The sequence below is a fragment of the Ochotona princeps genome, chromosome 10, assembly GCF_030435755.1.
Source record: "Ochotona princeps isolate mOchPri1 chromosome 10, mOchPri1.hap1, whole genome shotgun sequence".
Classification (NCBI taxonomy): domain Eukaryota; kingdom Metazoa; phylum Chordata; class Mammalia; order Lagomorpha; family Ochotonidae; genus Ochotona; species Ochotona princeps.
In genome coordinates, this window is record NC_080841.1 from 8,803,249 (window position 1) to 8,947,427 (window position 144,179).

Consider the following 144,179-nt stretch of genomic DNA (forward strand, 5'->3'; position numbering starts at 1 on the left):
TGTTTCAGAAGTGAAAAAATGTACAATACTGCTAAGATACCACACAGCTGCACTAAGATTTTAATAGATGCCGTGGACTGAAATGTGTCCCTTTAATGTATCAGCTACCATTGTGATGAACATCCCGAGTAACAGCCTTGTTACCCACTTGCTCGTTTCTCTGAACTCTCGCCCTTTGAGCAATTTCACAGTCTTCCTGTTTGACACACATGGCAACCACCAGTGTCTGTCAGGCATCTCCAGTCTGCTTTCCTGAAGGCAACAGGATTGCCTCTCTCGGTCCCTGGTAGTTGAGTGTGACTACAGGGACAATATGAACCAATAGATGGAACTGAGCCATGTCTCTGCTTCGTGCCCCATTTGGTTTTTTTCAAGTGCCAGAGGGGTCAAGAAAGCAGTTGTCTCCTAGGACTGTGACTAGGAAGGCCTAGGTTTGACAGGCAGTCCTCAGTCGTTTTTGTGAGTGCTAGATGTGATGATGCCATGACAAGGCAGTAGAAGTGGGACGATTTCACCCCTGGGAAACTGGAGCTCCCCAAGATTGACTGTGTTGTACCTAACCAGGGTGCTTCAACAGAAGCTGGCTGAGCGGTGGAGTTGGGTGTGCAGGCCTTCTTGGAAGCTGTAGCTATGCATGGACTTAGTCGTGCCCTGAGCGCTTTAAACGTGGGCCACGTGTTAACTAAAGAAGAAATGGGCTCCATGATGTCTATTTGAAAACTTTTATATCAGAAGAAATGACACTCCAATTAGAGAATGGTGGAATTTGTGTCTCTTAGTGCTCTAGAAATAGAAATATTACAGAATTGCTCCAGGTTCATTCTGTAAACTTAAAATTCTCAGTTCTGCTTTCTATGCAGGGTATTTTTCTTAAGAAAAATATAAATATGCGGATGCCATTGAAGGTGACCCAAGGATGAGGTCATGGCCTCAGAGAATGGATTTCCTTTTTACTCAGGTGTGAATGAGAGGAGACAGAGGTTGGGAATTCCAGCCCTCAGGTGTGAATGAGAGGAGACAGAGGTTGGGAATTCCAGCCCTCAGGTGTGAATGAGAGGAGACAGAGGGTGGGAATTCCGGCCCTCAGGTGTGAATGAGAGGAGACAGAGGGTGGGAATTCCGGCCTTTTGCATCTTGCTTGCCGTGTTGCATGGATACCCTGTTTTGTACAGCTTTCATTGCCATGAATGGACGCTTGTAAACTGATTAAAGTGGAGAAGAATTATGATTTAATTCCTCATCCTGAAATTATGATTTCAAATTTTAGACATAAATAATGATTCAACAATGCAATGGAAATGTTAGATCTAAAATTTGAATTATGTGCTGCATTATTCATATTTTTTACATTTTAAAGATTCATTTATGTATTTTGAAACAGACTCAGAGTGTGAGAGAGAGAGATGTCTTCAATCCACTGATTCATTCTCTAGATGGCTGCAACAGACAGTGGGCCAGGAGCCAGGAGCTTACTATGGATCCCTTACACGGGTAGCAGGGCTAAACAACTAACCTATCCACTACGGGAAGCATGATTGGACCAACTGGAACAAGAACCCATGCCCACAGTGGAAACGCCAGGTTTGCAGTAGCTACTTTAAGGCTGCATCATGATGCTGGCTCCTCATACTGTTTATTTTTATTGAATTATCTGAGATTTTATCTTTTTAAGACTGGATCAATTAACTGTGGCATTGCAATTATAAATCAGAGTCATTAAATTACTGTACACATTTTGACTTTTCTAGTCCAAAACAAGGTTTAAAGATCCAAAGCCTAAATAAAAATAGATGAACTAAGTGTAAACTTATAAAGCTATTACAAGGATTTGAAATTTCAGATTATCTTGTGAGCAAAATACAGTGACTTTTTATGTTAAAACAAGTGTGAATGATGTCTGGCTAAGATCACATACATGCATTGTACTTTTATATATGACATAAGTGTATATATGCCATAAATTTTTACTTTAAAATGCATTTATTTATTGCTAATTGCTTAAAAGACAGAGAGATGTAAGAGAGAGAGACATCTTCCATTGACTGGTTTATTCCTCAAATGCCCTCAACAGTAAGAGCTGGGTCAGATTAAATCTAGAAACCTGGAATTCAGCTGGAGTCTCTCATTCAGGGGACCGGGCCCTGAGGTTTTTGGAGCTGTCTCTTAATGCCTCTGAAGGTGCACATTCGTGGTAAGCTCTGCTGAGGAGAGGATCCAGGACTCAAATACAGCACTCTGTCATGGACTGCAAAGCCCTGAGCAGAATCCAAAACAGTTGTGCTACAGGTCCACTTCCTAAATTCCTAACCCAGAAATACACCTGCAGTTTATCAGAAGTGAAAATGCCGAGGGGAACTGTCAATGTTTGGGCAAACACTTTTTTTTTAATTTTCTGATCTTGTTACACCTTGTAATGTGCAGATTATATCATCAAAATATTTTGCACAAAGCATGATAGATAATTATAAAAGTGACTATTATGTTCTCTATGTTCTACTTGCAATGATATTTAACATGTACCTTAAAAATAATGGCTTCAAAATATAAGATGTTTACATCATTTTAACTTAACGTTAAGGAAATTAAAGTGTTCATGGTTCTTTTGAAATGTGTCCATTGGAATGGTTGATCAAGTAAAACTTTAAACAATACTTGGAAGATAATTTAAATTATCATTTAAAAGAATGAATGGTATAGTCAAAGATATTGATTTACCATTTTCACGTGAGTATATCAGAACATTAATTTTGGCCACTAGATTATTTAGAGCAATTTCTGATGACCATATTGACTTCCTCAGTTTTGTCCTTGAGAGCAGCTGGAACTTATCGGACTGTAAAAGCAAAATTACCTGGAGCAGAAGGTATTTTCAAACACATGTTTTCCCAAAGAAGGCAGCTGCTAACCGCATGAATTCTTTGAGCACTGCTGTGCTCAGCAGTTAACTTTCTTTAGTTTAAGGTACCAAGGCAAGGAAAGTAACCTCAATACATTGTCTTTCCATGATATTTACCATGCTCTCAGTGCTATCAAAGACCTGACCTTTGACAAGAAAGAATTATTATAAAAATACACGTGCAAGGAAGAGGCTTCCATTTGTAGATGAAAAAGAAAGTTACCACGAATGTTCACTTTAGCTGGTGTTTTTTCGGACTACTAAAGCCAGTTTAAATACTGTCCACAGAGAAAATAGATTTCTTCCAGAAACATTTATTTTCTGTTTATTATTTTATCACTAGCTTCATAAACATCAACTTGTACCATGATTTTATCTAACAATACAGTGACTTTATAATAATCAATGCTATTTGAATCAAAATTCTGATGGTATTTTTATTCTTTTATCCTGTAGATGTGTAATACATCAATTAGCTGATTGCTCACAGAAGTGCAAAAAAAATGGAAACAGTGTTGCTTCATGGGTAAGCCTATTACCTATGATATGATAATTATATGGACTTAAACCTTTGATTAACAACCTATATTTCTGTTTCACTCGGGTGGTGTGTCATGATCTGTAACCCCTGAGGCTGAGTAGATCCATGCTTCTCATTGGCATGAGAGTCTTCGCAAGTTCCTGTCGAGATGTCCCTGTGATGTACTGGATGACAGAATTTTTGCATAAACATACAGGAAATCTAGTGAATTCCTAATTTGAGTGCCCAAGAATCTAGTAGTTGACTAAATTAATATTTTTCTCCACAAATCCCTTACTAGATTGCTTTCTTCTCCCTTTAACATGAAATTATTAAAAACAAAGTTTTCTTGGCAGACTGTCACAAGAGACATGTGAAAGTATGCTCAAAGAAATAGCTTCCTTGGAAAAGAGAATTTGCCTCTTCCTATCTCCCTACATGGTCATCAAGCACATGTGAGTGGCAAGCAGCTCCAGTCTATTCAAGAATACCACACACACACTTCAAGTGTGTCCAAGAGTGCCACACACACACTTCAAGTGTGTTCAAGAGTACCACACACACTTTAAGTATGTCCAGCAATATGACACAGACACTTCAGGGGGACCCAGCAATACCACACACACACTTCAAGTGTATCCAAAGATGCTACAAGCACACTTGAAGTGTGTCCAAGAGTACCACATGCACAATTTTATTTCTGAAGCTGTGTCTTTTAACAAAGCATGATTGCTTCTATATTAAAATGCTTTGCTTTCCAGTTTTAAAGATTGCCACATGATTTCTGGGGATTGTAGCACATTGGTAAGTTATAAATCACTCCCAAAGTAAAAGCTTGATCTAAAGTAACTGTTGATTAAAATATGACTAGGGCAGAGCTTTGATGTAGCAGGTAAGGTGGATGGATGCCTGTAATGCTAATATACCACATGGGTACAACAGTTTGTGTCCCAGATGCTACAAATCCAATCCAGCTCCCTATTAATGTACTAGGAAAATCAGTAGGATCATGTCCCAGGGCTTGGGCCATTTCATGTGGGAGACCCAGAAGCTTCTGGCCACTGCAGTCAACAGGAGCTAACCAAAACTGACCAAAAGATGGAAGATTCTCTCTCTCTCTCTCTCTCTCTCTAACTCTGACTTTTAATAAACATAAATCTAAAAAAAAATACTGGTTTTGGGCCCAGTGTTGTAGTCTAGTGGCTAAAGTCCTCACTTTGCATGCACCGGGATCCCATCTGGGCGCCGGTTCATGTCCTGACTGCCCAACTTCCCATCCTGCTCCCTGCTTGTGACCCAGGAAAAGATGGCCCAAAATCTTAGGACCCTGTATCCCATGTGAGATTCAGAACAATCTCCTGGCTTCAAATTGGCACAACTCAGGCCACTGTGGCATTTTGGGAAGTGAACCAGTAGATGGAAGTTCTCTCTATATCTGCTTCTCTCTGTAAATCGTGTTCAATAAAAAAATAAACATTTAAAAACCTATACTGTTTCATCTTTTAAAAGTAAAGAGTTTAAACTTTCTCTTAGTTTTAGAGGAGGTAGAGGGATTTTTTTAGGATATGAGTTGAGGAAACCAGTAAGTAGAAATAAATGATGTAGAAGAAAACTGTAAGCAGAAGATTGTATTTTTGATGGCAGAAAGTCAAGAGGATTTTTTAATAGGAAAAAAACTTTAGACATAAAGAACTCAGGCAATAAGTATATTACAAAAGCATCCCAGACATTTAATGCTACCTGAGGTTAGGATGGATAAGAGCAGAAGAAAATTAAAGTATCCTGCTATTTTAGAAATCCAGATAACAGGATTACCGATTTTCTACCTCTTTGTTCCATGAAGCTTTTAATTGCCCTGAGAAATGAGATTAGATGATATCATATGCTAATCCTTTTTAATCAAGGTTTTTCTGTGTTGTTTAACTAACCTGGGTAATGAGAATTTATGTCTGGGAAAAGTTTCTCATGTTTTCTGTTTTTACTGAATCTTGATTGCTTGGAAAGAGTGAGTCTTCAAGGGATTGGCATCTGCCTATTTAAAATGTTTGAGTGATTGCCTCAACTCTGATTGGAGCTGGCCCACAGCAAAAATGCACAGGTTGAATAGATGGTTATTTTTATGTTGACCAACGAGTTTGAACCATTGGCAATTTTTTCATTATTTTTTTTCATACTATTTAGTTGTCAGTAGGCTCTCCCCTTCCCCTCTTCAAATTCCCTCCCCTCCACTCTATTCTCCCCTGTAGGTTCATAATGTGTGTCCACCATGAATTTTTCCAAGTCCATCATGCTTCCTCTGGAATGTCTCCCAGCTTTGTAGGAGAATAACTTTTTGTTGTAGATTCGTTCTTGTATCCTGAGTCCCTAATGTAGGTTTAGTGGGGCTTAAGTCTTCTTTGTTTGTGATCAGTACCAATAGCAGTGATACAGGGGACACTGCCTCTCTCAGGTGGGAATGCAGGCTATTGCAGCCACCATGGAAGTCAGTATGGAGAACACTTAGGCAATTAAAAATTCACCTACCATAAGGCAATCCTTCAGACTGAAAGTTCTAAACTGGAGGTTATGACTTTGGGGCTTGCCGGTGAAACAGTGGAACTCTCAAAGATTGGCATTTTCAACTTGGAGAGATAAGACTTGTTTGGATGAATTGAAACGGTATAAAATACCTTAGTGGGCTATCAGCTGATGCTAAGCCTATACTGTGTTTAATGGTCTGATGTTTTATGTGTTAGGGTCAAACTGCTAATGAGACATGGTTCCAAAGCAGAAGCCCTTTCCCCCAGGCTTTGTATCTGAGAGATGTTTTAGCATGCTGTGTTGGTGGCAGGAGAGTGGGGATAGTAGGGCTGTATGCTTTCCCACAGTGTCTGACCATAACTATGCTGGTCTGAAGCAGGTAGACACCCTCCCCCTCTGTACTGCCTTGCTCATACCACATTTGCACACTCTCCTCTTTCCCTTTAACATACGTGTCTTAAAAAACATTCCCAGCAGGTGGGGAAATGTTGCTGGTAATGCACACATGTGGAATCTGCCTCTGAGCAAATCACACACGTCATGGACAGGTAGATGCCCAGCATGCATGCAAAAGACACACCATGTAGTTTCAACCACATCCAACCAAATAGGAAGCACAAATTGGGAAAACCGGTGCTTCACCCTGTCCAAGTTGACAGTCTTGATAAGCAGTACAAGTATAATAGAAATTAACAAAGACTCAGACAAGCTAATCATAAAATGGCCAGATGATTCTAGGTCAAGATATGAACCCAAAAGGAAGTTGCAGCTAGGGAAAAAAAGGAAGTTCCAACAAGAGAGTTATAGACATTCAGAAATAGGTAAAGCAAAGATAGGTAAAGCAATGAATGAGTTAGCTGGGTTATGCAAACATATTTGCAGACTACATGGTGAAATTCTGAAAGCCCAAGGAAATTTATAACCTACTGATAATGCCCATAATCAAAGGGCTACATAGTAATACTAGCCAAACTGGGAAACCCAAGGTCTGTAACCCACGGACTATGAGTGAAGGTATGGATGCCCAAGGAAGAACTCCAGTGATAATTGTGTGCAGGAAGTAGAAGCCCTTGGGATGACAGACACCTTGCCACAATTTCTCCTCTGTTTTCTTTCAGTTGGGAAACCAATGGAATACACTCTCAAGAACTGGTCATAGCTGAATTCCCTCAAGCGAAAGAAATGGCTAATTCCCCTTGGTAATGCCACCTGGCATCCATATAACTTCGATGATCAGATCTGTTTAGAAAAATTATACTTGAAATTATAATACCATTTTGCAGCTGGGTCCATCCTGACATGGGCAAAGCAAATGGACACAAGTCCTTTATGGAGCTGAGATAAAACCACCAACTCTGTACAAACACAAACTGGAGTCATTTATGCTAGGCTTGCTTAATGGACTGCCAAGAGTCAACAGTGAGGAAAATCCAAAAGAAAGGCCGTCACAGCATGACACCCACAGACCACCCATTTCTTCACAGTTAAGCTGCTTTGCCTTGCTTGGAATGTTTATCTCATTGGAAACTAATCCCTATGATAGACAGTGGGATCCAATCCTGTTCAGAATAGGATTTAAATGAAATTTTAAAGGTGATGGGACACTTAGACTCTGATAAATGGTTAGAAGGAGGGGATAAGACAACCGAGTCAAAAGTCCCGAACTGTTGTTTGATTTCTTCCTATTCTCTCCCAGGTGACTTTCTACTGCAATGTATGAGTTGATCCCTAGAGCTTAAAAACCGGGAAACTAGTATATTTTCTGTAATATTGCTTAGTCAAACGTCCCTGTACAAAAAAAAAAGTTTAAATTTTAATTATATTACAGCTAGACTTATGGTACTACAGGTATCATAACTTGGCAGAACACAATGAAGGGAGAGATAGGAAATTTAACAAATTATCTCAAAACATAGTCAGATTTTATAAGGTGATTATGCTGTTGGATCTTACCTAGAAAGATGTCATTCTCTTCATGAGCACCATAGTAACTCAGAGGGAAATGAAAATGGCTCAAAACATATCAATGAACATAAATTTCTAGATCAAACTACTACTTATATTAAAAAGAAAGCTTCAAAAATTAGGGATGTGAGCCAGCATTGTGAAATCTCTGTCAGATACAAGGACAACACGATAACTGGCAGGCCTGGTGCAGTAGCCTTGCATGCGGTTCAAGTCCTCGCCTTGCATGCGCCAGGATCCAACATAGGTGCTGGTTCTAATCCGAGCAGACCTGTTTCCCATCCAGCTAATCACTTATGCCCTGCAAAAATAGTGTAAGACTGCCAGAGTCTTGGACCCTGCACCCATGTGGGAGACCCGGAAGAAGATTCTGGCTCCTGGCTTCGGATCAGCTCATTTCCAGCCATTGGGGCCACTTGTGGAGTGAGTCAGCGGACAGAAGATCTTCCTCTCTGTCTCTTCTCTTCTCTGTATATCTGATATGCCAATAAAATAAAATAAAATAAAATAAAATAAAATAAATCATTTAAAAATGCTAAATGGCAATTTGTTATTGACAGCGTACATTGCCTCAATATTCAGAAATTGATTTTTGAGCCATTAGAATACCAAGTGGTTGAGTTTTTATCCAAAGAATGTCATAGTCACATTTTATGGCTTGTTTTATTTAATAGGCAGATTAACAAAGAGAAACAGAAAGAGAGACATAGAGATCTGCCGTTTTCTGATTGACTCCCTAAATGACTTCAACAGCCAGGTCTGTACCAAGCTGAGCCCAGGAAGCTGGGATTCCATCTGGATCTCTTCCGTAGGTAGCAGATGCAAGCGCTTGAGTCATATTCCGTTACGTTTCCCTGACTGTTAGCAGAGAGCTGGAAACTGAGCAGCCAGTCTGGAAACAGCACGTTGACACGGGTTTAACATCCTGCGTTACATCACCAGCTCCTGCCAGTGTCACCTTTACACTCAAGACTTTTAAAATAAAGCATTCTTTGTTTTATTTTCATGCTTTAATTGGAACTTTATAAAGGCAAATGTATTCCTAAATACCAGATACTAACTTCCTTTAAGTAACATTTTTGTGTTTTGGTTTTTGTTTCAGGTTTTAACTTGGTGCTATTCTCTTTTAATTTCCAAGTGTTACCATTTTTGCTCATTTTACAATAATTTGGATTTATTTTTCACAAGAAATTGGATTTATTTTTTAGAAATTCAGATATACAGAGAAGAGGGCCCAAGAAACTAGATTTTAACTTATGAATACTTTTGGGTACATTTTGGCATTTTTTTTGTTTCTAATATATGACTCATTTTAGTTTTATTTATACTTATATTTTCATCTTTGTAAATATTTTGTAGTTTATATTTCAATTTAAAACCACAATGGAAATAGTCGGGCATATATATGGACAAGGAAAATATACAAACCAAGATTATGTCATATGTAAATATTCTTGTTTGAAAGTGTATGCATTAAAATATATTTAACATAATAAATACTCACACATCTGCACTCAGAGTTATATATTGCTTCATTACAATATTATTTATATATAAATAAATACAATATTATTTATATATAAATAAATATATACTATGTATTTCAGAGCTTTCATAGCAAGTGTAAATTTAAATTTCTCAGGTAATCCAATGTTTTAGCTATGGAACTATCTTTTTTGATAATTTTTGGCTTCTGTTTTTCTAATTAATTTCTATGATGAACATATAACCATTGTGTAAATATTGTATTTTTAAAGGAGAAGCATGATTTAAATAGTAACTTTGTGATGAATATAATGCAGTTCTATGAAGGATCACAGTCTGTTACAGAATAAAAGTTATTCATTATATTTCACAATAAATGATCCATTGACACATCCTTTAAAGGACAGGTGTTAAACAGAATAAAAATGAAAGATGAGGTAATTTTGAAGAAAGTAAAGATCATTCTTCTAAGAAGTGTGATGGTAAATCATGGCTTGGAATGGAGAAAGGAAGCATTCAATACCGTTGATAAACAGCGAACACTGATGTCCAACTGTCTCAGAATGCCATCATCTATTGATGCTGTAACCTTATCCTTCTCAAATCAAAATGAGGTTATTTGATTCTTTTGTGGTACTGATGTCTTCCTATTAGTTTGTCCAATATTCACCCTTATTTTTCTCGTGTAAATAGCTACCCAATTAAACATTTTAAACTGAATTTTTAGCAAGTTCTTCCTAGGTTAATATGCTTTTATTTCCCCTATGATTTCCTCTCTAACGCATTGCTCATTTAGTAGCATAATATTCAGTCTCCATGTATTTGCATGTACTCCGGAATATTTTTATTGGTCTGTAGTTTCGCTCCATGGTGGTCTGAGAAGACACATGGTATAATTTCTATTTTTAAAATTTGCTGAGGTTTGTTTTGTGGCTTATAACATGGCTAGTCCTGCAGAAAATCTCACACATACTGGTGAAAAAAATTGTGTGCTCTGCATGTAGGATGAAAGGTTCTGTAGGCGGCAATTAAGTCCATTTTCTCTAGTGTCTGGGTGAGCTCTTTTGTTTCCTGACTGAGTTTCTATTCCATTGATGTGTCCATGATGGCAATGGGGTATTAAGGTCCGCAATATTATTTTATTGGATTCTGTTTCTCCCTTTTTATGTAGCATTTTATGTATACATTTACTGAGCTGAAATGTGTATTAGCCAAGAAGGTTAACACATGGTCCCATAGTTGTAACACTGCAATAAAATTGCAAATACTGAAAAATCAAGGTCAGACTTATTTTCACAAATAATTTAAATTTTTTGTTGCATTAATTTTTTTTAGTAGTGTGTGTATGTGTGTGTGTATTTTAAGATTTGTTTATTTTCTTTGAAAAGGCAGAGTTACAGAGAGGAGAGAGAGTTTTTCCATCTGATGCTTCAATACCCAAATGGTTGCAATGGCCAGAGCTAAGCAGATCTGAAACCAGGAGCCAGGAACCTCTTCCACGTCTCCCACATGAGTACAGAGTTCCAAAGGCTTGGGCAATCCTCCACTCCTTTTCCAGGCTATAACCAGGGAGCTGGATGGGAAGTGGAGAAACCAGGACATGAAATGGCATCCGTATGGGATTCCATGCTTGGAGGTGGAGGAACAACTGGTTGAGCCATTGTGCCATCCTCCCCTTTTTTTTGTAGTACTAGTAGTATTTTAGTAGGAGTCTGTAAATGTCAGATATTAACATGCAAAATTTACAGCATTTCTAGGGAACAATACATCAAATTTATGCCAGTTTGGAAAGTTCAACTTTACTTTCCTCTCCTCTGTTTCTTAAGAATACTTACTCTCTGCATAACACTCCCTTCTGTGAGACATTTCTGAGTCTCACCTTTGAGGGAGCTATTCGTTACAGTATTCATATGCACAGTAATTTATTCAGCATCATGGTCAAAAAAAATATATTAAATAAAGAGCTGATAAACCTGAAAAGGAAACATAATGAATCAACTTGAAAGTTTAAAAAATACATTTTTGCAAATGAGCACTAGAAATTACTTAAATACATATGACACTTTCCTTTTATGTATTTCCTGTATGGTGCATTAGAAAGTAACTACTGTATTGGAAAATATATTTATATTGGTCATTTTACTAAATACACTTCAAAAATGTTCGAAATACTGAACAAATCATATGCATATTTAATAGAAGAATCTTAAATATACACTCTCCAAATCTTTTTTTTTTCTAATCTAATAAGAAGGAGCTAACACCTTGACAAAGCTTTATTCACACTGTCGTGTTCCACAAGCTATTACCTTAGTGACCAAGGCCAACTAGCGATCTCTGTACATCGATTTACTCATCTTTAAGAGGAAAGTAAAAATTATTTTTTCATACAATTATTAGATAGACGGGTCAATTTGTGTGTCTATTGCACACAAATATTAGATTTTGTGTGAATAACCTATGATTATTAATAATGGCTTATTTAACAATGTACTCAAGTGCAGTCCTGTGAGCTTCCCCAGCGCAGTCATTAAGCTAGGGAAGAGCCCACGAATGTGATCTTTCATTTTAATGCCATGTGCCGTGAAGTTGAAGCACGCATCCCGTGACAGACAAATGTGCAGGCTAATTGTAATCAACATTATTCACTAAAGCTTCAATATTTTCGCTAAATCATTTTGAAAGGAAAGAAGTTCATAAGTTTGATGCCATAACACATGTTGACTCCCATGGTGTCAGATGATGATTTCAGCTCCAGCTGGGGCATAGCTATTAAATGACTTGGCATAAAATGATTGATGATGAAGATTTTAATAGGAAAACAGTAGAAAACTGCATGCTGCTCAGCCCAAACTAACCAAACCTCCCTTTCCCCGCCTGTACTTATATATAATAAATCATTTGATGATCAACGAGAAATCAATAATTAAATAAATGAAATATTTTATTGAAACAGTATTCACCATTTTTAACATCATTGTGCCAAAATAACAGTATCAAAGCAATAAGGTCTCAAGATGTATTTTAATGCTTATGCAAATATGTGTCAGTTTTCATGTAATACCAAAATATGTGGGATTGAAATGGACATGTGTAACTAGAGTGTAGTTTTTAATTATTGTTTGCACTCCTGTAAGGCTATGGTGTGGCTATTTTTATTTGTTAAATATTAAGCATAGCGGTACATTAATCATCTACTTGAGAGTACAAACTGGATTCAAATAAAATTTTTGTAAACATTAAAAACAAAAAGGAGGAAAGGGAACAGAGAGGGAAATAGGAAAATATGGTTATCTTAGAATTGTACCATGGGCCGGGTGTGGTAGCCTAGTGGCTAAAGTCCTTTCCTTGCACGTGCCTGAGATCTGTATGTGTGCTTCTTCCTATCCCAACAGCTGCACTTCCCATCCAGCTCCCTGCCTGTGGCCCTGGAAAGCAGTGGAGGACAGCCCAAATCTTTGGGACCCTGCACCCACAGAAGCTCCTGGCTCCTGGCTTCGGATTGGCACAGCACCCGCTGTTGCAACCTCCTGGGGAGTGAACCAGTGGACAAAAGATCTTTCTTTCTGTCTCTCCTTCTCTCTGTAAATCTGAGTTTCCAATAAAAATAAATAAATATGGGCCCAGCGGCGTGGCCTAGCGGCTAAAGTCCTTGCGTTGAACGCGCCAGGATCCCATATGGGCGCCGGTTCTAATCCCGGCAGCTCCACTTCCCATCCAGCTCCCTGCTTGTGGCCTGGGAAAGCAGTTGAGGACAGCCCAAACCTTTGGGACCCTGTGCCCGCATGGGTGACCCGGAAGAGGTTCCAGGTTCCTGGCTTCGGATCGGCGCGCACCGGCCCGTTGTGGCTCACTTGGGGAGTGAAACATCGGATGGAAGATCTTCCTCTCTGTCTCTCCTCCTCTCTGTATATCCGGCTTTCCGATAATAATAAAATCTTAAAAAAAAAAATCTTAAAAAAAAAAGAGTTGTACCCATGTAGGAGATAAGATTTGTTCTTATTTATTTAGAAAGCTTAAAATCTTACCTAAATGGCCACCTGAAGCATGGCATGAGCTGTTCGCTTTGTTTCTACTGAGTTACCCAGAACCCCCCACATATCCCACAGCCTGAGACACACACAGACTCAGCAATGAAGTAAATTTTAATGCATCCAGAGCAGATCAATTTTTTTTTTAAAGATTTATTCATTTTATTACAGCCAGATATACAGAGAGGAGGAGAGACAGAGAGGAAGATCTTCCATCCGATGATTCACTCCCCAAGTGAGCCGCAACGGGCCGATGCGCGCCGATCCGAAGCCAGGAACCTGGAACCTCTTCCGGGTCTCCCACGCGGGTGCAGTGTCCCAATACACTGGGCCGTCCTCAACTGCTTTCCCAGGCCACAAGCAGGGAGCTGGATGGGAAGTGGAGCTGCCGGGATTAGAACCGGCGCCCATATGGGATCCTGGGGCTTTCAAGGCGAGGATTTTACCCGCTAGACCACACCGCCAGGCCCAGAGCAGATCATTTTTAAAAAGAAATCCTCAAAGCAATGATTCGAAATCATGCATGCTATGAAAGTTTTTTATTGAGCGCCTTTTAATTTTAAATGGACTCCCTTAAGTCTTTCATGTGTAAGAAAAATTAGCTTTGTAGAAAGACTTATTTTATTTTTTAACATAGAGAAGCTTCAAACTCATGGAAGGTGAAATTAACAATTTTTTTCAAATCTTGTTATTTCAGCATGTTATGCATTTTAATTATTAATCTTTTAAAGATTTATTTATTTGTATTGGAATGTCATATTTACAGAAAGAAACAGGTACAGAGAGAAAGATCTTCCATCAGCTGGTTCACTCTCCAAATGGCTGCAACGGCCAAATCTGAGCTGATCTGAAGTCAGGAGACAGGAGCTTCTTCTGGGTCTCCAATGTGGGTGCAAAGTTCCAAGGCTTTGGACCTGTTCTCCACTGCTTTCCCAGGCTACAAGCAGGAGCTGAAAGTGAGGTGGAGCAGCCAGGGTAGGAACCAGTGCCCATATGAGATCCTGGCGCATGCAAGGGGAGGATTTTAGCCACTAGGCTACTGTGCTGGGTCCTTAATTATTACTGTTTTAAGCATACTTCTATAATGAGTCTAGTACAGCATAACTGAAAGATATTATGCTATGTGCTCACTGATTGAATCTGGCAAAGTGACAAAAATTAATACCAACTGAAAAAGTACTGCTGCAACTATGCAGTTATTTTGAATGAATTTAATTGAAAATGATAACGTTTCTCTTCCAGCATTTTAGTGTGATTATGTGGAAAAGAAAATCCATGCATTTTGTGGGGGCTTCCAAAAGGGACAAGGCATGGATAAAAGTGAAAGAAAGGAAATATTTGTGTCAAAACAATATTCCTGTAAGGTTGTCCTGGAATAGAATCAATCGACTCCAAAAATAGCTGGGTGTGTTTTGTCACTTGGAACAGATATAGCATCAATAAATAAATAAATTAATTAATTAATTAACCTGTTGTTAACAGGGGAAGACATGTATGGGTACAGGAGGGCTCTACTCTGTTTCAAAATTTTATGTTTTACAAATGTATTTGTATTCTGAAATGAACATTAAAATGAGTAACCACTTTTAAAAAGTAGATTATTTCTCCCCACCCCTCCTCAAACCCTCCCACCATGGTGGACTCCTCCACCCTGTTGCACAACCACAGTTCAAGTTCAGTTGAGATTCCCCCATTGCAAGCATACACCAAATCCCAGTACCTATGAAACTGTGTCACATAATACAATGTAATTAATGAATCTAAAATAAAATTTAAAAAAAAAATCTGCAAAAAAAAAAAAAGGAGATTATTTCAGTTACTGCTAACATCCAAAGGTGAGGAACGATTGTTCATATCATCACTACGATCTACATAGTGATTATGTCTGCTCACTCTCTTTAAGTAGTGCCATGTGAGTGGATGCTGGCTGCAGAAGACAAACTCGCTTCCATAGTGCACCCCTGATCTTCACACTCGTTAGCACATCTTGAGCTGTCTAATATCTGGTAATTTTTTTCCACAACCACTGGTTTCTTGGTGTGTTCGCCTCTATCTGCAGTATTACATATCTAAGTACACTGAAAGACCCATATTTCCTTTTTTTAATTCCCTGGTTATTTAATGGCCATCATCATATCACTCTGAATGTGAGGAAAAATGGTAAGTGTTAGAAGGTGGAGGACCTGCTGAGCAAGCCACAGAGAGCTAATCTGTGTATTCAGGTGTGAAAGGTAGTAATAAATCATCTATGTGTCATGTTTAAACCTTGACACTAGTCTTTGTGCACAAAATGAGATTCAATTACTGGAAAGAAACAAGAGTAGAATTTTCAGTGAGTAGAGATGCATTTAAGAATAAGTCTATAAAATACATTTTCTTTTAAAAGTCAGAATGGGGAGCACAGACGGTGGATGGAGAGAAAAGTGTGTTAATTGAATTTCTGGAAGGATTTATGACTCTAGTAAGGTCTGTTGTGGATTTGGGAGTTGGTTAAACGAATGTGTTCAGTTTTACCAAATGACTTTTACACGTAGTGTAGGTTTTATTTTTCCTTTCTTAATCTGTAACACACATCACTAGTTAGAATTGTTCTGTACTGGTGTTTCACTCTCTAATACTTTAACAGGATTTTTTTCATGCTCTTGACATTGTTTCCAATAAGAGGATATATTCTATTCTAATATATTTATTGCTTTACTTACAGTAAACAAAACAATGTTCAGTGCTAGTGTACTAAAACTGTGGCATTTTGTTTCAGGTTGCACAGTTTTAGGTAATCTGTCATAACTCAAGAAGTTTGTTGGAAAAGCAGTGTGACACTGGCTTGTCACATCAGACGCAGAGCTCAAGTTCCACATCCTATGAACTCATGAAGAAGATGATCTAAGTCCTGGGGCCTTTGCCATCCATGTGGGAGATGTCAGGAGAGTTCCTGGCTCCTGGCTTTGGCCTTTCTCAGTCCTGGATATTACAATTACATAAGCAGTAAAACAGTGGATGGAGATGTCTCCATTTTTGTGTTCTCCCTCTGTCACACTGCCTTTCGAATAAATTAATTAATCTTTTAAAAATATTGAGAAGTGTGTTAATAGAAACTTCCATTCTATCACAGATAAAGCTAGCTGTTAAATCAAGTGTTGAGTGGAGTGGACACATAAAGGTTCTTCCAAAAGCCTCTGGGAAATGTCTATTATGAAAAACACAGCTTGTGCTTTAAGGATTTTTCACCAAAATGGCTTTATCGCTTTATTCCCTTTCCGTGAACTTTTTGAAGCATAGAATTTATAATTTAGTAATATATGTCTTTTCATAAGTTGCATTTCATGTGGAGGTAAGAATTTGTGGATAAGAAAATAATCATTACATCTCTTCCTCTTTTATTATGTCCCAATAAAACAGAAATATTGTATTAAAATATGATATCACATCATCCCTGTCTAACAGTTTATTAGTTCAGACAAAAGAAGTGGTTATTCTATTATTTTATTCAATGAACCAGTTTATTACATTTACAAAGCTAATCTATTTACGTCAACATTCCTCTGATGTATGGAAACATCAAATATAAACTGTTTGAACTAATTTCATAATGCTGTCATCAAGTCACAGACTTGCAAGCATCAGTAAACATTAAGAAAAAATAGTTTCTGATTTTCAACCACAGTAAAACGTGTAATCATAAATGAACATATGTAAAATACCACCAAGTTTTCTTTTTTCAACATTAACGCTTAAAACCCATAGACTATACTCACACAAAACTATATCCCTGTTATTTTTCTTATAACAAATATTATGTTGAAAGACTTTGGACAATCAAATTTTTAAAATCTTTTCCATAAATACAGTATTACCAAACACTGAAATTAACAGACATTTTTCAAGAGAACAGATTCAAATGGCTAACAGACATATGAAAAGATGCTCAGGCTCCCTAGCCATCAGAAAGAAACAAATGAAAACCACGTTGAGGTACCATCCAGTGAGACATTCAGAACTCAATTAACAACACCTGCTGGCGTGGATGTGGGGAGAAAGGCATCCTCCTTCACTGCTGGTGGCAGTGTAGAAATAAGGAATATGAACGAACTTTCACTCAAGATTTAATTAAAGAAACATGATTGTAAATTTTTTTAAGATTTATTTATTTTTATTGCTAAGACAGATATACAGAGAGGAAGATCTTCCGTCCAATGATTCACTCCCCAAGTGACCACAATGGCCTGAGCGGAGCCGATCTGAAGCCAGGAGCCCAGAGCTTTTTCCGGGTCTCCCATTTGGGTGCAGGATCCCAACCCTCTGGGCCATCCTTGACTGCTTTGCCAGGCCACAAGCGGGGAGCTGAATTGGAAGTGGGACTGTCAGTATTAGAATCGGTGCCCATATGGGATCCCAGTGAATGCGAGGAGAGAACTTAAGCCACTATGCTATTCCACCTGGCCCTCACCATCAGTTTTAATTTGAAAATATTCAACCTAGAAGAAATAACTTTCTAATGTGGTGTTTGACAGATATAAAAATTAAGTGATGTAAGTCATAGTCACAATAATACTAATAATAAAAAAATAAAAGCCTAAAAAACTTATTTTAGAGTTAGATGTAAAAATTACATGTTTGCTTGCCATTGTTGGAGACTTTTACAGCTTCGTCTCTCCATGTCTATTAAACTAATTTTTATTCTAATGGTTCATTATGATTTCACATTAATTTTCTGTATTTTCCTCTGTTTTCTTAAATTAAATCTCTTTCCATTTTTGGATTGCTTATTTAATCGTGTTTGTTTTTATGTCTCACTTATTTTATTTTTCAAGAAGCATCATGAAGCCAACACCAGGATCTAAGACTGACACCTATCCTTTTGTGTAAACCTAACAACATATGTAATTACTTCACAAGAGTACATGATATTCGCTCACTTTATTTGTCATTCTGTTGTCTAGCAATGGGAAGTCATATTCCCTTTAAATCTAAATTCAAAGGACACAGCTGGCATGGGATCCAGACACCCCATTTCACAACCTCTTCCATTCCAACTGATTGATGATGTATCCTGTGAGGCAGCAGTTGGTGTCTCCAGTGCTTGGTCACTGCCAATTTCATGTGATATCTGAGCAACCTGCCTCTGTCTGGCCTAACCCTAGCTGTCGCAGGTATTCAGGGATTGAATGAACAGGTGGAAGTTCTCTTTCTCTCCCTGTGGCTCTGCCTTTCAAATAGATGAAAATTAATAAACCTTAAAAAAACACTACATGTAAAATAGTCGTCAGCGAATATGTTCTTATGTATCACTCTGTAGCATTGTAGGGATTTGTTTGAAATATATGTGTAACAGTGTTAGTATGTTAGTGGTTATACCTGTAGTCATCATTCCTTGTACTCTCCATTATCTTCCCCTCCATTTCCCTATAGCTAGCAATGTTGGTAGGTCCCATGTTTCCATTACCCACAAAAGAGTTTATTTTTGAATTTCTAATTTTGCCATTCCAATAAACCTTAACTTGTTTCATTCCTCTTTAATGTCTAAATAGTAATTATTTTGGGATAAAAATATGTCATTGTCATCTAAGTGTTCCACTTCATAAATATCCTATTTACCCACTACCCTCTTAGATTTTTGTTTTTTTTTCTTATGAATCTGCCGGTCGTCATGTACTCTGCATATTAACCACATGTTAGCTCTAGACAATGGAAAATTGTCTTACATTTGTTAACTTCCTATTCACTTTCTTTCATTTAATACTAGTCTGAATTGTACTATTTCTTTCATTGGCATATTTTGTACTGTTTTTGCTTTTGAAATTTTCTTTGAGAAAATCAGAATCTTTAATTTGTACATACATAGCTATTTCCTTCACCTAAAGTCAATCCTGGTTGATAACCTTGCAGTGGGGGAAGTCTTAGGTTACATTTTAACGTTTCTGAAATAACATTTTATTTAACCATTTAATGCTTGAGAACCTAATGAAAGGTGTAGGGCATAATGATTAAATGAAAGAGAAAAGATAAATATTTTAATCATTATTAAAGTATATAAAAAACAGTTTAATTAAATGTAAATCTTTCCAGAAAAACTCCTAAAACTTTTACTGAGAAATTGTAATGGTTGGAAGTTTGAAACATTGCAAAATCTTGCAATCTTCTAACCTGCCAAAATTTATACAGCAACCCAAATTCTAGGGGGTCAGATGTAATTTTTGTGGACACCATCTATAAAGCCTTTGGGATGTTTGAGGTAAAAGCATCCATCATCTGCTCCATGTACAGGACATTATCCTCCTCTATAACTCTTCTAAACAGGAGATTCCAGAATCACTTGCTTTACTCCTGATTGTGAATGAACCAAAAGTTCATTGACAGTTCATGTTTATTTAATCTCATTACATATGAATACCTAAATCTAAACATTAAAGCTATGCATCATAGCATGATAAATCTAGAAGGTTATTTTTTATTCAAGAAGAAATACTGTTCATGCATGTCACAGAATGTCTTATTTTCTCTGTATCAGAAGGAGTGGACCATTTTTGCCAGGATTTCTGACTTTTCTCATAGATCCCAGAGCAATTTATGGATGAGACCATCACTCTTCTGAGTTGCACTTTTAATGTTTCAATTTTCCTAAAATTTGTTCCTTTAAACTAAACGGCCATCTAGAAGAACATTAATAACAAAGAATCCCACATGCCACTCTCTTCATTGACTTGCAAATGCAATCATGCGTGTTCTCCTTTGAACATAAAGGATAGAGTGGATTGCATTTTAGACTGCAATTCTCATCAGACGGTTGCGTGAAGAGCTAATTCAGTTTCTAATTCATATGTTGGAGACCCCTACTGAAAAAAGCCTTATTTTTTCTTATGAAAGATTAACTCTGTCCTTCAACTAGAAAGGAATCTTTCTAACTCTAATCTTCAACCGGAGAAGAATTTAATTTTTTAATAGAATTAAATGTTGATAACAGGAAAAAGAACAATTCTACCAAAGTATGAATAATTAAGTAAGTCAAACAGACATTTGCAAATTCAATAATCAAGGCAGAAGTAAAGTAAAGTGAAGTTTTTAAGAATGATTTAAGTCGTGTTATCGTGCAACTTTTTATTTCCTTAAAGAATTACATCTGGGTCAGAGAGGGAAAAGATGGCCGACCACAGAGAGCTGGTGTAGGGTGGAGTAGGGAAAGAGGGGAACCGATCCAGCAGAGAAACAAGCCAGGAAACACAAAATTGTAGGGAGAAGAGCGGGAAGGTCACTGGAGTTCACTAAAGCAAAAAGATCTACACAGTGTGAAGGAACAACCGCAAAAAGTGGGAAAGAAAATACAGCACGCTGTGAGAAACCTGGTGAGTCACGATCCCAGGCAGGGGGAAGGCGGCAGAGTCTCAACCGTCCCAGGGAAAACAGAGGTGGCTGGAAGGATAGGCGCCCACACCAACAGGGGCACCAGTCCACTGGAGGGCAGGAGCCCCGAGAGGAGGCTACTGGACTGATCATAGGGGGCATCATCCCCTGCAGAAGTGGAGGACAAGCAGGGGATATTTCCCAGAAGTGTGCCTCCCAACTGCTCAGCAGCTTTGAGAGAGTGCAGAGGGAACTGGAGTGGCGCTGTGGGACAGGGCTCAGAAATCCCCATATCAGCTCCGAACAGTGGACTGGCTGCTAGAGAATCCAGTGGATCCTATTGCTGGGCTCAGCCTGAGCTCCAGAGGCTGGGCAACACTTGGCAGAACCTCATGACCTGGGCAGAAGAGCAGGCTAGTAGGGGCACGGCTGCGTGCCCCTCACAGCTCTGTGCCTCTTAGGGCTCTGCTTCCACCATGGAGAAAGTGCAACTGAGAAAGTAGCTTCTCTCAGGCAGAATCCCTTGCTGGGCTCAGCTGGAGAGGCCAAACCAGAGCTGGCTCAGCAGAATCGACCAGACTGGTTCTCCCAGCAGGAGCCCGCTCAGAAAAACCTGCCTGCCCTGTGGCGGGAAGCAGTGTTGCACCTTTCAGCGGAGCAGCACTTCTGAGTGGGAATTCAGGAGAGCAGAGTTCGGCACTGAGGCCCGCAGAAATTTCCAACCCAGCCCGGGGTTGGGGATTTCAAGCTTCGAGCAGCAGAGGCATCTGCTGTGCTAACTTCAAGCTCTGAAGGAGAATCTCGGCTCGGCACTGAGGCAGAAACCCCCGCTGTGCTAGGCTTGTGACCCAGAGCCGAGATGCAGCTCGGCAGAGTGAATCTCAGTGGGGCAACGCCTTGGAATGGGAGCTGCAGGGGGAGGGGCCCAGCACTAGGGCTGGCCCACAAAGCCTCCTGACCCAGCTCAGGGCTGTGATCTACAGACCCTGAACAGCAAATAGCTGGTGACTCAGGCAGTACACCCTGCCGGGCTCAGCCGGAGACCCCAAACCAGAGCCAGCTCAGCAGAATCGACCAGACTGGTTCTCCCAGTGGGAGCCTGCTCAGAAAAGCCTGCCTGCCCTGTGGCGGGAGGCGGTGTTGCGTCTCTCAGTGGAGCAGCACTTCTGAGTGGGAATTCAGGAGAGCAGAGTTTGGCGCTGAGGCCCGCAGAAATTTCCAACCCAGCCTGGGGTTGGGGATTTCAAGCTTCGAGCAGCAGAGGCCCTTGCGGTGCTAACCTCAAGCCCTGAAGGAGTGTATCGGCTTGGCACTGAGGCGGAAGTCCTCAGTGGGGCAACGCCTTGGAATGGGAGCCGCAGGGGAAGGGGCCTGGCAGTAGGGCTGGCCCACAAAGCCTCCTGACCCAGCTCAGGGCTATAGATTACAAACTCTGAGCAGCAAGCAGCTGGTGACTCAGGCAGCACCCCCTGCTCTACTCAGCTGGAGCCTCAGAGGTGGTGGCGCACGTAGGACAACTCCTAACCAACTAACTGCAACAGAGCCAGGTGACAGAAATATAAACCCAGGTGCAAACGAAGCAACCCAACAACAACCTCACCATCACCTGCTGTCCCCAATAGTGTAAGAAGTATAATGCTTATGCCAGCACCCCATACAGCAGCAGCTAGATCACACCTCCTACAGAGTACAGCACTGAGGGCAACGGCTGTGGACAAATAAGTCAGACGCTAAAATCACAAAACAACAAGAAGCAAAAACACAATGAGGAGAAGTATTAGAAAAAGCAATGACCCAGAAGAAAGATCAAGCACTCCCTCCCAATACAACCAAAAACTAATCTCAATATCTGAGATGCAAGATGAAGACATAGAGGAAATACCAGATAAGGACTTCAAGAAACTAGTGATGAAATTCATCAGAGACAGTGAGAAGTGCCTTCCCAAAGGAGTGGAAAAGGAGACAGGCTTGCAACGGGTGCTCAATGAGATAATACAGGAGAACTTCCAGAACACTGGAAGTATAAATCCAGCACAAATCCAGGAAGGACAAAGAACCCCAAGCAGATTCGAGCCAAACAAATCCTCACCCAGACATGTGGTCCTCAAGCTACCTTCAAGTGAATACAAGGAAACTATTCTAAGACAAGTAAGAAAAAAGGATAAGATTACTTTCAGAGGAAGGCAAATCAGAATCACAGCCAACCTATCAGAAGAAATGCTCCAAGCAAGGAGAGAATGGGGTAAAACCTATCAAATCCTGAAACAAAACAACTGCCAACCAAGAATAATGTACCCAGCAAAGCTCTCATTTGTATTTGAGAATGAAATCAAATACTTCAACAGTAAACAGAAACTTGAAGAATACATCAACACGAAACCAGCTCTGGAAAATCTCCTCAGGAAGGTGCTAAACCCAGAAAGAAAAACTACAAACCAAAATCAAAGATGGCAAATGGGAAGACCTCCCCACTAAAATCCATACAAGGAAAGTCAACCAATCAGAAACTCTAATAGTCGCAAGTACACACTTGCACACTTACACACACTCATGGAAGCCCAAAATCACACCCTCTAAATATTATCTCTAAACACAAATGGCCTAAACTCATCAATCAAAAGGCATATAGATTAATGGAATGGATCATCAAACAGCACCCAACTACATGTTGCCTACAAGAGACACATCTAACCAGAAAATCCTGTAAGAAATTTAAAGTGAAGGGATAGAAAAAGACATTTCATGCCAATGGACGAGAAAAAAAGGCTGGCGTAGCTGTTCTAATCTCAAATGACCTAGACTTCAAGCTGACAGACATCAAAAAAGACAGAGAAGGATATTATATATTGGTGAAGGGATTGATCCACCAGGAAGAAATTACAATCGTGAACATATATGCACCTAATTCCAATGCACCTAGCTACGTGAAGCAATTACTTACAGACTTAAGGGGAGACATAGATATACACACAATAATAGTGGGAGATCTTAACACTCCGCTAACAACTATAGACAGATCAACAAAACAAAAACTCAACAAAGAAACAACAGAGCTCGTACAAACATTAGAACAACTGGACTTGGTAGACATTTTTTTGTTTGTTGTCTTCTTGCAAATTCTGAAACATACGTTTTTAACATTATGGCTCTTTAAAGCCCAGCGCTTAAGTAGATAGAATATTGAATTTTGTGTTTTAAATAATTTTAATAAAAAGTTCTACCAAAGCTAAAATTTCTTAAGTATGCATCTGCTGTTACTGTTGTGATATTTATTTTCCTAATAGGTTAGAAATCTTTAGAAATGCCCGTAATTGTCCAAGGCACAAAAAAACTATGAATCTCCTCTTGTGATTAATAATATGTGAAAGCATACACTCACAGCCTCTATGAACTGCAGATGAAGTTTACAGACAAGTGAGAGTTGAATCAGGAAATTTCTTCTCCACTTTGCTAAAACTAGAGAAAATATTAACAAGCAATGCTTGCAGGGAATTGCCCTAGATTACAGCAAGACTAGAGTTAGCTGCAGAAGACCCTGGAGGAGGTGGGTAGCCAGTCCAAGCAGGCCTTCCAGGGTGGAAGATTAAGACACAGTAACCACATTCAATGATCTTTTCATATTATCTGCATGTGCCTAGATGTATGGGCCTTGGGGGACATGGCGCACATGTGTCAAATTTTTGGGAGACTGACATACAGACCAAATGAGAAATCGCTAATGTGAAAAGCAAAATGTAAGTCTGCAGGAAAGCGTAATCTTCAGTTTCAGTATTCCGAATAAATACATGCAGGAACAAAGGTCTCATGAAATACACAAATAAGCTACAATTCTGGGGTGGAAATATTTGACTCTTTAAAACTAACGTTTGCCATGACTCTGAGAAGTGGTCAAGGTAACTATGATGATGGTTTTGGGGAGAGAGGCCTGTAGTCAGTTTGAAAAATTTCCCAGCAGAATGTTAACAGTGTCAATCTCTCCTCCCCCCACGTCTCTCTCTCTCTCTTTAAAATAATTTAATTATTTTCTATAATACTTTTTCGTAAGTATAGGAATTCTTTGCTCTCCTTCTCTTCTCTTCCTCCCCATTTCTCCTCCCATCATTTCCCCTCATGTTAATATACTAGTATAATCCTTAAATTCCATGTTTATCATTCTGTGATTTAAATGCATCATGAGATTGTAGATACAGGTAAAAGTAGAAAATCTAGTATCATACTGTCAAGGAATGCTAATTGTTTCAGTAGACTGGATACAAACCAGACCAACAGTAAAAGGGGGACATGCCATTTCTTGGATATTTACTGCTTTTTTTTTTTTTAAAGATTTATTTATTTTTTTAATGGAAAGGCAGATCTACAGAGAAAAGAAACAAGGAGAAAGGTCTTCCATCTGCTAGTTCACTCCCCAAGTGGCCTCAACATCCAAACCTGAGCCAATCCAAAGTCAGGAGTCAGGAGCCTCCACCGGGTCTCCCCGGAAGGTATATAGTCCTAAGGTTTTGCATGATCCTCATTTGCTTTCCCCCGTCACTAGCAGGGAGATAAAAGGGAAGTGGAGCAACCAGGGTATGAACCGACTAACACATGAGATCTGGTGGATGTACATGGTAGAGATTAGCCATTGAGCCATTGAGCCATTGAGCCAGGCCTGAAAAATTTCTCAGCGGTGATTGATGCCAGTGTATCCCACAAAGGACAGGCAAGGTGAAACATGAACTTTAAAAGCATGGGGTTGCAGATGGCATGTTTTGCTCTGCAGTCACTGATCATCATTAGTACACAGAATTAACTAGTAAAACCTGTATACCAGTCAAAGTCCATATGTACCTAAATTGTAAAATTGGAAACAGATTTACCATGAAACAGAGAATGATGATAAAATTACAGTAGAACAGTAGGGGATTTAGACAAAGCAATATTTATTTCTCCAGACACATCTGTGTTGTTTTCTTCAGAGCATGCTTTTCTTCAGGATCGGCATTTTCAAATTAAAACTGAAGGACGCATTCCACACGTCTCCTATGTGAGCCATCTTAAGTCAAAGGAGGATGGAGTGAGGAAATGTGTTCTCAAGTGCGAGGACGCGTGCTCAACTTTAAACAGGGAAAATACCCTAGCCTTTATTTCCATCATTTTATTTCATCTTTTAGATTTTCACTGAAGTAAACTGTATGGCTAAAAATGGCAAGAATACAACAAAACAAATTTAAAGAGACAGATGAAGGCCATTGACAGGCAGTGGGAAGAATACACAGAAGCCCACTGCATGAGCAAAATGTGGTCTTGAAGGCTTGAATGCCCCAGAGCTGGAAGGTCAGTGAGGCAGGAAAACAGAGAGGCTGCTTCCTCTTTCTTTGTATTAGGACAGTCACTGCCTCGCCCTACACAATGATAAGCTCTTTTCAAGTTCATATTTATAAAACCAAGACTACACAGAAATGTTGTTTGCTAAACTGCTAATTAATTCTTAAGAGAGATTTTTAAAACAAAACAAATTTCCTAGCTAAGACAAGTCTTCAACCTTAAAATAGCAGGTTAGCATAAACTGCTAATTAACTTTGCAAAGTATAGGTCATTTTAATGTAGAAAGAAGGGACTTGAAAATAGCTTTAAGCCAGTTCATGCTTTTTCAATTGTTTCTGAGAGAAGATTCAAAAACCATTTTGTTTTAGGTGATTTTTATGCTGCTTTTCTGTATTTTGCCAACACTGTCAACATTTTGGTAATTTATATTACTAGAGTTATTTTTGACACAATTCTTATTTTATAGTGTATGAACATTATTAAATCTTCCCTTTGATTAATAGCTTGGAATTAATCCTATTTCTTTAAGCTTTAAAGTCTGAAATTTATATTTGCTCTAAAAATTTCAAGCTAAGTTCTATTTCAAAGTCTTAAGAAGGGCAAGATTTAACAGTGACGCCTACCTCTCACTATGCAAGATTTATGAAAGTGTTTAAAGTCTACTTCAGCATAATCTGCAAAGATTCAAATAGTTTGAAGTCATGAAAACAACATGCTGAATTCAGATATCTCTACTTCTGCAGTTTCTGTTTAATATCCAGAAAGCGTCATTGTTCACTGCCCAGCAACAAGGGACTTGATGCATGGAACTGATAATCAACACTGGCTATTGGTTAATAGTCAAGAGAAAAATTTTATTAACAGCAAAAGTCTTTTGAAGACCGAGGGCCACAAGGCATAAAGAAGGAGGTCTGAAACAGATATGGTTTATGTGTTAGCATGCAAGGAGGGGAGGGGTCAATCAATGAACAATATGTTTTTCTAGCAGGCTACCAATGATTAAATAGTGTACGTTAGGAAAAGCATCTCTCCCTGATCTGTTATCAACCCTTGAGGATCAGGGGTTCCTGTGCCCATGCTTTTCCATTCCATCTGCCTCTGGATCTTCTCCTAGAGATTTCTCACAAGATTACAGCTGATTACGCTTTTACACCAGTGAGGTTTCCTGTCTTCCTGCATGTCGCTCGAATGGTATCACCAAGGAAAAACAAACAAACAAACAAACAAAACAAAACCAAAAAACCTACTGTTAAAGAGAGGAAATCATTTGACACCATAATTTGAGTGTCCATGGAGAAAACTGCTAGTAACAACCGTGAACATATCAATGCAAAGTGAGGAGTTCACTTTTCTAGTGGTGTTTACAACAAATAATTAGACCATGTTCAAACAAGACACATGCCACACCATGTCATGCGCAAAGATGACAAATGCCTCATCATGTTGGACTAAACTAAGGCAGATACTTAGCTATCTCAATTCAAAGATTCCTCAGATTTTCTGATGTTGGACCAGCAAAAGCTGTTAACATCCACTGGAATTCTCAAAGCTTTTCTCATCTGTTCAATTCCCCATTTAGGCATTACACATTATTAAAATCAAACCAATTAAACCTCTTATGTCTGAAGTATTTTATTTACACTATTGACATCATCACTTTTCTGAACCCCTTAAAGACCAAAACTCAGAGGCAAAATAAGTAATTCAAAATGTGTGAAAAGAAAGGTTGACAAAGACAGAGACAGACACTTGTCAGGGTCTAGTACAGGAGAGAGAGAGAGAATAAGAGAGAGAGAGAGAGAGAGAGAGAGAGAGAGAGAGAGAGAGAGAAGAAGAGGTGAGGAGAGGCGAGGCAAGGTGAAGAGCTCTTGGGGTTGAAAATGACGACGGCATCTGTCACAGAATAAAGAAGGCATAATGATTTCACTTTCAAAGAGGAGCAATGTGGCCAATTGGTGTAGGAAGGAGTAGCCCAGAGTGCAAAGAAATCCACAAGAAAAAGTCTGGTGGAAGGCAGAATTGGAAAAGCAAAATTACTGGACTGGGTGACTGAAGCTCCCTGGAGACCATTGGGAAGAAGCAAAGATACACAAACAGCTATTGAAAATGCAAGAGATTGCACCCAGCAGTCTAGGAGGAAGGGGAACCCAGGTGAGCTATGGAAGGGCACCCCAACCCACAAACAAAGATGTCCCCCCAAAGAAACAATGATAGGCAAAAAACTATGGGGAAAACTCTGGTTAAGGGGAAGCAAGGCTGACTAAGAGCTCACAAACTCATCTAATGGATCACAACCGAGATCAGGGAACACGACAGTACTGGGTAGCCAGCCACTAAGGAGTGGACTGTTGGAGGGTGATCTGGCTGAGGGCAGAATTCAGGGAAGGAAGACAGTACCCACGCTACACCCAGAGGGTTTGTACCCTTAGCCCCCTGGAGAGATATCAGAGGCAACAAGAGGGAGATGCTGGATCCCTGGGGCACAGAGACTGGGTCTGGATCAACTGCATAAATTCCATAGTGAAACACAAAGAAAGCTCAGAGCATTGACACCCAACAGTCAAGACCCAATACAGAAAGTGTGAAGATCATCAGCGGCACACACACCTGCAGCAGGAACACCTGGTAGTGTGCCTAAGCAGTCCCTGGTAACTCTGGCTGGGAAACTACTGGAAGAGCTAACCTTTTGAACAGAACAGCAATTTTAGCGGAGACATCAGCAATAAATCCGCAGACTCACTCTCTCCACCATCTGCAGGAGGGACAAGACAGAGAACACCATCCCCGTGGCTGAGGAAAACAGCGAGTATAAGCACTGACCGCGAGACTGAGGCCAAAGCCTCCCTATCCACAAATTTGGAGGCCACAAACACAACGTAGACAACAATGGGCTTGAAACAAAAGCTTGTTTCTCGAATATTTTTTCTCAAAAGACCACCTCACTCTTAGAGCTACAGGATGAAGATATTGAGAATCTCCTAGACAAGGAATTAAAAAAAATCATTATAAGATTCTTAAGAAACAGTGAGAAGCAATGGCAAGAATTCAAGGGATTTAAGGAATATATCAGAAGAGATACAAACTAAAAAAACAGAGCCAAACTGAAATACTTAAATTGAAGAATACAATAGAACAAAATAAAAAGGTGACAGCAAGCCTTACCATTAGAATGAATAGTCAGTGCAGTCCCTTTCAAAATAACAGAGAATACACTTAAACACCTTGGAATAAACTTAACTACAATATGGCCAGCCCCAGAGAAGGTTCCATGTACAGCTAAAAAATACGTATATTCAGTGTCTGTTGGATGAAAGATTCGGCAAATATCAATGAAGTCCATTCGTTCTAGTGCCTATGTGAGATCTGCTGCTTTCTGGATGAGTTTCTGTGCCATCAATATGCTCATTGATGTTAATGGGGTGTTAAAGCCTCCCACGATTATTGTGTGGATTCAAATAATTTGCAGAAAAATAAATCATGACTTAATTCTATTTTCCATGACATTTTTGGATTGTCCTTGTAATTCTGTAGGCAGTTTTTTGTTCAGTTTAAATAAAATGTTATTTTGATTCCTATATTTTCCTTCTGTTAATATAAAATATTCCATATACATGTTCTGTTGAAAATAACACATTAAGCGGTAAGTTTGTGTTCCATCTGAGTTTGCTTTTGAATGTCACTGTTGGATCTTATAGATAAAGAGATTTCTTCTATTTATAAATAGAATTGAAACATGGTGTAAAGTCTTCATATTTTGTTGTCTCCCTTGCAGCCTTAACCCTTGGGTCAGATCATTTCTGCTCAGATGTGCATAAACAGGCTTGCAATCTGAAAAAAATCTGCTTTCAGTTTCAGGATTCTGCAAGTAGGCCCTAACTAAAATACATGTTGAATAACTGAACTGTGGACAAAATATGATGAAATGGCAAAATTATAATGTAAAAGAAAGTCCAGGGAAAAAAAAGAAAAGGACATCATCCTATCCTAGCTAGAATCTCTGTTTTCTTAAAAGAGAAATAGTGTTATATGTGTCTCAGAGAAAATATTAGAAACTAAACTTGAAAATCTGAGTGTGATAGAATATAATCCTTTGAGAAACTTGTAATTAGAATCATGAAGATGTTTTATTCAAAATATTTTGGTACTGTATTGTTTCAAGGATCTGCAGTTATTAAATTTGTATTTTCTCTACTGATCTTGTGTCTCTTTTTTTTCTTTTTTTACTTATTTATTGTTTTTAATTCATTAATTACATTGTATTATGTGACACAGTTTCATAGGTACTTGGGTTCTCCCCACTCCTCCCCAAACCCTCCCACCATGGTGGATTCCTCCACCTTGTTGCATAACCACAGCTCAAGTTCAGTTGAGATTCCCCCATTGCAAGCATATACCAAACATAGAGTCCAGCATCTTATTGTCCAGTCAAGTCCAACGGCTTCTTAGGTATACCCTCTCTGGTCTGAAGACAGAGCCAACAGAGTATCTTCCCAATCAATTAAAAGCTCCAACATACCATCAGTAAAAATGTACTTCATTATGGAATTAATTGACATAGTAATGAGTAACCAATATGTTAAAAGTAAATGCGAGTTCTTAACCACCTTCTGTGACCACCTCATTGACATTTCAATTTTAGTTTATACACAACATATAACATACATAACATAACATGTTATACATAACATCATATCATCTTAAATTAAGGCAAACATGTGGTATTTAACCTTTTGGGATTGGCTCATTTCCCTTAGCATTATGGTTTCCAGTTGGGCCCATTCGGCCACAAAGAACTGCATTTTGTTTTTTTAATAGCTGAGTAGTATTCCATGGAGTAGATGAACCATAGCTTTCTTATCCAATCCTCTGCTGATGGGCATTTTGGCTGCTTCCATGTTTTTGCGATTACTGATTGTGCTGCTATGAACATAGGAGTGCATGTTGGTTTCTCATAAAACAAGTGTTCTGGATATATTCCTAGGAGTGCTATTGCTGGATCATACGGTACATTTATTTTGAGTTGTTTGAATGTTCTCCATACTGATTTCCATAGAGGCTGTACCAGCCTGCAGCCCCACCAGCAGTGGAGTAGGGATCCCTTTTCCCCGCAACCTTGCCAACAAGTGTTGTTGGTGCTTTTATTCATGTGGTCCAGTCTTACTGGCGTTAGGTGGTACCTCATTGATGTTTTAATTTGGATTTCCCTTATTGCCAGGGAACTTGAACATTTTTCATATGTTTATTTGCCATTTGGGTTTGTTCCTTTGTGAAGTGTCTGCCCATTTCCTGTGCCCATTTCTTGAGTGGCTTGTTTGTTTTGGTGTTTTGGCTGTTTTGTAGTTTTTTGTATATTCTGGAGATTAGCCCTCTATCACCTACGTAGTGCGCAAAGATCTTCTCCCATTCTGTGGGTTGCTTTTTTACTTTATTGATTGTTTCCTTTGCTGTACAGAAGCTTCTTAGTTTGATGAGGTCCCATTTGTTTATTCTGGTCTTGATTTCTATTGCTTTTGGAGTCTTTTTAGGAAGTAGGGACCTACCTCTAGATCGATTTTGTGTCTGTTGTCCACAAAGAGTGAGAATCACAGAAAATAGTGTATGTATGGCAGATGTGATTACTGAAGGAAAGCAATAAGTCAAAATCAGAGGGAAAACTCCCATCAGAAGTGGTTTCTAGGAAGGGAGTCAGGAGCAGGTGATTATCCAAGTTATGGGTTATAAAGGGTAAAAATCCCATGATTGACAGAGGAGAGGAACACTTCTGATTTTTTTTAAAGATTATTCATTTTTATTGGAAAGCCGGATATACAGAGAGGAGGAGAGACAGAGAGGAAGATCTTCCATCCCATGAGTCACTCCCCAAGTGAGTGGCAATGGCCGATGCGTGCCGATCCGATGCCATGAACCAGGAACCTCTTCCGGGTCTCCCACGCAGGTGCAGGTTCCCAAAGCTTTGGGCCGTCCTCAGCTGCTTTCCCAGGCCACAAGCAGGGAGCTGGATGGGAAGTGGAGCTGCCGGGATTAGAACCGGCGCCCATATGGGATCCCGGGGCTTTCAAGGCGAGGACTTTAGCCGCTAGGCCATGCCGCTGGGTCCACTTTTGATGGTTAATCAGAGGTGGATGCCAACCCAGGCACCCTGGCATAAGATTTGGACATTCCAAGCTATTCCTTAACCTGCTGAATCAAATCACCTGCTGCAAGTTAATTTTTTAAACCTTAAATTGTGAAGAATACACTGAAACATATTATGAACAGAAACATAATGTATATGATAATTGGAAATTCTGTGACTTCTTGAGTTAGATGAAATTCCCATGGCTTGAGAGAAATAGTAAATGTCTTCAAATTTTTTATGTTGCCCTCTGGTAATTTTACTAACAGATATGACAGCAGAGTTATGTCTTTAGACCTGAAGGTCAGGATGTACATTTCCAAAATGCACAAGTCCCCACTGAGGGTGATAACATATACAGTATGCTTAAACCAGTATGTGCTACATAGTTAGAAGCCAAAGCCACCGGTGCTCTTTTTTTCTCTATACTATATTGTAAAACCATTGATTGTTTCCATCCTACTGTCACAAGAGCTTGGAGACTGATAAATCAGAATTTGTCTTGGAGGGGTAGATATCTCCGGCAGTACTAGAATTTCCTTTATGTATGCATGTATGTGTGCATGTATGTATATTTGTTTCTTTGAGTTAACACTTTCTATAAATTTGGGGTCGCATGCATTTATTTTAGTTGTTGAGTATTGTGCAGTTATATTTTAATTCGTTACTCAATTAAGCAAACATAGTTCTAAGAATGCAAAAATGTTGTATATGTATTTCACGAGCACAAGTGTCTAGAGTTATGTCGTGCAATATTTTAACATGAGCGTGAACATAGATAAAAATGTGTAAAGGTCATGTTAGGTGACTTTCCTTTCCAGATGGACTGAATGTTCAACAAGATAATCGGAAGAGGTCCAGAGAATCTATAACTAGGAACAAAGTCTCTAAGCAATGAGTATACCATCCCTCTATTTACAGCTGACCTCTCACAGGAAACTCTACAGGCCAGAAGAGAATAGAACGATATACTCCAGATTCTAAAAGAAAAAACTCTTCAGCTCAAATACTTTATCCAGTAAAGCTTTCTTTTGTCTTTGAAAAAGAAATAAAATTCTTGCATGGTATATAAGAACTCAAAGAACACACCTCTTCCAGACCTGCCCTAAGAGTTCTATTTAAATATGTTCTGTTGACAGAGAAAAGGAATAGTACCACCAAAACCAAAGGCAAATGTGGGGAATATCCCAATAAAACAACAAAAGAAGACTAAACCAAGCAATGAACACCACATTGCTAAAATGTCAGGAACGAACTGCCACCTATCTATATTAACCCTGAGCATAAATGACTTAAACTCATCAATCAAGCATCATAGATTAGCGAACTAGATCCAAAAATAAAGCCATCTATCTTTTGCATACAGGAGATAAGTGTCGCCACGAAAGATACTTGAAAATTGAAAGTAAAAGGATGGAAAAAGATATTCCTGGTTAACAGAAAAAAAATGAGCTGTTGTAGCCTTACATAGAGTAATACAGACCTTGATGTGAAAAATATTAAAAGAGATGAAAAAAGGCACCATTTAATTATCAAAGGATCCATTCAACAAGAAAAGATCATCTAACTAAATTCTTAGGATGTTTTCTTTTTTATCTCTACTTTTACTTGGTTTTTCTCTCTTGCTTTTCTTTGCTAGTCTTGCTAAAGGTTTGTTTTGTTCATCTTCTTCAAAAAATGACTCTTTCTTGCAATTTGTAGCTTTTGATTTTCAATTCTATTTTTGGTGTGATTTTGATCATTTTTGCTTCCTGATCATTTTTTCGTTGTTGTTTTTAGTTAGTCCTTGAGGTGCATTACTAGATCATTTTTTGAGATAATTAAATGTTTTGTAACTATGTGGGTATACAAAGGTTAAAACACACACAAATTTTCTTGCAGTTCATCACATGAGGAAGATGACATGAAACAAAAACCTGTCATGAAATGTAACAAATGTAAAACGAAGATATTGAGCAATGACAGGGAAAAACGCTGTCCTCTATGACAAGCTCAATTTTTATTCTTTTCTGCTAAACATTAAAAATCACCTGTAGAATAGTTTCCCAGTTGGTAATATATTCTTTCCCTTCTATTTCTATTTATTTTCAGTTTCTTTTTGCAATTTTATCATAAAAAACGTTATAAATTAAGCTTAAAGTGATCAATTACCATACAGACACAATTTCCCAGCACTGGTGCCTGCCCCTTTACTTCAATATTCCATATTGAAAACCTTCTTTACACCCTTGTTTAGTGAGTAACAAGATATTTCACATCATTATTTCTGATAGTACTTGTGTTCTTTATAACTTATACTCAGATGTTATCTGATGTGACTATTCATAACTAATTTAAGGTAACATTTAGTTCATCCACAATGTAGCGAGACTATTATCATTTGACTATCAAAAATGTCATTTTCCTAAATAAAACTATGTGCTCAGTGAGTAATTGTTTCCTATTTTACCTTTAGACCTAATCCCTGAAAGTCAATAATCTAGATTTTTAGCACCTGAGGTTATCTACTCTAGATGCTTCCTAATAAATGAACTTACACGGACATGGTAGGTGATGTTTTCTTGCTGACTTCTTTTACTTTGCCTAATGCTGTTCTTTCCATTCTTCTATGTTGCAACACAAATTACCACCTCATTCTGTTGATGACTACATAACATCCTGCTGTATGTATATTCCCCTTGCATCCACTGGTTCATCAATGAATGCTCCACTTCTATTTTGGGCTATTGTGAACAGTGCTTCTAAGAATATCTACATATAAATATTTGTTTGCACATCTGTGTTCAATTCTTTGAGAAATACATCCCGGAGTGAATCGTTGGGTTTTTATGGAAATTCTAGGATTATCTTTTGAGGAAATGCCAGATTGTTTTGACAGCAGTAGAATCCATTTACATTCTCACTAGCAGTATACGGAGATTTGCTTTGCTGTTCATAACTCCACTAACACCTGTCATTTTCCATCTTTTGATTGTAGCAATCATAGCAGAGTCTCTATCTCCAATTTTTACTCTATAATCTTGTTTTATCTAAATTTATAAAATACATCTTTCCTTCAGACTACAAAATAGATAATTTGTAAAATCATATTTCCAATCATAACTTTATTGAAAATGTTTAAATGCTTTCTTCTTCTTCTTAGTGTTGTTTATAATTTTTAAAGTCATTCTGTTTCCACACAGAATTTTTCAATAATTTCTATGTACATAAAGTATAGTATGTGTTGTAAAAAAAAAATCCTACTCTGTGGACAACTTTTGATAGGCTCTTTACTAGATAATACAAATAGGCTCTAAGGTATCTGGTCCATGTAAGTAGAAATTAAGATGCAGACAGGGACAGACACCCAGCACGTTGACAAACACACACACACACACACACACACACACACACACACACGGAGACTGCAGGGAAAAGCAACATCTGTAAGCCAATGCATGAGGCCTCAGAGCTCACACTTACAAAGTAAATTAAAATTAAATTACCTCAAAAAGTAAAAACTAGAAAGGAGGAAAGAGGAACAGTGGGGGTGAGGAAGGCAGACTGGGAAGTATTGCTGTGTTCTTGAAAATGCATATGTGGAATACATGCAATCTGTTCTCTACATAAATAAATTCAAATGAAGCAAGCTTGCTGACCACCGCATGAGTTATACATTGTTATGAAGCCTTTCAAATTAACACTTTAGTTTTCTCATCTTTCAGAAAAGAGTATTAAATCTTTCTCAAACCATCTCTGTGAGAATTGAGTGAATACTATGTGCAGCATTTATCCCTGTGAAAGGATTCACCTAGCTATATATAATATAACATATATATTATAATCTGTTATATCTATATATGATTATAATATTATATTTATATAACTATAATATATTATGTATTATATATTATATATTTATAATATGATACATTATATTATATTTATACTTGCTTTGACACACTGCTTATTGTAACATTTCAACTGGACAGTCAATATCTGCAAAATCACATACATATATGAGAGGGGCAGGACAGAAGGCTTTAAATATCAATGTTTCCCTGTTGAATCACAACTTCCTATTTTCCCAAAGCCATACCCAGATAACTGAGAGCTCAAAACATTTCTAAACAGATGAGCGACCAAGAGACTGTGAGAGTTTGCAGATTTACTGCTTAACAAAAAGTGCTCTACTGATGTGTTGAGCATGTGCAGCAAGAGCGATGAGAGGGGTTGAGATCCATCAGCAACATTTTGCATCTTGGGGACAGGAAGAGTACTATATTCTCACGAACTGGAGTGAATTCATGATCTGCTGACCTAGGATTGCAGGCTTCAAAAATTACAAACATCCTGACCTACACATTTCTCATCCCTCACTTAGGAATGAAGATATTCTGCAAAAACGATGGTCATTGGACTAGCCTTTCTTATTTTGATTTGTTACAGGAAAGTTCTGTAATAGTTTACATAGAATACTTATGAAAATGTAATGGGTTTATTTATTCATTAGCTTAAGAATTGAGTGAAAGTTGCCAAATACACTATTGATGAAAGAGTAAAATTGAATTCTTGAGATTTTGAAAGAAGTTCAAACCAGATGAGGCATGATCACTTGCAGTGAAATAGACACACCTTGGCTGCTATGTGTTCGAGAGGCGAACAGACGCTCTCAGTAGAGCAGAGAGACAGAACATAAAACTCCCTGTGTGGGATACTCCAATTTTGCATATGCTAGTTTGCAAATAAGAAGCGCAAAATATATTTATTCATCTGGAAAAAATAAGAAGCACTTACACATTTGAAATAAAGTAAAATGTCAAGAAAGACAAGGCAATGATCACAAGAAATAATAATGTAATTGGTATAATTTATATGTTTAATCTCAAATAGTATCAAATATATAAGTCCATAAGTTTCTCAAACATCTCTCAGAATCACAATTTTTAAAAATATAAACCAAGCCTTAGGAAGATATTAAAAAAAACAACATAACAAATTAACTGCCAATCCAGCTTTTAGATGCCATTTCTAGTTTTATAGATTATTTTAGACCAGACAGTATCTGATATAGTCACTCAATATAGTTTAATGCTATTTGAATGTTCTTATGTCTCTGAAAAATAAAAAAAATTGCATTAATAACAGCTTCTTACAATAAAAACCACCTTTACTGAGAAACAAATAGAGAGTTACAATGCCTCTTGTGTCTCCTTAATTTTTAAAGTATAAATATTTATTATTTTCATGTCATTTCTTAAATTTCTGGACACAGAAATGGAGCAGAGCACACAATCTTAATAATATAATTGAATGTGAGAATAGATATTTATTAGCTCACATTTTTGTTTCATGCCTAAACTTTAATCACTATTCATTATTGAGATAATTAGAGTGCAGGATTCTTACCCATCCCTAAAATCAATTAACCCACCTAATTGTAAATCCTTTTAGATAAGCTCTGAATGATGTAAATTTGGCAAAAGTAGAGGAAATTGATAAATCCTTACACATGGTGATTTATGATCTCCTGGGGAAGACAGTTACATAGATTAAAAACACCTAAATACAGATACAAAGTACTTTTGTGACAACATAAAGCATTCTAAGCATTAATGTTGACTATATGGTGGCTTTGATTTTACAAACACTGAAACCAAACAGCACTTAAGATTTTAGTTTCTTGCTAAAAACTTTTTTAGCGATTGCATTACTTTAACTGTTCAATTTTCTGGTAAATTAGAATTTTCAAACTTTTTGAAGTATTGAAACAATGCACAGAGTGCTTGTTATCCTCAGATTCTCCTAGAGATTCAGAAAGAAAAATTGCTGATGAGCCTCTCTGTCTCATTTCAAATGTGTAATAATCGTGTTTTGCGGGAGATCTCCCCGGATCGCTGCCTGCGTAGACCATGAGGAAGTCCTAAAGACACAGCACACCACATCCCCAGGGGAGCGCCTGGCAATGATGTTGGTACATGGAGACCTCAACCTGACCTGATCACCAGCCATGAGTGTGAGAGCAGTGAGCTGCACCCAGTTCCTCTCCTCTGTCCTTGGACAAGCTGGGCTGGACTTTGTTCATCCACACGCAGTGTTCATGACCTTCAGTAAACTTCCCAGCAGTTTGTGATGAATGTGACCTGTAGCACGATTGGAGGTTCCAAAGAGATAGACATACCTTCTAGCCAATTACAGTGCCATTGGTAGGTGGGAGGATTCTTGGGAAACACCATTCTGCCTCCCCCTTTTCTTTGTCTATATAAGTTTGTGCTTGCTTTACCATAAATGGACACGCTCAACCAGACTGTCTTCAGCAGTTCTTGATGCTGTAGAACACCACCAACCTCATCTGCTCAGTGGTCACAGGGTCCTGCTGGTCTCCTGAGTGTGTTTAGGTCACTCTCTGAACCTTTACACTGACAACAAGCTCAGAGTATTAGTCGTGAATATTAACTTCCTCAGGCAGAAATAAAATAAGTCAAAATCTTTAGATTTTCGTGAAGTACAATCAAAAGCAATTTATTCTCCATACTGGTCATTAAGTTAAGTCCTCTAGACCTGGTAAATATACATTTAGCTGAAGGATATAAAGTGGGTATATTTTAAAAAAAATAACAAGTTCTGCATATTTTAGAAAATATAAAAAATATCAAGTAAATGTTCAACTCAATCATGCTGTGGAATTTGAGTTTGCAAATAAATGTCAGGAAAGAACATTAACTTTCTGCTTCTCTGTGTGTTTTCATATGAGTTAAGAACCGATGCCTTTATCATCTTGGACAAATAATACAGTACAAATAACTTGCAAAACTATTATGCAATGCCCAAAAGAGAATTTAGATAGTCCATTCAGTATGTCTAAACCAAGTATAACACAAAAATGAATTACATTAAAAGGAAAAAAATATAGAATGAACATTACAAAAAATGCTAATAAAGATGAAAGGTACTTACAGAGGCCAACTTTGTGGTGAACTAAGCACCTTGTGATGCCAGAAGGTCATATAGCAGCTTGTGTTCCAGTTTCAATTGTTCTAATTTGACTTCATGTTAATGAAGTTAGAGAGGTAGCAAAAGTTGGCCCAGTTACTTGAGTCAACCCCACCCATGTGACTGACCAGGATGTAGTGTCTAGGCTTGCTGCTTTACTGCTTGCTTTTAGAACTTTTTGAAACAAACTAATTTCAAAGACAGATTTACAGATATTAGAGACAGAGAGAAGATGGATCTCCCATTCACCGGTTCACTCCCTGCACAACCATAAGAGCTGGAGCTGAACTCATCCCAGCTAAGCCAGGACCCAGTAGCTTCTGTGGGTCTCTCACTTGGGGATAAAGGCCCAAGGACTTGAAGCATCCTTTCTATTCCTCAGGCACACTAGCAAGGAGCTGGATTGGAATGTAACAGCAAGGACACAAACTGCATATATTCTGCTTTGGCCTGGAACTGTCCTCTTTGTAATGTTCTTCCTTAAAACATCCCTCCCCCGACACTTCTTTTTGCTTATGAATCCCGGAAAGAAATCGATTTCCCAACTCAGGTAGCTGTTCATCAGCCTGAGGCTGTGACTCATACGGTTCCTTACACAGTTTTGTTTCTGTTTGAGCAATAAATATAAAATTTCACAGTATGCTTTCAGATGTAAGTTGCTTTAGGTTAAACTAAATATAATTAAGGAAAGATGAAACATGAGCCATGATCACAGAAACCACAATTTTACTAGCCCTGAGATTTTATCACCAGATTTATAGATTTCAAAGTATGTGTTAACTATGTATAGATTGTCTGCTGTGTATATTAGCTATTGGAAAGGTTCTTGCTAACTCATAATACTTCCTGGACATGTTTTCTTATCATCTAAGCAGTGTATACACGGGGAATGCAAACTAATTTTAATGTGCATTGAGGCAAAATATTACCAGGAAGGTGAAGCTACTAGAATATATTGCAAATAAATTGTTTGCAAGCACTCATGACTTGATGATTATCAGGCTTTCTGAATGTTCCACACCACTGCTTCTCCCCATTAGTATAGATAACTGTGGGATGAGTATTATGTTGGTAAGAGAAAAAACAACTTATTTCTACACTCATCTCATTCATGAAATCAATAGTTGAGCTTACTTCAGGTTTCCTGTGAGTGAAGTAGGCATCTCGGCATGTAGGAAGAATAAGAGCAAAGCGTGCATGGAAGTCTAGGAAGCACATCTCACCATGTCTTCTCTGTGACTCCCACTATCAACCAGTATACATGCTTCTTCACCTGCAGCTCAGGTATCATACTTGATTTGGTCCGGAGATGAGAACAAATATGTTACAGGAAGAAGCTCAGCACCAATTTATGTATTGGGATTCTCTCTATATTTCATCATAGAATATGCCATAGAACATTCCAGTCCTTGATAAATAGATGATTGCAATGGAACTAAACCACACTGCCTCACTTGAAACCATTCTAGATCAGTAAGAGAAGTGAGAAATTATTGTTCCAAAACATTCACTGTGTTGAAATCAGAATAGAAACTAATTCTCTTCTAAATCATCATATTCCACTGTACTTAGTGGAAAGACAAATTTGTCACTTACCTCGTATGCTTCAACAGAGTCACTCTAATTATGGCTTGTGCTCTTTCTGATCATTTGAGAAATATAATTCAGACCCATTGATTCGCATGTTGAATAAATAATTAAAATTCACCTCCACATAACATACATGAGGAATTTTCCAAAAGTCAATGGAAATATGCTATGAAAAAAGTATGCATGGATTTCAAAACTCCTGCACCACAATGAACATACTAAAAAAATAATTCCTTGAAAGGCAGAATTAAAGAGAGGAATAGAAATATCTTTGATTCACTTGTTAACTCCTCAAATTGCCAAAGTAGCTTGGGCTAGGCCAGTCTAAAGCCGAGATCACAGAGTTACGTTGAGGTTTCCCATGTTGGTACAGGGGCCCAGGCACTTGGGTCATTGTTAGGATGTCAATGAGTAGAAAACATAAACCCATGAACGTTGATGACCATTTTATATAAAACAGGGTAGAAAAGAAAGTCAATGAGCTTAAGTTTCAGGTAACTGAAGTTACTTGTGTATACTGTTCAAAAAGAGTAGTATGACTGAAAATACAGCTACTCTTGATGCAATAACCCAGGGTATGATGATGGGTGTAACTGACTAAGGAGGTTTCACAACAGGATGGAGAAAAGTTGAGGAAAAAATTGACAGAATTTTAAAGTTATGTTTATCATAATTCTCAAAATAACAGATAGCTATAACCATAAAGGTTTAGTTACAAACATTCAGACGGAAGATAAAGCGTAAAAATGGAGCCAAAATCTTCAAAGAAATAAATGATTATTGAACGCCTAACGTCAGTTGGCAGTTACACCCTAGGTCAGTATTTGTGGGTCTTTTGTCAATGTTTCCATGAGTGATGATCTTTTCTATTTAAATATATCCTTCAAAGTCTTCATTATGAGTGGTTAAAACATTTTTCCATATTTGAACCCTTAATTAAGGGTAAATGGGCATATGTATATGATTTAAGAAAATGTTTAATTGGTATATGATGGATTGTCTGAGTCATTTATATTTAGTTTTCCTTTAAGCTTAATTCTCCTCAAGAAAATATGAAGTCTTGCATTTTTACTGAAGATTATTTACATGACTATTTTCCTTTTAATCTCTAATGTAGGTATACATTCATATCTTTCTTTTTCTTTAAGAATTCATTTTTACCTTCAATCATCTGAATCAGCAACACAAAAGATTTTTTAAAGAATTTTTTTAAAAATGTATTTAAAAGTGTAATAGAGATGGAGAAATCCATTGGCTGGTTCACTCCCCTGATGGCTACAATGACTAAGCCTGGGTCCACTCAAAGCCAGTAACATGGGATTCCATCCGTGTTTCCCACTTGGATACCAGGAGCACAGGGGCTCAAGTCATACCCTGCAGCTTCCTCAGGTGCCATCTTCGCTATGAGAAGCAAAACTTCCTGGTGGATTATTAAATGCAAATTTCAATCCACAGAATAGAGAGGAAATAGATTTAAACAGAGGTAACCTTTCAAGTGAAAGAGTAGGAGGAGTCTGGCGCAATGGCCAAAAGACAGAAGATCTTTCTCTCTGCCTCTCCTCTCTGTAAATCTGCCTTTGCAATAAAAATAAATCAATCTTTTAAAAAATCCATTAACTTAAAAAAGAAAGCAGCAATAGGACAGATAGGCAGAAGGCAAGACAGTAAAATCATTCCATTGTCTTCTGTGTCTTCAGTCCTAATAAAAGTCATAATGCTAAAGAGGAGGTATTAGTACTGGTGTAGCATGTCCTTGCTGTTACCAGGAAACCTTTTTATGCTTCTACAGTACCCAGAGTGATGCTCCGGTAAATCTCAAAATAATTCTTATGGTACCACTGTTTTCCTAAGGTAAATAGAAACTGTGTAGGCAGAGTTTAAGATGACTGCTGAAGAGTATTCTGTTCAAGAGAGGACACAAGATGAAGCCACAGATAGACACCCTCCTGATTGTGAACAGGGTGGCTGTTCAGAACCAAGAATCAGGACAGCACTTCCCAGTGAGGGAGATTATTCAGGTTAATGACCAATCATGTCAACAGCACACTTTTGTGATCAGGCTCACTGAGGCAATGGCAGTTGACTTCAGTGGATTAATGAGAGGTCTGCAGACCTTCTGTGAAAAGGGTAATCACTTTGTCCCCTCCATCAACCATGCAAAATGCTTGCTTAGAAGGTGAAAAGATGTTACACACACTAGAAACTCAGTACCACTTTTATGATAGCAAGAGAGACATACTCGCCTTGATTACACTGGCAGGGATAGTGGTGGATCAGTTATGGGAGTAGCTGTGGAGGCCTCTCTAACTCATATGCCTCATGTATTGTCTACCATAGAGAAAGCAAAAATACGCAGGAGGAAATGACTGGTCATGCAGTTACTGTGTCTGATGATAAGAAAAATCCGGAGGAAAACAGGATGGCAAAATGGAGTGACTACCAATTGAAGTTAGCATAATCTGCTCAGTTGACTGTTAAGCTCATATTTGAATAACAGGGTTTGGAGCAAGTAATGAAATTGCTGGGATTCTCAAAATGAAGCAGAAGATTTCTGTTTAAGGAGAGATCATAGCAACACCAATATCAACTCTTAGCTTTGCTGAGTCAAATCTTTTCTATTTGTCCTCATCCAGAGTAATCTGAACAAGTTACAAAGATTACGAATGAAAAAAAAACAAAAACCTATACTTGGCTTCTTCAGTTAAATTAACAGAATCAAGGAGAACAAAAATGGAGAAACAATTACAAATCAAGGGTGAGACATACTTTCCCAATTCCTAGTTCTGGGACATCTGTCTTAGGCTATATACAAAAGTAAAGTGAATGGGAATTGACTATATAACAATCTTTACATGAGATAAGCATGGTGAACTAAAGTAATACTGAGTGCATGTGACTCAGACAGTAGCAGAAAATGACATAGGAGTGACTTCAGGAGTTGGAAAGCATCGGTGGAAGTGGCCGCACTGCCTTTATTTGAATGAATTGAGATATGGATATTGGATGTAAATGGAGCACATTAAACTTATTCTTTGAACCACTCCCTCATACATTGCTTCAATTTGCCAGGTTGAATTCTAAAGTTTGAATGACCAGATCTCTCTATTTCAGTAAACATTAAAGCAATTCAGAATTCCAGGAAGGCTACAACAGTTCTTTACTCAGACTAAAGAAATGATTGAGATCAGAAATTTAATTCCCACTACCTAACTTTCAAATTTTCTCTCTGCCTTATCTGCAAAGCAGCTGGTTCTTGGTGGTCTAAATACAATATCCAGGATTAAATATGCTGGTTTCTGATATGTGGCAAGCTAAGTAAACCCAGGTGGCCTTACGGTTTAGCTGACACCTATGCAGAAAAGCATCAAAGGCTATTTTACTAACTCTTACATTCTAACTTTTCATTGATGCTACAAATACCAACCTACAAACATTCTGAAGTCTTGCAGTGAATAGAATAGAAACCAGTAAAAGTGTCCTTGAACGATTGGATTGCAAACCTGCTCAAGATTGTTCATTATGGGTTATTTGAAAGGAATTTCCTTGCTTATTGTTTCTGTGCTTTGGTGCAAAAGACAGTTGTTAGTGTATCAGAGATTCTGAGGTAAGAATTCTGAATCTTCCTTGCTTCAGTTCAGAGTAAGATGAGAATCTTATAAGAAGTTCAAACACAGGGTGGAAGTGGCATAATTACGGCACACTCCAGAAATAAGGTCTCTTAATTTTGTTATTTTTGAGACGTATATGCTTTTGAAATTCAAAATTACAGAGAGAAAGAACTTCCTTCTGCTTCTTTACTCCCCAGATGACCACCAAGGCCAGGGATGGACCAAAGCCAGGAGGCAAGAGTACCTTTGGATACCCCTTGTGGATGGTGGGGGCCTAAGAACTTAGGTCAGATCCCTATGCTTTCTTCAGGCTGTTAACAAAGAACTGGATCATAAGTGCAACAAGCCAAAACAGGAATTGCTATTCATGAGTAATGTTGGCATTGCACGTAGCATCTGTACCTGTTATACCACAACATTAGCATCAAAACAAAAACAAAACAAAACCAAGATTAAAGGAGCAGTTACTCTTTCACCGGTGGTATCACAAAGAGAAGTTTCACGAAACCACCTTTATTTGAGAGTTACGTAGTCCAACGCTTGTGAATCTGTCCCAACCAAGTCAAAGCAGGCTGCCTGGGCTCCTGATGAGAAGTGCTGGATTACCATTTGGAATTCACTTTGTGTCAACTGCCTATCTAGCGAACACTGACTAGAAAGAGCCAAGGCAAGAGATGAGCACTGTCTAGGTGTCAGTGAAATTGGAGTTCCCACCTTTGGCAGGTGTTTGGATACTCAGTATCCTGAACTTCAGCCAGAATCCTCACTGTGTAATCAGTAAACTTCGTTCCAAAATGACAATAAAGTCAGTATCAATCTGTTTTAGTAAAAATGGCCCTGTCTGGAACACTCATTAGTGGTGAAAAACATCCCTCATGTATTTCAGTAATGGAAACAATATTTGGAAATCAAAGGAATGGTGAAAAAAATCATGACATTTTTTACAAAGAAAATTAAGAGGAAGGAGGAAGAAGAAATACAGTAGAACGGGAAGAAGCAGAACAGAAGCAAGGGAACCGCAGGAGCCAGGGTCCAGCGTAGATGTCAGCTAAGACTGCAAACTGTAGCGGTGTGTCCACAGCCAGCTTGCTGACCTCACACAGTTAGCAACAATATTAAGTCTTCAGACCATGCATGACAATGCTTCAAGGTAGCACATGCTTCTTATTCTGACATAGTAACTAATATAATCCATATGTGTACCAATGACATTGGTGAATTAATACTGCGAAAGTGCTCATAGGAAAACTCCCCTAAGGACATGTGCTGGAGAACGTTTCTGTATGATTTTCGTTGCACCTACAACCCTAGCTTCTGAAGAATACACACAGCATTTGATTCCAGTTCAGCGCTAGACTTGCTGAGTCTGTAACTCAAGTAACCTATGGTTCAGGTTTGGGAAAGTGAATGCTCTATTAATCAGCATTACCTTGATATACTTCTTCTGACTAAAATGTGTACTTCACTGCCACTAATGAGCAGACATTTACAGGAAAAGATAGTATTACTTGTGGCATATTCCTTATCACCGACAGAACACTGGTTTCATTTAGAATTCAAATTGCCAGGTAGAAAATGTATTCCAGGAAAAAAATGGTTAAGCAATGTCTTAAGACCAAACAGATACCTCCAAAAATTGAACATGTGAGCAACTGCAGCGGATACTTGTTTCAGGAAGTTTTTTAGAATTAGAAAGTGGAAATGAGCTGAGGGCAGAGAACTAAATTACCAAACATGAATCTTTCACACATCAAAAACATGCATTTGATTTTTGTGACCCAGGTTCTCAGATCAGGTTTTAAAATTACTTTTATCCACAGATGATGACTTAGGTGATTCAGTATTAAAGAATGAGAATGTATTAACCATTTAGTGCTTTTGAAGGAAATAGTATTTAGCTCTGATTTATGAATGATATTGAGGATGTTGACTCTAAGTTTCAGGATATAGATCATTAGCACTGTAGAGTCATCATATTCATCTAAAATTATTGTCTTAGTAGAAGTAGATTATTCTGTCTCCCAAAACGTCCTTTGAATGTTTCAAAGGATGCACCCACACATATGCATGCAACCAACAGGAAGAACTCATTACAGCAAACTATGATAAACAGAGATAGATTAGTTAAATAATAAAGATAGAGAAACGATATTATAAGTAAGGGATACATTGAAGGAAATGTGCTATAATAAATTAAACAAATACCAGTGAGTAGCAGGTAGCACCATTTCTGTAAACTTAAATATAAAATCTCCATTCATGGGTCCTTGATGATGACTAATGCTTTTCTTAAATGAACCTGATTATCATTACAATATAATTCCCCTTTATCCTGTCCAGTTTATGATTTCAATAATATTCTACAAAGTGATGTGATCATGTTCATTCACATAAGGAGAAACATTTACTCCAATTTTTAAAATATTTTTTAAAATAAATTTGTCTTACTTTTTTTTTAGTTTTATATGATGTTAACATAGTTGATCAGGGTGAGAGGATCAAAAATATTCTGGAAAAGTATGATCATTGTCTCCAAATTCTGGAGGCAGGGGATGGAGGGTAGTAAGGAGGGAAGCCATATGCAGGCTTCAAACTGCCATAGTATCTGAGGATGGGGAATGGCCATGTGGATCTGGGCCAGCTGTCCACTACTCCATCCTTTCCACCGAGGAGGACCAGTCCTGGCAGTTGGGCCCAAGGACCGGCGCCAGGTGATCCAGGTCCACCGGATCCCTCACAACCCTGGGACTCATGGAACTGGTTCCTACTACACAGGCAGGCACAAAGACCTGGGCCAGGTCATCTGGGACCCTCCAGACATCCCACTCTTGGGGCCCATGGATCCAGTACCCACTGTGCAGGTGGGCAAGATTCCACCAGTCTTGTCTAGACAGCTGGCAGGGTGAAAATTCCAGGTCATGAGCCCAGCTGGGACCAAGATCCTGCAAGCTGCATCTAGGCAGCTGACAGGGTAGAGATCCCAGAGCATGAACCTAGGCTGCCCTCCCTGCTGTCAGCGGCAGCTATGCAGCCAGCAGGTTGGAAATCCTGGTTTGTGTGCCTAGTCCAACCCAACATCCCACGTGCTACATCTAGGCAGCTAGGGAGGTGGGAATTCTAGATCCTAAAGTACTTAATACAGAGTATTTTAATAAGTAAAATAGTAAGTATTTAAATAGCACCACAATCAATACCCTTAATCTAGGGTATGACATTAAGAGGCATATATAGTAAGCAAAATAAACACTTCCAGAAAACTACTAAATTTCAAATATAATACTTTTAAATATACAGTGTATAAAAATATGTTAACTTAAAAACACCTGCTTTAACCCATAATGGCTTTATTCAGCCAAAATATAGAAGTTAGTAGCAAGCTTTTGCTTTCATAATAGCAAAAAGATTTTATAAAATAATACTTAGGGAGAAAATTCATGCAGCCATTTATTACAATATTTGGATTTTAGCACCCTGAATAAATTAGATCTTTTGCATGCACAGATTATCTAAAACTGCCACTAAACTTCCTCAGATAAGAACTACTGAGAAGACCAAAATGCTTAGCTGGAGTGGCAAAATTAAAATAAACTTGTTTTAATGAACAATTCTGCCCTGTCTAGCTCAACTAGACTTTACAATTTTTATTGTTATTATTTTGGATGGTATGGTTTTGCAGGTGTAAGAATTCTCTTCCTCTATTTTTACTTATTTGCCTACCATTCTCCTCCTTATCATTTCCCCCATATTATTCCAATAAGATATTCCTTCAGCAACAGTCACAGGACCAACATTCTACTGTTTGTCAGCAATGTAGGAATAGGTAACAGTAGAAAATCCAGTATCACATGTTCAAGGTATATTTAGCAGTTTCTTTGGGACTTATCGTTTTATCTGGAAGGAGAGATACATATTACAACATATGTTCATTTTCCGGTATGTTAGTCTCCATTATACAGCTCATTTATGAGAATATAATTATACATGTTTACTTAGTATATATTTGTTTTATAGGTTGCTTTGTATCAGAGAGAACATATGATATTTGTCATAGTGGGATTGTTTATTTTACTCTGCAAAATGGTAACCAGTTGGGATCATTTGTTGCAAATGGTAGCATTTCATTCTTTTCAATGGCTGAGTAGTATTCCATGGAGTAGACGTAGCAGTTTCTATATTCATTCCTCTTTTGATGGGCATTTGGATTGTTTCCATGTCTTCATTTTTGTGGATTGTGCTGCTATAAGTATAGGGGTATAAGTAATTTTCTCATATGTGGATTTTACTTCCTTTGGATATATTCCCAGGAGTGGGGTTGTTGGTGGATCAATGTCAAGTTGTTGGCTAGACTCTTGTAGGATCTGACTAATCAGTTCTAGGATCTCATAATAACATGAAGTAAGGGATCTATACATTTTGGATAAAATTTAAGCGGATAAGCATAGATTTTTCCATCCGCACTCAGTATCGAGAAAACTAGAATTTATCAAGCAAGTTAAGAAGTAGGGAAATGTAACACTAATTGACAGAAAAATGATAAATACAAGTAAGTCCTTGATGCATATAATATACTTAGTGGATAAAAGTTGTAAAATAGCTATTACAAATTGTGAAGATATACAATAAAATGTGTACAAGGAAAGAGAAATTAGGGAATTTAATAAACTAAATTTTACTTTTTGAAAATAACTAAAATTTTACTTTTTGAAAATTTTTCACAGAAAAATTTAAATATTTACATGTTTTTTAAAAAATATTTACCTAAAATTAATTGATTCATGGTTTCCATGTGAAGTTGTTTGCATGGCACTACTCTGTACCCACCGGTTAAAGTCAAAATGATTTTGGCATTGTTTTGAAAATATAAATGTTGGGGCCAGTATTAAGGTCATACGGGCATTGGTCTCAGTCCCAGCTGCTCCACGTCCAGTCTGCCTCTCTGCTAATGTGCCTGGGAACGCAGCAGGAAATGGCTCAAGTATTGCATCCCTACACCCACATGAAAAACTCAGATGAAGCTCACAGCTTCTAGTTCCATCCTGGTCCAACCGTAGTAATTGTTACCATGTGGGGAGTGAATCACAGATGGAAGATTGTTCTATGCCTCTTATCTCTTTTGACAACTCTATCTTTAAAATAGTTGATAAAGGGTAATTTAATATTAAAGTTTTGCATGTGTCCTTACACAAACATTATACCCTATAAATGAAATTTTTCTTGACATCCTCAATGCACTACTGGATTAAATTTGAAATGATATATGTAAATCTCTTCTGTAATAAAATTACTTACTCTTCACCTAGCCTGGATTATTTTGTACAACAGTGTGTTCTCCAGAAGGCAACCCAAGTTAGCACATTGAAATGCAAATCTGATAAAAACCTATTCATAATTTCTTATGTGTGAATAAAGATACAATTTTATTGAAGAAAGTCTATGAAAACCAACATATCACATATATGAATCTTTGACAGTTGCAGAGAAATGTAATAATACTGTATCAGCATTATTAAAAGTAGTAAATAATGTAGACAGAAAAACTATAATGTTTCCATATCATGAGGTCAGTTATGATATACTCTGTGGGAAACTAGGCAGTAGTAAAAAGGCTCAGGTAGGTTACAACAATAAATGCCATGCTTATATTTCAGTGTCCCGAGATTAACAGAAAAGGCTTGAATGCTACATACAAAATTTGACATTTCTGCCATACTAAAATAAAAAGCAAATAGCACATTTATTGGGGATATATGTTTAGTTAATAATCTGTTCTTTTTAACATTCTATTTTTATTTTAATCAAAAGGCAGATGGAGATGTCACCTGCTGAATCACTACACAAAAGCCCGCAAACTGGGAGAAACTGAAATCCGAAATTGGGAATGTAGTCCCACTTGGACTGACAGGAATCCAGATACTTGAGCCATCGGCTATTGTCTCCCAAGGTACACATTAGCAGGAAGCTGGATCGGATTTCAAGCAGCTAAGACTCAAGCTGGGACTCAAATGCGGCATGTGGCAATGCCAAGCAGGTGCATAACCACTGTATCAGTCACACAATCACTGTAATATTTAGATTTAGACACTTGTTTCTTTTTGTGCTGCACAATTGTGGGTGTGGTGGTATGAGAAATATTATTGTTACTAACAGAAGTAATGAATCACATGTGCTTTTTGCTGTTGTCATTCATAACTCCATATAACACAGATTTACAACAGGCATGCTTGATGCCATGTGTATTTTATGACATCGGTTTGGTGCTGCGTCTGGCTACTGTCATTTGACATTCTCATAACCAAGCACGTGGCAAGCATACCTCCACATGTGAATGAATGGTTTGTCTTGTCCTTTGGATTGGGCTCTCATTTTCACCCTGGAAATTGACAGTGATAAAAGAGAACACAAATATCAGAATGGGTAGAGGTGATTAACAGACTGTGTACTAAAGCAAATCAACAGATTTCTTTAAAAAAAAACTTGCATCAACTAATTATATATTACAGAGAATTATTTTTGTCATTGTGAAAAGTGTGTGTTGTGGTTGAGAGAAACACGAAGCCATGATTGGAAGGAGCAGATAACGCAGAAAGCTTCAGACATGTTATGCAAGAAATTACACCTGCCAGGATTCTCCAGGAAAACAAGAAGGCTTATAATATCTACACAATTATCTCTTCCTGCTGCAGGACCAGATATCATTGTGTTTAGCAAACTTTGAAAAACTATTGACCATTATTTATTCAAGAAAATAATAGTTGTAAAATCATTACCGCATAAAATTCTGCAACGCTGCATGTGAGATCACAGCAAAACACAGAATGAAACAAGTGCATTGCCCTTTTTCCTCCCATAGGACTAACACAAACAACAGAAATCAGGTAATGCAATCATGATTTCCATCAACATCAGAGCTGCAGAGAAGAAACAGCCTGGAGGGAAGCAGAGGGAATGGAGAACAGAATCAACAGAACGTGGACCTCAGGCATGGTGTGATATTGCACTTACATTTTCCCTCCTGTTCCCAACCTGTAGTTCTAATTAATAATAGCATGTTTATGACATAAACTTAATTTGATTTTTAAATAAATAGTACTCCATACTTTACATTACATTAAATGTCAAATTTGAACTCAAATAGTTCTGAGTTATATGTGATGAAGCTTAATATTTTGTCAAAATGTAATCATTGGGATCAGAGCCCTGAATTTGACTTTTATTCTGATTCTAACATGTGCTAGTCACAATACTTTCTCTGGAACTCCATGAGTGCCAATTCTGTGTGCTGAGAGATTTGAAAGAGGTAAAATTCTTGGCAAACAAAAAATACAGACCAAATGACAGCAAGCACACCATCTGTAAATATGAAAAAATAAAAACTTCCATATAGTAGATGCTGTGCTTTGATTTTTTTGTTTGCATTGAACCTGTTCTATTTCTAAATGTTCCAGAGTCTACCAAAAATGTTTAATAGGAGCTGCTGAGTTAGTGCAATGGATTGTAGGCACCACATGTATTACGGCTTGCTCTGTTTTGCTTTTTTGTCATTACTTTGCCAAAATTGTTAGCAAACTCAAATATTTTGTTTTGCTTTAGTGTTCATGTTACAATAAAGCAAAAATCTATGAATAAAACACAAGAAGTTTTTAATCAATGTTAGCTATATTTATTATATTTGCATCCATATGCCTTATTTTCAAGGCATCCTGTTAAGAAACCCAACCAATCACTGAAGTTGAATTGAGAAAAGATGTAAGACATATTATGGTAAATATTCAGTTACCTACAATAACAATGCAATTGAAAAGTATTAAAATATTTTCCAGAGTTATATTTGAATAAGTTACTGATGTGTTCTAACATGAAATTTAAATGTGATTTCAAATTAATTGTGAAACAGGAATCAAATTATGCAACTAGTTAATGATCACAATCAGGAGCTTAACAAATGCATTTAATTTAATCATTAAGTGACAGGGGTATAGCCTCTAGTTAAGGTGCTGGTTAATATTGAAAGTTACATGGTAAGTGAATGAGAAGTTCCAGTCATCATCTCCCTAGAAATAGCAATTTGCACAGCTATTCACAGAAAAAGCTGCCTTCACCAGAGCTCAGGAAGCCAGTGAGGTAGTGACGCCACAGCATAAACCAGCAGAAGACAAACCTTTTGCCATGGCTGCTGGTGACACTAGCTACAGCTCTTATTCTGCATGCTGGCCATCTTGCTGGATGAAAAAAAAAAAAACTGTAAGAAATATCTGTGCCCTCAAATGGTGGTATGGTCCAACAGCTCTGGCTGCAAGATAATTCCACAATTCTTTCTGGGTTTAAGAAAGGCATTGTTGAATTCTACCAGAGTCGACTGTACACCACATGTTAGGTTGCACCCAAGAGGGTAGCGTCAGTCTCACAGCCCACTACACCACAGCTCTCACCACCACGCAAACGAGCATGCAGACAGGGCAGCTGGGGCAGAGTGCCTCGCAGGACTCTAGGAATAAGGAGACCTGCCCCATAAGAATTGGGAACCATTTTCTTTTACTTTGCTTCTCCGCCCCTGAGAGCTTGAACTCTGCCCTGACTTGTGAACAGCAAGGCGATCGGCCCTGAAACTGCCAGAAGTTACTAGGTATGCAGACAAGACATCTGGCAGATGAGGAAATCTTGGTTTATTATACCATCGACAATATTTCACATCTTGAATGTAGTGAAAGAGTCGCTCAGGAAAATGCACTTCATACTATATTCATAAGGCTTTTTATATGTTTTAGCTTATGCATTTAAAATTAATTTGAAAACAGGAATTCACATTTGTTTCTATTTTTCAGTTGATTCAGTAAGCTTGTTGCTAGTCTTCCAGAGAAGAATTCTTTTCTCTTTTTATGGAAAAGTTCATCATAGCATAAAAATACATGCTATTGATTCTGTTGTAGAATATATGACGGTAACTTTCATATACCATTTAGAAATGATTCCAACCACTTGCATTCTGAATTTATCCATAAAACAAATTAAATTCCTGTGCTATATTTTCTCCTTTTTTCTTCTCTATAGGGGTAAAACAACTATAAATTTGCCATCTGCTCTAACATTTTCTGGCCATAAAGATTGCAGTTAAAAGTATGTTACTAGCTAAGTTCAGACAAGAATGATTTTGTAATTTTCATTTCTTATAGGGTAAGTTAATTAAACACATTAAAACCATTTTAGCACTCCATAAGGCTAGTCAGGTTTTGGTTTGCTTCCATTTTGAGAGTCCAGTGCAAATGCAACATATCTATTATCTTCATAACTTCATTTCTACAAAGCGTATTTCTCATAGCATTTTGGCTTGCATATTTAGCAGTTAAGATGTGTTAGTTTATTGTATGTAGCTTGATGTCAGTAAGATTAAAATCATATTAGTATTGAATGCAAGTATGTCCATTGAGAAGAATAAATCAGCTAGGAATTTGTAACTTGTACTATGTTGAAACATGCAGAAAAGGAGCATAATACATAGGATCCATATCATTGAAAATTTACCTTTGGTGCCCAGCGCGGTAGCCTAATGGCTAAAATCTTTGCCTTTCATGCACCATGATCCCATCCAGCTCCCTGCTTGTGGCCTGGGAAAGCAGCTGAGTACAACCCAAAGCCTTGGGATCCTGCACCCACGTGGGAGACCCAGAAGAAGCTCCTGACTCCTGGCTTCGGATAGGCTCAGCTCTGGCCATTGCCCACAGACAGAAGCAGTAAACAAGAACAGAGAAATGCAGCAGGAAGTACTGGAAGAAATATGGGAGGAAGGGTGCCGGAGAGAAAAAGCGGGGAGGAAAGCTTAGACCAATGGGGACAAGAGCAATGGAGAGAAGGTTTTAAACGCAGCCGCTTTTGGCAGTGAGGGGTCCGGTTGCGGTTCCAGCTTTTCCTGGACCCTCAAGAGCATGCCTCATCATTTTAGTGTCGTTGCTGGTCAGCGACAGCCCACTTGGGGAGTTAAAAAAGAATTCTTTGAAGGCATGTACTATAAGACTTCAGATGTTTGCATAAGTGAAGTGCGACTTCAAAATAGTATCACACCTGAAAATGCTGTTTATTATTTCTAAGACAGAGACAATTTCCAAGTCAACACATTTGGGAAGAAGAAACCTGTCAATTTTTTAATCACCTTCACTTATAACAAAATCAAATTTGATTTTCTACACAAGTATTTTTGAGCACTTGCATTTGATAGAGAAATGAGTGATTTAAAAGCCAGTAAAATGGAATCCTGAACATGGCTTGGGGATTCGCGTCCTCCTCACTGATCCTTGTACTCTTCCACACATTCATGTCTGCACTGGAACAGGTGCTTTCCTTCTTTGAGAACAGTAGTAAGTCATGTGCTCCAGCGATGAACAACAGAAGCTGAAATCAGTCCTCTTACAGCAAAGCATTTTGGAAGAGGGAGAATTACCACATAGGATTCTGAAAATAACTATCCATATTATAATATAAAGCAACTTACATGAAGGTCTGACAGATTGCAAAACCAGAAATAACACTGTTTTCATGAAGAACTGCTATTTAGTTTAGGCATGAAGGCTTTCTAACAAATATTTGTATTGGGGGGAAGCAGGGAGCAGGCAGGGAGGGATCCAGAAACAGGAAATGCCACTTTTCAATCAGAAGTTTTGAAGCAGAAAGGAATGTGCCACATTCCAGGCTCTGAGAATGGATCTTTTGCTTGTGAGGAACCTAGGGTGTGACTATGTCACAGTGTCGGAGCAGAGAAGCAGAGTGTCACCAGCAAAGCCATCCTCACTGTGCACGAAGACATGAAGACCTCAAAGTGCATGGAATGGCATTGGTAAAGCTCTCTTTCCCTCCCAGCCCAGTTTCCTTGTAACTGCCTCTCCATTAACATTTTAAAGGTGGAGAAGCTGTAAATTCAATAGTTTTATAATTCCATATTCTTAAGAATCAGACTAATGAGAGGTGTCGTTTCTAGCCATTCCCAGAATAATATTTGATTACAGATGTTATTGTTCCTTGAAATTCCTGTCTTTAAAGCATATTCTATCCAAGAAATGTAGCCAACAGTGGAATAAGATTATTTTCCATAATGGGATAATCAATATCTCATTCTTATCTCCTGTTGCATTGTCCATTTTCAAATGTGACTAAGTCAGAAATCTTTTCAGCTTTCCTTGTAATCTTTTTGCAAATACCTCTTCAGCTACCAATCATAGCCAATGTCTTCGTTGCAATATTCCAATCATTCTAGATGTTTCATGCTGAGAGCAATTAGTAGAAAAATTAGAATTACACAATGCTGTTGGAAGGCTTACTACTATTTGAGCAATCTGCATGTGCAGAAATCACAGGAAACGTTGACAGTCTCAGCTACTGCGGGCCTGATGGAGGTAACTGAGAGGGCAAGGTTGGGAAGCTTTGACTAATGATTGCTGCTTTGTTTTAACAAATGGAATGGATCTAAAGTTGGTGGTCTATGGAGTCATGAAATTGCTTGCTTCTTTTCCACGTTTGAACTCATATTTCATTGACAGAAAAATAGTCATCGAATGATCTGTCCCAGTGATGGAAGTAAGCGGTACAATGGTTCGCACGTGTTTTTAAGGAATAAAGAAGAGCTTTATTGGATTTTGTTTTCTCTCTCTCAATATTATTCTTTTTATTTTTCATTTTTATGTTGTGTTACTACCATGTTTGAGGTATCTTTTGTTGACTTTTGGAGACTCTATTAGAAATTTATGTTCTGAAAGAATTTGCATAGAATATAAATTGGTTGTACCTTGACTGTTACAAACCCTAAACGGTTTAAAGAAATTTTTGTACAAAACTTTATTTGTATTGAAAATGTTTAGGTATAAAATTGACATGTCTTTTATTTTTTTTCTCACCATGCTATGTGGGTTTATTAGTCTCTTTTTCATCAATTGGGCATTTTCTGTTTTAAAAGAGTAAACTATAGTTTCAAATACTTTTCTCTATTTGTCAATGTGAGTTTTACACAAGAATCCTAGACTTTTCAAATGCAATATGTGGAGTCACTTATACTATGGATTTGGGGTTGAAAATACTTTGAAATACTACCTATGCCGGTACTTTACGATTTTGATCTAACGTGTCCTGCTCTGTCTGTGTGTCCTCCTTTGTTTCACAGGAAGTGACTGCTTGTCTCAAAGAGTTGACTATAAATTAGACAGATGGTTCGCAGGACATAGCACTTGGCAAGGCCCATGTTGACAGTCATTCTAGTGACTGTTGATGACAGTAAACGAGATTCATTTTTTTCTTAACAATTCTGATTTCTGATTACTGTAGGAAATCAGGAAAGAAAAAATTGATTTCTTGTCCCTTCTTTGCCTTCTAAAGTTGAATGGCTTCAAACAGACAATTAAGATAAAAATTACTCTAACCACCTTAATTCATGATTTTGCTTTCCATTATTTCAGTTATCCACATCCAACTGTGGTTTGAAAATATTCTATGGCAAAATCCAGAAATAAATAATTGATGAAATTCAGACTGTACATCACTCTCAGTCACGTGAGAAACCTTGGGCTGATCCACCGCACTCAGCCCATGATCATGTTTGTCCTTGGTATCCACAATGTATAAATAACCCATTCATTAATCATTTAGCAGCCACCCTACTTGCCAGATTTACTGGCATGGCATCACCAAGTTCCTGTTCAACTAATCCTTATATAGGAACCTGTCACAACATCAAGATGCCTGCATCATTCATAACATTCTATCTCATCTCACCACGTCAGGACTAGAATTCTCCATCCTCACAAGATGAGATATTTTCAGAATGAGCAAGTGAGAAAACGAGAGAGAGCACATTTGCCAAACTTTTATTACAATTTACTTTGATACTCTTTATTTGGCACTAGTTACAGTCATTTATCTGTCACTGAACGTCATTTATAAAATAACCTTTGTTATTTATATGCATAAACAGGGCAAATCAAAATATATAACTACATTTCCCCATATGCATACTTGCCCTTGGCCACTAGAACCTGAACAAGTGAATCATAAACTGTTTTAATGTCACCAAGGCCTAGAAATATATTGGGAAACAAGTTGGTAATCCTGAGAATCTTGGCTTGTATTTTGCCCTTGTTTTATTTTCCAGCTTTCTCCTACCTCCCATTCTGAATCATGGCTTTTAAAAATCCTTTAAGACAAATCATTTTAAATCTAACTCTAGAACTCTTTCATTGGTGTAATGAAATTCCTCCAACAAAGTCCTAGCATCAAGGTAACCCCAAATCATATAGGAGCATCAGAAAGCACACATTATGTTGCTCTGTTTTCCAATATCATGCATCTCCAAATGGCAGCCTTGAAATTGGATATTTTCTCATGCAATGTCAAAGCAATAATGGAATCACAGATTATGTGAGAACAGAACACAAAAGTCAACAGCATTTTTTTAAAAGATTTGTTCATTTTATTACAGTCAGAAATACACAGAGGAGGAGAGACAGAGAGGAAGATCTTCTGTCCAATGATTCACTCCCCAAGTGAGCCGCAACGGGCCGGTACGCGCCGATCCGAAGCCAGGAACCAGGAACCTCTTCCGGGTCTCCCACGTGGGTGCAGGGTCCCAAAGCCTTGGGCCGTCCTCAACTGCTTTCCCAGGCCACAAGCAGGGAGCTGGATGGGAAGTGGAGCTGCCAGGATTAGAACCTGGATCCCGGTGCGTTCAAGGCGAGGACTTTAGCCGCTAGGCCACACCGCCGGGCCCAACAGCATTTTTTTTTAACATAAGCCAGATTCATTTCTTACAAGACAGAGTACTCTGGCATCTCTTGCCTACTTCTCTTTTACCAGCTCGTTAGACATGCTATACCATGAAGTGCCATTCCCATGGCCACTTTCTTCTAATTGAGTATGCTTCAGCGCGCTCACTACTTAAGGTTGTCTTGGAAAGGATTTTGACGCATTTAAAAATATATTGCATCATTTCATAAAGAAAATGTTCTGATGATGCTTGTTTTATATTAACTTACTCAAAGAAATTTACCCAGGCTGCAATAGTCACTTAATTGACAAGAAATATTATGTTTTTGAAACAGTCATGTTGAGATAGAGAAATATTTAAGTTAATGTACGTAGTCATATGGGTAGAGGGTGGATACACCAAAGAGGAGAGAGATTTATTTCTAGTTGATTAGGATGGGAAGGGAAGAAAGGTTGAAGATGAAAATTGATTTATTCTTTTTCTTTTTTGGTTATTTTGAATTATTTTATTTATATAAATTCAGTCAATTTCATGTATTTCACATTATGGACTTAGAAGCATAATGAATTCCCTTTCCACCTTACCCTCCCTTCAACCACCCACTCCCCTGCTTCGTTATTATCATTAAAGTGGCATCCTTTCAGTTCACTTCACGTGAAGTCACAGGCCTAACACTCCACTGGGTAAAGGTTTCAGCTCATAGCAAGCAGAGTGAAACACCCTCTATTCCTCAAGACTGAGCAACGATCAGACCTCAACATGTCCATCCTGCTCATATAGATTACAATTTCTGTATTCTATGTGTCAGTCACTGCAGGTAGATGATACATTAGCAGATGACAAGTAGGTAGGAACATGATGAGGAGGAGGAGGAGGATAAATACGTACATTAAGATGATGGAAAATGCTTGAAAATGATGTTTTTCCCTTCCCTCCCTTCTCTGGTAGCAACATTTTTGCCTTTGGAGAACCAGTCTCATGGAAATGGACTTTTAAATTTTCCTCCTAGGCTTATGACTTCAGTGGGCAAATATTCCTTGCTGGGCTACTAGGGATTTTTTTATTCTCTTTACCTTGGTAAAGATTTGATACTTAGGTAATCCAAGTCAAGATATCTTGGACCCTCTAGTTCAATTTCTTTTATCAACATTTTAAAACCTTTGTTGCAGGCATCGGTACCGTGGCACAGTGGACTGTGTCTCTGCTGTAGTGCCAGGATCCCATATGAACACCGGTTCCAGTCCTGGCTGCTCCACTTCCCATTCAGCACCCAGTGTATGACCCAGGAAAGCTCCAGAGAAATGGGTCAAGCCCCTGGGTTCTGAACCCACATGGGGGTTGCAGAGGAAGCTCCCTACTCCTGGCTTTGGATTGGGTCAGCTATGGCCATTGCAATGAACCAGCAGAGGGAGGATCTGTCTCTCTCTTTCTTCTCTGTATCTCAGCCCTTCAAATAATAAGGAAATAAACAAATCTTATAGAAAATTATTTCACAGATTTTTCTCATCACTGCTAAAATGTATTCCAATGAATTTTTTGTATTATTATGAACTGAATTGATTTATTTCTTAGTGAATATGCATACGTTTGTACTTCTATTTTTATTTGCTCTTTTATTCTTTTTTGATAATGTTATAACCTGTTTTACATTTTTAATGATTGTTAATGAAGATTTTTATACCTGCCTTTCTCCATTGATTTTCTCTCTGTTTTGTTATTCCTTTGTCATTGCTTTGGATTGTTAATTCAACAATTGCTTTCTTTATAGCTCTTCACTTTCGTTGTCACCAACTCTAATTTCTTAAAACTAAACTCCTCTGAAGTTCTATTATTGATTTAATATAAGGATGTGTTTATATGAAACATGAGTGTATATTTTTTTTTCAAAGAAAACAAGGAACACCAGAAAAAAAAAAAACAGGAAAAAAACTAGATTGGGATGAAATGGGAACAGTGAGAAAAAGCAGCGACGGGGAAAGAGAGAAAGATTTTCAAGAATCAACTCAGGCAATATTGGAGTCTACAAATTCTGAAAACTAGGTCAAGTTTACAGCTTGAAACTCAGCTAGGATATTTTTGTCACAGTGCTGCAGAGCTCTTTCTCTGGGACATTTGTGATTTGGATCTTCCCTCTGTCAAGTGATTTGATGAAGCTCACCTCAATTTCTGAAAGGAAGCTCCTTGCAGCTAATCAATCAGTGCTAAATGTTCTTCATACCTACAAAATATCTTCATGGCAACACCTATTCTTATCATTTTAATTCCTCTTGGGTAGGGAGAATCTTTTTGGTACCAGGGGTCATTTCAATATTTACAGCATCATTAATGGATTATACAAAGTGATGGGCTTAAATGTTAGTTGGCTACAGATTTGCTGAATAGGGGTATACCTGTGATTGCCTGGCCAGGGCTGGACAACATGATTTTGTGGACCCTATATGTACCTGCAAGCCACAAATTCCTCATTTCAATTTCTTTACTTCTTATGAAATACATAACTGTTGGAACTGGTGCCATGGCATAGCAGGGAATACTGGTATCCCATAGTGGCACTGGTTCACATCCAGACTGCTCCAATTTTAATCCAGCTAGTTCCCTGTTAATGTGCATGGGGAAGCAGCACAACTGGCCTGGCGCTCCTGCCCCAAATGCGAGACAGAGGGAAGTTCCTGTCTCCTGATTTTGGACCTGCCCAGCTCTAGCCAATGCAGCTGCTTGAGTAGTGAATCAGTGGTTAGAAGATTAATTCTCATTCTCTCTCTCTCCCTCCTTATCTCACTGTCTCTCTCTCTCTGCTACTTTGTCTTCAAATAAATCTTTTTAAAAAATGCTTAACTGTCTCATTTGCTCAAATTTTAATTTGTGTTTGTTTTGCTTTAATCCACATAAATTATGCAGTTATGTAAATGTGCCTTTAGATTTGGAAATTTGGGTGAACTGTGCCAAATTTAGATAATCTTTAGGTTTTCATATCACAGTTTTCTAGAGGGCTGACACAAGTAACCTCTTTAGCAAAAGATGTATATTTTCAATCGATTTTTTCTAGTACCAATCAGGCTGAATCTTCACAGTAAGCTAATAGTCTTAGCATTGGGAAGATCCTCTAAGGTGCTTATTTACAATTATTTTGCAAAACTAAAGCTAGTATGTCAACACCATGGGCAATCAAAACTATTCATTTGATAAGCTATTAATAACTTTGGAATTTTATTAAAATAGTTATGAACAAACTCATCAATGCATTTTGTGAAAGTAAAGGGAGCTACCTGTGATTATTAATAAAACAGATAGTGCCACCTACTGACTGCAAATTCTGTTATGAAAATTGCCATAGCATGTTATACTACATGATTTCCCACTATGATAGAACTACTTAATCATTGATATTCTGAATATTTCAAGTATTTTTCTTCATTTGAATAATCACATTTAAAACCCTAGTTCTCTCACTGAAGTGGAATTTACATGTGTTTAAATCAAATGACTGTCACTTTACAAGTTACTGTCACCAGGAGGCATTTTTTTTTTAAGTGCCCCTTTGTGCTAGGAATTAACATGATGTAGAAGAAATGTATCTGTAACCTTCCGGTCCACAGGGCATGCATATAACTTAGTAAGACATAAAAAAATTGATGAAAATGTAAGAAGATATACCCCCAATAAAAATATTTATTGAATGATTAAAAGAATGAAAATATTGGAGTAACCGATAAAGGAGAGAAAACCATGAATCATATTTCATAATGGTGCAATAGAAAAGGAGTTGACTTCCATCCCATTTTATTTTAGGTGCTACTATTTTTATATTTTAGGTATATTTTTATTGGGACCATGCTAAAATTTCTGTAGAAAACTCTCAGATCGTTATATCCCTGTTGTCTCAGCATCAGACACTATTCTTCCTACTTACCCTTCTGTAGTCACACTGAATGTCTGAATAAGTGCACCGGCTGATTCATTTGTTTGCAATACATTTTCTCCCCACAAATATCATGATCATTAACTTTGTTGTCTTTCTCAAGTCTGATCTCACATTTCTGCTTCACCCTGAGTATAGTCTAATCACCCTGTTCAATATTTCAACCTTTTTCTGCATGTAACAGAGTAATTCTACACTGCTCTTTCTTTTTAATGTTCTTCAATCTGATCTAATTCAGAAACACTATGTGATTTGCTTAGTTGTGTGTGCTGGTTTCAGATCATCTTTCTGTTTCTTCTAAAATGTAAACTTCACCAGGTGGACGATTCCTTTGCCTTGGTTCATTAAGATATCCCAAGTAATCAGTAAATTTTTTTCTTAAGTGAATAATTAAGAGAAAACCTTTAAAGATCTACTGAAATAAGACAGAAATTATGAGAACCAAAATCATGGTAAATCAAGTTCGAATGGTCAAGACCAAGTGAGATGTTGGCCAAACTTCTTGGGATTTTTTAATTGCAATTTCTTTTCTATGTCATCTAACATCTCAACTGCATAGAAATAACCTGCAGATACAATACTGTCACATTCTTTGATCATGACTGACAGCTTTTCTGTTTACTTAAGTCCCCCATGGTGGATGTGGTAAAGCTACCTCCTAAACAAAGGCAGGTGGGAAGAAATGTCAGGAATTGGGATTCTGTAACTCCTCTGGATCATGAGGCGTGACGCTGGATTTGTCAGCAATGCCATGCACACATACAAACTCCTATCAAGAGACAAACACTGCATGCTTTCCACATAAACTGGATAACTTGTGCAGAGAGGCACATTTCTTTTGTGGACTGGTTAGTAACTAACAATGCTTTCTGATTTATTGACACAAGAAGAGGGTCCCTGTCATTTATCCAGTTGTTATGAAAGGGAAGGAAAACAAAGGGGGGATCACTTTAACAGTTAACCATGGTTTGTCTATGACATAAAACTGTGAAGCTTCACCCTGCTAAGGTAGGAATGCTCAGGAAGGGACCATAGGGTGGGCCATGCTCTGAGAGGAAGAACATGGCAGCTGCTCCAAGCACACACAGGAAAGCAGGACTTGACCCAGGATGTGGAGAGGATGGGCTCCAGTGGCCATCTAGGCCAACCTGAGTGATCAAGGCAGCACACCCGGGCACCTTCTGGGCATGGTGGTCTTTCCATGCGGATTTTCATAACTGGCAGTATATGGAAATCTCAGTTATACATTGGTTAATACTCATAGTCCCTTGATTCTATTTTTCAGACTTGTTGAGCATCAACTCTTACAGCTGATTAAAAGTATTTGACTTTGGTATATTCTGACATCTTTTCTTTTTGTTCCGTAGAAATCCATTTCAACAAGAAATAGATCCAATTAAAGATCTTTTTTTTTCTTTTTAAAACAAATTCAATGATTCAAATTATATATTAAAAGATTTGACAGGTTTTGCATGAAATTTTTGGGAGAACTCAGAAAATTATCATTAGATTCTATTTTCAGGGTTTCAGGTCACTTTCTCATATGCAGAATGCACTTCCTTTTTATATATCCTTAGAAATGGAATAGTTGGGCCATACGGTACATCAATTTTCAGTTGTGTTAGTATTCTCCCTACCAATTTGCATTCACTTGCATATTTAGAACACAATCATGAATAAGAATTTTCAAAGAAAAGGTAAACATGATGAAATTCCAGGAATAATAAATGATAAAACAAGGGCAATAAACAACAAAAACCTTAAAATGTGAAAGCTTTTAGCTTCAGTTATATCAGAGATACATAAATCAGCCAGGAACAACATTTGTTGTAAAATTCACTTTAGATAGTGTAACAAGCATGCCACACACAATAATCTAATCATGAATATTACAGGAGGAGCAAATTGACATGCCCAAGGAAGAAATTTCTTTTTGGACTAAATTGTTTAAAATATATCAATATGGAATGTTAATTCTGCAAAGCATGCTTTTCGAATTATTGAAACAGCTTACTTAATTTAGCAATTAAAAAAGAGTGATTCAGAGAAAAGTTAGGAATGCTGGTTAATTTTATATAGTTGTTTTTTAGTGTTAGTGGATGGTAAGAATTTTCCTGCTATTATATGTGAGAAAAAAAAAACTCATTCTGGGGAATGGATGTTGCACTGAGCACTGAACATCAAACATTAATTAAAAAGAAACCCAGTCCACAGTTTCTCAAAGTTGGATATAAGATACGTAAATAACTGACATTAGCAAATAATATAAATTAAGAAAACTCTGTTGACACATTCTATTTTGCCTCAGGTGTTTTATACAGTGATAAGTGAAGCTACTATTTGCCAGGTGTATTCTTGTCGTAAATATTATATGTACAAATATACTATATATATACCATATATGCTATATATTATATATTTATATGTATATATGTAGTATATAATATATATAGCATATATGGTATAGTAAATACACTACTATATAATTATAATATATTACAATATAATTTAATTATATAATATGATTAATATGATATATAATAATATATTATGTATAATATGATATATAATCAATATAATACACTTTTCAAATATTTATAATATATAATATAGTATATTACAATTATATCTTATATATACTATATATTATATGCAGTGTGTTATATATGATTATGATATGCTATATTATAATATAAAATCTATGTTATAATATAATATGTTCTTTGGATTATATACTATATGTTATATAGTATATATAGTATGTATGTATTATATACTATATTATATAGTATATACTATAAATATACTATATAGTACATATACATGCAAATATACTTCTGTTTGCACATATAAATATACTATATTTATGTGTACTTATATTTATTTGTATATATGCATGTATATATACGTATATATATATATATATATAAAATGCCTCACAATAGTCAGTGTTCTGAAAAAAATGAAACTTTCCATACATAAGGATTAATTTGTACAAAGGAATGTAAACTATGAAAACACAGATGGGAATATTGCACATACAGGAGACTGATCCTATATTTAACCAAGAAAAAAGTACTATAAAGTAGGTGGCCAATGGTATCTTGAGGCAATCATGCTAACAGAAGTATAAAAGGAAACATTCCCAATCTATGAAGTAGCAGGATGTGTCTGAGAAGAGCTCTTTTGGTCCTCAGTACCATTTGCATGCTGAGATTTCCTAGAATTCTGAACCTCCAAGGTTGTGCTGTGCACATGACAGGGCAGGAGGGGGATCGGGTGGAGGCCACAGAAGGAAAATGAAGTGTGCAGAATGGTATTCCCAGAATGCGCACACAAGTGATACTGGTTTGCACACCAGCAATATGCCACCGAAAAAGCAAAGATTTGGTAAGGATTTACAAGCAGACATCAAAACACATTCTAAAATGCAGTGATGAAGAATGAAGACATAACAAACACAAGAATTTAGGTTCAACTGACCAAGACTATGGTACAAAGCATTAGGTGCAAATGTGTCATGGTGAAACGCAGTAATAAAGTTAGGAACTTTGACCACTCTCTAGAAAATTCTAAAAGATTGAGACAGGGACTTGGTACTGGAAAATACATTAAAGGCCCACTTTACAGACTTCAGATCGCAGAAATAGAGTAGGACTTGTCCATTCTTTTCCAAGATTGCCAATGGAGGTTTTGCTAAAGCTTCTTGCATTTTTCATCTAGATCTGCAACTAATTCCTATAACTGAGAAACAGAAATATCCGGTTCAAATCATTGACATTTGTGTTTATTTTACAAATTCAGTATTTAAATACAGTCCCTGGGTCCTTACTTCAGAACTGTAATTATTTATTTACATTGGGCAGAAATTCAAGGGACCATAATTTTGAATTAAAAAAAATCAGGGAATTCTAACAGTTACTATTTTTGAATCACATTCTGAGAAAAGAAGAGGGTCTACAATTTATCATCTGCTATGCTGAGATTACCTCTCTGGGAGTGGACAAGTTTCAGGTTTTTACAATTTGGGACTACCTCACTACGCTGGGAATTAGCAACTGTTGTCCACCTTTCTCCTCACACTTGGGAGACTTGAGGGTCAATCTCAAAGGGTCCGCTCCACTGTTTCCTCTCCTGGAACTATCACACTGAAGATGACCTCTGCTTCCCTTCCCACTAGCTCAGGGGATGCCTCATACTCATTGCACATTTTCTGCATCGCCTCTGAAACACAGTTCTAACAGATTGTAAAGTTGATCTCTGTTCAGTCTATAGGGAAAAGGTTTCAAACTGAACCAGTGCTTTATTTTTTTCAATAATTATTCTAAACTATCAACCCAAGTATCTCATAAATCCTCTTATCTAAATAATGCATGTTAAAATGTTTAGCAAATGCGTGGGACAATCACAGCAATGAATGGCAAGTAAACCTCCACAACAACAGACGACAGATTAAATAACCACATCACGTTCTTTGTGAGACCCCCCTCCTGCTGATACACCCAGAAATGTATGTCAGGTTCTTTATGGGATTTCATGCTGACAAAATATGTGAAATCTCGTATTCTTCAATGAGAGAGAGAGAGAGAGAGAGAGAGAGAGAGATTGAGATCTATCTTCTGTCTGCTGGTTTAATGCTCAAAGGCCAACAGGAGCCAGACCTTGACCGATGTCCCATGGAATGAGTAATCATCATTGCCTCCCAGAGGAAGCTAGAACGTAAGCCAATATGCCAGGACACAAACTTGCAGTCTGACATGGGATGTAGATGTGTCAAGTGGTGGCTTAACTCACTGCATCACAGTGCCCACTACAGTACGATCTATATGATAATACTTTTGGCAGTAGATAAATTGCATTTTTAATATTTTATATTTATTAACAAACTTGGGAGGCATCCTACAAAGGATGAACAAATGTGTTCAGTTTAACAAGTACCGTACAATTGCCAAAAATAGATACATAGTAGAAAGTACAAATATAAAATACAAATATAATTTCTTAAATATATTGTTTTGAACATAATTTCAAAAGCACATATTTAATATTTTTACTGTTTGTAATATAATAAAGGTCATTTTTCTTACATGGCTTTCTACAAATGAAGTAATGAGACATATTTCAAAATAAGTATTCTTTGTAGTACAATTTTCCTTACGTGGGACACACATGGTAGCCTAGTGGCTAAAGTCTTCCCCTTGCATATGCTGGGATATGCATATGGACACCAATTTGTATCCCGACAGCTCTGCTTCCCTTCCAGCTCCCTGCTTGTGGCCTGGAAAGCAGTCGAGGACAGCCCAAAGCCTTGGGACCTTGGACCTGTGTGGGAGACCTGGAAAACACTCCTGTCCTTTGGTTTTGGATCAGCTCAGCTCCAGGTTGTGGCCACTTGGGGAATGAACCAGTGGACAGAAGATCTTTGTCTCTCCTTCTCTAAGTACATCTTCCTTACCAAAATAAATAAATAAATAAATAAATATTTAAAAATTATCCTTTCATTTTGAAGACTAAATATTGGATTTGATTTCAATGTAGCTCTGTGCTTTGCACACAAGTGGATTTTTCATAGTAAGGATTTACACTATACTTCATTGAATGTTTTTACAAACCAAAAATTCTACTTTCCTCATGTTTTAAAATGTCAATGCAGATTAAGAAACTGTTATATGTGAGTTTACAAGAGGCATACTACCATTTGTAGAAGCCACTTGCTTGCGTCTATTCTTCCTAGTAGCATATTTGTTTCAATCACCCATGCTTCTTGCACAAGACTCAGACAGAAAACCAAACAACAGTGGACTAACAAAATTGCATCAAACTAAGAAGCCTCTACTCAGCTAAAGAAGCAACAAATGGAGACGCAACCAACAAAATGGGAGAAAATATTTACAAACCATAACCTGATAAAGATTAATATCCAAAAATGTATAAATAGCTCACGAAACTCAGCAACAAGAGAACACTTAAGAAAGGACACAAGATGTGGAGACTTTTTTTTCCTAAGATAATTCTAAGAAATAGTGATATTTTAACAAACCCAACAGCAAAAGTTAAAGATTCTACAAAATCTAAAATATGTTAGCCAATCCATATTAATGCTGTCTTATGATACATCCTCTAGACAGCAAAGACTCAAAATAAGATTTTTAAATAAGCTTAAAATGATGTTTTTACCCACTCTAAATCATGAGCTATGTCGTATAGCTAATTATTTCTTTATTTGTTTAAGGTTATCCATTATATTTGATCAGCATTAGAAACATTGTCCATTGCTTTCTATAGATCTTTATACTTATTTATTCTGATAGACATTTGTACACCATAAAATTTTACTTATGCACTGTGTTTTTCCACAATAAGAAGCTTCATTAATATCTTCTAAACTGTAGCTATTCTATAATCTTTCCAGAACCTATTGGACGACAGGAAAGATGGAATTACAGAAAGAAAAACTGAAGGAAAAGAAGAGTAGCAAGGAGGAAAGAAAAGAGAAAAGGAGGCGAAGTGAGGAAGATAATTTTAAGGTTGAAAAAGAATAGGATGAAGAAGACAATTCTGAATGTTTATATGTTTTCATAATAATAAAGCATAGTAAATAAATTCTTTATATTATAATTAATACTATTTCAAATTTTGTAAGAATACTTCACGAAGCCTGCAGGAAAATTAAATTAAAAGTAAATGTATTTTTGGTGCATAGGGTTTTTGAAATATGTGTGTAATTTGTTCTGACAATAAACATTTCCATGAACCTCTTAAACAGCCTTGTATTTAACCTGCTTGTTAGGGTGAACCCAAAAATACAGTTACATTATATTTAATATTCAGAAAGCCTTGATATTGTGTCATTAAATTTTCTCACATTGCACGTAACAGTCACTGAGGTAAGAGAGTAGACATTCTGCAACGACAGGAAGGTAAGATTAATTCTGGCATTCCCAGGGACTACAGGTGTTAGAGACTTAAAGTATTATCAAACACCTAGAAATGGTTTTGATAATTTTACTTCTTGAGAGGTACTATGTGCGTATTTAATCATGTCTTTGAAACACAGTTTGCAGAGTCACTCAGCAATAATAGTGTCAAGCTTATTAACATTGTCAACACATGGATGCTGTTTTTCCAGCTCTGAGCTCATTACATTTTGATCACATTGCACCTCTTTATTTGATTTTTCCTCACAATGTACGTTCACAAGGTTTTCTTTTTCTGTACAAACAGAAATATTATATATGAGATGTAATTTATATGCAAGAAAAATATTAAAACCAACTTGAAAATTGTTTGCAGTTCTACACTGTATTAAGAAATATTCACCAGTGTCATATTGCATTGAGGGGGGGACACTCAATTTGTCTACACTGCAGAGCAAACAATTTACATGAGTATTTGTATAAAGGGATAGACTAAATTCATTCACCATAACTTCTCTTAGACAAACTATTGTGTTGATGGAAATATTACATGCATGGGTAGAAAAAAACAACTAGGTAGAGTTAAGTGCCAAAAGGCCATCTGAAGAAGAAAAATCATTTTAAAATGTTCTATGAAACAAACAATGGGATTTATATATTTTCCCTTGTGAGCGGCACAGAGAAAGGAGGAGTTTGTGGAGGCAATAATCTGACTCATGAGTTGGAGTTCTCACTGACCTTGGCATTTAAAGTCTTGAAGACAGATTGCATTTGATTTAAGAAAAACAGATAAATGTTTTCGAGAGCCTGGAGAGTCCCAAAGCTCATCATGTTCTTACATTTGTATACTACACTGCTATATCACAGATGATCCATTGTTGTTATTCACTGGTCACATAAATTAACACACCATCACTGCTTCTGTTCATTCACGTATCCATTCATTCATTCATCTGTATCAATTCTCTTTAAAATTTTTCCTTTTCAACACGAGTATAGCATGAAATATTATTGCTTTATATTTAAATAAGAAACTGTCTTATTAAGACTACACCAAAAAAGACTCTAGTAAAAGACAAATATGGTACTTACGTATTTCGTACCAGCACCAGTCATTATTAAAAAGAAAAGAAAATAGTTTTGGAGCAGGCATTTCGCACAGCAAGCCAATTCAACTTTTGGGACCCCATATTCCTCATCAGAGTGCTTGACTAACATCCTGGTTCCTCTGTTTTCAATTGAGCTTCCGGGAATGCACACCTTGGTTTTGTAGCAGATCAAATTGTATTCCTGGCTCCTGGTTTTGGCCTGGCAGCCCTGGGTGCTGTGGGGATCTGGGGAGGGAAGCAGGAAAGGCAAGATCTGTGTCTATATCCTTGGGGATTGTGCAAGCATTAGAAATCATAATAAGCCACTAAAGTTATTGTCATAATTTCACTTAAATACACTCAATTATTTTGGTGATGCTTAATTTTTTGTTTGTGAAAGTAAATATAATGTCCCATACAAGGTTCCTACATTAGTTACCTAGTATTAAATATTTTAAATCAACATTTTTTTAAAGTCCATTGAAAAGAATTTTAACAAATAAAAAAGAAAGTAATTATGAAATTGCAGCTTTGCTAAGAAGTTAGAAATGATCTCTCTAACTCCTGGAGGAGTGTGAAAAGTTGACCCTTGCACTACTGGCCTGAAGGAGAGGCAGGGAAACAGGAATTGTGAGTTAGCTGGCTGGAACCAAATGGAATGCCACACTGAAGAAGGACCAGCACCACCTGGAACCAGTTCTGATACAGGTATTGAAAAGACAAATGACTTATTCCTGGTAGAAAGTACAAAATCAAGAGAAAAAAATTTCTGGGTAGTCTTTATCATTAAAGATTGTCTAGCATAGTTTCTATCTGTTAACATTACACAAATGTGTCATGTTTAGAGCATTTTCAGATAACCACAAGCTATTGCACTCCTGAAGACTCATTGGGTAGTTTGGTAGAAAAGTTTGTTTGTTTGTTTGTTTGTTTGTTTTGTTGGTTTTTTTGTTTGTTTTTGGTTACTTTAAGTCTGTCAACTCTACAGGATTTGATTTGGCCTAATGTAATTATTGTTACATTTATAAGTATTTATAGTGTTATTACGTATTTACTGTAACTGAACTACACCTTGACTCCGAAGACAAGTTACAGCACATGTCACAAATAACATAAACAAGTTCTCATGTTACTTGTACACATGAATTTTTTCTCTTGCAACTCACAAAAACCAGTACAAATTTGATTACAAATTTTTTAAAAGATTTGTTTATTTTTATTCCAAAGTCAGATATACAGATAGGAAGATTTCTGGTCTGATGGTTCATTCCCCAAGCGGGACTGGAGTTAAGCAATGGCTGGAGCTAAGCCAATCCAAAGCCAGGAACTTCCTCCAGGTCTCCCATGTGGGTACAGGATCCAAGGTTTGGTCCTGGACTGCTTTCCTAGGCCACAAGCAGGGAGCTGGATGGGCAGTGAAGCTGCCGGGATTATAACTGGCACCCCTATAGAATCCCTGCCCCTTTAAGGCAAGGACTTTAGGCACTAGACCACCACGCCAGGCCCACAAATTATTATATAAGATGATTAATATAAATATTGAAGTAAGTTGGGAATCCTGGCAAAGCTTATATTTACACTTTATGTAATATAGTTGCAATTCAGCATAACAAATGCTTTATAATATTAGCAAAAGCAGTCATTTCTTTAAAATTTCCTTGGATACATTTACAAATTCATGTAGATATGTAGATATGGAAATACGATGGGTAAAACTGAAAGGTATACACACACATTTTAACTAATCTATGACACATAATGAGCAGCACAATGATTTCTCACTTGCTGCCTGGAAATGGACATTATAGCGCTCTGTCTCCTAAGTTTGCAAAAAATCTTTGTGTTAAGATCAGCAATAAAAGGAGGAATCTTTTATAATACAGATGATACACTAGAAATGGTTTCATTGCTGCAAATAGACTTTCCTGTACTATTTAAGAGAGCAAATCTTGCACACTGACTATGACTCTAAATGGTAATTTACAACTTTATGAAAAATAGTTTGTAAAATTTGGATTATTTATCACCTTAATATCTAGAAAAGCCCCACATCTGGTCTGTCAATCTATTTGTTCATAAATCTTTTATGTTAGAAAAATAAACTGATTACATGAAATAGTAGCAGGTGGTCATCTCATAGTGGGCCAATAAAGGTTACAGACAAGAAAAAATGTCAGTGAAAAGTTGGTAGAGCTGGGTTTCCGTGTAGAGGAGAATCAGCAGTTCTTATAGCTGATGGAGCAGAAGAAAAACAAAACACACTTCAGGAGGACAAATAACACAAGAAAATTTTCTTCATCATGTTGATGATGATGATGATGGCATTGATAACCAGATGAAGATTTGACGTCATTTAACGTGCAGTCATACTATGCTGCCTTGTGCCATTTTAAGTCATTCTTCTGAAAGACAGAATTTGTATTTTCCACTTCGCACATAATAAACTAAAGTTCAACATCTCACTGAGGATCAGAATAAAAGCAATTATTATGACCCAAAGCCCAAGCTCTCCAGCTCTTCAGAAGAAATGAACAAGGTTAAGTAGTAGACTGGGGAGTGCAAATCTATCACAACTGAAAACATATGTCTGAGAAGAAGTGGTAGATTAAGTTATATTGTTAGTGTGAGCTCAGACTTGCAGAACATTCACAATAGGGTAAGAATGTTGATAGCAGCAACATAAAGAATAGAGAGATTTTGATGACTTTTGAATGTGTGAGTTCATATATAATAATTCTTGGAGACTTTAATAATGCATTTTGCAAACTTCATTTTATTACCACCAACACTATGTAATACTCAAAAGATATTTACACAACCTGCAATAAAGAAGAAGATCTAGAAAAAAATTATTTTTAAGAATATTGGCTCTCTGGTGTTTTAGTCAGTGACTCATTTAACTCAAAGTATATTGCACAGCTTTTCCAAGCAAGCTATTACTACCAAAATTAAAAATTAGTTATCACTAAAAAATTAGGAATGAGTGGCTTAAGGAATTAGGTACACAAATATGAGTGGAAAATAAACACAGGTGCAGGATTTGGTGCTCTACAGGAACCACCACCTGAAACAAGGGCATCCCGTATCAGAGGGTAAGACCAAGAGCTGGTGGCTGTGCTTCAGACCCAGCTCGCTGCCCAAGAGCCTGGCATAGCTCACATACTTTAGCCACTGCCACCCTCATGGAGTACCCAGCAGCGGTTCTGGGCACATGACAACGGTCTGACCATTGAAGTCGTTTGTGGAATGAACCTTTGGTTAGATGACCTCTCTGCTTCTCTTTGTCTCTCTCTCTTCAGTCTGCCTTTCAAATGACTAATATAAATTTCTTTAAAGGGAAAATAATTGGGTCTCTCTTTTTGTTTCAGCTTTCTGCTAATGTGCCTGGAAAGATCATAAAGAATGACTCAAATTCTTGAGCACCTGTCACCCACATGTGAACCAGGATGGGATTCCCAGCTACCTCTCAACACAGACATGGCTGTTGCATCCATTCGATAAGTGAATCAGCAGATGTAAGATTCCACTCCTCATCCAACTTCTCTTTGTCCTCTCCTAGTCCTCCTCTTTGTCACAGTTGTTCTGCCCTACAAAGAAAGAAAGCAGTAGCTCTTCAAGGAGACATTACTTGTCCTTGCACTATGCAGTCGTATCTACTCCTACCCTATTGTCCAGCAATCTTCCATCTATATGACTGTGGGGAATCTCTCACTCCTTATCTGTGAGATCTTCCCTCACTGCTAACAAGCTGCAAGTCCCTCACTTCCAAAATTAAATTCAACGTTCCTAGAAAAACACAAGCTTTGCTCTCAAGTAAAAGAATAGAACCCCCAAAAGCCTTAAAAGTGAAAAATTAGATGAACTTTTGAAGGAAAACTGTGTTCTAAGAACATTCTCGAAGACATGTATCTACAATAGTTTGCTAATATGTAGGTTATTGAAAGTCAGTGTGAGACAACTGGGTTACCTTGCTGGTGGAAATCAGCCTTCAGAAATGCAACCAGCAGGAATATATGTTTAGGCACAATGTTTCATCTTCAGATAGTAGAATACAACAGTATAATCAGATAAAAAAAATCAGAATATTACCCTGTGGAGTGGTGTTTCCTCATAAGGAAAAGAGCCACATGAGAAATTGAGGGCCAATGACAGGTCCACATGCCCTTTGTTGCAGACTTCGCTGTCCACTGCTTCTAAAAGGCATCAATGTTGAAACACAGAATGAAAAGAAGTTAAATTACGTTCTCTTAAATTTGTGATTTATTGTTTCTGATTACGTGCCTTGAAATGGAACTGAGATCATTGCATTGCACACCTGCGGCAAATAATAACAACGTGTTCCTTAGACTTCATCAAGTGAAATTTCGGTGATTTATATCCAAATTTTCTAATGATGATGTGCAGTTCATTACTGAAAACATACAATTCTGAATGAACATAAAAGAGCTATTTGTAATTGATCTCTTTATCAAGACTTAATAGTCCTCACAGATGAATAATGATTTTTTTTGAAGCATATATAAAATTTTACCTTACTTTTCCACTGCTTCTTTCATCAATCACAATGCTACCAGTAATTGGAATGTCTACCTGAGAGCAGAGTGTGGAAAAAGTATATAACTGTTAATGTTTTTTAAAATTTAGTTTAATCTGAAAACTTCTATTTCACACTGAGTTATCTTTCTAGGAAGGTATTAAAAATCCCTAGCTTGGAACTCAATATTTCAATGTATCAGCATTGTATCTCTGAGTGTTGTATATCTAAGACATCATAATTCATGATGGAAAATCAATTCCACTCAAATGATTCAGCATTTGGAGCCATCTAGCCAGTCTCTTATTAGATTTTAATAGTATTAAATTGCCATTTAATAAATATTGTGCATTATTTTTTAAATTCCCAAGGTACAGATAAGCCAGTGTATGTCTCAAAAAAGATAAGTTTATTTAAAAAGTGCCTAAATCCTGACTTCAATTAAACCACAAATCCATTTTAAATGTTTAAATGAACATGTTAAAAATAACAATCCCTTAATATTACTAAAAAAGTATTTTTAGATGAAAAACCTAGTTTTAGTCCATGATCATTAGGAAGGTAGCAAAAATTGCATTTCATTACAGTTTTATTTGGAGAATTATCTTTAATTTTGATTTACAAGCTATTTTGTGACCAGTGTAATATTTCATATGATTAGTTCTGCCCATAATGCAATTGACTTTTCTGTATGAACATTGACCAAGGGGCTGCCATTGCACAGCTGTGGGTTCAGCTGGTACTTGCCCTTGCCATAGCAACATTCCAAATTGAGTGCCTAGTCCAGTCCCACATACGTTTTCAATCCAGTTCCATGCAAATACTCCCAGATGAGCAGAGGAAGATGATGTGAGTACTTGAGCCCCTGCGACTCTTGTAGGAACTAGATGCAGTTCTCAACTACTAGTTTCCAATAGGTCTAGAACTGGCTGTTACGTTCCTTTGGGGAGTGAACCAAAAATGGGAGATTTTTTTTTCCATTCTTCTGTCTGACCCTTCTCTCTGTGCTCTGCCTTCAAATAAATAAAATCTACTACTTTAAAAAATATAAAAAAATAAGGAAAATAAAAGGTTTTCATTCATTGACCTACAAGTAGCTTTAACTATTTCATGTGAAAGAATACTTCAATATATAATTCCTAAGATATTGGCCTACTATTAAAACCTTGTCTTAAAATAGGTAATTTTGGCATATTTGTATAAATTTAAATTTTATTATATTTGTCCACAAGCATCAGTACTCCACAGACTGAAGAACACTGTAATTTGTTCATGAAATATTGGCTTTTGTCTCACATGAAAATTATTAAATTAACCTGTATTGATTCACTGTGCATAAGTTAGAAAAAAGCAGACAGTGCAAAAGCCAATTCCACAGGCCAGAAAATGATGACACACTTTCCTATTGTTCACAATTCTCCTGAGTAGTGTAGTGTAGATCTGTTGTCCCCTATAAACAACACACACTTCCCCAGGTTTCATGATAGGTTAAATATTTATCTTTCATCTGAATAAAAATATCATCCATCTCCAAGATGTGTAGACTTGACTCTGTGTAGTCTGATGATAAAGATGAGAATTATGATGCACACAGAAGAGAAACTGCATGAAATAATAAAGCATGTGTAATATTAAAGCTCTGTATAGCCCAGGGAGCTAGCCAATGCAGTAATGACCTTCATTCTAACAACTTTATGCATATATGATCAAATCATAGGCATATGTATGATTTCAGAGCAAGTATTGCTGAATATAGATACATAGGCTATTGTTTTTATTCATATAACACATCACAAGGATAAGAAAAGGAAAGCATTTGAAAGATAGTCATTTACAAAGAATTCTTCATATTTCATATAAAGCAAATTACAGGAAGATTGTCTAAAAGAAGAAAAAAGCAAATGCCGATTCATGGGTCAATGAACATTTTATTAATATTAACAATGCATTTCAAATCATGAAAACATTAAAGTATACACAAAGCATAAATTTTTTACCACACAGTTTTTCAAATAGCCTTGAAGAGAAGTACTGAAAGTACCAATGACGATGGAGACACGTAAATTGAATAATTTAAATTATGCAAAAGTGCATCAGTGCATAGCAAACAGGCTTTAGGGCCAAGCACAGCAGCGCAGCAGCTAACATCCTCAAACTGCATGCACAGGGATCCCATATGGGCATCGGTGACCCCACTTCCCATCCAGCTCCCTGCTTGTGGCCTGGGAAAGCAGTCGAGGACGGCCCAAAGCCTTGGGACCCTGCACCCATGTGGGAGACCCAGAAGAGGCTCCTGGCTCCTGGTTTCAGATGGCTCAGCTCCAGCCATCAGAATCAGCAGACAGAAGATCTTCCTCTCTGTCTCTTCTCCTCTCTGTATATCTGACTTTGCAATAAAAATAAATAAATCTTAAAAAAGAAAAGAGGCTTTAAAGAAACCTCTCTGGCTTGCTAAATAAATTATATGTGTGGTAAGAGTTTAAATGCTTTTTTATTTTTATTTTTATTCATTTGCACTGTTTTCTTAAATGGTATGGAATATGCATTGCATTGTAAAGTCATTCAAGTCAGTGAAAATAATTTTCGATACTCTCAGATCTATCAGAAAATAGTAATTTCTCATTTGCATTGTTTCAGGATTAAAAACTGTAAGATAAAATCAACCATTTTAAAATATGCAATTCAGTGGCATTTTTGGCACTCAAAAATTGTGCAGCTTTTTGTGCTTAATAATCATGATGACTCTTTGCCACTGACATTTGTGCAGTGTTTTCTCAGATTGCGAAATCAGATATTTTGGCATATTTATTTACATTTGAAGAATATTTATTTTTTAATTTACTCATTTTTACTGGAAAAGAAGGTCAGATTTATGGAAATGAAAGGCAAAGACCTTCCATCTGCTGTTTCACTCTCCAAATAGGCTCAACAACTGGATCTAAGCTAATCAGAATTCAGGATGCAGGGGCTTCTCCCAGGTCTCCAATGCAGGTGCAGGGTTCTAAGGCTTTGAGCCATCCTCTACTTTCCCAGGCCATAAGCAGGGAGTTGGATGGGAAGTAGAACAGCTGGAACACAAACCGGCACCCGAATGAGATCCAGGTACTTGCAAGGTGAGGATTTAGCCACTGAACCATTGTGCTGGGCCCAAGAACATTTCCTAAGGATTAGGTTATTCAGTAATACACCAAGAAATCCCCAGATTTCAGTAAGTGTCCTTTTGACTAAAGTTGAATACAGTTGAATGCTGAAGTGTTGCAAATCATTTATTCTATCAAATGCCAATGTGGGCACACCTATTGTACAGCAGTTTTCCCTAACATCATCTCCCACGTGATCTGGATCTGCATTGTTGAAAATAAATTAAGTAACTGTCAGATGAAAGACATGTGAAATTCCACCCACCACTTTATTTTGTGCTTTTGTGGGGGGTAAAAAGATTTCCTAGACTGTAGGTAATAATTACTATGTAGTTTACAGATGAATAAAGGGGAGAACTAATATTTTACACAGTACAACATTAAAGGTTAAGTATTGACATGTGTATTTAAAATTCACTGGACTGCAAACTTAGCTTTATCATTAATACTTATGGGGCCTTGGAGAAGTTCTCCAAACTTTAAAAATTCAGTGCAACACAAAAGTAATAAAGCACATAGTTCATTGCCGAATTTTAAGAATTGATTGAATCTGCTTCAAGTTGAGACAATTTGTCTGTTTTTCAGCTCACCTTCCTAGAGGTCAAAGTCTGAGCTTCCATTCGTATCATAGAATCCAATGGCAAATCATAATGTGAGAATCATAATAGTTCAGAAAATCATATTACCATTTAAGAAAAATACTACAGAAACATTGCTGAATAATGGAATAACAGAACAGATATGCCTAAATTTAAGAAAAATGCAATAAAAATCACCAGTGTTTTGTAGATTTAAATGTTAGTGACATTATTGTCATGTTTAATAACGCTGAGGAAAACCAATTAACTAAACGGCTTTGAAGTCTTTTCTTGGACATATCTGACTCTGTGACCAAGCAGAAAAGTAGACTGTGGGAAGGAACCGAGTTTGGTAGTTTTCCTAGATTAACCTCAGTTCACCTTCCCTCTGGTGATAATGATGCGCTTTTCAAAAAGGAAGGTCTGTGTTGCATATTACATTAATGAAATAAACCGTGTGTAAAATCAGATAGTCTCTCATTTTCGTACACACTCATAGGTATTGGAATAATATTGTTAGAGACATTCAGTTGGAGGAAGAGCATACTGCATGCATCTGGATTTGCCTTCAGCATTTGTTGAACCAAGCTGGAACAATACCTCACAATATGAAATTTTCAAATGCATAGAAATGACCACAAAGGCACTATTTTTCTTGCCATGAAAGTTAAGCTGTCTATGCCTTGAGGAAGAAAACAGTAATGAATTTGGAAAATGACATCCATAATTTTCAATATTGCCAACCTTGGTGACTTGTTTTTTATTTGCTATGTTCTAGTGTAACTTGGAGGAAAATGAAAATGAATACTAATTAGAAATTTAATCAAAGGATAATGAATGCTTTTTTGCCCCTTTCTTAAAAACCAATATTCTTTCTTCCTGAACCCAAATATCCCTATAAAAACAGATGGGACTGTGAGGGCAGTGTTTGTATGGCCAGTAGTTTGTAAATACATCTGAAATTCATCAAGTGGATCTGGCAAAATACTTGAAAGGGCAATCTTTGAATGTAAACTAGCTTACAATTCAGCTGAAACAAAGTCACTGCTGTATTTTGAGGCATCATGATTAAATTTAAATTCACTGCAAACAAATAAAACATTGCTACTTGGTTGAGGCATTTTATTCAATCAAAACACATACATTGAGGTCAAAGTTTGTGAGAACTTCTTGTCAGGTGACAGGTACAGGTGGTATACGAGGCCACCCAAGAGTCATTACAAGTGTTGGGATTCACAGTGACAAGTGGGCAGACAGCTTGCTGGAAACAACACGCACTAGACATATGATCAAACTTAGCAATTAGTGATAGTTTTCACAAAGTACACCAGATCTTTACTAAAACCTTAATTCATAACTTTACTTTTATTCCCCCTTCCAAAGAAACTGACAGTCATGTGATTCTTGCTGATACTGACATATTTCCAGAAATACAATGCTGCTATGAGAATCTCAGTAACAGTGATAGCTTCATGGAGGTAGCGGTCTGGTTGTCACAGGTGGCACCAAGGTTAGAGCCCAGACCTGAGAGCAGGCAGGAGCTGGCAAGCCTAGATAAGCAAGGAATGTGTATCCCTTCCTCACTCACCTCTCCAGCTGTTCTAAGTTGTACCCGCCTTGAAGCTATGTCAAACTGCCCCTAAAGAAAACTTTGTGATTGTACTGCTTGGGGCCGCACTCTGCGGTCCAGTGGGTGCAACACCATGATGTAAAAGGTCTGTGCCAGAGCTTGTGACTGCTTCTGTACAAAAAACAGTTTTCTCGCATTTTCCATTATGATTCTGGAATTGTAGTGGTCCATTTCTTTTCTCCCTACACCTATTTCACAAGTTCCAAACTTGGCTGGAGCCGGCCTCCGGCACTTACCCTTTAACCAATATTCTGTATGTATCTCATACAATAATCAATAAATGCTTCCATAGCATGCCCAATCCACACTTCACCATATTAATCCTCAGGAAGCCTGTAATTGAAAGACGTGCCACAATGAGAATATTCATCCTTGCTTTCAACTTTTATTGATCTGTTGACCCAGTAACCTGTTTGATGAAATGATCAATGATAAGCACAGTAGAATATAAAATCGATGTCAGAATCAGCAGGTCTACAGATCACAGAAAAGCAGAGGAATGTCTCAGGAAAAGCCGGTGTGCATGTTCAAGATTCAGGAAAACCATCCTTAGTAGGTCAACAACAGATGATGAGGACGAGAGGCGCTAGAATGGCCCTTAGAGAACTGCTGAGCCAAAGCAAGTTCCTCTGTACCTTGCTGTCTCAAAGCATCCATCTCCTTTTATATCTCAATAGGTTGTGCAAGTTGTACTGAATTATTTAAATGCAAAGAAAAACATTGCTAAAAGGACTAGAACTCCACACTACTGGAATGTAATCCTTCAGTTCAGGTGCGTCGTAACACCACATTTCTGAAAGGAAATCTAATTGCTTTTGATTAACTCAATGACTTCCACACCACTGACAACACACAGTTCTTGTTTTTTGATATTGCTGATCAATATTTTCTTTTTTTCTTTTTTTAAGATCAGAAGGATTTAAAGAGCCCCCAAAGGATTGCAACTGAAAGTCAAGTCAGATTTTGTTTTGCAATTACAAATTCAGGAATCACACAACTCTAATTAAAAGCAAAGAACAATAAACACATATATTGTCCAACTCGTTATTGCAAACATTGTGTACTCATTACAATGTAAGTTTTTTTTTTCATTAAAAACTTGCTCAATTCAGGAGATTATAAACAAACAGTAAGAATTTATTGCAACATAACCATTTTTGTTTTGCAAGGTCATAGCTCTGGCTTCACCTAAAATATTTAAACACTATCTTTTCAGCAATTGATAATACATTCTGTGATGATTGAATTAACGCTTGAGAGTTTTTAGAAAATGTTACCTGAGAAGCCCAACTACGGCTAACTGGTCACAGGAATCCAAAAAGAATCACACCATCAGTTTGGGGTTTGTGTTGCTATGAAAAAAAATATGTCTGATAAATGCACTTACTGCTTAGAAACAATGATCTATACAATATCATTATCATATAGGTAAAATAGTTCCTGGTGTATATTGGTAGAAATCTAAGTCTTTTAAAAAGTCTAAATGTCATAATAAAGAGAGATGTGTAAACCTACCACATGCATATACACACACACATGGATAACTTGAGTAGAATGAGTTTGGACAATTTTTTTTGTTAGAATTCAATCAGTATCAAATGAAAATCCAAGCCCCACCCCCCTGAGAAATACCATCCCTACGTTTCATTCCAGTGGTAGTCAGCAAGTTAGTTCATTTTATGCTTCATTTTTCATGCAACTGCTCTGTGAACAGTAAACTGAATACGGCAAGAGGAATGTACTCTTGAATACAACATAAAATATACTACTCTAAAATATTTTATGAAATATGGTCTGTAGACACTTTTTGTTTGAAAATGATAAATTTTATTTGTTAGTATATCATGTAGAAACTTAAATTCTATGAAAATATGGAGTGAAATCATGATTTAAATCATCATGCTCATTTCAGAGAAACTTACATTGCATGACTGTGTTGTTTATGTTTTTTTATTTTGCTTTATGACACAGTTTCATAGGTTCAGGGATTCCCCCAAGCCCTCCCTATGCCCTTCCACCATGTTGGATTCCTCCACATTGCTGCAGTAATACAGTTCATATCCAGTCATGATTCCTTCATTGTGAGCATGTACCATGCATAGAGTCCAGCCTCTTATTATCCAGAGAAGTTCAACAGTTTCCTTGGGAGACCATCTCTGTTTGAAAGTAGAGCTGACAGAATATCATCCTGATCAATTAAAAGTCCCAACATAACATCAACAACAATTTACAACATTATGGAGTTAATTAACATGGTATTGAGTTGCCAATATGTTGAAAGTGCAAGTTCTTAACCACATCCTGTGACTACTTCATTAACATTTCAATTTTGGTTTATACACAACAGGCTGCTATACACCTTAAAATGGTTATAGGGTACTATTCAACTGTCTCATGTCTATTTTCATTTTATCTTTAGCTGCTTATAGTATTGAAACATGATTTTTACTGAACTTGGTGAATTTCAGGATAGTTCAAACAGGTTTACACATTTTCCAGGCTAGTGATTGTAGCTCAAAGGGTGTGCTTGTATTAACTTTTCATTAAAACTTTCTGTAGCTTTAGGAATAACCAAAATGTGATTTTCTAATGGTCCAAAACTTGTGGTGTGATCACAGAAAGATTTTCCTTTCAGCAAATAAGATAATTGATTATGTAGAGAATCAAATACGATAGAAATTGATTCACCTACCTACAGAGGCCAGGAAAGTAGTCCTGAGCTCAGACACCTTTTTGTGTGGGGGTACTGCTTTTTGTGGGAGATTCAAGGTTGTATGAAGGGCTAAGGATTCTTACTGTCTACCCATTTGGCATGTGTTCTTTTGCTTTCAGAATAACTAATATTAACTCTGATTTTGAAACAAATCTAGCAACATGTGTTCTGCCATGGCGGATGTAAAGCTGATGCACAATTGTCCTGAGATGCTACAATCTTTAACCCAGAAATAAATGCATGTCTGATTTTTAAAACTGAGGATTATGGTGCGCTTCTATTGGGTATATTCCTAGGAGCAGGATAGCTGGGTCATATGGCAGGTTTATTTGCAATTCTCCATGCACTCTCCATACTGACTTCCACATTGATTGCGCTAGCTACACTCCCACCAGCAGTGAAGGAGGGTGTCTTTCTCCCCACATCCATGCCAGCAGATGTTGTTAGCTGAGTTCTGAATGTAGGCCAGTCTCACTGGAGTTAGGTGGTACCTCCACGTGGTTTTCATTTGTATCTCTCTGATGGCTAGGGAGCCTGAGCATCTTTTCGTACGTCTGTTAGCCATTTGAATCTGTTCTTTAGAAAAATGTCTGTTCATTTCCTTTGCCCATTTCTTCATGTTTATTTCTTTTGCTGTCATTGAATTTCTGAAGCTCTTAGTAAATCCTGGTTATTATTCCCTACCACTTGTATAGCGTGCAAAGATTTTTCTCCCATTCTGTTGGTTGCTTCTGGTATTGTTTAAAGATGAGTAAGGCCAACAAACACATGGAAAATATTTAGGATAACCACCAACCATGAAAATGCAAATAAAAATTAGAATGAAATTTCACCTCACCCCAGTTGGAATGGAATTCATTCAAAAACAAAATCAATCAATTAATAAATTGATAGATTTCCATATATAATACCATGACATCTTTACTCACAGATAATTTGACTTTTTTTTCTTTCCCACATAGATGCCTTTATTTGTTCTCTTCTCTAATTGCTCTTGTTGAAGCACGCAGTGCTATGGTTAATATAAACAGCAAAAGCTGACATGCAGCGGGCTGGTGCACCTTGAATGTGCTGAGATCACATATGAGCGCCAGTTTGTATCTCTGGTGCTTCACTTCCCATCCAGCTCCCTAATTGTGGCCTGGAAAAGTAGTAGATGACAGTCCAAAGCTGTGTGACCTTACACCTGCGTGGGAGACCCAGAAGAAGCTCCTGGCTTCTGATTTCAAATCAACTCAGCTCTGGGTTACAGGCAAATGAAGATTTATCAGTGGACAGAAGGTCGTTCTCTCTGTCTCTTCTTCTCTCTGTAAATCTGACTTTCCAATAAAAATAAATGAATAAATACATCTTAGAAAAAAGGAAAAGAAAAAAATGTAACTTTAAAAAAGAAAGTTTAAAAAAAATTGACATGCTTGTCTTATTCCAAATCTTAGGGGAAATTCTTTCAGTTTTCCCGTTTAGTATGATATTGGTTGCTGATCTTTGATATATAAACCCACAGATTTTTTTAGGAATGCCCCTACTACATTTAATTTGTGGAAAGTTTTTAGCATTAAAGTGTATTGAATCTTATAACGGGCATTCTCTGTGTCTATTGAGATAACCATATGTTTTTCTTTTTCTTCATTCTATTAATGTGAATTATGACTATTGATTTGCATTGAATCACCCTAGCATTTCTGAGATAAATTGCACTTTATCTTGAAGTATGAACTTTTTATGTGCTTTTGATGTATTTTGATATTGCTAGTACCTTGTTGAGAATTTTTGCATATATTTTCATTAGAAATGTCTAGCTTTCTTGTGCCTTGGTTTGATCTTGGTATTTAAGTAATTCTGACATCATAAGAAAAAGTTTCACAGAGTTCCATTCCAATCAGTATTTTAAATTTGTGAAATGGGTTGAAGAGTATTAGAGCTATTTCCAACTTGAATTTTCTCTCAAGCCAAGAAACATACTATTATTTAACATTTACTGTATATGGATTAAATCATCATTTTCTATTCAATTATTCTTAGAACTGTTGCCTCTACTCTAATTAAACTAATGTCTTTTTGTTTACTTGCTTATTAAACTTATCATCTGGTATAGTATGAAGCCACCTTTATTCTAATATAAATTTAAATTTTATATATAAAAATATGTTGCTGGCGGGAATGTAAGCTAATACAACCATAATGACAGACATATGGAGACTCTTCAGAAACGTGAAAGCAGATGTACCAAATGACCCAGATAGTTTGTCCAAAGGAAATGACATCAGCATTTGAAATGAGTGCCTTTGTTTATAGCAATTCAATTCACAATTTTAAGACATAAAATCCACTCAGATGTCCATCAGCGTATGATTGGGTAAAGTCAGTGTGGAAGTTGAAAGTATTTTACTGAAAAATTTGAACAAAAATAGAAGACAGAAAAAATAAAAATTGCAATATGAACAAAATTATTTTAAATGTTTTTCTCATCATATAATGGAGTTAGAACCTGTGACTTGAGACATTTGATATATGACTGTATCTATAATTCAAAAAGTTTATCAATTAATAATCCCAGTCAAATATTGATTGCCTAAACTTTTCAGCAGCACTAATACTTTGTATCTTTCATAAATAATTACTAATCTAGGACAGCTATTGATTTAATTTTTAATTCTGGCTTAACTCCAAGGTAAGCATTTGAAATACACATATGAAAAATACACATACCCTCTATCTATTTCACATCATATAGGAAGAAAACCTTAGACACATACAAATCAGTTTAAGAACTTCAAAAACATATTTTCCATAAGACAATATAATGAAACATTTCCATGACTTTGAAATGAAGAATAAGTCCTCTGAAGAACAGAATAAATGTAGCCATTAAATGAATCATCAAAGAATTATGATGATGTAATTAAGTCTTTATCAAAGAAAGCATTAAGAAATTGAAAATGTAAGCCAAAAAATGAAAGAAGTCACATATCAAATTGAGTAACAAAATACTGTTATTGGGGCCAGTGTTGCACAAAGGGGCAATGTGTTAAGCCATTGTTTGCTGGGCTGGCAACTATGTCAGAGTCCTGGTTATTCTGCTCCCAGTTTAACTTCCTGCTTAAGTGCCTGAGAGTGCAGTGGAAGGTGATTCCAATACTTGCCTTCTGAAACCAATGTAATAGACACAATTGTTCCTGATTCCTGGCCTTTATATCTGCTGCATCTGGCTTTCAGTGCCATTTGAGAAGTGAATCAGTGCACACCAGTTTCCTGACTCTGTCACTTTGTCTTTTAAAAGAAATTAAATGTTTTAAAATATTATTTTGATATATGTATAAGGACTATATGTAATACATTTATATATGGATGAATACATAAAGAGAGAGAAAAACTTCAAAATAAATAAAATGCAGTCACACAGATGTGTTTTTAGAAAAAAATGGGTGTGAAAATTTAACAGAAATTAATGAAAGAAACCCATGTATATAGTCATTGTACAATAACAATCTTTTTTTTAGATTCATTTATTTGTATCAGAAAGGCAGATTTACAGAGAAGGAGTGACAGGAAGATCCTGTGTCCCCTGGCTCACTTGCCAAATGGCTGCAACAGCTGGAGCTGGAGCTGAACTGAAGCCAAGAGCCAGGAGCTTCTTCTAAGTATCCCACAGGGGTGCAGAACTCCAAGGCTGTGGGCCATCCCACCTCATCTTCCCAGGGAGCTGGACGGGAATTGGAGCAGGTGGGTCATGAACTGGTGTTGATAGGAAAGCCTGGAGCTTTGCAAGTGGAGGATTAGCCAACTGAGCCATTGCATCAGGACAATGTGAAAATCTCTTTGGTCAGTCTCAAGGGAATAGAAAGTTTACAGCAAAATGAGAGGCAATAGAAGTTAACCAGAAGGACAAAATTTTAAAAATTATAAAAGTAATTTTCATATATTCTGAGATATGGAACAACTGAAATGGTTATATGTTGCAAGTGAGAACACGCATTCATCGGACCACATTAGGATGCTATAAAATTATACATGTGGTTAAATAATGATGCCCTAGGATTCAGCAGTGCATTTCTAGGTTTACACAAAAAGTTGAAATATACATGTGGAAAATTGAAATGTACAAATGAAATGAACATGCATGTATTTTATGTACATATAAATTCCTTTTTTATAAATTCCGTTTTTAATGGCCCAGAGCATCAGACAACCCAAATACACAATATTAATGTGAATAAATTAATATAAATACATACAGGAACAAAAAGAAGATTTTTAAAAACAAACTTTCAGAAGAAAGAGCTAAGCACAGAGGAATAAGTATTTTATCATTTGATTTACATAGTTTTGAAATATGGAAATTCTACAATGCAATGAAAGTCTGAGAAATGTGTTCTTCTGAGAAAAAGAGAGAAGGAAGTGATTTGAAAATGGTGGATTCTGGGAATATTCTGTTCCCTAACCTTGGTCATATAGTTGTGGTTACTGTGTGACAAATTATCATACTGTGTATTTCTGATGTATACTACACTGCAGTGAAAAATTCTTAGAAAGTGAAAACAGTTAAATGGTTTCAGGAAACTGTGTATCTTAAGTTTCCAGAGAAAAATTACATGAAGATTCAACTTTTTAAAAATTAATTTTTCTTGGTGCTTAAATTGTCTTGAGTTCAAGAATTATCACTACTTTACATTTGCTGGAAATTTCATTAGAAAACACTACAATCAAAATATGTGAACAAGAAATACAGAGCATCATTTTATTTGTGAAGTACCATCCAAAGGCTAAACCTAGATAGGTTTTGTGGCATCATTTTATTTTATAATTTTAGAATGGTGCAGAATAGCTCAGCGAGCTGACTGAAATGGTTTCCCAGTCAATACCTGCCTGACTGCAACCATTAATCCAGTCCGTAAAGTGGTATCAAACAGCATGAGGGTGTCAGTCATCATTTCTGGGAAACTAAGGTAGAAAGCCATCAATTATCCTGGGTAATTGAACACAATATCATCATAATCTCATATACAAAATTTAAAGCATACTACCTTGCCTGCTGTTATGGAGTTGTTTGCACAAACTATTTGTAAAAGATTTTTTAAAGATCCAAAATAAATGCTAACCATGATTTTGAAAAAGGAATACCAAAAGAAGGAACACAGTGGAAAACTGTCTCCAAAACGATAGAACAAGTTGAAAATTAGGAAGAGTTTATAAATTCAAGTTTTCACTTTAAACCAGAATTTAAGTCAATCAACTCTTAAGCCAGTCACCTTCTAACTAACTCAAGACACAGGCGAAATTTTCTGTCCCCTGAAACCACTGTTATTGACTAAGGCAGGAGACAACAACAAGGCTATGGAATGAGCTTCTGGTTAGCTGCAGTCTGTGTCACTTGTCCAAAACAGCCTCCACAACACCATGTGAATCTACAAATAAGACCACACTCAATATAGTAACCAAACATACGTCAAATGATGTCATTATGAAGATGTCAAGAACAGATAGTACTCTATGTGGCTTTGATTAAAAGTTTTTTCCTTCCCTCTGAGGTTGTAAAATCATTGCTGTTATTTTAACCCTGTTTTATTGTTCTTAAGTGAACACATTTTATGTATTTCTTACTACAGAGTTAGAAGCACAGTGATACTCCGCACCTTACTTGCCCATGTTCCCAACTCACAATAAACCATGGAATAGTACCCAGTTACAAGAAAAGAAAACAGAAAGAAACGAAGGAAGAAATGAATACAACCTGAAACTACCAAGCTCGGTGAAATGAGCTTGTCTGCAGAAGACAAATACTACATATTTTCACTGGTCTGTGGTAACTAATATGCAGAGAACCAAAAAAAAAAAAGTAATTTAAGTGAGTTAGACTGACATCTTGACATTTGATTAGTGTTTATAGCCCATGTCTAATTTTGCTATTTGTTGAAATCTTGGCCCAGTGGAGTTGAGCCTATGATTACAAACTGAAATGAAAGTATGCCAATGTAAAAAGTTAAAAAATAAAAAACAAGGAGGGTGACTAAAAGACCTTAATAAATGTTTCAACTAAGTTTCTCCATTTAATAAACACATTATAATATTAATATGTATTTAATTCTTAGATTATAATCAGTAAGCTCCTTTTTCTTTTTAAAGAAGTTTTTTTGTTAGAAAGTCAGATATACAGAGAAGAGGAGAGACAGAGAGGAAGACCTTCTGTCAGATGATTCAGTCTCCAAATGACCTCAATGACAAGAGCTGAGCCAATTCGAAGCCAGAAGCCAGCAGCCAGGAGCCTCTTCTGGTTCTCCCACACAGATGCAGGGTCGGTCGCAAGGCTTTGGGCTGTCCTCGACTGCTTTCCCAGACCACAAGCAGGGAGCTGGATGGTAAGTGGGGTTGCCAGGGTTAGAACGGGCACCCATACGGGATGTTGTTGGGAGCAAGACAAGGACTTTAGCCTCTAGGCTACTATGCCAGGCCCCTTTTCTTTTTAGTTACCACAATGACATAGTACTATTTTGTGTAATATAAGTACTACATAAAAGGCACATTCAATCTGTTTATTTAGTTGTTCATTTTTATTACTTTGCTTAAATATATTTTCCAAATACGCATCTGAATAAATGTTAATTTTATTATTCAGTTTTGATCATTGATGTGAACTGTATTCATCCTTAGAGTCCTATTCCACAGCAAGTACATTAATGAGTATAATGAATTCAGGACAATAGAATTGTGAATATGCTAGATAAAATAGACACACAATTCATGATAATATTATGTAACATTAATTGTTTTAACTTTTGTGTAGAGGCCAGTGTTGTAGTCTAGTGGATTAAGCTTCCTTCTATTTTATTAGCATCACAAGTGAGTGTTCCTATTCTAGCTCCTCCATTTCTGATGCAGCTCTCTGCTAATGGCAACAGAATACGGCTCATGTGTTTTTGCTGCAGTTGCTGATTTTTGCCTGATCCAACACTGGTTGTTGTGGCCATTTAGGAGGGATGAGCCAACAAGATGGAAGACCTCTCTCTCTCTCTCTCTCTCTCTCTCTCTCTCTCTCTCTCTCTCTCTCTTTCCCCTCTATAAATTTGATTTTCAAAATAAATAGATAAATCTTTTAAAAAGCTGTGACTTTTCATCTGTTAACAAAGAATAAGAATTCACTGCCAATTCAAAGGAAATCTTTCATCAAGATTTGATTTCCATTTTAATCACATAATTGTGGATTACAGAGTGATAATTTGGTACCTACGTTCCATCTGTGATGTGCAGATAAGATTAGCATTTTAAAAATATTTGCAAAAGTGTTTTGTCATTATGGAATACAGTGTGATACTTCAACAAATGTATGATCTTTATACTGACCACATGGAGGTGCTTAAGCAGAATGTCATGATTGAATTTGGAATTTGAGTTAACATCTTTCCACTGATAATGGAGCTGTGTGATACGGGTCAAAAGCAGTTTAGAATCATGAATCAATAATTTATGAAAAAAAAAAAAGAAACAAAGATTGTGCTTCTGCATGATTTCTGGCCAACTCTGCTCACGGAAGAAATAGTTACAAGCAATCTCACCTGTTTTGGCCCTGGCAGCCCAGAATATGAAATCGTTATCAATCAATTAGAAAAGCACCTAGTCAAGGGTTATCATGCCCAATTTTTGTCTTAGTTTTATTTAGAAAAAAAAAATCACTTTGAGTGATTTCCGCTTGTAGTGATATTCTCTCACAGTGTGAGAAGAGTTTTTCTCCATTTTTTCTGCCAGAGATGGAGATTTGTTCAGTTCTGCAAAATCAGAGGGAGAGACGGGATGTTGCTGTTAATACAAGGACAATGAACAGTTCACGGAATTATTTGGCTTTCGTGTGATTTTTAGTACAAAAGTAGCACAAAGCTTTTATAGTCATATGTAAAATTCTGAGACCTACAGGTATCACTTTTATCCATTCAAAAAGATTTTTATAAAGTACTTAATGCATTGTAAATATTCCTACCATCCATTTCTCAGGCAATTTGAATGAATGAAATATGCACTTGCAAACGGTTTGGTGTGTTGGACAGGCCCCAACAACATTTTTTATGGTGTTATTTTTTAGTTTGGATTGATTCTTAAAGCGTAGCAAACATGAATGTGTTTAACAGTTCAAGTAGAATTGAAATTATGCAATATGTATCACTTCAATCTTTCAACGTCTTAATAGACATAGTCATTATCTTACACAACTCACTGATTTCATCCTGCAAAAACACCAGAACAGTGCTCTCTGTAAACCCAGCACTCCCTTTGTAATTGCCTGTGGAGAATTACATGGTATTTACCACAGCACTGATATTTATATGGTTATTTTGTGTAACTGCTATCTCCCCTTGACAAATCGGAGAGATTGAAAACTGGAATTTCCCTGATGCAGGCAGCAACGGGGCTTGGTACTAATAGAGGCCATATATTTTAACTTAGTTTCTCTTGAAACTGATGCTTTGACCATCTCAAGGAGGAGCTCTACCTGGCTACTCTGTCAGCTGTTCCCTCACGTTGGGCCTGGAAGTATTTCCACCTTTAGAACACACACTCATAACATATGTATGGTGTCTAACTTTGTCTACGCAAATGTGGAAGGTGTGGAAAACTATATATACCAGTTCTCTCAGTACCTGATTGGAAGAGGGCATAAAGTCATAATTGTTATCTGTGCTTTGGAACACAGAAAAACACCTGTTACCTTACTAATGACTTCCATGTCTATAACTTGCCTCTGGAAGTAAGGCAATTCCATCTATAGCCATGACTCCCTTTCACAGTCTACTATTGCTCAGGTGTTATTATGCATTTGTTTGGGAACCTCACACTCATCTGAGCACATAGCTCTTTTTCTGCCACGTCAGGACAGCTGGGCTCAAGACAGTCTTCACAAACCATTCCCTTTTTGGTTTTGCTGCCATCAGTTCTGTGCTTGAAAGCAGGCTGCTATGTCTCTTTGTATCACAAACCACATCATTTGTGTCTCTCACAGTAAAGAAGATATTGTGCCAAGGGCAGCTCTGAATCCTGCAATAATACCAGTCTTTCCTAATGCGCTAGAGCCCATGGCTTCACTCCAGACCCATAGACACTCAAGGCATGTTAGTGTGACAACTGTTACTAGTGGAAGCGGACTGATTTACCGAAAAGGCACTGAAATTATATTTGTCATTATAGTTTTTACTTTCTTAATAGAAATTTGCTGAATATAATGAATGTTTGGCTTTTATGCTTTTAAAACTATTTCTGCATTAAATACAGCAAATAAAGGTCTTATATGGTTGTAAATGCAAGAAAACATTTTTAGAATGACAACATAGACTGCTCATCATCTTTGATTTTTGCTGGTTAATAAAAATAAAGCAATAAAAACATATTTGCTTTTCTATTCCACACTATCAAACACTTTCATGTTGTTAAGTTGTAAAATGATATTAGTGTATTTCTTAAAATAGTTTCAACTTGGGGATAATAGAAGCAGATGTTTATTCCACCTGTATTTCTTTCGTCTGTGCATTTTTTCTTTTCAATTTCCACAAGAATGACTCCAAAGTAGAAGTCCTGGAAGGCATCATGCTTTGTTGATTAACATAGAAAACAAGACAAAAATCAAACTTGGGTTTTTCTTCTGATCTAAATTAGTGTAAATATAACTGTCAGCTTAAAAAAGAATACACAACTGTACATATTTCCTTCCTTGCTTTTCACCTATCACTCCGCTTCCTTCCTCCCCTTTCTCTTTATAAAAGGTAAATATTATATAAATCTGTCTCTAGTTCTCTCTCTCAGTTCTCTCTCTCTCTCTCTCTCTCTCTCTCTCTTTATCTGCATGTGTGTGTGTGTGTGTGTGTGTGTGTGTGTGTGTGTTGGGTATTAAGTATCTTTTGAAAATGATCTTGGTGACAATCCATTACGGCAGAACATTTCTTCATGATTTAAAACAATATTTTGCAATAAATATTCTGAAGATTTTGCACATCCATGCTGCCTCAGACACTGGAAATTATCCTTCTATGTAAAAATGTACAGGGACTGGCACAGTGGTCCTATCCGTAACCCTAATCTAAGTCTGCACTTAGGGTGCCAACATTCCACATGACCCCAGTTGGAGTCCTTGAGGCATTGTATCTGACCCAGTTCACTGCTAATGGTCTGGGAAGCAGAGAAGGCTAACAGTCCTTGGGTCCCTGAACCCTTTGTGGGGGATCTGAAGACGCTCCTGGATATCTGTTATATAAAAATATAACTATGATATAGCTCTTTCTGAACTGGAATATTTCTTTATTTCTTAACCACTTGTTAAATGTCCCCAATATTTTTCAGATGTGGTCTTTCACATTTTGTAGTGTTTTTCATTTTGCTTTTTTGAAGGATGGCAATTTTGAGGGTTTAACATACGCAGAAGCTGCTGTGATTGATACTTGTCAAGATAAGAACAGGAAAACAAAACAAAAATAGAAAATATCCCTTCTGACAATAAGTACCTGCTCTGTAATTCTTTTAAAGCTTTTCAAGATGAACCATTAAAACAAATGGTACCTTGACTGAAACTAGAATCAATGCAAAAATGAATCTAATTACTTCCTCTTCCTCTTTCTTTTTGCAAGGTTGGCTGTGCTTGATGTAGGTTTTATTCACTATAAAAATTAATGTTGAATATGTTAAAATAATTCTGGTTCAATGTGAGGAGTTTGAAATTACTGGAAATGCTTTTTTACTGTGAACTGTGGTCTGAGAGTTGAAGATGAGGTTGTCAAGCATTCTTCAGCGGTGAATGAAGAATTTTTTTTCAGATGAGTAAAATTTATATGGTACTGATGCTTACATTTTCAATATAAAAAATCCTGTACAACTTTCTGTACAATATTGATTCTCATCTGGCATATTCAAATTGGGTTATAGATCAATCAAGGCTTTGATTTATAAAAAATACAATAAAGAGATTTTAATTTACTATGATCATATCAACCACTTGGTATTACATCTTCCCAGCCATTATATTTCAAATTGACTTTCACTGAAAACAGAACAATAAAACTTTAGCACATTTGATAATTTAAAGCAGGGATTTTCAGTATTATTATAAAAATGGTATCAACTAAGTAATCCCGTGTATTGCTTGACTATCTACAGTTGGCCCATATATTTATGGTGGTTTTCTGTGGTTTTCTATTTAAGCTAAAATATCTAACTCCACGTCTTTTTGTGTATGCTTAAATCATGGTTATTTTTATGAAAATAAAGAAATAATTTATTCCATTAAAGAAATTGCTCATTACTAATAATTTTGTTTGCATCTTAAGTAAATCACTGTGAAACATCATTTCATTTAGAGCAAAAGATACATGAAAAATTCTGCTGTAAACAACATCTGGTGAGATATCAATGTGGGATTCACCAGGTTGTAGCAAATGCCCTCTCCAGGCTGCAGCGCTGCTGGGGGTGTGGCTAGCCAGATACAGAGACAGGCCATCTACTGGGAAATACTGGTTTCTTCTTTCCAATGTTGCTCTGAACCTGAAACTGCTCTTAAAAATTAAGTCTTCAAAAATTTCTTTAAAAATATCTTCCTTTGGGCTAATCTAAGTGACTCAAAAAGAATCTAAATGTTATCATTTTGTAAGCAAAGGACAAAGAAAAATGTTTTTTGTTTGTTTGTTTTTTGAATTTCATGCCTGCTGTTACCAGCTCACATTCAGTCACAGCAATGGAGGAAAATTGAGCCAAGCGTCCTTTTGAAGAGGTAAATTGAAGGTGACTCTCATGAAGGATATTATCTGAGAGAGAAAGTAACTGCGCATGGCTCTTTTATGAAATGATCCCATGTTCCACTGTGATAGATAGAACTTTAAACCGTGGATAATTGTTAGCACGCTTGTTGTTAAAAGTATCAGATAATAAAAATGCTTGAAATCTAACAAAATTAAGGTTTTCCTGTAATGATATTAAAATGATTGTCCATTACCTGGTTTCTATTTTGCATGCTACATTTTACTCAACCAGTAACTTTCAGAAATAGACACAATACATGTCACTGTTTGAATACAAAATAAACAGAGGGTTGAAGATTGAATACAATTCAGCCAGAGGGTTGAAAATTGAATACAATTCAGCCGAAATTTAAATTGTAAAGGTCACCATCTTAACCCAGAAATAGTAAATATTCATAACACTTCTCTAGAAGATTTGGTATAAAAAATGACACCAGCTTTGGTGTGGACCGGTGTGTGGCAGTCAGTGAACTCCTAAAACAGGATGTGGAGTGGGCCGAGCTGCAACTGGAAGGGGACAGACTGGGCAGGGCCAAACAAATTTCAACTCAAAATAAAAAGAATAGAAATCAGGATGGAGCACATGTCATTCCAACCCAGGCTCTTACAACAACTGGTCTACAGGAGGCAGGGATACTATGCCACAGCATTGAAGGCAAAGGCTGAGACAGGTGAGGGGAACACCTGTGGGCCTCAAGTGAGCTAGATCAGGGAAGGGCCTGAATGGGCTGACTGTTCCGAATGGTGCAAGCAAAATTAGAGTGGGCAAGGGTTGGTAGGGCTTTGCCACATCATCAGACGGCAGAGACTGGCACCAGGGGCAAAATCCGTTAAGTTAAATGGCAGAACCACCTGGAGAGTGTGCAATCCAGAAGTTGGAGTGGCCTAGCAGGGAGATAGTGGGCACCTCCCTCATGGGTAACTACTCCCACTAGAGAGCACGAAAACCAGGACAGGGGCAGGGTTGTTAAACAGAAAGGCACTGCCAGTATGTGTGTGGGCTGCATAGTAGGCTGGTTGGGTCGAACTAGGCTTCAGTGCCCATTGACAGGTACCAGAGCTTAATGGGAGGTAGGACAGACTGAACAAGCCTGCAGTACATACTGGCAAGCATGGGAACTAGAGAAGGGAGCAGGCCTGGTTATGGGGAGTCGCCCCAACAGGGCTGCATCTCCCACTGGTTTGCATGAGGACCGAGTATGAAGTGGGTAGGAGAGAGCCAGACCACAGTACCCATTGGTCCAAGTGGATGGCAGGGCTGAAAACAGAACTGAGCCAGTGGTGACCAGTCACATTAAGCAGGGTTATGACATTAACAAACACTCTAGAGAACCATATCTGGGGGAGGATTCTATAGGGGATGTGTGGGCCAAACCCTATGGAAATTCTAGCCCCACAGGTTACTTTAAGAGACGGAGTGTGGTGGACTAAGCTAGGTGTGACCGGGGAACCTGCCATCAACCACAGATTGGAAAACCTACGGCAGTCTGGACTAGTCAGGGCAGCGGAACTCGAGTGTGCATCCTGAGTGGGGTGTGGGGTAGGCTGGACTGCAATGTTCACCAGCTCATTCAAGGCTAAGAGGAGGGCCAGACTGTACCAGACACTGGCCTAAAGTCCAGTGGCATGTATGAGAACTGGTTCTGGGAGGGGATCAGGGGGAGAAACTTGGGAAGCTCCCCTGGTGAGTTATAGCTCCCACCGCTGAACAGGTGGTCCGGACCTGGGGGTCAGACAGGCTGGGCAAAGTATCACCAATGGCTCGTCAATGTATGAAAAGGCAATGGAACAGGTGCACCGGGCAGTACTGAGCAAACCTTGGCCCACAAGTAAGATTGGAAACCAGCATGGACCACAGGACATGCCAAGCTAGGTTCTTGCACCAACTGGTCTGCGTGAGCCACCGATGCTGAGCCACAGTGTCTAAGGCAGGGGTCACGACAGGTGATAGGCTGTACAAACTGAGTCAGAGCAAGCACTGACATGCTGAACACTGGCTGGGAACAGGCCTGGTTGCGGAGCTAAGGGGACACCCTAGCTGGATGGAGGTTCCCATCATGGGGTGTACTAGCTGGAATGAGGCTGCGTTCTGGTCAGGATACAGTTGTAATCTCCCTTGGCACAAGTGTGGACTGAGACAAGACGCACCAGGCTGGGCCAGACTGCAACACCTCCTGGTGTCCTGGAGTACCAGGATAGATGTGGGATGGACTAGGGGAGGTCTCAACCCCAACTCAGCCATATATGAGCTATATGTGGGTATGGACGAGCCATGACTGGGCTGAAACATCCAAGAGCAACAATCAGAATGGGTTGAAGGCCAGTTAGGAAAAGCCACTGTTCCTGCTAGGACAGGAGGTGAACTGAGTAGTGCTGGCCCATAGACCCACTGGTATACGGGAAATCTGGCACTTGGAGGGGTTCTGATGGAGGAGCCTGGGCAACTCCTCTGGCAGGACACAGACCCTGCAGGGAAGCGCAAGAAACATGGAGGGAAACAGCCCAGAAGAGGTCATGGAAAGTGTCCCACTGGCATACATTTGGCATGGGTTGGGGGCAGACCAGGCTGAATCAGTTCACATCATCCAGTGGCAAATCCAAATGCCAGAACAGAGTGTGGGTCGAGCCAGGTTTGATCGAGAAAAAAAGCAGTACACAAAACAGAATGCCAGGGTGAGGTTGCCTGTGCCAGATGTGACCACAGCACCCAACCAGCACACGTGAGAATCAGGAAGGGAGAGGGCAGAACTGGCAGGGGATTAAGGGGCTGGTCCCCTTGCTGGACAGCTACTCCCACTGGAGAGCATGAGCTGGGATGGGGACAGACCAGACTAGCCAGAGCTACAACACCTGTGCATATCATATAGACCAGATCAGGGAAAAACCAGGCTGAGCTGATTATTCCTACTGGTGCAAACAAAATTAGAGTGGGTGAGGGTTGTTGGGGCTTAGCCACAGCATCAGCTGGCAGAAGCTGGCACTGGGGGCTAGTCCTGTCAAGTTAAACCACAGAACTACCTGGAGAGTGCATAATCTGGGAGTGGGAGTGGCCTAGGATGGAAATAGTAGGCTCCTCCCTCTTGGGTTACCACCCCCCAAGGGAGGGCACGAAAACTAGGACAGCGGCTGGGGTGGCTAGACAGAGACACCCAACAACATCCGTGAAGGCTGGATAGTTGAGCTGATGGGACAAGGTTTTAATACCAATTGCCATGTATGAGAGCAGAAGAGGATGTGGGACAGACTGGACTAGTCTGCCACACCTACTGGCAAACCAGGGTAGGGGCCACGCCTGGTGGGGGTTATTGTGGGTCGCTCCAACTAGGTTTCAGCTCCCACTGGTTTGTGTGAGGGCTGAGTATGTACTGGGCAGAACTAGGCTGGACTGCAAACACCCATTGGTTCCAGTGGAAGACAGGGATGAAAACAGAACCAACCCAGCAGTTGCAACCACCAGCTGATTAGGGCAATGGACTGTGCCGGGCCCTGTGCTTGCTAGTACATATGAGAATCTGGTCTGGGAACACCTCAGACAAAGTTTCTTTGGGGATCCCCCAATCAAACTTTCGGGCTCAGAACCCTAACCATCAACAGACAGAGGGCAGAACAAGTCAACCACCTCAGCTGTATGTTGGCAATGAAAATACTGGGCAAATGGAGACTATATGACGGACCATGTCAATCAGTGGATTCTCCAACGACCACATCGTGCTTGAGTGGTGAGAGTGGCAGCAATTCAGAACTGTTGAACTATCAAAACCACTTGAGCAAGACCCTCGGAGCATGCCCCACATCTGGGACCTGGGGTGGGTGGGAGACTGGGTGGGGCTTCTCTCACAAAATCCGCTTTTATACCAGATATATTAGGGAAACAATATGGAACTAATTGTCTTGCCCATCTTCCTGTAGTGCTTAAACCTTTTTACCCTAATTATGTCAAGATTGTCTAAAATAATAATAAAAAAGGCACCAGATTCAAAATTGGTTATGCAAACATTTAGCTAAAGATACATTTGCCATGAGAATATTAGACTGTTTAGAATGGAGAACAAATAAATCAGTGTTTGGAAATATGTCAGTATAGCACAGTAAGTCTTTGATTTATTTTAGTCTGTTGCATGTGTAACACTGAACATATGACCTGGAATATCTCACTTATATTTATGACCCCTAGTTTATTGCAAAATGATTTCACCCAAAGGATTCAGTGACAGGACATAAGGTATAAGAAAATTGATAGAAACAAGTTAATTACGTTAGTTTGCAAAATCATCTGCTCTTTCATTTTCTGACAGCATGATACACCAAAGACTAGATTGAACCTTTTGTGTCAAGCAATGATAGTGTTCTCTCAGTGAGCTCTACCATCACACGTGAACCACTTCAAGAGGATTTTGAGAACTGAGGCAGAGAGCCGCAGACTCTTGACCTTGGGAGACAGAATCGCTTACGTAGTTGCCGGACAAAGAGCAGAGCTGTAGACAGAGGAGACCCACGGCCGATCCGGCACAGTCAGCGCAGTAGCAGGAAAGACATAAGGAAGAGTGAGTCCTTTTACAGAAATAGAAAGGAATTGTCAAGATGGAGAAATGTAATCTTAGCAATAATTTGATAAAATGTCAGTGACCTGAACATAGTAATTAAAAGTTTGATTCTGTTTGGATAAAATGCACCACCTAATTCTACATCGCTTATAAGAAAAACTCGGAGCCCGGCTCGATGGGCAAGTGACTCAAATCCTCACCTTGCACGCCCGGGATCCTCTGTGAGTATTCAGCTCAGCCATTGCAGCCACTTGGGGAGATCTTTCTCTCTGTCTCTCTTTCTTCTGTGGGTCTGCCTTTCCAATAAACATAATAAATATATTTTTAAAAAGGGAAATTTTCAAATATGAAAACATCATAGGCCAAATCAGAAATAGAGAATGGATATATTAAGCTAATAATAACCAGAAGAAAGTTGGACTTAGCATACCAGCACCAAAGCATATATCAGGAAAATACAATTTCCTAGCAATAAAAAATGTAATTTCGTAATAACAAAGGGTTAGCTTTTAAGAAGTATTTCACAATCATGGACATGGACATGTGCTAACCTGATAACACAGTTCCAAACACTGTAAGGGAAAACTTACTGTGCTACAGAGTAAATATAAACATTTACAACTAAACATCTGTACTCAGATATTGTGAATTTTTTCCGCAAAAATTGGCAAAATTAACAAAAACAAAATGAGACATGATATTAAACTAGAACTTCACTCTCAATTAGTATTATTTAGTTAAATTAAATCAAGAAAGAGCTAAATTCACAATAGCTTGGATTAGATCAGGACTGAATATTAAGCCACACAGTCAAATGCAGGTCTGTGGAACTGCGCCCCCAACACACACACACACACACACACACACACACACACACACTCTGTCACACACGTGCACACTCACACACATGCACACACTCACACTCTCACACAAACTTTCACACACACTCTCACACATAGTCACACACATGCACACACGCACACACACACTCACATACTCTGTCACACACTCTCACACACACACTCACACATGCACACATGCTCTTCCTCTCTGACACACACACTGTGGCACACATGCACACATGCACACTTGAGGTTGCTTCACAACCTCCTTGTAGGAGTGAGTCCATTCCTGGAGCTGAGTGTCCAAACCAGGTCTTATGATATTCTGAAATACACAGGTGTCTTCCCAGCATGGCATTCAATATGTTACTTGCCTTGATATTTGACCTATTTTGGCTCAGTTCACAAAAAAAAAAAAAAAGAAAAGAAATAAATTTATTTCTTGAGGAAATTTGTGACTGAAATTTACCCTCAGAATTGTCTAGTGTTTGTATTTTGAATAAAACTAAAATTTAGCCCTGTAGATATAAAACAATCCCTTTTCTAACATAAAAAATTAGCAGAACTGCAGGCAGTGGTTAGTGTTTTAATTACAAAAAAATACACAGAGGATTTAGATGAAATTATACTTAACATCAGCATCAAAATGTGCTTAGCCAGAAAGAATCATATTTGTGACTCTGTTGGAAAAGGTTACATCTCACTGAAATATTCTAAGGGTAGTAAATAAAAAGCAAGAGGAGATTTCACATTTTGAACAAAAACTGTTAGTTTTGATTAAGTAAAATGCTATACATTAATTATGAAGTAATACTTTAAAGGATTTTATTTTATATAAATATTTTGTATTTATAACATGCATATGCAGGTTAGTGACTAAATTTGTAAGCCTTAATGTAAACAAAATAGAAGTGAAAATAAAATTCCATTTAAAATATAAGAAAGAGGATTAACTCCACATAAAGCAAATAAAAAACATAACGCGTACTTAAACTTTCAATTCCAGATATTTGAAATGTCCATCAGCACATGGTCCAAGACCCATACATCGCAGTGAACTTGTCACCATTGGATATAATTAACATCCTGGCTTTGAAGAATGTAGAGCAAATACTTGATTTATCATCTTACCCATAATGCATTATTGAAAGGAAATGCCCCATTCTATCATCAAAATACTGAATATAAATCAGATCACATTCCTCTTCCAGTCATGAGTACCCCATATCCATTGCAGGTAGAAATTTTGCTTCGCCCTCCAGGAGATGTCATTACCCTTTCTTGCCTTTGCCTTCATTGTTCTGTGGGTCCTTTTTCTACATTCTGCTTTCACAGACCTCAAACCAATCATCCTCTTGGTCAATTTCATATATTTAGTTGACCAGTTTGGAAAAAAAAATGCACACTTCAACAGGAAAGATATCACAAGCTTATTTATCTATTCCAAGAACACTAACATGCAACAAATGTTCAAAAATTTTTAAAGGAAATCTTAGTTTTGGCTTTTTTTTTTTTGCATGACCATGAGACATCTCAAACAGGTTGAAATTCACTCTTCTTACTCGCGTGAGGAAGCAGTGTTCTCCATACATTTATACCTGAATACACTTAGCTCCAGGGTGTGTGTATGGCTGGCTTTCTGTCTTTCACCAGAGCCTTCAATTTATTACAACAGGACTAAAACGCAAATCATAGAAATTACAAAGATTACCCAAGTTATATAAAAATTTCATTATCAAGCATCAAGTTTCAAACTGATATGTAAATTATATGGTCTGAGATCAATGTCTTCTCTAAAATTGCATTTTCTGTTAGAAAGCACAGCAACACCTGTATTTATTGGCCTCCCTGGGTCTGACTAATACAGTTCTAGTAGTCATGTGTGAATCTCTCACTTCATGGATCGTTTCAACAACGCTTCAACGCAGGCTCTTCTCTCCAACTGGGTACAAGTTTGAAACTCTGCTGCTATTCCTTTAAGTGTTATTGGTCAAGGAATGTGTCGATGAAGTCAATTTTTTCAATTTTTTCAATAAAATGCCCAATTTATTATCCTTAAATTTTCATCGCAACTATAGGTGATTAACTTTAGCTGAAACAATGCTTCTAATGATATTTTGTGAGGATTTGAACTCTAAAATGAACCAAAGAACTACAGAATAAATATACCTTTTTATAAAATGTTTCTGAACTGAAGTGTTCCATGTTTTTAATTTTAGTCTAATTTGGAGATATTAGCATGTATATAATGATCTAGAGATGGTTGAGGCTCACTTCTAAACATAAAACACATTATATTTCTTTTGTTCATTATGCATTTAGTTTTAAGGTAACTTCATTCAACACTTTTAGTAATTTTGTACCTAAAATAAAGTTTTGTGGTGTCCAGCTTTTTGGTTTTTGCAGTATGTTGAAACTCAGAAATGTTTGCATGTTAGAGAACATCAGGTTTTGGATTTTCAATTTAGGTATATTCATCCTGCAGAAAATAAGAAAACATGTTTTAAGTTCTAATATTCATTTGATTTAAATAAATTAATTTTAGTTTTTAAAATCATTTTAAAGAAATATTTGTAGGCAATAGATAGTTGGGCCTTGCAAAAAACCAAAAGCAATATGATGTCTGTGTGTATTTATGGAATAGATACTGATGCTTTGACTCATGTGTGGACTGGGAAATCAGCACATTCATTACCTTAAGCTTCTATGATTGCTTTATGGTAGGTGATGCTGGCATCCCATGTGGCTTCCAGTTTATCTGCAGCTGTTTCCCATCCAGTCCAGCCACCTGTTACTGACCTGGGAAAAGCAGCAGACACGGCCCTAGCACTTGGTACTCTGTGCCCAACTGAGAGACTCAGATGAGGCTCTTGGCTCCTCACTTCCTCATGTCCCAATGCTGGCCATTGCCAACGACTGAGATATGATGCCGTGATTAAAAGATATTTTACAATATCTATTTCTTTTTGCATCTCTGATTTTAAAAACAAATAAAGTTTTAAGAAAAAGAAAACAGGATTTCACGTGTAATGAGAAATTTCATTTCTCTTGGTTTTTATAAAGATAAGAACAAAGTAAATATATTAAAAATTCTGTAAATGGGATTAAACAATAAAATAGTGATTTCTTTTTATAAGATATGTCTTGTGTTTGAATTCAAAATGCTACAATAGTGTTTCAAATAAAGGGGCAAAAAACTTTGCTATTATTTCCAGTTGTATAAATGTTGTTTTTAAGGCAAACTATTTTCTTCAATTGGTAAGCATAATTATTGACTTTTGTTTTCAAAATTGCCTGTTAACTTTTTAAAAAGAAATTTAGTTATGAAATGATGTCAATCTGAAAAACAGTAATATTATTTCAACCCAAACAGCCTGTATCTCACGCAATATGATATTGTGAAGTAACCAATGAACCAACAATCAATATGAGTCAGATTGCTTATGATCTACATCACAGAATTGTAAAACCTAATATACTTGTAAGGCCCTATGCTACTCGGAAATGGGGAGGGAGAGCAGAGAAATCTTACATCACCCTAGAAGGTGTGAGGAAGACAGGAAGTATAACCTGTTAGGATCATAACCGGTAACTCACAGGCAACAGACTCGAATCAGCATTAGACAATAGCAAAACTACAAAGGCATATAGGAGGAATCAGGAGCAATCCTAACAACCTCTTAACAGGTGGTCATATGCATCTGGGGGGACCCCAGAGTAGAGCAGAGGGACAGGAGGAGGCTTGTATCCTAACCCTGAGGAGTCCCAGATCCTCACCAAGGACTATCAGTACGAGCACTGAGGACTACATCCCAACTGCCAAGGAGACCATGGGGAAATGGAGTGCCTTCGGAGGCCAAGACCTCTGAGGTCACCCACCCCCGTCTGGATCTCCCACATGGGCTGGAAGAAGCCCAAATCCTGCCTTGCAGGATCCAAGGTCATCGGAACGACAACAAGAAGCACTGAGTGGTCTGCAGAAACAGAAGAACAGTAAACTTCCTTAGCGACTAGGGAGAGGAGCTTTCTCTGGTCCTTGCCTGCTTTGGACTTTGGGTCCCCACCCTCTCTTGCAATGACCATCAGGATCGCTCCAGAAACCCCTCAAAACAAACAAACTGGAATGGATGGATAGAGAAAAACAGGGAAAGCTTAGAAACAGACAGGAAATGGTCAGCGGGGATGTACTTACAACTCACTGAGTGGGACACAAAGATTAGTCACTCCTCACTGGGGTATTGAAGATTTCTCTGCACACCCCTCCTAAGACTGTTCACCTAAACTGCTGACATATGTCTTGTTATAGAGTTAGACTACCCGAAAAACAGCCAGGTTCAGCAAAATCATGCTTCAATGCTAGGAACTGCTAAATACTAAAATTAAAATAGACATGAGACAGCTGGATAGTAATCTGTAGCCATTTAGGGGTATATAGCACCCGGTTGTATATAAACTAATAATTGAAATGTCAATGTGGAAGTCACAGGATGTGGTTCAGAACTTGCATTTTTTTTTCCTCTTTTAACATATTTGTTACTCAATACAATGTCAACTAATTCCAAAACGTTATAAATTGTTACTGATGTAATGTTGCGGCTTCTAATTGATCAGGATGATACTCTGCCAGCTCTACCTCAGACCAGAGATGGTCTCCCCAAGAAACCGTTGAACTTATCTAGACAATAAGATGCTGGACTTTATGCTTGGTAGATGCTTGCAATGAAAGAATCTCAACTGAATTTGAGCTGTGGTGATGCAACAAGGTGGAGGAATCCACCATGGGGAGGGGTTGGGGGAGGGGTGGGGGGATCCCAGTGCCTATAGAACTGTGTCATATAATGCAATGTAATCAATTAAAAAAAAGAAAAAATAGAAAAAGAAATTTAGTAAAACATAGAATATAGTATATCAGACTACTTTTCACCTTTAGAATGGTATTGAAAATTACCAGCCCTTGTGAAAAACCTGTGTCAATGGGGCTACTTTGCTGGTGTGTTCTCTCCTTATGTTCTGATTGCCAGATGAATGTTTATTTATTTTTTTAATTTTTATATCAACTTTATTATGATTCTTTTTTATATTTGTTACTTTTTATTATTATTATTATTATTATTATCATTTTATGATACAATTCCATGGGCTCCTGGCATTTCCCTTATCCCCTCCCCAATTCCCTCCTCCCCACCTAGTTCCTCTATATCATTACTAAAATATAGATCTACACAGTCATATGTCCATCATTGCGGGCATGGACAATGGTAGAGAGTCCAGCATCCTATTGTCAAGCTATAGTGAACAGTTTCATCGTAAGTCCATCTTTGTCTGGAAGTAGAAATGCATACTACATTGTATCCTCACATCTGGATGTTAGTCTCCATTTCAAGCTACTGTACATCCTCTTAAATGAAAAGTCATAATACAAAATCAACAATAGAAAGAAATGGGAACAGAAGACTAAACCAATGAACAACCCATTCCTAAAATGACAGGACCAAAGTACCACCTATACATATTAACCCTGAATGTAAATGGCTTAAGCTATATCAAACGTCATAGATTAGTAGACCAGATGAATGTTTAAATAGCAAAATATCCTAAGCGATGACATTTTTTGAAAGTCTTCTGGTAACGCAGAAATATACTCTGGAAACACAAATGCCTGGGTCTTAGAGGATGAGCCAACCGAGGCTGATGAAGTTCAATTCAATTTTGCAGAGCTATGAGCGCAAGTACCCTAGACTGAATGACAGGGGCCACACACATACACACACACACACACACACACACACACACAGGCCATCTCTCCCCACTCCATTTTCAGCAGTCTGCGCTACACCACAGCATAGGTCGTATTGGCAGCTGATTAATACTGAATGACAAAATCAGACATCAGGCTCTTCTGGGACAACCTAACTTATCACTTCATAGTCTTATGAACAATTTTTCACCCTTGTGCTTGAATTTTTCATGTTCACATAATGCAGTAAAGTAACACAATAAACATTTTATAGTGCATTATGTGTTATTCCTTTAATAGGAAAAATCAAATGAACTGAATCACTTTGAAAATCCTAGTGACACTTTAATAACCCTTTGGAAATGATGTTTTTGTTTTTTTTTTTTCCCTCTGCTTGCAGATTGCATCAAAAACAACTATTTGTAATTCCAAATTCTGAAGTTGAAAATCCTCTCGTGCCTTCAGGAAATCATTTTATTCTACATCTTGAAAGATTGTTTTTGGCTGTTTATTCAAAGTTAAACAGAGAGGATTTTGTCCTAATAATATTTAACATTAAGAAGAGTAGCTTGGAGTGGGCATTTGGGGGACAGTTAAAGTGCTTGTGAGGGTGTGTGCATCAAGATCCCCACCCCAGCTCCTGGCTCCAGTTTCCGGTTGAGGCAGACCAAAGGCAAGCAGCTAGTGATGGCTCCAGGTCACAGAAGGCAGAGAGCTCTCCAGGACCTGGCTGGTATAGAATTTGAGGACTGAAACCAGCAGGCATTCTGTCCATCTATCTGTCTCTCTGCCTCTCAAATAAATAATGAAAATTTGAAAGAAGAAAGTAGTATATATTAGTAACTATGAAAACATTACAAAAATTTAGTGTAGAAACCATCTACAACCTATAAAACCTTAAGGGGAAATAAAACGGTTTTTAGTCGAGCATATTATTCCTCTTACTGTTTGTTTTTCCTCTACTTGTTTTGCCTTGAGTTAAAAGAAAATCTTTTGATCATGTTCCTTTTGTCATATTTGAAAGACTTTAAAGAGGCAGTGGCATGCTTGTGAAATCATTTTTAGGGAAATTGTGTGAATTGAAAAAGCCACGCACCATTCCCATTTGATTTTTCTGGCCAGTGTTCCTGAATTCAGTAATAAGCAATTATAGTAACTGCAAGCATGAACACTAACTCAATAGGGGAAGGGAAAAAAACAGTCCTGATGCTCTTGCTTCTGAGAAGTAATTACATAGCTGCATCACGAAAATTGGCATCATCATGTAAAGAATACAAAGGTAAGGTAAAGAGGCCTACCGGAAAATTCTATGGCTTCACATAAAGGCTATTTGGACAGAAATGTAGAAAGCAGCCAACAGAAGCTATTCAATTTAATGTGTGCAAATATCTGTGAATTGCTTTTTTCACACAGTTAACATGTGAGCTTCCCTAGGAAGCAAATTTGGGTCTGACATGGACAGATAAAAGAAACATTTTAAAAGATGTTTTTAGCTTAGCATCCCTGCCTTATCGTCATTATCTCCATTACTGAAGCCTTCAATGAGAATCATCAGTCACAGCAAACTATTCTTCTCCCACGTTTGCAGGCTAACTTTTTTTTTTCAATTCCCAGAACCATACTAGTGCTCTTTATAGCTGAGACAAAATGAAGCTTCCTCGGGTACCCCAGGGACAGAGAAGCACCTGCTCTGCCCCCAGCAAGGAGAAGACCTCCCATCTGCCATGTGCCCTGCAGAATGCACTCACTCCCAGGAGGCAGGCAGTCCCACAGGAGGAGTCTCCAGCCACTGTGGAGCAGTCCCCATCTGGGAAATCAATATGATTAATGATCATGAGGCTGTGTGTTTACACAAGGAACTGGATTACTGAGTCAAGGAGAAATATCAAATGTAAACATTCCCATGCTTTGTTGTGATATTTTAATCAACACCAGGACACCATTCCTTGAGCCATAGCCATTTACCTTCCACAGCCTGAATCAGCAGGAGCCAAAGTCAAGAGCTGGCACTGGATCTTGAACTAGGGTTCTACAGCGTGCTACAAGTGTCACATTGAGGCAGCCTCACTTAGGGTCTTCCCTGCTAGGCCAATGTCAAACCATACGTCTTGACTTACAAGCCACATCATGATAATTCTGAAAGTGCCACTCACACCGACCTTCCAGTTCTCTAATTATCCCTTCTGCAAGAATCCTATCCATTGAGATTTAGAAAATCTTTCAGAAAGTGCTTTCCATATTTGCCTTTAAAATGTTTAGCGTAGATCTATAATTTTTGAGACTTTTGTCTCTAAACATTGTACCACTTCCTTATTAACAAGATATCCTCAAATGTCTCTCAGCCCCGTGTTTCCTTTGCTTCATCTCTCATAAACGTGTGGTTCTCCAGCTCCTTTGTGCTCTCTGAGTCTCCACTTCGTTGCATCTCTTCTTGCAATCTCAATGAATTCCGCAACTTTATTATGCATTCTCCAGCTGTTGCTCCTGTAACACACGATGATGTGATATGTTTCATCTGATGACTGCAATGGTCTTCTATTGCACTGAGGCATGAACACCCATAATTCCTGTGTTTACATTCGGCCTAATGCTGATTCTTTCCAAACATGAAGTTATATTACTCCTCAAAACCCTGCAATATATAAAATAATGCTTAAAAATGCCTGATTCAAAAGATAACTCAGAAACATCTTTATGTGCTATAGCTGAAATCTGCAAATTTAATAATAACCCATTGTGTAAAGCATACAAAACAAGCGAATATGTGTTACAATACTGCTTCGATATATTTTTGTATAGCCTTTCATGTATATTTTTGCTGGGGTAGATGAACGCTTATAAATACGTAAATTCCATATTTTTAATAAAACATGAGAGTTTAAAAAGAACCTGCAGGATGTCCCTGTTAAAGAGAAGTATTTAAGTACACTTCTGTATCAGTGCGTGAAGCTTTCTTTGGTCCAGGGCCCTTGTTTTGTCTCTAGCTTTTTTTTGTTTATAGCTATTGCTCTTCTGACACCAGTCATTCTGCTCTTTTCGCTATTGTTAAAGCATTTCTAAGGGTTTTATTTCTGCTGTGTGAGTTCTTCCTCTGCAGATCTTTGTGACTCAGTTTTTAAAACATTGTAAGCCTTTGTTCACAGCTTGCCTTCTCCAACTCTCACAACCTATCTTGTTATTCAAAATCACAAGTCCTTCTCTTTTCCAATATTCCTGTTGCCTCTCATGGCTTATTTTCACCCTGTACAGATGTTATCTTCTTAGGAAATTATTAGTGTGGTCTGCAAAACTTAGAAAGTCTTTGAAGCATTTCCCATTTTATACAAAAGTACATATTGTTGAAAACACAAGTTGAACTCACCACCACTCACCTGTTCATACATGAAAGAACAAATGACCAACAAATAAGACATATGTATTTGCACTGGAATAATTACACATATGTACTGGAAAAGAACTTCTGAGCTTATCATTTAAAGCCAATTGCCTGTCAGAACATATTGCCAACAATACAATTCAAACTTTAAGTTAAAAAATAGAATCTTAGAAAACGTATATACTGGATTCTAATATTTAATGACTTTTCTGTTGTTATTGGTAGTGGCATTGAATCATATGGGTTTGTGATATTGTATAACGTGATGTGTCAACTTAAAATTGGTATTTTAATGAAACCTATCTAAAGTTTAAAAATTACACATGTGAGAAAATTCATTCAAAGTAAAAAAACATAGATTTTAACATAAGGGAAAATATATTGTTATGGTTCAGTTCCAAGTCGCAAGTAATCTCTCAGAAATGGAGAATAGTGACTAACTTATTATTTATTTGTGTGATTTGTTTGTGTGCATGTCTAATTTAGAAAATACTTCTTAAAAGGTAATTATGTGATCAAATATTTTGTAAACAATTAGAAAATTAAAACTGAATATGCAGGAAGATGAAAGGTGAGTTCATGTTAGTGCTTGCTCAATAATTTCTTGCTTCATCAATGCTTACTCCTTTTTTCATTTCACATGCATCAAGGAAATAGAGATTCTACAGTTTTTAAAAAAGATTTGATAGTCATTGGAAAAGCAGATTTCCAGAGAGAGAAGGAGAAATGGAAAGATCTTCCATCTGCTGGCTCACTCCCCAAAAGACCTCAATGGCTAGAGCTGAGCCAATGTGAAGCCAGGAACCAGCATCTTCTTCTGTGTTTCTACATAGGTGCAGGGTCCCAAGGCTGTGGGCTTTCCTCTGTTGCTTCCCTAGGCCACAAGCAGGGAGCTGGACGAGAAGTAGAGCAGGGGGAACACAAACCAGCACCCACATGAGATACCAGCACCTCAACGTTGGAGAATTAACCAATTGATCCATTGTGGTTGGCCTACTAAATATTTTTCTATATGTACAATGTCATGATACACATAAAAAGAGTGATGGACTTGTGACCATTGCTGAAAGACTAAACTGTTATAATAATATAGGTGGAAACAGCGCAGGGAGGGCAAAGGGGGAAAATTAAAGGGGAAATCCCACAGCCTATGAAATTGTATCATGAAAAATAAAAATTAAAAATATTTTTAAACAAGCAAATACATTTGCCAACTTTTAATTGTAATAATATCCATAATTAAGGAAGAGAAAAACAAGTAAAAGCTTTGGAGAATAAAGTCAATAAGTGAAATAACAGTAATACAATAGTACTTATGAAATTGTAGTGTGGTAAATTTAAAAAGTGAAAGTCTAGATGCCAAAAAATGACATTAAATGTGTGTAAGTAATTAACATACCAGTGACATTTTATCCCTTCTGAATGTGCATTGAATTTTGTAGTGACTCTTTTCTCAACTGTCAGTTGAAAATACAGTTTTTAAGAGCAATTTTTCTATCTTAAAAATACGACTAATATTTCTTGTGTCATTGAAAGTACATACAGATTTTATTACAGAAAGTTCTGGAACACAATGTCCTCTGACTGATGATTCATATTTCAGAACTGGTGACATTCTGGTTGGACAAAGTTTCTTATAAAGATCAGGCTAGTAAGATAAAGGTGATATTATTTCTTTTGCCTAAGGTTTCACAGTGGGTAGTAACAAAATAGGCTTGCCCAATTGGCCTCAAAAGTACACCTTGCTGATTTGTCCAGTACAGGCTAGATCTTCAGAGAACCACATGTAGTGTGGTTTTTAAAAGGGGTTTTCTGTGAAACACGATCATTATAACTACCCTCAATTTTGTAGTGTGACTAAAACATCTGTCATGTGGAAGAATAATGAACGTGACATTTCCAAGGCTATTGAACAAGTTCTAGGACTTTGAAAAAGGGAAGAAAGAAGAAAATATCATAGGACATACATCTCATAGTGTAATTCTGGTTAAAAGCTTGAAAATAGTTTGTTAACTCAAACTATGGATGAGCTACTCAATAAAATAGCTGCTATTCACTTGTTCCAATCAATATAGATAGAATGCAAAATTAAAGACAAATCCTTGTCTGCAATCCATGCAAGCTGCCTTATTCATAATTGAGTTCTTCTGATACCTGATAGTTTCCTAATACATGCAATTTTGAGACATTATAGAAAAAGAATTAGCAAAATCAATTGAAATCCCCTAGAAACAGCAAATTTTGTATCTAAGCTATTCATGTTTATTCTATATTCTTGAATCTTTTCTCTTGTTGACAAAGAAAACTAGGACATTTTCAACTCACATTGAGTTGTCACTGAACTAGTTACAGTTAATAAGTAGAGTAATTTTGTGTAATTTTCAGGCCAAATTACTTCACGCTGATATTAACAGAACCATGGGAAATAAAATAGTATATGATTGCTCTGACTTTTACCTATATAATGCATCTAAAAACTAAAAATTATAGATAATTACTAAAAGCCTTAGTTAAAAAAAAAGCCTTGGTAATACTAAGAAAAATTAAAGTCACCAAAACAGCTTAGTATATGTGCTGTTGAAGCGAGCACCCCAAAACAGATTCTATAAACTAAAGTAATGAAAAACAAACAGCCTAAAGTCCCCAAGTCACTATTATCAACTGTGTTCTTTGTTATTATGTCAGTTTGCTAAAACCTGAGACAGAAAATCATTCATTACCGCAGGGAATGTGTTGTGACTAAGGAAATGATAGCTTGAAGTGTGTTTTTAATTCAAAGAACAGTAAATCATAAAGCAGTATTGCTTTGTAGGTGCGTCTATATGCCCACATGCACAGAAGTCATACAAGCAGTATTGCTTTGTAGGTGCGTCTATATGCCCACATGCACAGAAGTCATACACTAAAGCACCCATATTTACAGCATACAATCTCACCTAGACTCCATAAGGTAAAAGTTGTTACCTTTAAAATTTATCATAATTTAAACAGAAAACCACATTTTAAAAATCTAACATGTTTTTGGAACCTGTATTTGTTTATATTTTATAAAGGTTATAATGAAAAGGAATTCATATAATATCATTCATTTTGGATCTTTTCAAGATCCAAAAAAATGTTTTGAGATTTTTTTCAATTGTTGCTTTTTGTGGTGCAATTGTCTGAACCCATCCTTCTTAGCCTCATTCTATTTCTTTTAAATCCAGATCAAACTGTGTTTCCAGAAACCTCTTCTGAATCATCCGAAAAACTAAAAATCTCTTCCTTCAGTGAGCACCAGTATGTCTTTCACACCCTCAGGTACCTATTCGCACACAACCAAATGACTCTCCCTGGCTTTACTTTCCGATTCATTCAACATTTATCTAGTACATTCCAGTTATTGTTGTGGTCACTGGCATACAACATTGAACATAATGAAGCTCCCAGACTGAGGACATTTCTGGTGTAAATACATAACAATACGTATATACGTTCTTCTACAAAGGGAAAGGAAGTCATGGACAAGTGAGTTGGGATGCTGTTTTCTGTCAGTGCATTTCATCACACACGGTGCCTATGTGTCATGTTCAGTTGTGCCACCTCAAGAACGCCTATCCATTCAACAGACGTGTTTGCTTTCCTTCCCTGGAGAGGACTTTACCCCTCTGACCTCCTTTCATTCCTGGTTTATTCTCCCACAACAAGGAAGGTGCGAGTGTTCTGTTGGGATAATGGTCCTGTTCAAGTTTAGTTCTGCCCTTTCCTCTCCTACTCTATTGGGAGCCATCTTCTAGCTCATACTTGCATCCTTAGCCACATGGGAAAGATGCTGTCTCCTTGTGAGATGCACAGATGGCTCCCTCCACATGGGACTCGGCAGCTCTGTCTTCAGATCTGTTATTAAGAGCAGTAGTTATCCACTCATATACAGCATACTCTTCAGTAAGTACTTCACCATCAACTCTGTGCTTTGCTCTTTTCTGCCTAATTCTATTTCTCAATTCCTTTCTATCTAATGGAGAAGGATGCTGTTTACAGATCTGGAAAATAAGAATTAGTGGAGTCTGAGGCAGTGGCCTAGCAGCTAAACTCTTCTCTTGCACACACTGGGATCCCATATGGGTGCCAGTTCATATCCCAGTAGTCCGACAGCTCCCACAGCTCCCAGACTGTGGCCTGGGAAGGCAGTCCAGGACAACCCAAAGCTTTGGGACTCTGTACCCCTATGGGGGACCAGGAAGAGGCTCTAGGCCCCTGGCTTCAAATCAGCTCAGTTCAGGTCATTGTGGAGGGAAGATCTTCCTTTCTGTCTCTCCTCCTCTCTGTGTAACTGACTTTTCAATAAAAATCAATACATCAAATGGCTAAATACTAAAATGAAACAGACACGAGACAGCTGAATGGTACCTTATAGCCATTTTAAGGTATATAGCAGCTGGTCCTGTATATGAACTAAAATTGAAATGTCAATGAGCTAATCATAGGTTGTGGTTAAGAACTTGCTTCTTTTTTGTTTTGTATTGTTTTGTTTTGTTTTTTTTTTTTAACATACTGGTTACGCAAAACCTTGTCAATTCCATAATGTTACAAATTGCTGTTAATGTTATATTGAGACTCTTAATTGACTGGGATGATATTCTACCAGCTCTGACTTTGGACCAGAAATGGTCTCCCCAACAAACTGTTCAACCCATCTGGACAATGAGTAGCTGGACTCTATGCTGGGTATATGTTTGCAAGGAAAGAATCTTGATGGAATTTGAACTGTAATACTGCATCAAGGTGGAGGAATCCACCAGGGGGGAGGGGTGTGGGGAGGGGTGGGGGGATTCCCAGAGCATATGAAACTGTCACATAATGCATAATAATTAATAAAAAAAAAAAAAAAAAAAAAATCAATACATCTTTTTTTTTTTCAAAAAAAGATTGAGATGAGTGAGGTAACCCAAGAATGTCAAAGAATTTCATTCTCAGGGCATCTAAACATAGAAGAAAATAGATTTTTTTCAAAATACATCTCTTCACTTGTTAAAGGACAAATCAGCCATGGATTGAGACATCTGAAAAATTGAGTAGGATGAATCAATGAGAAGTATTTGCCCGCAGTCATGGTAACAGAGACGGACCTCCTTTGTAAAAACAGAAATCACAATGTTTTCTGTGGCATGGAGGAGAACTACATTATGTTGGTGGAGTTGAAGAACAAGATGGTATGGAGTGAACTCCAATGACACATGAGACTGGGTACTTCTCAACCTTGCAAATAAGAGAACTTTTAACCTGGAGTTAATTTTATGATGCTTAAATTACTTTTCAGAGAAAGACACATTGAGGTTAGATGAGAAAGGAGTAAAACCCAATAGAGTAATATTTCAAGCATCAAGAAACATGGAAGAATTGACGTTTACCAAAAGAAATCGTTCCCTTGGTAACAAGTATAAAGAAGACAAAATATTCACTGAAAATGTGAGTTAAAAGAGAGGGGGAAGAGGGAGGGGGATGGGTAGAAATGGAGTTAGAAACCATGATGTGTTAAAGAAAAGTGTTGTTGAAAAGGAGGAGAATAACCCTTAGCAAAATAATCCACATGAAAGCAGCATCGCCGGATGTGGCCCAAAGCATCTGTGACCGCTTAAGCGTCCTGTGTGAACCTCAGGCTCAAGGATGTGAAGAAGTGCAAGCACACTCGGACTGTCCTGGTCAGTGAGTGTGGCCTGCAGCCTCTGCGTCTCATTGTGCCTTCTTCACAGTTTCACTCTTTCTTTTTCCCCTCTTTTTCCCATTCTGTTTGTTTTCCACTATCTTGGTGAAAAAGCCTTACTACTAATGATGTTACATTTGCTGCTGTATCAGAAACTATTTAGCAATGTTCCTGACAAACAACACTTTAATTCTAGCTAAATGTCAGATGTCTTCTAGAGACATAGCATCCACCGAGAGAAAATTCACCTGCTGAGTAGATGAATAATTGTTGAAAGTATGGATATGGCTTCTTTAATTTCACACAGAGGCAGTGGCTGATCAATCACATAGAAAATTATTTAGCCTGACATCTGCTATATTCACAATTGCAACAAAACTATCAATTAAGTTTGTACTATCTTTTAGCAAATGCTTTCTTTAAAACTCTACAGTATTGAGTCAAAGGACTTTCACTAAAATAATAAAGGCTTGCTTCATGTAAGGTAGGATTCCACAAAGCTGTTTAACTTAGTTTTGAGATTTTCCTCAGACACATATGCAATCTCGTCATATGAATAATCCTGGCAGAGACAGCTCAGCAGCACCAGTTTCAACTACCTTCTTTCCTTCTAGCTTTCATTAAAGTCATCAACAAAGGAAGAAAAATCTAGCTTTCAATGCTACAGTGAGTGGTGGTTAAGTTTAAATTAGTATGAAACTTTGGCTTTCATCATCTATCTAAACCTTGTGGAATAATCTAATAAATTGTAAGTTCATAATGACATCAGAATCATGATTTCTTAATACAATTGTGAATTGCTAAGGATGGAGAAATATTCTGAGAAATGTGCTGCCTGGTAATATCATTATGTGGGGCATTGCAGTGATTTACAAAGACCTTGAAAATGTAACCCACTACCCACTTAGACTTTCTGATTTGTATGATCTTACATGTACTCTCTGACTGAGAAGTCATTATAGGTAATATTACTGGTTTGGGATGTCATTACCTTCTTTCTGAATTGCGGTCACCTTCTGCTACGTTAAAGCAAATTGATTTTTGAGGAAGTCTGAGAGACAATTGTAAATACATTTTCATGTTGAGGAAAACAAATTCACTTTCATGATCTGATAATGGACGTAGGCTAACATGTAGAATACAAAAGCATTTGAGTGTTACTGTTTTGTATAATGTTTTAGTTTAAGACAGATAAAGTGTAGGATAGAAGGTGTAATTCCAGTCTATTAGATGTCTGCAACATTAGGTCTGGATTAGGGCCAAAGCTGGTAGCAAGGATGTGGGAACTCAATGCAGTACCATATGTCAGTTACAGGAACCCAAACACTTGAGCCATCACTGATACCAGAGTCTTCACGGGTAGGAAATGAACCTGGCACTTCAACATGGAACACAGGCATGTTACTACCTGGGCCAAATGCTCTCTCCTGAAACATTATTCTTGAATTTAGTACAAATGAGCAGCCCAATTCACATATTTTAGAGATTTTCCTTCTTTTCCAACTGATAATATTATCCCTTTGCATGTTGATTTCTTTGCTTATTTTAAATTTTTTTTATAAAATGCTTTGCAAATTGTGTTTATTTGGATGACTGTGTTCCTAATTTAAATACAGGTTAAGCCAAATAAGCACATGGCTTTTAAAACTAATATTTTAAGCTTATCTATTTATACAGAGGAAGAGACAAGCTCATCAGGAAAGAACTGAATGTGAATTTGCATGTTTGTATACTTACTCACTTATTAAACTTGTCTTTGCCTGAAAAGCGAGGAAAGCAATGTTTGCAAACATGACAAATCTCAATATTCAAATGAAAACACTTATTCCAACAGGGACACTTTTATTTTATACACAAATTAAAACCAGCTGTGCCAGACATCATGCTAAACATTACAGAGCAACTGATTTGCCCACAAATGAATAATTTTATGAATGCAACACATAATATTGCAGGTGGCATTTATTTTATAAACTAGGTTTATTAAGGAGATTCAATTAAGGAAAAAAGAAACCCCATCTGTAAAAGTGATTTAAACGCTCCAAAATAATGAACGTTAAAAAGATGTTTTTGTCTTTTACTTAATAAAGTTTTTAGAGTTTATATTCTTAATGACATTGAAACACGACATACATAATATTGAACAACACATAATAATTTAAATAAGGCGTTTGTTTTGCAAAACCAAAATTCTACAAACACGAGTACTTTTGAAAACAAATTTTTCTTACCCCAAAGTCAGGTAGATATGGACAGAGGTGCTTACATTTACATGGACTTGCGCTGAAGAGTATCCTCTGAGCACTGAAGCAGAGTAGTAGGCTGTTCTGGCTGTGCGATTTTAAGTAATGAAGACCTCAGAGAAGCTCTTACCATCTAGAATTCACTCTAACAGGAGGAAAAAAACATATAAAACAGAGACCATGACACTGACCTGATTTATTCATTATAGATTGTACCTATATATGACATTATCCACTATCTTACATGATACCATGATTATGCCACTAGTACAATTTTAAATTTTCAGTTATATTTTTCCAGGTGTCGCAAACCAAGGAAATATATAATCTTAAGCATGGTTGGTTGTTGAATGCATTCTCCTCTTCATTGTAAGAACTTTTCTGTATCGCCCTCAATCTGTGATTTAAAAACATTCTTTGGACAAATGACATACACCTTAAGATTGTGTCATCATTATGGGTCATTGCCTATTATCTACCAAATTCCCATAATGAACCGATAATCATTGCTTAAGGAGTAGGTGCTATTTAGTTTGTTATGGAGGCTCAGAGTTTCAAAAGTCTACCAGACTACTCAAGCCTGTGACGCTATCATTGTGTTATAATTTGGGTGTTTATTTATGTTTACAATAATAATTCCAAGAGTGGAATTGAATACACCATGCTATAGTAACTAATTGTAGATGTCTGGACAGTTAATTGAGCCTTGTGAAGCGTGCTTGTGGTGGTACATTAAACTAATCCTGATCATCCAAACAGAGGGAGATGTTGCATCTGCTCTGTCAATTGCTGCATCCCAAGTGTGTGCATCTTAAGCAACAGTCTCTGTAGACAGATGTGTGATTGTTAATCACTACATGATGATGCTGAGCTATCTGCTATCAGTGCTGAATGTCCAGGTATCTGCTGCCTCATGCACAAGTCTGAGAATTTTCAGCTCCCCAATCTCAAAAAAAAAGAAAAAAAGTTATTTAGTCCCAATATGTCTGCCAATTTTGCTTTTTGCTTATGCATCTACTTTAACAGACAGTAGCACTTGTCACAGATGTTAGTGCCAGGGTAGATTGATGGTTCTTCACATGACCCTACCATCACGGAGATTTCTGTCAAGGCTTGGGAATGAAGGTAGACAGAACAGCATAAAACTAGCATTTGTCCTCATCCAGAAGTGAGACTCTAAATGGAGGCTTTTGAATCTCCTGATGAAACCAACTTTAATCAAGTTTAGATGGTGGCTTTAACCTCAAACCAGAAAATGTTCTGTTTTCCCTTCATCCTGCAGGGTGGGATTGCAAGGAACATGGCTACCTGTGCACTTGGATCTCAAAGGTTTAGCAGATACAATTCTTCCCCAAGGTTTCATTGAACTCTAATGTTGGAACAGGGTCCAGGTACACTTGGGAACAAAGGGACCCCGTTGATTCCTTTATATTAGTTATTTTTTTGAGGATCCGCAGAGTAAACTTTGCCAGGATTCTCCAGTTTACCTCAGTTTGTCAGAAGAACTGGAGAGAATAATAATCCTTGTATCATTCACAGGGGCAGGCATTATGTTGAACCTTAAAGGGCTATCTACCCCATTCCCTATGTCCAGGATCAGGTGAAGAGATCCCTGTTGAAGAATTTATCAGTCTTCTCCTCAAACCACTGTTTTGAAGCTCTCTGCGAAAGTTTTTGTCCCAAAGAGATTGCCCAAGTATTTTTGTTGTTCATTTCACACTGTTTTAGTGCTAACCACCTTTTCCTGTTAAGAACGAGGTTGTGAAATCCTGACTTTTGAAGTCAAGAAATGAAACTGTATGCCATAATATTAAGTGAAGTAGATTACACATAGAAAAACAAAGACCGGGCCCGGCCATATGGGTGCCGGTTCTAATCCTGGCAGCTCCACTTCCCATTCAGCTCCCTGCTTGTGGCCAGGGAAAGCAGTCGAGGACGGCCCAAGGCATTGGGACACTGCACCCACGTGGGAAACCCGGAAGAGGTTCCTGGTTCCCGGCTTCGGATCGGCGAGCACCGGCCCGTTGCGGCTCACTTGGGGAGTGAATCATCGGATGGAAGATCTTCCTCTCTGTCTCTCCTCCTCTCTCTGTATATCTGACTTTGTAATAAAAATAAATCTGGAAGTAAATACTACTAACAATTACGTGTGTCTATGTATGCGATGGGGAGAGGATAGAGTGAAGGAGAGAGAGATTTTATCTCAATTATATCTAGAAATTACTGTAAATTATGAAGTGGGGAGTAGAGTGGAGGGAAGTTGGGCCACAGATAAACAGATGCAAATGAAATGAGTTTTCACATACAATACAGTGTGATGATTCTAGTTCATGATAATATGGTATATTCCATGTAAGGATCTGAATAGAGGAGTTGTTGATCTTTAAGCACAAAGATAAGACAATGGAAAGTTCATTCTCCTCATGAGATAGGTTTATACAGTATATATGCACATCATCTCCAGAGCTCACATTGATAGTGGTTGCTAATGACTATGTATACACTAAACTATGATTCATTCCCTTTAGATGGGCAAAAATGTATGCGAAGGAAATTATACATCAACAAAACTGTTATAAAGAAAAACAAAATGATAGATGAATTCATAATAGACACTATTTTAAGTTTTACAATCAAAAGGAGTAACTAAACTGGACCTAAAAAGAATAATAAAAGCAGGGAATGATTTTTGGTTTTTTGTGTACTCTTTTAAAGCAATAATTCATTAGATTCTCACCAAATCCGTGATAATTAATGTAACACTATTCTTAGTTCATGTTAGTGTGATGTTAATGCAATGAGAACATAGATAATTCATAGATAAAATTCTAATTTTAATTCAAATATAGTAGCTCGTAGATACAATTCTAGATATCATTATGTTCTTGCTTATTACTTTTAATATAACATGCTGCCATGAAAGCAAGTAAGTCATGGGCAATATTGTTTAGGGAATGAAGACAGCATGTCAGTCTAACACAGATAATTACCTACTAATGAATATGCTATTATAAATTATTGCTAATTCCTTCTTAAATGACTAGGTATTTGAGACCATTAAGTATGTTACTACTGATTTATTTGTTTTCATGCTAAAATGAGCTCCAGTTCCATTAAATAATTCAGAATTTAACTAATTTATTTGTAATTATTCAAAATAAATTCTGATTGTAACCCTGTAGTTATCAATTTGTTTGTTATTGAGTGGTTTGTGGGTCCAAAAACCCAAGGTTTTTGGCTGCTGTAATTTTGCCTGCAATATTCCATTTTCCCACACCTTTCATCCTTTACAACTACAATCAAATATACAGTGATTTTTCTGCAGCAGTTTTAAATAGAAATGAAGCACAGAGCGCATCCTCCCTCAGCCCGCATGCATACACTCTGGAACTGATCATTGCAGCCACACTTCTGTTTATAAACACATCAACTGCTTTCTCAGCGTGTCTGTGTTCACTGGGTATTTCAGGTAAAACCAACAATCATGTGGTAAGAATGCACTAGGCTGGAAATCCTAGCCTTGATTTAAAATAAAATTTTAGCTTTGATTTTACCAAGGGTGTGGGAAAAGGGAACTTATTACTAATTCCATGAGTTATTCAATATCTTGGAACATTACCTTTGGTTGAGAAAGGAAACTTCAAGAAAGTGATTTTTCTTTCCCTGAGAGCTATAATTACTTGACTCATTAGCAGGAGTCAAATTGACTGCTAAATGTTGGGTGATTCATACTAAGTAACATTTGAATACTTTTGTGTTTTTTTCTTTCAGAATGCGATCTTTGTGAATTGAGAAATGATACAGGACAATAAGTTTGTAACACTAATGGATGTTCTTTTTCAATGTAAAAAAGGTAACCTTAAAACACTTCTTATTAAAGAAATTCAATTCGTCACAGCAGGCTTGAAAACCTGGTGTAATCTGAGTATTACAAAGAAGCTAATATTAAAGCTTTCATTAATCTCTCATCTGAGAAGAGAGAAAATCTAAAAGTCCTTGAAATATGGCATTGCTTTAAAAAGTATTACTTCTAAAAGGATTGCTTATTTCAAAATCTACATCCTGTTTCAAAGTCATACTGAAATCTCAGCAATTTCTACTTCTAACTAAAAATACAAAGAGATTAAGTATAGATGATCAATTAATAAAGACTTTTGTGCACAGTGGAATAGATCTGTCTACACTTAAGGTCCCAACAAAGGTGTTATTATTTTCTGCCTCGGGTTTCTGTTTCAGTTTAATTTTTTTTAAGATTTATTTATTTTTATTGCAAAGTCAGATACACAGAGAGGAGAGACAGAGAGGAAGATCTTCCCTCCGATGAGTCACTCCCCAGTGACTGCAACGGCTGGTGCTGCGCCAACCTGAAGCCTGGAACCTGGAACCACTCTCTGGGTCTCCCACGAGAGTGCAGGGTCCCAAATCTTTGGGCCATCCACTTTCCCAGGCCACAAGCAGGGAGCTGGGTGGGAAGTGGAGCTGCCGGGATTAGAACCCGTGCCCATATGGCATCCCGGTGTGTTCAAGGCGAGGACTTTAGCCGCTATGCCACGCCGCCGGGCCCCTTCTGTTTCAGTTTAAGAGAAATGTCCTACATAGACACACGAGGGTTCACTCATTAGTATAATAAGGTTTTAAAATATATATATTTCTCTAAAGGCAGAAAAATAGAAATGGAGAAACAAAGTGAGGCATCTGGATCCACCGATTCACTCCCCAAGTATCTACTGCAGTCAATGTTGAGTCAAGCAGAAGTCAGGCACAGAGAATCCCACCCCGATCGCCCACTAGAGGGCAGGGGACCAAGTACTGGAGACACCCTCCCCTGCCTGAAATGTAGTAGCCAGGAATCAAAATGTCGCTCTAACATGGAATGCTGGCATCTGAGGAGACAACCTGACCCAGCCACACAACAAATTCTAACAATTGTCAAAGCATTTGTTTATTTTATTTGTAAGACAAATATATAGATAAAAAGAGTCATAGAGAAAAGATCTTCCATCAGCTGTTTCACTCCACAGATGGTTGTAATAGCTAGAGATGAGCTGATCCAAACCCAGCAGCCAGGAGCCTTCCCCAGGTCTCTCCCACTTGGGTACAAGGGCCCACATGGATACCAGTACATGTAGGTAGAGCATTAGTCTTTTTGAGCCACGATGCCCACCTCAATTTCCACATTTTTGTTGTCTGTTTGGGAATTCATGCTATTCAACATTGCCATATTTCTGATGTTGTCATTTTATTTTAATCAATAGCATCCTACAGTGTCTGTCAGTGGGGATCATAATTTGTTTGGCATTTTTCTTGCATTGCCCCTTTGCAGGTAACATAACAATGAACAAAATTCTACCCGGTAAGACAATGTTTTAATGTTTTATTAGAGCTTAATTGACAAGTTGTTTTTTTTTTTGTATTGACACAGAAAATTACTGGTGCTATGGTCTTGATTTGTGCCAAGATTGAGTGAGTTACACAGTAAATGAATTAATTCATTTGACTTTGAAGTTATGTTCAATTATATTTTCTCTGAATTTGGTAAAAGGTGATTTGCATGCACATTTTCCAATTCCTGATTACTCATTCATACTTCTATTTAGTGTTTAGCTTCTGTTCTTACACTGCCTAAATCTCCAGGAAATGATCTGACAGTGACTTTGGAACAGTCAGATGCCATGACAATGACCATCTAGGCAACAAGAATATGATGGAGCTTGAAAAACTCCTACTTCTAGTGTTGCTGTACCAAAGTAAAGTTGTAGTTTGTTGGTGGTGATGTTGATTTCATGAACCTGCTGCCTTGCCACTGTATAACCTACAGCAAACACAGTTACCTACCATCACATTATACTTGATTGTGGTCATGACTGTGCCAGTGGCCTATGTGTTCACAAGACATTTGTGGTTGCTGAGGTATACTCTTCTTTCTACTTAAAAAAACACACAAATCTCTTGCTTCATTTGCATTATTTTCTCTTGTACTTGATTCAAGGTCATGCTGTTTTGCTCATAATCCTAGCATAAATAAACCTTTATATAGACGTATCCTCAGTATTTAGTGAATTATGCCATCCGGGTCTATGCAAGCATACCGTATGGTGTTTGAAAATGATAAAGTTGCCTAATGACAGTTCTCAGACTGTAACTGTACATCCATGATTAAATGACTCATGACTTTTTCACCCTTTGTATGCTGCTGGTATTCCTTCTGTCTTGCAATTTTCTCCCATAGCCACTGGGCAGTTTCCCTAATCATATATAATGTTTGACATGAATACCACTAACCTATCTGTCAGAATGTACTCTTTTTAGCCATGTAAGCTTTACCATCCTATATGTTTATTTATTTTTTTATTGAAAAGTCAGTTATTATAAAGAGAAGGAGACAGGGAAAAATCTGTCCGCTGACTCACTTCCCAAGCAGCTGCAACAGCTGGAGCTGAGGCCCCAGGAGCCATCCAGCTCCCTGCTTGTGGCCTGGGAAAGCAGTCTAGGACAGTCCGAAGCCTTGGAACCCTGCACCCAAGTAGGAGAATCAATGAAGCTCCAGACTCCTGACTTTGATTGGCTCAGCCCCCACCTTTGCGGCTGTTTGAAGAGTGAATCAGTGGTTAGAAGATCTTCTTCTCTGTCTCTCTTCCTCTCTGTGTATCTCACTTTGCAATAAAAATAAGTAAATATTTTAAAAAAGCACAAAGCCAGGAGCCAGGAACTTTTTCCAGGTCTCCCACATGGGTGAGGGGTCTCAAGACTTTGGGCCGTTCTCTACTGCCTTCCCAGGCCACAAGCAGGGAACTGGAAGGGAAGTGAAACAGCTGGGATATGAAACGGTACCCATGTGGGATCCCAGCACCTTCAAAATGAGGACTTTGGTCATTAGTCTACTGGGTCCCCGTTCTATACAAGCATATGTTCTGTATGTTTTTGTCTGTACTAACTTCTTATTTTTCTGTAATACTACCTCTTCAAGTATATGCTAATAACTCACAAATCAACAAGTTATTTGAACAGTTTTTATCAACAGAGCACACATCTACATTTTATCTCTTATGTTCACCCAATGATCCTATATCCATAGCATATTCTAAATAACTAACATGGAGTCATTGCTTAAAACTATTCTGCTGAGAAATATGTGCTCATATGGCTATTCATCTTACTCCACTCAGAATGCTCTAATAAAATCCTATAAGCTAGATGGTTTATAACAATAAATACTTATTTTTCTTAGGTCTGTGAGCTGAGGACTCTAAGACCAAGACTTAAAGTGATCCAGTGGTGTCTCCTCAAATAATCTCCTGCCGGAGTCCTGTTTCTTCACAGTTGACAACTATCATCTCTGCTCCTACACTGTCAAGATCAAAGAAGCATTTTAGAGGCTCTTCTCAAAGGACACTAATCTTGTTCACAGGGATGGAGCCCTCTGATCCCCTCATTCTCTAAAGATCCCTACTTCTAAAGCTTTTGCTTTGGTCATTAGATTCAATATGGGATTCAGACAGAACACATGCATATCATGGAATACTCCAACTTGAGTTTATCCTACTATGCTCTTTTATATCTATACCACAATCTGCGTCATGTGACAAACCAAACATTCAGGCATACAAATGAGGCTTCTCCTTTTTTAGGAAAATCGTCATAATAAACTAATCTCCAGATTCAGTTAAGTTAACCTTCTAATATTCTAAACACATACACAATCCTACCTCCCATTTCTGCCCCCAATGCACTATTGACATTAAGATCGTCCTCAGTGTTTTTCACTATTTGGATGGGCTTCTAGCTGTTTCTTGTTATTCTTCTTCAAACTTATTTTGCAGATTGCTGTAATATAGGTAGTTTCGAGTGGTGGGGGAAGCTAATTAATTCTCTGTAGAAACTGATTATTTCTCTCTCCTGAAGAAATGATTTTAATCATTCTCTTTCCAGAGAAAGTCTATACCTAATCACATCACTAGGATTATCCATGATACTCTGTATCTGCATTTAAGTATTAAATCATTCTTCTATGCCAACTACCTCTCTTGACTAGATGGTTGTCCCTTGTTAACCAGCTGCTATCCTTTGTTTCTTTGAAACTCTTGAATCATCTCTCAACTTGTGTCTCATTCATCTCTATATCACAGCATTAATCACATGTACCTGTCTCTAATAAGAGTTCTATCCATATTACTTAAATAATGAGCAAGAAAAAATGAATAAATACATACATAGATTAAAAATGATCATAGAAACATAGATCATAGAATATTTTACATTAAAATGGGGAGCTACACTAGCCTTGAAGCCAACTTCTTCACACTGAGTGAAGCTCTTAACCCAAATGTGACCTGCAGGAACACTTCAATCCGTAAATGTCATACTGAAGAGTGGTAGAATATGCTAACCCCAAACAGAGCAATTTAGCAAAAGGGTTTTTGTGATTCAACAGCACTTAGCATTAATACAAAAAAGAATGTCTAACTTTGCCTTTGCCTTTTCTTCTTGAAAGCGTGGGAAAGAGACACTTACGTGAATGATGCTTTTCTGTACCAGGAAGAAAGAAATGTTCTAACCACAGAGAGCGTTGAGGCCAAGAGAGTTCTGCACAAACAGACCTTGTTAAAATATTTTTCATGTTCTCTTGGCTGCCCAGACCCAATATGTGTAAGCCTTTTGTATAGCTGCTCTTTGGTTAACCTCACATAAAAACATGAGCTATGCCAGCACTTTTGGTCTCCATTGCCTTCAAAGACCCTATGTCAGGTGAATTTCATAGAAAATAAATATGTACCTTTCTCCCCCTCCATTCACTTATTTTATGCCACTTTAATTTTCAAGCTAAACAGGAGGGATAAGAGAAAAATTTGTGCTTTGCATATACAATATCTTAATCTGCCTTTTTCCCTTTGGCACTAAGTTAGAATGGTGCTGTGAAAACTTAGCTAGGGGTTTAAATAATATGGGGGACTTGTAGAAGCAATTAAACATGCTGAAGTAAGATCTTTAAGAGTCTGAACCTCAGACCAGAGAGGATCTACCCAATAAGTAGTTGGACTTGACTGGACTATAAGATGTTGGACTCTATGCTTGGCATAAACTTGCAAAGAGGGAATTTCAACTGAACTTGAACTATGGTTATGCAACAAGGTGGAGGAACCCACCATGGGGGGAGGGGGGAGAGAATCCCAGATTCTATGTAATTACAACACAATGTAATTAATGAATAAATTTAATAAAAAAGAAATACAAAAAAAGGAGTCTGAATCAAGATTGTTTTGAAATGTTAAATGAATGAGATTCAAAAACCGAGAGAGAAGATGGCAGTAGCATGCATTGAGACAGAAAGAAAGAGAATATTAAATTCTTATACTTGTATCTATTAACTACATTGATTCTATTCTCTTTGTATTAATATCTAATTAACATGAAAAAATGAAGTATTAAAAGGTACTGAAAAAAGAAGTAGATCAAACTTCTGAAATTGCATACATAATAAATTCATGTGTGTGAAAAAAACACTAAGCTTTAATAAAACTGACAATAGAGAATTACAGTTATAATTAAAGTCCCAAAACAAACTAAAATACAAAAATTCACCCATCGTGCTTTAATGACTAATTCAGAAGAACACCCTAAAATTTAGTTCACTAACACAACAATTTTGGCTTTCATAGTGCTGTGCATTAATTGGAGTCAGGTGTACATCATGCGTGAGATACTTCATACTCATTACCATCATGCAGCTAGAGTCATCTGAATGTTACTGTGTTCTATTGATCCACATAATCACAAGACCTTCTTTCCGCTCCTGCAGGAGGTGGAGTCACATTACAAATTTTGGTACAGACCTGGAGCAATAGCCTAGTGGCTAAATCCTCTACATGCACGCACTGGGATCCCATATAGATGCAGGTTCATGTCTCAGCTGCTCCGCTTCCCACCCAGCTCCCTGCCTGTGCAGTGGGAAAGCAGTAGAAGGTAAGCCAAAGTCTTGGATCCTGTATCCAGGTGGGATACCTGGAAGAAGCTTCTGGTTCCTGGTTTCAGATCGCCTTAACTCTGGCTATTGCAGCCAGTTGGGGAGTGAATCAGAGGACAGAAGCTCTTCCTCTCTGTGTCTCCTTCCTTTAAAGTCTTCCTTTCCAATAACAATAAATAAATCTTTAAAAGCATAAAAACATCTTTTAGAACCAGCATGCATGCAGGCAGTTGGGCAACTTAAAACTGGAGGTGGGGAATCCCAACAAGGGCAACCTGGGCATCTGTGGCACTGGGCAAAGCTCTGGGGTTTGCTGGCATCACCCTCTGTGGGTCTGGGCTTTGGCCTGCTGGGGCTCTGGAGAGTGGTATAGAGGGGGCATGAAAGTCCTGAGAGTTCACATCCAGGAGAGGAATGACTTCCAAGGGACTTCCACAGACAAGGCCACTCTGCTTGCAGGTAAATGAGGGGACTGAGACAAAGCAACTTGCAGGGGTGGGACAGGAAGGTTTTTAAGAGTCCGACTGAAGCACCAGCACATGTGGGAGACCTGGGCTGGATTAGTTAACATTGACCACCACTGAATACTACTCGCTGGGACATAGTAAAGCTAGGGTCAGAGCAGGGCTAAACCACAGTTTCCATCAGTGAAAGTCAGAACAGAGGACAGGTAATTTTAGGCTTGGCCATGATACTAACATGCAACAGGATCAGGTCTGGAGGAGATTCTGTGCAGGTGTAGTTGGACTGTCCTCTGTGGAACTGCAATTTCTGCTGGTTTGCTGAAGAGCTGGGGATAGAGATGAGTTGGGTTAGGCATGAACTTGGAAATCTCCAGAACTCATGAGCTAGCATGAGCTAGTCTGGAGTGAAAATCATGCCAGGCTAGACTATCATACCTACCAGTTTGCAAGAGTTAGGGATGGTAGCAGTCTGGGCAGGGCTAAGCTGTAGCAAGAGCTGAGACTGTGGGTGGGCAGACCAAATCAGGCTACAATGTCTGATGGCAAAGGCTGAGAGGGGGAAGGGCTTTCCCAAGCTGGGTCAGAGCAACCACTGGCACAAGATCAGTGGTTTGGAACAGGCTGGTTAGGGGGCTAAGAGGACGTCCCAGCTGGGTTGTGGCAGCAGTGAACATGAAGGTTTGAATAGGGGCAGTGATACAGTCTCTCCTGATACGGCTGTGGACTGTGTCAGGGGTGCGCCAGATGGGCTTGACTCTTGCATTCACTGGTGTTCATGAGAGCCAAGCTGTGTATGGAATGGGCTGGGTTAGGTCTCAGCTCCCACTGAACCATGTGAGAGCTGTGTCAGGGCATGGAGCAGGTGTGGCTGGGCTGTAATACCCTCCAGTAAGAACCAGAATGGGTGTGGGCCAGTTGGGAAAGGCCACTGTTCCTGCCAGTACAGAAGGTGGACTAAGTCAAACTAGGCTAAGGACCCACTGGTGTCCGCTACATCTGCCACGTATCTCCCACAGGAGGAGACCTAATAGAGGAGCTTGGGAAACTTCTTTGCCAGGATGTAGTCCCTGCAACTAAGTGCAAGAACCAAAAGAAAGAACAGCCCAGACAAGCCCTGGTTACAGTACCTGCCAGCCTATGTGTGGGTCAGGTCTGGGTCTGGGCCAGGCTGGTCCAATTCATAATACCCAGTGGCAGATCTGGAAACCTGGAGAGGGTGTAAGAGAGGCTGGGTTCAGCTGCAGCACCAGCCAGTTCACATTAGGGCCAGGATTGGGAGCTGGGTAGACCAGATTGGGTGGCAACACCTGCCAGTGTGAACTGGAACTGGGAGTAGACCAGGCCAGGCCAGGCTACAGCACCAACTGGCATATACCAGGGTGAGGTGGACCATGCCAGATTGGGATGCAACACCCACCAGCACACATGTGACCTGGGTGAAGGTGGTCAAAGCCCAGTAGAGAAAAGTGAAAACTTCCCTGCTGGACTACTGTGCCTGCTGGTAAGCGCGAGAGCTGGACTTTGGCGGACAGCCAGATTGGGCTAACCATCTATATCCACTGGTGCAGGCATGAACCAGAGAATGGGCAGGGTGGCCGGACTTTGCCACATCATCAGCTGGCAAGTGCTTGGACTGGGAGCAAGTCCTGTCAAGCTAGACTGCAGAACCACTTGGGGAGTGCAAGATCCAGGAAAGGGGGTGTGCCCAGTGGGGAAACTGTGGGCACTTGTCTGATTGGCTACAGCTCCCACTAGTGAGCATGGGCACGAGGACTAGGGATGGGCCTGGTTTGACAGGCAGTGACACCTGAGAGTGTCAGTGTGGGCTAGAGGTGCAACTGATTGGAATGAGTCAGGTTGCAACAATGTGTGTGAGAGCTGAATGAGAGAGGGGACAGACAGAACCAGTCCACTGCACCTGCTGGCAGGCACAGAAAGAAGGGCTAGGGGGTGGCCCAGCGGGGGTTATAGGAGGGCACTGATTGGGCTGCAGCTCACACCCATTGATTTTCATAAGAGATGGGGCTGGAGATAGATCTGACCTAGCAATTGCAACTATCAGCCTGTGTTTAGGCTGGCATGGATGACAAAGTGTGCCAGATCCAGCAATGGCAAACACACAGGAATCAGGTCTGGGATCACCTCAGACAAGATTTCTTGAGGGTACCCCAAACTATACCACTGGACTCAGAATTTCAACCATGGGGTGAGTGGCAGGACCTGTTATATGACAGTCAAATGTATTTGTCTGAACGGGCCTCCTCAGTTACTGAATATGGTGCAGTGCACAGCATAACCAGATGCACATGGAGGATACAGTAGTCCATTTGAGCCTGCAGAAGACATTTGGCATCATAGCAGAGGAAGGACAAAGTGGTCAACTACGCTAGCGAAGCTTTATAGTAATTTCTAGATGAATGGAGACCCTGGGGTGGACTATGTTAGCCAATAGACCTTGGAAGAATTTCCTCATCCTTAGATCTGTGAGATCAACAGTTTGTTAGAACTATAGAAACCACTCGAACAGAACCCTCAGAACATGCTTCGCATTGAGGACCCTGGGATGACATTGGGTGGCTATTCCCCATTCCCGGGTACTGGCGTGGTTAGGAGGCTGAGTGTGGCCTCCCCCCTTGTCTCCCCATTACCCCCAGATATAGGTAGGAGATAAGGAAGATGAAGAAATATTGGTCCCACCCACTTTCCCCTAGTCCTTGACCTTTCCCACCCTATTCAACTGTGTAAAAATCGTTAGAAATGGAATTTTAAAAACTGGCACAAATGATATTGATATGGCTCCCTCAGAAAGCAACAGTTGCTGCATACTTATAAATGGTTGAGGACATTAGCAAAGCTAACTAATGCCCCAGGCAGATTTTTTGCACTACAGCAGATAACAAGAGAAAAGCAAGTTGTCAGTGAGAAATGTGATGAAATGATAATTAAAAGGTTTTTCAACTATTCAGAACTAGGTCAGTGGTAATATTTTTTCCTCATTTTCAAAAATTAAGGGGGCTCTGCTTGTCTCTGGTTCTGGGAAGATCTGTGTTTCCAAAGTTACAATATTTTTTACATAGAGATGGCTATGCATTGTGCTAAATGTCTGTGAATTAATTTTCAAGGCTATGATTATTAAAACCATGTCAGGAAAGTACTACCACATTCTGCTTATACAGACAAGGAAACTAGCTTGGTTATAGTTTAATGACTTGCTCAAATGTACATTGCCTGAACATCAAAGAAAAAATATGAATGAGCCTTGCACTGGCAACTCGGGCACAAGGTCATTTAGCCACTAAGCAAGAACGACTGTCTACAACATCTCAGATAACTTTTCTGTATCAGTAGAAAAATGAAATCCTGGAGGCATCCAGTCATCCTCTTCCTGGGAGACAGGAAAATGCCTTGAGCTTGAACAAATCCCCAGGTCAAACACAGATTCCTAGAATAAGCTTTGACAGCCATGTAGGCAAGTAATAAGCCCTAACCTTCACTAAAATAGCTTAGCATCTCTCCAATGGAAGATAAGTAAGAGTGGTCTCCTGGGCAGAGCTGAACACTGCGGGAGAGGAAATAGAAGAAAGAAGACAGCAGGTTGTTGATAACAGCAGCAGGAGATGTAGCAAAGCAGAGCTGAGACAGTCCTTCTTGTCTGTGAATAACCTATAGGAGTACACTGTAGAGATGTGTTCAACTCTTTGAGGCAGATGCTGTGCACAGAAGCAGAGGCCAAACAATGATGAGGCCAATGCCATTAAAAGACACAATCAACCAAGAGGACACTCTGAGTTATAATTTTGGTGTGTAGAGGACTTTTCTCAAACCCCTCAATTCTGCACCATTTATTTCTAAAGAGGGCAGTTCCATTGTCAGAATAGAACAGGTAGATATCACAGAGCGTATCTCCACACTTACCCTGGCCTCTTGACACGGACCATCACAAGTCAGGGTGGAGAAACTTCCCTGTGCTGAGCAAATAGGACCTGACGTCATGGAATTAGATGGTCCTGGACTCCAAATTAATCAGAGGAATGCATATTTTTGCTTTCTATTTTCATAATCATTTTGTACTTACAAACAGTCTAAGTGAAAGTGAATCAGAAAAAAAATACAACATGCAATAAAGAAAAAAGTCATGGGGTAAGGAATTGGGAAGGTCGTATGGAAAAACCACTTACCAAAAAAAAAGAAGAAGAAGAAGAAGAAGAAGAAGAAGAAGAAAGACCCTGAGAACTTCCAGTGGTTTTTATTTTCTTGAAAGCTAACATTTTTCTACTGACCTGGCAAGAGTCTGAGGACACTTCCTTATTGAAGCTGCTGACTGGCCATAGAGACCATCCTTTGAACTCACCATCCCAGAATACCAGCACCTGAGGGCTATGATTGAACAACTGCTGATTTAGCAGGGTTTGCTCCAGAAATGCCCAGTTCAGGCCTCACACCCCATCTGGCAGCTGATACCTCTCCTGGGCAATTCCTAGCAATTTGTGAATCCACTAAGAGAAAACAACCAACAATGAATAAAAGTAGGCATTGTGTATTGTGGCTTTTTTGTTTATTTATATTATGCTCTCTGAACATATTTAAAAGCTTAATTTAAGAAATTTATAATAAATTCAGCTCATTTTACAGCAAGCAGTAACTTGCTTACAAAAATATATGATGAACTAGTTTGGTCAAAATGATAATTTCATATATGAATATTTTATGTGAATATTGTTCACATCAAATGTCTAGCATCTATGTTGGCGTGAATAAGTATGTTAATTTTTGTTGAAGTCATCACAATAACTGGAATTTTTACCCCTATTTAAGATAACCCTGGAGTTCAGCTAGTTATTAGGAACAATAATGTTCATTCATTATATATTTTCCTGTGTAACATAGATATATTATTTCATTGTAAAATAGTTTCTAAGGATGTGTTCTCTAATGTATTTTACACAGGAATTAAATATGAAGTAGAATTTACTGTTTATAAAAATGACACTAAAAGGACAGGAATATTTCAGATATTTAACCAAAACACTGTGTTTGATTCCTCCTTGGGGGGGAAACATGCTTCTGAAAGATTAAAAGAAAAAAAAATCTAAAACTAATCACTTTACATTTAGCTAAGAAATAAGCTCACCTAGTTCACAGGTACAAATTTCAAAATATGTTGTGAGCAATTCATGCTCAATATTCATTCTATTTCTTCTTGCAGGAATCTCAATGAAGCAAATTGGCATGTAACAAATATTCAATTTTTTTAAATTGCAAGAAAAGAAGGTAGCATATATTGTATTTATTATTTCAACATTTCCATGAACATTCCTTAAAAATGGCTCCAAGGCAACCTTTAACAAGCTGGAACATATCTTATGTCAGAATTCTGAGGTATTTTTGGGCCTACCACCCCCTCATTTCAATGCCGCTGCATTAACCTATCCCTTTGCTATTAGAGTTTTAACTTGCTTCTATCTATCTCAATATGACAAAGGTCAGAAGGTTAGGAAGAAGTAATTAGCGTTCTTAATCACTAACTATAGGGTTAATCAAAGGTGTATTATCCTGGGTAGGCCTATCCTCACTAAATGAAGGTCCAGAAATAAGCACCATTAAGCCACAGAGGGAAACTCCCTCCTGACGGTCCTGAAATGACAAGGTGCCCTGAATTCTACAATTATAAGAAGATTAACTTGACCAACAACATGCATGAAAGAGGAAGCCAATCCTCAAAAGTTCAAACGCAGCTGCAAACCTTGCCAACATTTCCATGGCAGTTTTTTGAGAACTCAAGCCTAGAATCTAGCTAAGCTGTCCCCAGACCACTGACCCATGAAGAATCTGAGATAATAAACTGATGTTCTTAGAAGTCACTAGACTTATGACAGTTCACTCTGCAACAACAGAAAATGGATCCACTTAAGTAACTGAGAATATTCAATGTCATAGGATGTTAAGAATGGCTCACTTACTAGAAAAATGGTATTTTTTCTTGGATTTTTACAAAATTATCACCCTCTTGTTGAAAATACAGTATCTTTAAGGATTAAACTAAAATTATAGGAAGTTTGCATATAAAATAGGATTCTTAAAAGATGCACATGGCAAAGCACTTCAACAAGTTCTTGGAAATGTAATTTGACTTTATTTTGGTGCAAGCCTTTTTGAAACATGAATATGAGTATCTACTAAGCTTTGAGACATGCAATGGTTGAATTTTCTTTCTCTAACCATACATGGTAGAAGTAAAAAGAAAGATGGTGATCCCTCATCTTCCACATCTTAGGCGATTTGATCTTCACTAGGTGTCCTTTCCTACAATCCCAACATTCATGTAGGCTAAATACAGCCCTGGTGCTATTTAGGGTTGCCACAGTCCAAATCATCATAGAACAATTTTAGAAGGGCATGCTTTATATGTTTAGCTTTATTATTATCAATACATTAGCAATTTCTGAATTTATCCGGCACTGCGATATGTATGAAATAAAAACGAGTCATGTAGGTTTCTGAGCAATAATGTGACTGTGGTGTAAGACATTAAAGTCTCAACCTTAAGCGGCTATTCCTGGCTCTGTTGTACTACAGGGGCCTTCTATTTTGCCAGAATGTATCTTATGTACAAAAATCCCAGCGTTCTCTGGTAGCTGCAAATGACTACACAGTGCCCCACCTCCTAGGCTTTTCGTGCTCCTGCACTCAGCATTGTGAGGAGAGAGCAAGCTCATGACCCTACAGCAGCAATGGTGGGGATCTTGGCTAGCACATGTGCTCTGTGTCAGCAAGGGGGCTCCTAGGGACACGTGGACAGTGGATAAAGCCACCACTACCACACAGGTGCTGATTCTTTACTTTCAAATAAGGAAGCAAATCTTAAAGAGAGGGAAATGATGCTGATCCAAGTTGCTCAATAACTCCGGCACTGAATTCCTGCTGTGATATTTTTCTCAGAAGAAAACCTTCAGTTGGATAGGACTCATGATTCAAATAACACTTTCGTATCCTTCTTTCTAGAGAAGGGATTCCAACTAAAATATTCTCCAAGATAACTATTACAATAAAATAAATATTAGAGCCAATGCTTGGGTGAAGCAGATTTAACTGTCACATACCCTGGCATCTGATATCTGAGCATCACCTGGAGTTCTGGTTTCTCCATTATTGATCCAGCTTCCTGATAATGTGCCTGGGAATTCAAATATTTAAATCTTTGCCACCCAAGTAGGAGACCACTATGGCGATCCTGCCCAGTCAACTCAGCTATCTGGAAAGTGAACCAGTGTGCAAAAGATTCTTGCTCTCTCTCTCTTCCTATCTTTTTTTTTTCTCTCCCCTTATCAATAATTCTGCATTTCAAACAAATAAGCTATTCTTTTCTTTAAAATATCCATATGCAGACGGGCCTGTCCTGTAAATTAGAATGTTAACAATGTGATCATAAATATGTCCACTGCTACATTTGCCCCAGTAAATACTGGTTTAATAATCATGATTTTTAATATGTCAATACATTAAGGCTTCAATTTTAAAATCAAATACCAGCAAATTAAAACAATAATGAATTATATTTATATTTTTAAATTTTGAATAACAACCATTATAGTATGTCATATAAATGAAGGAATTAGGATATCTTCTTTTTGAGTGTAACGTGAATTTCAATAATTATTGTAAAAGATATTGTGATAGTATGCATTCATATCCTTAAAACATTTCCAAAACAGTTGGGCTCATTGATTTGACTTTGAAAAAACATACTGCAAAGATAAATTCAGGGACCAACAACACACTGTTCCCTTCATCTCCACCCCCACCGCCACGCACAAAAAAATGGCACTATGGTATTTAAAGTCTTCATGCTATAGTCACAGAAACTAAGTTCCCTAGGAAGGTCCCTGGGGTACTTCACCAAGATCACCTAAGAACCCTCTTCTTGTGTCTCAGGCACAGTTCCAGTGCTCACAGGATCTTTCCTGAAACACATGATCCTGCTTTCTCACCATTAGCCTGTCAGGACATTTCACATCCATTTCACACCCTCTCAGGACTTATCACTCATGTATTATCATCAAAATATCTGCCTATACTCTATCTTACCTTTACAATCCCTATAAATAGCATACTCCTGACAAAATATTTCCTAAATCAATGAAAATTTAAAAATTGGTATTCAATGGGCCCGGCGGCGTGGTCTAGCGGCTAAAGTCCTCACCTTGAAAGCCCCGGGATCCCATATGGGCGCCGGTTCTAATCCCGGCAGCTCCACTTCCCATCCAGCTCCCTGCTTGTGGCCTGGGAAAGCAGTTGAGGACGGCCCAATGCATTGGGACACTGCACCCGCGTGGGAGACCCGGAAGAGGTTCCTGGTTCCCGGCATCGGATCAGCGCGCACCGGCCCGTTGCGGCTCACTTGGGGAGTGAAACATCGGACGGAAGATCTTCCTCTCTGTCTCTCCTCCTCTGTGTATATCTGGCTGTAATAAAATGAATAAATCTTAAAAAAAAAAAAAAAAAATTGGTATTCAAGTATGCCTGTTAAGAAACATAATGTATATGTCATATTGGCTTACATATTTTCTTCTGTGTTTATCATGAATGTTTCATTTCTGAATCCAAAAGGGCCTTGGTTAAAACTGAACACCTCATGACAGAGTTGTGGCTCAATGGGATAAACTGACTTACAACGCTGGCACAGCAGAGGAACTCCAGCTCAGGTCCCAGCTGCCCTACTTTTGATCCAGCTCTCTCCTAATTTGTCTGAAAAAAATCAGTGGAAGATGGCCTAAGAACTCACATCCCTGCCACCCCCAGGGGAGACCATAACAAAGTTACTGGTACCCGGTTTTCACTTAGCCTAGCCCTGGCTGTTACAGATATTTGGGAACTGAACCGGCAGATGGAAGATCTCTACATATTTAAAAAGTCAGAGTACAGTGGTTGAGAAACAAAGAGGGAGAGATATTCTGTCTGCTGGTTCATTGTTTAGATGGCTGTGAAGTCCAGCATCAGGCCAGGCTGAAGCAAGGAATTAGGATCTTCATCCAGGTCTCTCACATGGGAACCAGGAGCCCAGACTTCGAGACTACCTTCCACTGATTCCCAAATCATTACCAAGGTGCTGGATCTAAAAGTGGAAAAGCTTGGATAACAAATGATCATATAGGATCACAAATTTGCAGGTGCAGTTTTACCTTTCTGTTACAATTATGTTACAGAAAAATATCTTTAGGGTCCTGCGGCTTGGCCTAGCGGCTAAAGTCCTCGCCTTGAAAGCCCCGGGATCCCATATGGGTGCCGGTTCTAATCCCAGCAGCTCCACTTCCCATCCAGCTCCCTGCTTGTGGCCTGGGAAAGCAGTCGAGGACGGCCCAAAGCTTTGGGACACTACACCCACGTGGGAGACCCGGAAGAGGTTCCTGGTTCCCGGCATCGGATCGGCGCGTACCGGCCCGTTGCGGCTCACTTGGGGAGTGAAACATCGGATGGAAGATCTTCCTCTCTGTCTCTCCTCCTCTCTTTATATCCGGCTTTCCAATAATAATAATAAAATCTTTAAAAAAAGAAAAATATCTTTAAAAGATGTGCATGTGTGTGTGTGTGTGTGTGTGTACCTGAAATGATGTTTGAAAAACATAGTAGAGTTCAGTTCCTCTTTTACATGCATTATTTGTAAAACATTGGGACTGGTAAAAAAAAAAAAATCTGGTGGATAAAAGTTTGGAAATGTCATCTGGTTAGGATATGTTACTCTCCAAGAATGCATTGGAATGAGCAAGATTTTCTATTTCATTGTCTGCTTTTTAATTAAAATGGCTGTCAACAACCTCCTGCCTCTCCACAATGAATCAGCGTGTTCATTTGAGTCTTATCTTTGAAGTCAGTTTTTTTCTAAATTACTTTGGGATTAATTAGTTAGCATTTTTATCTGGTAATTAGAAATTTCTGTTGATTTGTGGGATAAGGAAAGTTTCTGCCTGAAGCTACAACTAGAAAGTTGATATAAAGGGGTTTGCCCAAAGGAGTCCAATTTGTCCATGTGTGTCATCTCCATAGTCTGCAAATTAATGAACAATGAAACAAAAAAAGGATGAAAATAAAGTAGCCTTGCCAGATTTGTTTTAATTGTATATTTTACAGCTAGTTTAAAGGTGCATTTGAATAATATTTCTTGACATTTTCAAAGAAATACCAAACACAGTCAGTGGGACTGTTACATTGGCGAATCAGGCTAATCCACCATATGAGGAGTAAGTATCCCACATGGGCACTGGTTTCTGTCCCAGCTGCTCCACTTCCAGTCCAGCTTCCTGCTGATAGTCTGAAGCAGCAGCAGAGGATGGCCCCAGTTCATGGGCCCCTGCATTGAGGACTGGAGAAAGCTCCAGGATCTTGGCTTTGCATCAGCTCAGCTGACGTCATTATGGCCATTTGGGAAGTAAACCAGCAAATGGAAGACCTCTCTTTCTGTCTCTTTCTCTGTGCAAATCTGCCTATTCAAATTGAAAACAAATAAATCTTTAAAAGTGAAAAGTGATCAACAACTTGTATTACATTGCTATCGTGTGCTAAGATAAGAAAAACTTCACACATGCTCGCACACACAAACCTATATTGAGAGTTGAAGTGTTGACATATGTCTTAAAATTTAATAATAGTTTTTATGGCTTTGATAAGCAGAAACAGATTAACCTAAAATTCTAAGAAGATAATTTTCATCTATATGCTAGATATAATTCTCAACAGACAAAGCTATAAAGGAAATAAATACATGTTATTCTGAAGTGACCAAATCTAATTAAAAATGTGCAACACTTATTTTGTTGTTGTTTGATTGATTTTTAACTTCTTTTTTATTATTATTATCGTTTTATGATACAATTCCATAGGCCCTGGGATTTCCATTACTCTAACCCCAAGTGCCCTTCTCTGCATTGAGTTCCCCTATATTATTACTATAGTAGAGTTCTTCATAAGCAGTCATATCTTCATCATTGTGGACATGGACAATGTCAGAAAGTCCAGCATCCAATTGTCAAGATATAGTTAACAGATACAGTTAACAGTTTCATTGCGAATCCATCTTTGATTTGGAAGTAGAGATGCATACTGCATTGTAGTCTCACATCTGGATATGATAGTCTCTATTACACAGTTATACATATCTTTTAATGAAAATCCACAATACAAAATCAACAACAGGAAGAAAAATAGAAATTTATAACACCATTAAGTTAAATATCATGCTACTGGATATGAGAGTTGTCATTACACATCAAAAAATAAAATCAACATTAGTAAGAAAAAAGAAATTAAAAACTCCATGAAGTTAAATAACAGACTAATAAATGACTAATATGTCTAATACATCACTAAAGAAATGGTAAAGAAAATCAAGAACCTTCTTGAACAAAATGATGCTACTGTATGATCTGATTCATTGAAGAATTTAATGAGAAAGAAAGTATTTTGAAGAGATGACAATAAGAAAATCAAAATCCATGAGATATAGTTTCACTTATCTTTGTGAGCTTTGTTTTCTGTAGGCAACAAATAGATGGGTTTTCTCTTTTAAATCCAGTTTACTAATCTGTGACATTTGATCAATGAGTTTAATCCATTTACATTCAGGATTAGTATAAATGGGTAGTGATTTGGTCTTGTCATTTTAGCAATGGGTTGTTAATTAATTTAGTCTTCTGTTGTTATTTTACTGGGATGTTCTTCACATTTGATTTTGGTTTTGGTGGGTGCTATTCTTCTTTGTCAAGAGAACATCTTGAAGTATTATTTGTTGGGTAGGTTTGGAAGAGGCATATTCTTTTATCTTTTCTTCACTGTGGAAGAATTTTATTTCATTTTCAAATGCAAAGGAAAACTTTGCTGGGTATGTTATTGTGGGCCGACAATTTTTTGCTTTTTGCTTTTAGAATCTGGTATATGTCATTCCATTCTCTTCTGGCCTGTAGAGTTTCCTGTGAGAGGTCTCCTGTGAATTTAATTGCCATTCCTTTATATGTCAATTTTTAAATTTATTTATTTTTATTTCAAAGTCAGATATATAGACAGTAACAGAGACACAGAGGAAGATCTTCTGTCCAATGATTCACTCTCCAAGGGACAGCAACAGCCGGAGCTGAGCCAATCTGAAGCCAAGAGCCCGGAGCTTCTTCCAAGTCTCCCACACAGGGTCCCAAGGCTTTGGGCTTTCCTAAACTGCTTTCCCAGGACACAAGCAGTGAGCTGCATGGTAGTGGCACCACCAGGTTAGGAACTGGCACCCATACAGGATCCTGGCATGTTCAAATCTAGGATTTTAGCTGTTAGGCCACTGCTCTGGGCCCTGTCAATTGATTTTTTTCCTGTGCACATTTAAGGATCTTTCTCTTATGTTTGATTGAAGAGAGCTTAATTATTAGGTGTCGTGGTGCAGATCACTTTTGATCAAACTTGTTGGGAATTCTGTGCCCCTGATGAATGTTGTTTCCCAATTCTTTCTCTAAATTAGGGAAATTTTCCTTTATTATTTCATTAAATACATTTGTAAACCCAGTTTCTCTTTCTGCACCTTCTGGGACTCCCATAACTCTTATATTTGGCCTTTTGATAGTGTCTTTCAATTCTCAAATACTTTTTTTAGTTTGATCCAGCTCTGTTTACAGCTTTTTGTTTGTTTCTCCATGGTGACTGGAAATATCTTACAATTCTGAGATTCTTCTGCCTCCTTCATTCTATTTTGGATACTCTCTACTGTACATTTAACTTGTTCCACTGTATTCTTAATTGCTGATGTATCAGCTTTCATCTGATTCATTCCCTGTGTGACATATTCCTTAAATTCCTTGCACTCCTGTGTTACGTGCTTCTTGTTGTTGACAGAGGCTTTATAATGAGTGTTCTGTATTTTGTATCCCTCATTTTCTCAATGTATTTCTCGGTTAACTCTGAGTTCAGCAATGGCTTTTGCTCCTTGGCAGGGGACTCTTCAGTAATATTCATGTGCCTTTGTCTCTTCTTTTGCTTCTGGTCATTATATTGTTTTTGGTCATCAGCTTAGCTGATTCTTCTCCTTGGGGCAGATTTCTAAGCTGTGTCACCCCGAGGTCTATAATTCGAGTTTACTTATTGTGGTTTGTACACAGCTCTTCATTTGCAGTCACTTGTGTCACTCCCTCCAGTGAATTCCAGGTCTGGGTTCGTACGTTAGACTTTCCACCATGGTCTCCGTAGCCCCAGCTCCTGACTCAGCACTCTCCACCTCCTGTGATTCCATGCTGAGGCATCACCATTTTCTGTGCAATCTCTGCTACTTCTAGTTCAAGCAGTTCCTGAGATTAGGGAGACACCAGGTGTCCTATATAGCTAGGTTGTTGGTGGTGCTGATCTTGTCAAAATCTTTGGGCATTAGGTCTGAAAGCCACATGAACCCATTTTGATCCTTATGATGCCAAAGTTAAGGGACTAGTATAATGCACTGAGCTCAGTGAGTTTTTATTGTTTCCTTAACATTAAATTTTACTATATCTGAAAAAAATTGTTGTGCTGCAGAATGTGACAATTTCATTTTTATTACTGTAATCATTTACTGTGGGTAGTATTATGTCACTACACTTTTCCTATCTTTTTTTATTTCATGTTTTTTGAGAGACTTTTGTACACTTATTTTCTTTACTCATTAGATTATTTTTTTTACTAGTGACTTTTGCTGCACGTTATTTAAGTATTTTGAGTACAATCCCTTTCTAAAATAGGTAATTTATATTTTCTACCAATCTGCTTCATTTTTTCACTCTTACTTTTGTGTTTCATGAAGTCACATATTCCTTAAGAGCAGAGTTCATGGAATATGCATAACATAAAATATTAGGCAAATGGTACACCTACAAATGGAATGCTACTCGGCCATTAAAAAGAATGAAATTCTATCCTTTGAAACCAAATGATAATAAGTAGAGATCATCATGCTCAGTTAAGTAAGCCAATCCCAAAAGGACAAATGTTCTATGCTCCCTCCAATAGGAGGCAATCTTCATGGAAATTATAAGATCAATAGCCCCTTCAACACAGTTTTTGCTGTATACCATGGTTTTGATCATTTTGTTTTCATTTCTTCTAAACAGTTTATTATTAAACTGTTCATTGTCTCAGAGGGCACAAAGTAGTATCCCAAAAGCACAATAGCATATGTTCTGTCTGATGTAAAGCAATGTTCATGCAAAATATATGATGAATGGACTTTTCAATCTGGTTTTTGGATTTCATTTTTGTTTCCATTTTTTATTTCTTCAAAAACTGTTTTTTTCTTATTAATTTCTTTACTGACTGCATCATTTTCTTCAAAAAGATTTCTGCTTCTCTTTTTCATTTCTTCAGTGACACATTGGTCATTCAGTAGCATGTTGTCTAACTATGTTGTGTAAATTTCATATTTTTCTTCTTGTTGATTATGTTTTAAGGCTTTTCATTTAAGGGGATGTACAGTAACTGTGTAATAGGGACTATTATATCCAGATGTGAGGATACAATGCAGTATGTATTTCTACTTCCAGATCAAAGATGGATTCCCAATGAAAGCCTTAACTCTATCATGACATTTGGATGCTGGACTGTGCCATTGTCCATACCTACAATGTCAGGATACACTTAATTAGCAGAATGACAGACTGAGGACTATTTATGAAGGACTACAGCACTGTAATAATATGGGGGAATCAATGAGGGGGAAGGCTAATGGGGAGGGAGGAAGGGAAATCCCATAGCCTAAGGAACTGTATCATAAAATAAATGAATAAATAGAAATATTATGTCATTAGTCCATGAAATTTGAAGTAATTTGTATTTGAAAGCACATACATACATGCACACACAAATAGACACGCCAATTAGTGTGTAGCTCTCACTGACAATCCTACCTCTTCAATAAACCAACTCATGCTTCAACATTGTGCTCTGCCCAAAACATTGCTTAGCTTTTGGGATCACTAACCCATGAGAGAACATGCTGGCACATAGGGAAATGGTGTGTAGGAATGTCTGTGTGAGACCTATGAGAAGACCTTTTTTTCCCTTAATTATAAAGCTTGACACTTACTCAAGCGACCATACTTCCCTGGGCTATGGGCATGCCTACAAGGAAGAGCTAAAGACTGAACACCTTATAGGTACTTCCGATATTCCTGGTAGAATATGGTTAATCTTGAATACCTACATTCCAATGATCAAATTTACAAAATATAACTAAAGTTTTTTTTTTCTGGAGTGAGGTTTTGATTTTAAAGTAAGTACACTGAAAGTACATATATTAAAATTGATGTAAGTTAAACTTCCATTTATTGCAGGAGATCAATATAACCTTTGGAGTAATATTAACATTTATGAGCTAAACACTTAGTTTCTTCACCCTTATTCACACTAAGAAAGGAGAAGGGAAAGTGCAAATGATACGGAAAAATGAAATATGGCTTGTTGAAAGTTAGATGGGCTTTATACAGATTTACATCAAAACAACAGCCTAAATCTTAAAATATCATGAATAATTAAAAGGTACTAATATTAGCATAATGAATATTAAATTACGGAAACTTGCATTTAATGTAACTAAGGAATATTTTACCTCAATAGCATCATGCTCATTTAAATTTCACTATTTGAATGCAAATCATCTGGAGGAAAAATAAAGGACTGCATATTTTTAAAGTAACACACTTTCTAAGGTTGGATTTTAATGTATTTTAGAATTCCACACACACCCAAAAACAACTTTTGAAAGATTTATTTTTATTGGAAAGTCAGATTCACACAGAAAAGGAAACAGAGAGAAATCTATGCTTTGGTTCACTTCCCAAGAGGCCACAATGGCCACAGCTGTGCTGACTCGAAGCCAGGAGCCAGGAGCTTCTTCTGGGTCTCCCATGTAGGTGCAGTTATCTCAGAGCTTTGGGCCATCCTCTTCTGCTTTCCCAGGCCACGATCAGGGAACTGGAAGGGAAGTTGAGCAGCCAGGACTCAAACAGGCACCCATCTGGGATGCTGGTGCATGCAAGTTGAGGGCTTTAGTCACTAGACTATTACTTCAGGCCTTCAGAATTTTAGCAAATACAACACTGCTACAGAAATATTGCAGTGAAAATGATGAAGAACAGATATGGCAGGCATAGAAGTTGGATAGCTAGATCTTCAACATTCTCTACTTCACTGTCCAAGAACAAATTCATAATCCTGAGGATAATGTTTCACAACTTTTCAAATAATATATAATGAGATGATGTATTTGGTTCATATATAAAGAACCATATAATATATAATGAAATGTCTGTTGCGGAGAGTAAATGAACACAAAATATTATTTCTCTAATCAAGAGATATATTCTTAATTTCAAGAAATAGATTTTTAATTTCCCTCCAACTGAGTCTGAACTGGTTTTGAATACTTGGTTAATGAACTGAAAGGAATGGAAGTAATATTCTGTAATTCCCAAAATACTGCATCTAACAACCTGGAAGCTTTCTCCAGGACTCTGGAACCCATTTGTGAATCCATGGATTTCATGTGAAATTCCCACTGCCCTGATGCCCAGATCCTGGGGAGGAGAGCGTGGGTCTCCCTGGAGAGGGTGAGGGATGAAGCTGATCCCAGTTGGGCCACCACCCTCCCAACATGAGGCCTGCCAGAGACAATGCACACATCATCAAGCAACTCATGTCAGGGTAAGCACAATAATTCAAAGAGAGCACAGAAAAACACAAACGTTAAGGGCATTGGAAATGACTCGTCACTTTCATGTGATGACAATAGTTATACATCAGTGACAGGATTGCATTCTTTGAAGGATTTCACAGAGCTAGGACCACACAGCTTGGGAATATAATGCCTTCACCAAAGGTAAGATTCTACATAGTAGCATTTTAAAATTTCTGATTTCAGTGTCTTTGAAGATCCCACAAAAATCTCATAGATCAGGAAGTGTTGATGAATATT